The sequence below is a fragment of the Triticum urartu genome, chromosome 3, assembly GCF_003073215.2.
Source record: "Triticum urartu cultivar G1812 chromosome 3, Tu2.1, whole genome shotgun sequence".
NCBI classification, from domain to species: domain Eukaryota; kingdom Viridiplantae; phylum Streptophyta; class Magnoliopsida; order Poales; family Poaceae; genus Triticum; species Triticum urartu.
In genome coordinates this window covers 43,799,870-43,944,048 of record NC_053024.1, presented here as the reverse complement: position 1 = coordinate 43,944,048, position 144,179 = coordinate 43,799,870, and positions in this window count along the sequence as shown.

Here is a 144,179-nt window from a genome sequence, read left to right as displayed (position 1 = left end):
ATGCGGGCGCGCGAGGACTGCCGCCTCCCGCCCAGGCGCTTCGCCAGCGCCGCCAGGGCCTCCGAGGTCCGTCCCCCTCCCAATTCTCCCACTCTGCCCGAGCCACCCATTCGACCTTCAAATCCAGCAGCATTAGGCACTGGCGCGTTGCCAGCTCCAGCAGAGAGCTGCTGCGCGGTTGATCTGATTCTCATCTAGGCTTGGTCAGTCTCTCCAACCCCAAGTTAGTCTGCAGATTTTTATTTTTATTTTGAGAAAAAAATAAAGAGATGTCAAGTCAGTGGGTCTTGTTTTGGAGAATTTGTGCCATGGAATGTTCAGTTAATATTCAGTACCCTCTTGTAGAAATGCCGAAGGCAGGTTCGCATACTGAAATCAAACAGCGCTAATTAATCAAGCGGTCGTATGATGTCCAACCCGATCTATCATAGGATATTATTAGCAGGGCCTTTTTCTTTTCATTCGAGTCGATGGTAAAATTGAGCTTCTGTTTGGCTTGCCATGTAGGACTTTGTGCACTCGCTGGGCATCCAGAAGAGGAGGCTGCGGAAGCACAAGGGTGCTGTCAACACCATAAGCTTCAACAGTAGCGGGAGCTTGCTCCTGTCTGCCTCGGACGACGATTTCTCTCTGAGATCCAACAATGGCGTTCGCGGTGCCACCTGACATGTTCAGTCTCATCTTCTTGGCTATGTGATGGGGACACCACCTTTTGGGTGTTTCGTTTAGTCATGTACTCATAAGTGGTGACGATTTCTTTCCTGTTTGGGCACACACACACGCCCTGAATATGACTGCTGGTTATGCGTCACTGTCAGCACAAGAACAGGAGCTCGCTACTGGTACCAGCTAGCTATCGTGTTTACATCAAATTATTTTGATCCATAAAGCCTGACGGTGTGCTAAATGTGTACTAGTGAATCAAATTAGCTGGCTTTGTTCATGGTGTAGTGCTCAGATGGTCTCTGTGATGTTGTCGGTTAGATCCATGCTCAGATTAATTACTTCTAGTAGTACTATTATTGACAGGGTCAAGGTGCACATGTTTGGCTAAGTATTTGCCTTGCCTGCTAATCTTGCCCTTCTAGATTAGATCATGCTTATGAAATGGCTATGTGTCCTGCACAATAAGTGCTTGTTCATGTTTGTTTTTCCCTAAACTTTGTTTGTATGCTGGAGAGCAAATTTAGTTGATTCTTTGATGGAGCACTAAGACTATGCATGGAACATTAGTTTTTAAGATCTAAAACTGCTCGTCCTTCCTGTGATGATGTAGTTTAGTAGATCTCAACTGAACCATGTCTGTATTATGTGCCAGTGTAGCTGTACTGATTCTTTGGTTTTCATCCGTGCAGCAGAGGACAAGGGCGTCTTGGCCAACCAGGGCGCATGGTGCTCGCAAGCGATGAGCAGAGGTTGTTTGACATCGGCACGGAGGACGAGGACGGGCACGGACGGAGGACAGAGCACCTCTCTTCTTACAGGTTCTTCTCCTTATCTTCACTTAATGTATGTGCCTGTGTTGCAGCTCACCCATGGTCTTGTTTGTCTTGCAGGTTAGTGAGCAGCTTCAGGAGGAGCTCAAGCACGACCACCAAGAGGCACCACCGCAGCAACAGGTAGCACGTCCATCTCCACCTCCCTCTCCCTCTGCTCCCAATCCTTTTTATTAGATTATGTTGAGTACATTCTGAACCACCTGATGTGACACAAGTATATGCACATGCTATGATTTAAGTGTTGCTTGTGTATGGTAAATAGGTTGAGCACCCACCGCTGTTTGATACTATTTTGTTTAGGATTCTGTTCCTCTATGTGTGTAATCTCTAGACCATGATCAAGCATACACACGGTTGATTTGCATGGAACGATTACTACTAACTAAAGAAGGAAGCAGACTTCTTCACATAAAGGAAGATATGTCTGTTTTAGTAATATAAACAAATAAAACAAGATTGTTTGCATACAATTAGATCATTCTCACTTATTAGTTGAGTTCTAAGTATGTAGAATCTTTAGTTCTCTGGTTATATTATAGTCGGAATTATACTGTGTGACTGAGTTCTGTTGGGAGTGTGCATGATTTTATCCATAGCTGGCACTATCGATAGAGCTTTGTGTGTAATCTGGAGTTGTTCCCGTTATTGTTCTATCCATTTATTGGTGTTACATGTGTAGCCAGTAACCAGGACCTGCACTTGTGCCATGCATATTCATATAGTCTCTATTGTCTTGTATGAATATCTCATTTTAACTAGCTCGGCTAAAAAAGCTTGGTACTAGCTGAAATCTGTTTATCATTATATAAAGAATTGTCCTTTACTCCTTTACTACTTTTTTGAATGGAATGTTCATATTATATTGGCTCCAGTTTTTCTGATTCTTCTCAGCCGATTCATGTAACAGGGCGACTGTGGAAGGCATGTTGTATTTCTATCAGCCCAGTCCTGACTATGTCTGTCCGTGAGTCCGACATTTGATCGCTGTTGAAGGAGCTCAGATGTTTTCTTTTTGTTCTCTTTTGAATGCTTAGATGTTTTGCATCAGCTTGTCATTGCTAAGGGAGAAGCGGGACTTGGAGAAGAAATCTTTCCATTAAGCAGATTACATGTTTGGTTGCTGTGAAGTACCAGATAGGCTAGTTCTATTTTTTTCTTCATGTAAATGCAAATGTAGCAGCGCCATGCAAATGCAGCAGCGCCATGTAAAAACTTCCCGCAGTAGTAGGTTGGAATAGCTTAGGCTTAGCGTTAGGCTCAGCCAGCCAGCCTCAGTGTTGCTTTGAAAATGTATCAAAACTGGGCTAGGCCCAAGATAGCTTGTGGTGTGATGTGTTGTAATGCCAATGGCATAATATTTTTTTTTGGATTGGATCAATTTTTTCGGAACTGGGCTAGGCCCAAGTAATATTGGACAATTATTTTTTAGGGAAAAACATGAGAGGCCCAACAAAGAAATGGCCCAGAAAATACATGATCAAAAAGAAAACCTGCTGTTAAAAGGGCCATGCAAAGAAATCAAAGGCTGAATTATTGGGCCAGACCCATGTAGCTAATAAAAGCATAGGAAAAAATATATTAAAAAGGCCGAATTGTTGGGCTAGGCCCATGTAGAAAACCTAATTGGACCGGGCTGAATCTTGTGCCACGTTAGATTGCCACGCTGGATGCCTACGTGGCCTGGGGAGGTTGCTAGTGACCAAATTGCCGCAGTAGACGTATTTTGGTCATAAACATCTATGGCCATTCCAGAAGAAAGGTCGCTATAGTCAGTTTACGACGGCCAGCTTTTGACCTTATGTTTTTGGTCACAAAAAGGTCACAAATGGAAATTTGTGACCATTCAGTGACCAATAGTGGTGGTCACAAGTTGACATATTTCTTGTAGTGACCTGGCCCTTCGCTGTTTGGGGACTGGACATGGTGGGCCCATTCAAGATGGCGTGCGGCGGCATGACGCATTTGCTCGTCGCTATGGACAAATTCACCAAGTGGATTGAGGCAAAGATGATCAAGAAGCTGAATGGGTCGACTGCTGTGACATTCATCGCAGACATAACAACTCGGTACGGCCTCGAGGTACAACCTGGGAGTTGAAGGCGGCAGCACGGGAGTTATGATATTCCTAGAAGTTCAGACAGAAAGCAAAAATAAGGTTGTCATCAAGAAAGATCCGACCCGACTGCTCAGCAGTCGGCCCGGATCTCGGGGACTACACCCAGTGGGTGCGCTGACGCGCCCCCACGGAAGAAATCTAGAGACCAGAGCGGTCAAGAATGAAAGACTTACTCGGATGGCGGCCCGCGTCGACAGGAACTCCTGGGTATACTGCTGCAGCAGGGCGGCCTGAGCTTGAAGCCGGCTCCGGACCTCTTGGGCCGCCACACTCAGCTCGCCAGTCCCCCCGCTGGGAGTCCACTCGGACGTGGCGGTGCTGGCCGCCTCCAGAGCCTCCGCCGACTGGCCGGCGCCCGCAACTCAGCGCAACTCCGGCGGAGCGGCGCTTCCCCCTGCGTGCTGACGCATCACCGGCTGTACCTCGAGGCCGGCTCCGACCTCCGGCTCACCCCCGGTCGGCTTCTCTGGCGCCGCTGATGACTGGCCGCCTTGGCCCGCTCTGGTTGGCGCTGCCGGTGGCGCCCTCCCCGCGAAGACCACGAAGAGCTCCCCCTTTGCACCAGCGGCGGGTCTTGGACGATCTCCTCCACCAGGGGCAATGGGGTGTACGGGGCCACGGTTCGGAGGGGGATGGCGAGCAGCGGAGGCTGGTTGCGTGAACCCTCCGCCTCTGTCTCCGCGGTCGCCGCCTCCGCCTGGGCCTTGGCTGCCGCGTCAGTCCGCTCCCTCGCCGCCTGAGCGGCTGCCCGTTCCGCCGCCTCCCGCTCCTCCCGCGCCTCGCGGGCGTTCCGCTCCGTGGCCTCCCTAAGGTCGGCAAGGGGGTCCACGCGGCGGGGGCCTGAAGACCTTCCAATCGGCCCAACCACAGAGCCGCCTGGGCCCCGCCCAAGGGAAAGTGGCGCCCTGTCCAGCAAGCGGAGAAAGGTTAGCAAGAATGTTCAAAACAGAAGAAAACAATGAAGAGCATGCGTACAAGCAATCGACGACTTACGCTGAGACCGCCTAAGGCTGCTTCACCGCTTTCCAGAAGCGGGCCGCCTTCGCGGCCGCCTCGTCTCGTTTGGTCGCCACGGCGGAGGCTTGGGACTTCTTCGGCCGACTGCCGAAGAGGGTAGACGCGGCCCGGCGCTTCTGTGCGCCGTTGCTGGAAGCCGGCGCGGTGGATGAGCCCGCACCTTGATGGTCGGCCGCCGGCTGGCGACGTGGGGCGACTTCGGCTTCAGCACCATCCAGCCAGTCCTCGAAGCTGGCGGTGAGCCCTGTGCCTCCGGGCTCGGCGTTGTCCCCCACGACGGCGTCTTCCATGGCGGCCGCCCCCAAATCCGGGTCGTCAACATCGTCCACCGTGCGGTCGTGGGCGTACTGGCGTTCTATCCCTGCCGCCCCGGTCGACGGCGGAAGAAGGGGGTTCTGCTAAAAAGAACCGACCGATCAGAAGCCGGCCGTCACGAAGTCGGCTATCAACAAAAAGAAGAATGAGAGGAAAGCTAACCACGGGCGGAGGGTTGGCGCGAGAATACGGCGCCTTGCCGTATTGCCAGTCCGCGGCGAGCTTGCAATTGGCGATGTAATTAACCATGAGCGACACCTCCGCATGAGGCATCTCCCAGGTGCTCAGCCGGCTTGGGTCGAAGCGGCCGATCATCTGACACATCATATGGGGCCGGCTTTGGAAAGGAAGAATCCGGCGCTCCACAAAGGCGGCCACCAAGTCGGCCCCGCGCAGTCCTTCCGACTAGATCATCACCCGAAGCCGGGAGACGGCAGCATTCCCGGCCTGAGACAGGGACCTGGACCGGAAGCTCCATGAGGGTTGCCTCCCTTCCGGCGGGCCGGCTACATACGGCGGCAGGTTGACGTGGTCTCCTTGCGGGGCGGCGTTCTTCACGTAGAAGTATGACTTTTGCCAGACCTTCACCGACTGGATTAGGGTGATGGGCGGGAACGGATTGTTCTCGACTGACCTCCTCATGGCGATGTAGGCCCCGCAGGGGGCGGGCACGCCGGCGACGACGGTGCCGAGTTTGCTCTGGAAGAATTCTCCCCAGAGCTCCAGCGTGGGGAGCACCCCCAAGAAGCCTTCGTAGAGAGAGACGAAGGCCGACAGCAGCATCACCGCGTTGGGCGTGAGGTGATGCGGCTGGAGGTTGTAGAGCTCGAGGAAGGAGCGCAGGAATCCGCTCGCCGGAAGGCCGAAGCCGCGCAGGAAGTGCGAGCGGAAGACGACCCGCTCGCCCTCCTCCGGCGCCGGCGAGATCTCAGTCTCCGGCGCTAGGCGGACCCGCACGAGGTTGGCGCCGGGCAGGCGCTGAGTCTGGCGGAGGAACTCCACATGGTCTTCATGGACATTGGAGCCGTCCCACGAGCTTGACAACGCCATGGGAGCAGGACGATGTGGGGGTGCTGCGATGGGAAGCTGCGACGGCAACGAGAGGAAGAAGAAGGAAGACGAGGAGGGACAGAGTGGGGGAGAGCGAGCGAACCTCTGCCTCTCCCCCTCCTCCCCCTACTTGTAGGCTCGCATGGCGGAGCCGAGGAGGCGCGGCGTGGGGGGACGTGGGGATCGATCGTGCCCACTCCCCCCACGTCCCGCGTTTATTACGCCGTAAGGACGAAATAAAGTTGCCATAGGAAGGCGAGCGGTCCACCTGGGCCGCAGAAGATCAGTGCTCGGGCCAAGGCCAAGGAGTGGCGGGCCCGGGCCTGCGGCGGCGTGCCGTCACGCGCGTGCACTGGCAGGTTTCCGCCGCCACATGGCCGGGCCCGCGGTCAGTACGTGGGTCAACCACCATCCCGTCTGCAAGACGCAGGAGCTCTCTGAAATCGGCCTACACCAGCAAAGCCGGCTCCTCAGCGTAGGAAGCTGACCAAGCTTCTCGTCCCCCTGTCCGCCTCGAAGCTCGATCAGCTTCGGGGACTACTGTCGGAGTAAATAGCCATGGGTAGCCTTGCCGGCTTCCCCTGGCCCTTCTGAAAAAATTACGAGCCCGTGCGGCTCTCGAGAACCCAAGACCTGGGGCCGCCTTCCCCTTGCCGGCTGTCACCCAGGCCGGCTTTCGGAAGGCGGCCCGACTCTAGCCCTCATGAAGAAAGCCATGGGAGGGCCGGCTTCGAGAAGCCGGCCGCGAGAAGACCGACTCCAAGAAGCCGGCTCCCGTAAAGCGGTCAAGACCGTACCCTCAAAGTTTGCATCTACCTAGCGGTGATGAGACGGGGCGTGGCTATAGTGAAGCCCGCCACCCCCAAATCCCGGAGCACGACTGGCACAGTGCGCCGTACGGGTAATCATGACTCGCCCGGCGCAACACTGTTGCCATGTCGACCCTAACGCCATCCACGACGGACTACCAGCGCGGCCCACGGGCGGTGGGTCCCTTCGGGCAGAGAGACACCCGAAGGCGGCCACACCTCCCCCAGTCGGCCCAAGAGAAAGCCGGCTCCCCGCAGCTGGCTTGCCATCTTCCTCGAAGGAGACGCCCCATTAAGGAGACAAGATGCGGTGAGGCTACAGTAATCGCCCGCCAGGCGGCGGTACTGTAGCCACGCCTACCACGACAAAGCCCATGTCATCAGAATAGAGCAACAGTAACCAGCCACCGACCGGGCCCTGACTAGTGGGGCCTGCCTGTGGACCGAGGAGCCGGCAGCCGGCGGGACCCACCAGTTGGCGGGCCCCAGCGGCCGGCGCAGAAGCCGTCGAGCGCAGTCACAGACGGCTGGGCCCCGCGCCCAGTCGGATTACCATTGTACCCCCGGGGGTAGGCCTATATAAACCCCCCGGGGCACCCATGCAAAGGGTTGGACCCCTAGGTAGTTTTAGACACCATACGAGGAGAAGAAGCAAGCTAGCCGTGCCCTTCTTCCTCCTTCCTCCAAAACAGCTCAAGGAGCATTGTGTAGCTACTTGTCCATCTAGTGATCATGCGGAGACCCCGCAGAGCAGCAGTAGGGGTGTTATCTCCACGGAGATCCCCGAAGCTGGGTAAGATCCGCCGGCGTGCATGTCTTCGCCTCATCCCGTTTCCAGGCACCGGCGATGTCTTACTGGCTCCCATAATGATAAGCCACACGTTGGCATATGTCGCACCTACCACCCGACACACGGCAAGGGTCTTGCCGGGTTTGCTAAAACCACCTCCCAGCAAGGATCTTGCCGGGGGGGAATCCGTTTCATCCCCTTTGCTCTTTGTGGTCTTGGTCTTGGCGCCGTTCTGCTTCTCCTGAGCTTCGGCCTTACCTTGGCTCACCTCCCTTGCCTTGCTTAGTGTGGTGGTGCCCGTGGCTCAGACTGCCCGTGCATAGTTATAGGGGTACAAAAAACGTACCCCTCCTTTTGTACACCGACAGGAGCCCCTGGGCCTGGGCCACACGTAAGCGCAATCGTGTCGTTGGGCTAGGCCCAAAAACGGTGCGCGGGCAGGCGGGGCGGTTTTTACCGCGGTAAGTCTCTTCGCGCGCTGTGCTTCCCATGCTTCCCACGCATGGCACGGCGTGGGGAGGCGTGTGTGACGTGGGTAGCATGCGTGGGGTTGAGTTCTGCATGCATGCGTCACGTCGTAGTAAAGGGGGCGGTTCGCGCCTTCCCCATAAACGGAGGGAGGCATGGAGGCGCGGCCCATTTACTGAACGGGGCCGAGGCATGGTCCTCAAGGCGTCCACTCCCCACGATCACGAGGTGGGGAGAGGTCGCCTCACCCGTCGCCTCGGTCCTGCATGCCTGCCACGTGGCTCTCATGCACTTAGGGTGGTGAACGGTGGAGGCGGGAAACCGGGCCACCGCGAGCTGGGGCGGCGGGTCGGTCCCAGTCCCCTGCGCCTTCCGCGTCTTGATTGGCTGAGCGGGGCGGCCGAGCCCCCACCCCGTTCCTTTATAAAGAGCGGGAGGGGGATGGCGTCCCGCATTCCTTCATCTCCTCCTTCCTTCAGCTTCTGCTCCCCCCTTCCATCCGTCATGGAGAGAGGGAATCCTGGTCCTTCAACGATGGCGGCGAGGGTCGCTGCTCGACAACGCGTCCCTCCTTCTCCTGCACCCGCGGTGGCAGAGCCAGACGCGAGGGGAAGGGGGAGGGGGCGAGGCCGTGGGCGAGGCCAAGGCGCTCGGGGAAGAGGAGGATGGGGCGGCGCGCCGGCCTCGCCTCCGCCAGCAGTTCCTCCCCCTGTGGAGGGCCACGTTGGGGATGACACTTGCGAGTTCTTCATCAGGCTACGCCGGCCGCCTCGCCATCGCCTTCGTCTCCCGACTCCATTTGCGCGGGAGATGGAGCTGGATCTGCCGGAGTCGTTGTGGCTGCACATGAGGGGCTGCGCGATCAGCGGCACGCGGGCCCGCGTCGATTTCCCTGCCCCTCACATGATGTATCTCCGTCGGGGATGGAAGACGTTTGCCCATATCCACCTCTTGACGGAGGGGCTCACTCTCCATTTTAAGCTGATGGAGGGTGGCCTTCTCTCCGTCAAGGTCTTTGGGTGCTTTGGGACCCGTGCTAGGTGCTGCGTGGAGAGCTCTTCTGATAGTGAAGACTCCTCCTCGGGCAGGAGTGACTAGGAGGACAGTGGCAGCGACGACGAGGGTAGTAGGCGGCAGGATGACGGGTCCGATTAGGTGTCGGGCGCCGCTCCGTGCGGCAACGGCGACCCCATCATCCACGTCACCGGCTCCCTGAACTTCTCGGGGTCGTCTCCTTGGGCGGCTGGCGTTGGGAGGCTGCGGAAGAGGAAGAGGGCGGGCGGCAAGGCCGTCAAGTTGGAGTACTCGGGCACCGACGCCTTCGACGCGTGCTGACGTCCTGCCGCCTCGTCTTCGAGCTCTACTTCCGGCACCGCCATCACCATCCAGCCTTCGGACGGCCACCAAGATGTTCTCTTGGTGTCTTCTGCCACCCGTAGCTCGCCTAGGTGCCCCTTTTGCCCTTTTCGCCTCCTTGACCTGCCTCCTGAGGAGAGGGATAAGAAAAGGATTACGGGCACCTTATCTCTTTTTAGTTTGTAAGCCTTCGGGCCTTAGCTGAATTTAAAACTTGTAATCCCATCATTCATGTTTTTCATTCCCTATGGACTGTACCTGAGTGGAATGTTTTTTAATGAAAAAGGGATGCTAGCCGGGTCATTTGTTTGTGGGTAGAACCCACGACAAGGAGTAAATCCTTGATATCCTTAAGATAAACATTTCCTTGCCCGGCAACAGGCCTTGCCATCTGCCCACTTCGCTCAACCTTTCTCACGCCTTTGGCGGAGGCAGGGATGTGGTGGGTTCAAGCTCCTTGTTTCATCCTCTCACTGCCGCGACTACTACCAAACCTGGCCCCAGGAATGAGCCCTAGGGCCTAGAGTAAGGGGAGCATGGTAGTTTTAGGAAAAAACGAGGTCTCACATACCTCAGTCCATAAGGGAATGCATGATAAGGGATGAAGAACTTATCTGAAGCTGTAGCCGCCGGCAACTCTGGTTTGCCGTGGGTGAATCTTTGCTCTTGCAGCCCCCGGCAAAGCTGGCTTCCCGGGGGCTAGATGCTGGTCTGCTCATCTTCTTTTCCTCCCCAAGTGGTTCAGCTCGGATATCCGTGTGTCCTGTGAAGCAAAGAAGACAAAAGAAAGACAAAGAGACGCACACTCGACCTCTAAGCTAGGGGTTAGTCGCCGCTAAGCACTATCAACCCTAACCAAGGACGAGACTCGACCTAGCATGCACGCTATAACTTAGGGCGCCAGCGCTTCATTTATTTATGCTCAGGGTCTGCGCCTGGCTTTGTACAAAGGGTTACATGCATCATCGGCAATGCTTGTACAAAAGGTGGCTTGCCGGGGGGCCCGACAAGCCGCGCCTTACGGGTAAAACTGGCGAAGATTCTCAATGTTCCAGGAGTTACTCACCGGAACGACATCTTCGGTCTCTAGGCGGACTGCGCCGGGCCTGGTGACTCGTATTACCCGATAAGGGCCTTCCCACTTTGGCGTCAACTTGTTGGAATTCTTGGCCGATTGAACGCGCCGAAGAACAAGGTCGCCCTCCTCAAGGCTTCGGGCATGAACCTTGCGGCTATGGTAGCGGCGCAAGGCTTGCTGGTAGCGTGCTGCTCTCACAGCCGCCCGAAGACGATCTTCCTCAAGGAGCGTTGCGTCATCTTGCCGCAGTTGCTCTTGCTCAAGCTCATCATAAGCGAGCACTCGAGGTGACCCGTATATGAGTTCAGTGGGGAGAACTGCTTCTGCCCCGTATACCAGGGCAAAGGGTGTCTGGCCGGTGGCTCGATTTGGCGTCGTCCTGATCGACCAAAGAACCGTCGACAGCTCATCAATCCAGCGCCTTCCACTCTTGTGCAGCCTATCAAAGGTCTTGGTCCTTAAGCCTCGCAGTACTTCAGCATTTGCCCTATCAGCTTGACCATTGCTTCGTGGGTGAGCAACGGAAGCGAAACAGACTTTGTTGCCGAGGTCTTGGATATATTGCATGAAGGTGCGCCTTCTGAACTGTGTGCCGTTGTCGGTGATGACCCTGTTGGGTACACCAAAACGGCACACTAGTCCCTTGAAGAACTTGACGGCTGACTGAGCTATGACCTTCCTCACTACCTCCACCTCCGGCCACTTTGTGAACTTGTCGATTGCAACGTACAAGTACTCAAAGGCCCCGACAGCGCGGGGATAGAGCCCAGTATGTCGAGCCCCCAGACCGAGAAGGGCCAGGAGAGAGGAATGGTTTGAAGGGCTTGAGCTGGCTGATGAAGCTTCTTTGAATGGAACTAACACGCATCACACCTGGTGACTAGTGTCATCGCATCCGGGAGGGCGGTGGGCCAGAAGAAGCCTTGCCGAAATGCCTTGCCGGCAAGGGCCCTTAACCCGATGTGGGATCCACATATGCCTCCGTGTATCTCTGCCAATAGCTCCAGTCCTTCCTCCCGAGGGATACACTTCAATTTCACACCATTCGGCCTCTTTCTGTACAAGACGTCATTGACGAATTGGTACATGGTAGAGCGACGGGCTACTTTTCCGCTTCTTCCTGCTCTTCAGGAAGTTCCCCTGTTTGGAGGAATCGGACGGTATGTTGTGCCCACGCTGGAGCCTGAGGCTCGACGGCGAGGACTAAAGGCATTTCCTCCGCCATAGGAGCGGCTGTCTCAACGGCAAGAGCTTGACGCTCCGCCGGAGCTAGCCGTCCCGTGGCGGGCTCAGTGTCCCCGGCAACATCCTTGCCGGCAGCTCCGGGGAGCTCGGCGGGAAAGTACTTCCCGGGTCCTGATTTCCTCCTCTTGTTCTGCTCTGTTGATGGATCAACGGATGGCTGAGTTAGCTGGAGCACGAAGGTACCTGGTTCCACAGGTAGCTTGAGGGCAGCGCGTTTTGACAACTAATCGGCGATATCGTTCTCCGCTCGGGGAACGTATTCAGCCTGTATACCGTCGAAACGCTCTTCGAGCTTTCTCACTTCATCGACGTAGGCCTTCATCAATGGGTTCTGGTAGTCCTTGTTGACTTGCTTGACGACGAGCTGCGAGTCGCCCCTAACGATGAGCTTCTTGATTTCGAGGTCCGCCGTGATCCTAAGACCGGCAAGCAGCCCTTCGTACTCTGCCGTATTGTTTGTTGACACCTCCCTGGGGAAGTGCATCTGGATCACGTATTTGAGGTGCTCTCCGGTGGGCGCGACAAGCAGTACTCCAGCCCCGGCGCCGTGTAAGGAGAAAGCTCCATCAAAGTACATGATCCAACTGCAACTTGCCTCCTTGCCAGGGAGAGCAGTATCTTGGGCTTCTTTGTCAGGCGTTGCGGTGCATTCTACAATGAACTCCGCCAGGACTCGGCTCTGAATCATCGAAGTGCTTTCAAACTTAAGGCCAAAGCTGGACAGCTCCACTACCCATTCCACAATTCTTCCCGTTGCATCTGGATTGTGCAATATCCGTTGCAGAGGGAGGCGAGTGACGACAGTGATCTCGTGTGCCTGGAAGTAGTGACGCAGCTTCCTCGAGGCCATAAGAAGGCCGAAGAGCAGTTTCTGCACGCCGGAGTACCTTGATCTAGCTCCCTACAGGAGGGAACTAACAAAGTAGACCGGGTGCTGCATCATTTTCTTCTTCGGCGACACTTCAACTGGCTGTGTCGTCTCTGCATTGGTGGTGTCGGGCTCTGTCGCTGCCATTACCTCGTCGTCAACCTCTCTCTGCGCCACTAGTGCGGAGCTGACCACCTGGTTCGTTGCCGCCAGGTATAGCAGCAACGGCTCCTGTGGTCTAGGCGCAACTAGTATTGGCGCGGAGGAGAGGTACTTCTTCAAATCTTGCAATGCTGCTTCGGCTTCTGGCGTCCACTCCATCGGGCCCGCCTTTTTCAGGATCTTGAAAAAGGGAAGGGCGCGCTCGGTAGACTTGGAAATGAATCTCCCCATGGCGGCGACGCAACCAGCAAGCCGACGCACATCCTTGATTCGCTTGGGTGCTTCAATCTGCTCTATAGCTTTGATCTTATCCGGATTGGCCTCAATCCCACGCTCTGATACAAAGAACCCGAGAAGCTTGCCGGACGGGATGCCAAAGACGCACTTCTCAGGGTTCAGCTTGAGGTTGATCTTGCGCAGGTTTGCAAATGTTTCATGCAAATCCGGTATGAGGGTTGCCCTGTCCCTTGTTTTGACCACTATGTCATCCATATAAGCTTCCATATTTCTATGGAGCTGGGGTTCAAAACCAATCTGGACCGCCCTTGCAAACGTCGAACCAGCACTCTTCAGCCCGAAAGGCATCCGCACGAAACAATACGTACCACATGGGGTGATGAATGTTGTTTTCTCTTCGTCTTCTCTTGTCATGAAGATCTGGTGGTAACCGGAGTAGGCATCGTGGAATGACAACAGATCACACCCAGCTGTGGAGTCAACAATCTGGTCGATGCGCGGCAACAGGAAGGGATCCTTAGGACAAGCCTTATTGATATCTGTGTAAGAAACACACAGCCTCCACTTCCCATTAGCGTTGCGCACTACGACCGTATTGGCCAACCATGTTGGATGGAGCACTCCTCTTACCAAACCCGCTGCTTCCAGTTTCCGGATCTCCTCTGTGATGAACTCTTGTCGTTCCAAAGCTTGCTTTCTGACCTTCTGCTTGACGGGCCACGCATGAGGACAGACTGCAAGGTGGTGCTCAATCACCTCCCTGGGAACGCCGGGGATGTCAGAAGGTTGCCATGCAAACACATCGACATTCGCCCGTAGGAAGGTGACGAGCGCGTCTTCCTATTTGTCGTCAAGGGTGGAGCTTATGGTGAAAGCCCCTCCCGTGCCGTCCTCATTGACAGAAACCTTCTTGGTTCCGACGGTATGGCCCTGAGCTTCTTGTTTCCGCCGGTGGAGCTCTCTGGCACGTCCTCGATGGGAGCGCTATACTCCGAAGAGGTGCGCTTGCCGGAGTGGGTGTCCGAGGTCTCACCGGTCTTCTTCTTCTTCTTCCCTCCCGGGGCCCCAGCGGCAGGAGCAAGTGCCCTAGTGGCGGCAGCTGCTGCAACTGCTTGCTGGTATAGTTGGTGAGCGCAAATTAGCGCATCTTTCATATCGGAGGGGATGGTGATGATCGTCACAGGTCCTGGCATCTTCAGGGTGTTGTAGGCATAGTGTGACGCCGCCATGAACTTGGCCAGCGTTGGGCGGCCAAGGATCCCGTTGTAAGGCAAGGGGATCTTGGCAACATCAAACACGATCCTCTCCGTCCTGTAGTTCAGATTGCTTCCAAAAGTCAGGGGCAGCGTGACCTTTCCCTTAGGTTGGCTTCTTCCCGGGTTGACCCCCTGAAACATGCCCGTCCCTTCAAGGTCTCCATCAGGAATCTGCAGTTTCTCGATCACAGCAGGCAAGATCAAGTTCAGACTGGCCCCGCCATCGACTAGCATCTTTGTCACCTTGAGGTTGCATATTGTTGGTCAAACCAACAATGGCAAGCACCCGACCGCAGTAGTGCGATCAGGGTGATACTTAGTGTCAAAAATGATAGGTGTGCTGGACCACTTCAGCGGCCTTTGGGCATCAAACGACGGCTCTGCCGCTGTAATCTCTCGCGCCCACTGTTTAATCTGGCGGTGAGAAGTATGCAGCGAGGCGCCACCGTCGACGCACATGGCCTCTGTAGCTTTCTGAAACTCTTGGTCGCCAGATTCGTCGTCCTCTTCGTGATCGTCGTCTTCTAGCTTTTTGTCACGGCCCCGGGCGGGCCTCTCTTGTTGTTTATCCTTGCCGCGATGGCCCGCCTGGCCGTCACGCTTCTTGCCGGACCCCTCAGCACCGTCTTGGCCCTTGTCCTTGTCCCGCCTCTCATATTCAGCCCTCTGCTTCTCAGCGAGGATCTCAACCTGTCGGCAGTCTTGGAGAGCATGGCCTTTGGTGCGATGGATCTTGCAGTATCGCTTGTCGGAGTTTCCTGGCTTCTCGGCAACCGACAAGGCCCGGCAGGCGACACATCCGGCAATTTCCTTGTCAGGGTCATCTGCCTTGGTTTTCTTGGTGGAGCCGGTGTCACCAGATCCCTCGACGGCAAGCACGACTTTACCTTTGCGCTTCCTGTTGCGGCACCGGCCCTTCTTCGCTGGGGCGGCAGTATCTTCATCTGAGGAGTCGGTTTCCACGCTGGCGTTTTCGCCGGGGTACTTCCTTCCCTCTTCAGCCCGGGCACATCTGTCAGCAAGAACATAGAGTTCTGCTACATCTTTCACCTTGTTCATTGCCAGCTCTTCGCGTATCTTGCGGTTACGCATGTTCTGATGGAACGCGCTGATGATCGCGGCAGGGTGAACATCAGGGATATTGTACTGTATCCGGCTGAACCTCTGTATATACTTGCGGAGACTCTCGCCTCCCTTCTGGGGAATGACATGCAGGTCGCTCGCTTGCCCATGGGCTTGGTGGCCTCCAGTAAAGGCGCCCACAAACTCGTGGCACAAATCCGTCGACGGCAACCATGACCAGGAGGAATCCGACCAGGAGGAAATAGAGTCTACCGGCAAATGCATCAACCGTTGGGTTTCAGAGCCAACAGAAAGTAATTCGCAAGCACCTTATCATCGCGGGCTCCGGCAGCTTGCATCGCAATGGTGTAGATGCTGAGGAACTCGGACGGGTGGGTCTTGCAACTGTACTTTTCGCCCACGTCAGGTTTGAAGGTGTGGTGAGTGGGCCACTGGAACTGCGCAGCTCATGGGTAAAAGCTGGACAGCCTATCTCGTAAGGTAGGCCTCCAGGGTTCTCCGGTGCCGGGTGGTTCACGGCAGGCCCTGCTCGCCTGTCTGACTGGTGGCGCGCTACGCGCCGGCGCTCGATAGTGGTTCGAGCGTCTTCAAGTTCTCGTTCCCGAAGGACTTGCCGCTGGTCACAATGGGTCCGCGGGTCGGACGACGCTATGGAGATTTCGTCGCTCGTAACGTCGCGACGTGCTGGCGTCCGCGGTACCGGGCAAGGAGGTGGCGAGTGCACCGTGGTCGCGGCACCGCCGACTTTCCTACCACTGGTGCGTGGGACTCCGTCGGAGCATCGACCCGGGGGCTCCACGGGACTCGGTTCGTCTTTGTTGGCCACTGCAACCAGGCTTCGGATAGTGGCTCTCCATTCGTCGAGTTTCCCCGTAGTGGGAGAAAAATCGAGGAGCAACTGCGCGCGCGCCAGGGCTTCTGCTGGCGTTGGTGGCAGCGAAACCTGCACGGATCGCGATGTGCTTCGACTTCTAACTATGTCAAAAGGAGCTCTATCACGACCCCACGGTCGCATGCCATCTCCACCAGCGCCTCGGCGAGCAGACAGGTCTTCTACCTCCCAGGAGTGGCGCTCGGGGCTCTTTCCGCAGCGACGCCCAGGGTCTTTGGCGTGATTATGCCGTTCGTCGCGCGCCGCTTAGAGGAGCGCGCCGTTGGCGCCGGCGTGGGAGTCTTGGAGGCCCTCGCATCGCCTTCGGGCAGGGTGGCAGCGATCATGGAAGGCCCTGCGCCACCCGCGGAGGGCCTGGCACCGTCTTTCGATTTGGCGGCGTGCGGCCCATTACCAGGCGCACGAACATCGCCGCCTCCCAAACTCCGGCTGCTGGGACGGTGTTGGTGTTCGCGAACGGCGCCCCGGGTCCTTTCTGCGACCGGCCCGCTGCTCGCCCGTGTCGGGACGGGATGTCCGGCTTCCGACGGGCCAACCACCACCGTCGTCTTCTTCTTGGGCGCCATGATGATGAAGAAGCGTCGAACTACCTGCTAAAGCCGATTCTCAAAACCGCACCCCCTACCTGGCGCGCCAAAGATGTCGGTGGGAACGACACCTATGAGATCACAAGAATCCCTACTACGGTTGCGGGGCGCGGGGTCGTGAGAAGAGCGGATCAAACAGATAGCACACGGTTCATTTATCCAGGTTCGGGCCGCGAGGATGCGTAAAACCCTACTCCTGCTTTGGTGGATTGTATATCTGTGTTCTTGAGCTAGCTATGGGGCGTGAGGAGCTCCAAAAAGCCGAATCCCCCTCCTGGTCGCCTCGGGCCTCCTTTTATAGGAAAGCGGCTGCCACAGTGGCACACAGGAGGTGGAAAGGGAACAGTGATGTGAGGTTTTCCCTCGCATTACATGACAAGGTGCATTTAATGCGTCTTGCCCAGGTGTCCTTGATTTATCGGGGACGAGGGAGAGCCCTGTTTCGTCCGTCGCCGCCCCCTCTCGCGTCGACACGCGCCCTGGCCAGCGGCGCCTGCGGTGCCATGTAGGCAGGCAGGCAGCTGAGGTGGCGCAATGGTGAGTCTCCATGAAGATCTGCATGCTGCCATGCAGGCGCCTGCCCAGCTGGTTGGGTCGGCAGCTGCATGCGAACGGCGGTGGAGGTTTGACCGGCGTGGGCCTAATGGTAGCCCTACGGGTGTTCTTGGCAAGGGCCTTGCCGGGGCCCCGGCAAGGGTCTTGCCGTGGCGCCTGCTGTCATCCCCGGCAAGGCTCTTGCCGGGGGCCTTGTGGTCCTCCTTGGCTGGGATCCCGCCAGGGATCATCACCTTCTAAAGGGTGTATCTGATCTTGAATGTCTTCACAAACATCTGCAAGCCTCCACGGGTATGTCTCCCGAATCCTTGCCCCATGGGGGCAGTGGACTCAAGGGTGACTCACTCCGTAGGTGTGGGGCGAGCTGCCACGGCAAGGGTCTTGCCAGGTTTGCTAAAACCGCCTCCCAGCAAGGATCTTGCCGGGGGGGAATCCGTTTCGTCCCCTTTGCTCTTTGTGGTCTTTGTCTTGGCGTCGTTCTGCTTCTCCTGAGCTTTGGCCTTACCTTGGCTCACCTCCCTTGCCTTGCTCACTGTGGTGGTGCCCGTGGCTCAGACTGCCCGTGCACAGTTATAGGGGTACAAAAAACGTACCCCTCTTTTTGTACACTGACACAGAGCAATCCAGATAGGTGTTAAGCTTGCATCGACGTAACTCTTTACGTCGAACTCTTTATCACCTCCATAACCGAGAAACATTTCCTTATTCCTCTAAGGATAATTTTGACCGCTATCTAGTGATCTACTCCTAGATCACCATTGTACCCTCTTGCCAGACATGTGGCAAGGCACACATCAGGTGCGGTACTCAGCATGGCATACCGTATAGAGCCTATGACAAGAGCATAGGGGACGACCTTCGTCCTTCCTCTTTCTTTTTCCATGGTCAATCTTTGAGTCTTACTCAACTTCACACCTTACAACTCAGGTAAGAACCCCTTCTTTGACTAATCTATTTTGAAATCCTTCAAAAACATGCCAAGGTGTGTGTTCTTTGAAAGTATCATCAGACATCTTGATCTATTTCTATAGATCTTGATGCCCAATATGTAAGCAGCTTTATCCAGGTCTTCCTTTGAAAATCACTCTTCAAACAACCGTTTATGCTTTCCAGAAATTCTACATCATTTAGAATCAACAATATGTCATCCACATAGACTTATCAGAAATGTTGTAGTGCTCCCACTCACTTTCTTGTAAATATAAGTTTCTAGCAAACATTGTATAAACCTAAAAGCTTTGATCACTCCATCAAAACATATATTCCGATTCCGAGATGCTTGTTGTAGTCCATAGAAGGATTGCTGGAGCCAGCATACCTTTTAGCATCCTTAGGATCGACAAAACCTTTTATTGTATCACATACAACTTTTCTTACGAAAACTGGTAAGAAAACTTGTTTTGACATCCATTTGTAAGATTTCATAATCGAAAAATACAACTAATGCTAACATGATTCCGACGGACTTAAGCATCACTACGGGTGAGAAATTCTCATCGTAGTCAACTCCTTGAACTTGTGAAAAGACTCTTTCCCACAAGTCGAGCTTCATAGACGGTAACATTACCGCCCACGTCCGTCTTCTACTTAAAGATCCATTTATCTCAATGGCTTGCCAATCATCGGGCAAGTCCACCAAAGTCCATACTTTGTTCTGATATATGGATCCTATCTCGGATTTCATGGCTTCTAACCATTTGTCGGAATACGGGCCCACCATCGCTTCTCCATAGCTCGTAGGTTCATTGTTGTCTAACAACATGATATCTAAGACAGGATTACCATACCACTCAGGAGTAGTACATATCCTTGTCGACCTATGAGGTTCGATAGCAACTTGATCCTAAGCTTCATGTAAACTATCATTAACTTCCTCTTCAACAGACGTAGGCGCCACAGAAAACATCTTTCTGTGTTGCATCACTCTCTGGTTGAAATAAAGGTTCGACAACCTCATCAAGTTCTATCTTCCTCCCACTCAATTCTTTCGAGAGAAACTCCTTCTCGAGAAAGGACCCGTTCTTAGTGACAAACAATTTGCCCTCGGATCTGAGATAGAAGGTATACCCAACTGTCACCCTTGGGTATCCTATGAAGATGTTTTTGTCCGCCTTGGGTTCGAGCTTCTCCGGCTGAAGCCCTAAGCATTGCATCCCCAAACATTAATAAACGACAACTTTGGTTTCTTGCCAAACCAATGTTCATATGATGTCGTCTCAACGGACTTAGATGGTGTCCTATCTAAAGTGAATGCAGCTGTCTCTAACGCATAACCTCAAAATGAAAACGGTAGATTGGTAAGAGATATCATAGATCGCACCATATCTCATAGGGTTCGATTACGACGTCCGGACACACCATTACCTTGTGGTGTTCCAGGTGGCTTCAACTGTGAAACAATTCCACAATGTCTTAAGTGATTCCCAAACTCATAACTCAGAAAATCCCCTTTTGATCAGATTGTAGGAACATGATCTTATTGTTATGATGATTCTTAACTTCACTCTGAAATCGCTTGAACTTTTCAAATGTTTCAGACTTGTGCTTCATTAAGTAGATATACCTATATCTACCTAAATCGTCAGTGAAGATGAGAAAATAGCGATATCCACCGCACGCTTCAATTCTCATTGGATCACACACATCAGCATGCATGATTTCCAACAAGTCACTTGCCCGTTTCATTGTACCTGAAAACTGGGTCTTAGTCATCCTGCCCATGAGGCATGGCTCGCATGTGTCAAGTGATTCAAAATCAAGTGACTCCAAACATCCATAGACATGGAGTTTTTTCATGCATCTTACGCCAATATGACCTAAGCGGCAGTGCCACGAGAAAGTGGTACTATCATTATTAACTCTACATCTTTTGGCGTGAACATGTGTATTACCACGACCGAGATTCAATGAACCATTCACATGGGGTGCATGACCATGAAAGGTATAATTCATGTAAACAGAATAACCATTATTCTCTAACATAAATGAATGACCGTATTACAATGAACATGATCTAATCATATTCATGCTCAACGTAGACACCTGATAACATTTATCTAGGTTCAATACTAATCCCGAAGGCAGATGGAGCGTGCGATGGTGATCTCATCAACTTTGGAAACACTTCCAACACACATCGTCACCTCGCCCTTAGCCAGTCTCCATTTAGTTCGTAGCTTTTGCTTCAAGTCACCAATAATAGTAACTAAACCGGTATCCAATACCCAGGTGCTACCAGGAGTACTAGTGAGGTACACATTAATAAGTTGCCAGCCTTCTTATCTACCATGCATTTGGGGTAATTCCGCTACCAGTGACCGTTCCCCTTACAATAGAAGCATTTAGTCTCGGGTTTGGGTTCAACCTTGGGTTCCTTCACTGGAGCGGCAACTGGTTTGCCATCCATGAAGTTTTCCTTCTAGCCCTTGCCCTTCTTGAAACCAGTGGTTTTGTCAAACCATCAACACTTGATGCTCCTTCTTGATTTCTACCTTTTGCGGTCTTAAGCACCGCGAACAGCTCCGGGATCAACTCCATCCCTTGCATGTCATAGTTCATCATGAAGATCTAGTAGCTTAGTGATAGCGGCTAGAGAACTCTATCAATCACTATCTTATCTGGAAGTTTAACTCCCACTTGATTTAAGTGATTGTAGCACCTAGACATTCTGAGCACACATGCTCACTAGCTGAGCTATTCTCCTCCATCTTGTTGGCAAAAGAACTTGTCAGAGGTCTCACACCTCTCAACATGGGCATGAGCCTGAAATCCCAATTTCAGCTCTTGGAACATCTCATATGTTCTATGGCGTTCAAAACGTCTTTGGAATCCCGATTCTAAGTCGTAAAGTATGGTGCACTAAACTATCAAGTAGTCATCAGGATGTGTCTGTCAGGTGTATACAACATCCACAGACGACATTGTAGGGGTTTGCACATCGAGCGGTGCATGAAAGACGTAAGCCTTCTGTGTAGCAATGAGGACACTCCTCGGACTACGGACCCAGTCCGCATCATTGCTTACAATATCTTTCAACTTAATCTTTCTCTAGGAACGTATTGAAACAGGGAGCTACAACATGATCTATTTATCTACAACATATTTGCAAAGATAATTTACAATATGTTCATGATAATTGAGTTCATCTAATCAAATTATTTAATGAACTCCCACTCAGATAGACATCCCTCTAGTCATCTAAGTGAAACATGATCCGAATCAACTAGGCTATGTCCGATCATCACGTGAGACGGACTAGTCATCAACGGTGAACATCTCATGTTGATCGTATCTTCTATACGACTCATGTTCGACCTTTCGGTCTTCCGTGTTCCGAGGCCATGTCTGTACATGCTAGGCTCGTCAAGTCAACCTAGGTGTTTCGCATGTGTCCCGAGGCCATGTCTGTACATGCTAGGCTCGTCAACACCCGTTGTATTTGAACGTTAGAATCTATGACACCCGATCATCACGTGGTGCTTCAAAACAACGAACCTTCGCAACAGTGCACAGTTAGGGGAAACACTTTTCTTGAAATTTTAGTGAGGGATCATCTTATTTAAGCTACCGTCGTTCTAAGCAAATAAGAAGTAAAACATGATAAACATCACATGCAATCAAATAGTGACATGATATGGCCAATATCATTTTGCTCCTTTTGATCTCCATCTTTGGGGTTCCATGATCATCGTTGTCACCGGCATGACACCGTGATCTCCATCATCATGATCTCCATCATCGTGTCTTCTTGAAGTTGTCTCGTCATCTATTACTTCTACTACTATGGCTAACGCTTTAGCAATAAAGTAAAGTAATTACATGATGTTTAAGTTGACACGCAGGTCATAAATAAATTAAGACAACTCCTATGGCTCCTGCCGGTTGTCATACTCATCGACATGCAAGTCGTGATTCCTATTACAAGAACATGATCAATCTCATACATCACATATATCATTCATCACATCCTTTTGGCCATATCACATCACAAGGCATATGCTGCAAAAACAAGTTAGACGACCTCTAATTGTTGTTGCAAGTTTTTACGTGGCTGCTATAGGTTTCTAGAAAGAACGTTTCTTACCTACGCCAAAACCACAACGTGATATGCCAATTTCTATTTACCCTTCATAAGGACCCTTTTCATCGAATCCGATCCGACTAAAGTGGGAGAGACGGACACCCGCTAGCCACCTTATGCAACTAGTGCATGTCAGTCGGTGGAACCAGTCTCACGTAAGAGTACGTGTAAGGTCGGTCCGGGCCGCTTCATCCCACGATGCCATCTAATCAAGATAAGACTAGTAACGGCAAGTAAATTGACAAAATCGACGCCCACAACTGCTTTGTGTTCTACTCGTGCATAGAAACGACGCATAGACCTAGCTCATGATGCCACTGTTGGGGATCGTAGCAGAAATTTAAAATTTTCTACACATCACCAAGATCAATCTATGGAGTAATCTAGCAACGAGGGGAAGGAGAGTGCATCTACATACCCTTGTAGATCGCTAAGCGGAAGCGTTCAAGTGAATGGGGTTGATGGAGTCATACTCGTCGTGATCCAAATCACCGATGATCCTAGCGCCGAACGGACGGCACCTCCGCGTTCAACACACGTACGGAACAGAGACGTCTCCCACGCCTTGATCCAGCAAGGAGGAGGGAGAGGTTGAGGAAGAGAGTCCAACAGCAGCACGATGGCGTGGTGGTGATGGAGTGGCAGTTCTCCGGCAGGGCTTCGCCAAGCTCACGCGGAGGAGGACAGGTATTGGAGGGGAGGGGCTGCACCAGGTTCAAGGGTGTGGCCTCCCTCCCACCCCTCCACTATTTATAGGTGGGGAGAGAGGGGGGCCGGCCCCCCTAGATCCCATCTAGGGTTGGGGCGGCGGCCAAGGGGGGAGGAGTGCCTCCCAAGTCAAGTGGAGGCCCTCCCCTTAGGGTTTCCCCTCTCCCATGCGCATGGGCCTCGGGGGGGCTGGTGACCTTGGCCCATTAAGGTTAGGGCACCCCCCCCTACAGCCCATGCTGCTGTATTGGACGTGGTGGAACATTTTCCGGACCACCGGACCCCTCCGGAATCCTCCGGAACCTTCCGGAAGTTTCTCGGTACAATACCGGAAAAACTGAACTTTTCCCGGAACCCGAACAACAACTTTCCATATATAAATCTTTACCTCCGGAATTCCTCGTGACGTCCGGGATCTCATCCGGGACTCCGAACAACATTCGGTAATCACATACAAGTCTTCCTAATAACCCTAGCATCATCGAACCTTAAGTGTGTAGACCCTACGGGTTCGGGAACCATGCAGACATGACCGAGACAACTCTCCGGTCAATAACCAACAGCGGGATCTGGATACCCATGTTGGCTCCCACATGTTCCACGATGATCTCATCGGATGAACCACGATGTCGAGGATTCAATCAATACCGTATTCAATTCCCTTAGTCTATCGGTACGATACTTACCCGAGATTCGATCGTCGGTATCCCAATACCTTGTTCAATCTTGTTACCGGCAAGTCTCTTTACTCATTCCGTAACACATCATCCCGTGATCAAATCCTTGGTCACATTGTGCACATTATGATAATGTCCTACCGAGTGGGCCCAGAGATACCTCTCCGTTACACGGAGTGACAAATCCCAGTCTCGATTCGTGCCAACCCAACAGACACTTTCGGAGATACCTGTAGTGAACCTTCATAGCCACCCAGTTACGTTGTGACGTTTGGCACACCCAAAGCACTCCTACGGTATCCGGGAGTTTCACAATCTCATGGTCTAAGGAAATTATACTTGACATTAGAAAAGCTTTAGCATACGAACTACACGATCTTTGTGCTAGGCTTAGGATTGGGTCTTGTCCATCACATCATTCTCCTAATGATGTGATCCCGTTATCAACGACATCCATTGTCCATGGTTAGGAAACCGTAACCATCTATTGATCAACGAGCTAGTCAACTAGAGGCTTACTAGGGACATGGTGTTGTCTATGTATCCACACATGTATCTGAGTTTCCTATCAATACAATTCTAGCATGGATAATAAACGATTATCATGAACAATGAAATATGATATAATAATAACTAATTTATTATTGCCTCTAGGGCATATTTCCAACACGGCCATGGCAACATAGTCAACAATTTGGCCATGGGTTCGTCCAAGCCTGCACCCTCCAGAACATTGTTTCCCCGGTAAAAATAAGAAGATCGGCGCGACATGTGGAGGTGACCACACCGGCAACCGAAAAAGGTACTCCTCTTCCCTTATTCGTGCAAATCTTACGTCTCTGTTTGCACGGTATTCATCCCATAGAAGACACTAGTTGACCGCTTCTTCTTGATACTAGATGTTCTTAGTAACTCGCGATGCACAAGGTTTCTCCTCATATACTATTTCACCTTAGCTAGAGCTCCGTCGCCCCCCTGAATTTCAATTTCTGGCCAGTTGATTCCCAATTAACAGAAGCATTCCCCGGCGTAAGAGGCGCTAGTACGCCCATTACGCCGGGGAAGCAGCGCGTTGGTGTTTATCTTAGGGGCGTGTGCGGCCTAGAGCTACTGGCACCCGATCTAGAGGTCTGCCGGGATTAAAGGGATGGCCTGGGGGCGCTGCCAAGCACGGCGGTGGTGTGAGGTCAATGGGAGGGCGGAGCGGCGGAGGCACGGGTCTGGGCCGGTGGTCGCTGGCGGTTCGAGAAAGATCGTCAATAGTGACTGGCAGGAGGTAGACGAAGGCCATCTTCCCGTTCCTTATAGATCGGACGGTTCATTAAAAAATTGACTGACCTATTTATTTTCAGTTGACTGTTATCTTAGATATGACAACATGTGGTGGTGTGCTGGAGGAGTACCTGCATTTCCTGTGCTCATATATTACAAAATCATACGGAGTAGAATCTCATTTTGTTTGCCATGGAATGTTGTAGAGCTATCATATGTCTCCTGTCATTTATTTTTCAGCCGCCTGCTATCTGCAACTTTTACAGTGCACTAGTTCTGCACACACTTCACCCTTACTCTCACTATTGTGTTTTTATGCAAGGGTATTTCAGACTCTGCTGCCATGAGAGAAGCCAAAAAGAAAAGAGAGAAGTCGCTCCAGCTTCGTATGCGGGTAGGCAAGACACGTTACAGCGCTACAAAGGGTGCAGTGTCAGTAGATGGAGATGGTAAACATAGCTCTAGAGTTGATGACCTCGCTCGCAATGAACCGCCATCCCAGGTGCTTGCTTTAACTTTGCGGTGTCATATGTGGTTGCATGTTCCATATGGTGTCTAGCTTGTATTCGAAAGGCCAAAGTGGGTAAGATAAGGAAAGATATTTTTTTACATGAACTACCATCCCGTGAGCACCAGAAGACAAATACCTAGTCAGGGCACTGGCCGAGCCAGTGACAAGCCCAGCAAAGATAGGCATCACCTGGAAGCCAACTAAAAAGCTGCGATGGTGGCGAAGCAGCCCGCCTCCCACCAGGCTCTCAGGTCCTAGATGATCATGCTCACCACTCCAGCCGGATGTCTAGCTTGTATTGCTTCCAATTTGGTTAAATTGCATCTGCTTAGCTTACACATTATACCTTTGAATATGACATGCCTTTCTGTTTTTGGTACATACTAGTACATCTGTGTATTAACCATGTTCTTACATCAAACAAATGTTCTTGTGTATCCCTCATCAATCACTTATGAAGAGGCAGGCTGGCAAGGGGACTACTCCTCATTTAAAGAATGCAGCATCCGCCTCCCGACATGATTCTCAAGAAACAGAAATGCTAGATGAAGATATTGAATGTAGCTCTGTAGTTGATTACAGCATTTCCCCTACACTAGCATCGCAGGTGCTTTCTCTAACTTGGCAGCGTGATATGTGGTTGCATGTTGCTTATGGTGTCTAGATTGTAATTCTTCCAATCTGGTTAAACTGCATGTGCTAGTCTGCTTAGCTTATACATTATACATGTTAATGTGACATGGCTTCCTATATTTAGTACATAGTACATTTGTCTATTAAGCATGTCCTTACATAAAACTATTTTTTTTGCATCCCGCATCAATCAACATGACGAGACACCTTTAGTATATGCAGTGCGATATTAGTTGCATCTTTCATATGATTTATAGCATGCGCTGCTTCTAATTTGTTGAAATTCCATTTATGATGGGACGCTTTTAACTTGGCAGAGTCATATTGGTTGCATCTTTCATGTGGTGTCTAGCTTGCATTGCTTCTTATTTGCTGGAATGGTTTCTGCTTAGTTTACACAAACAGTTGTGAACATGCCATGTCGTCCTGTTTTTCGTATATATTCCATCCTGGTGTCATGTGTTTGCCTTACATCAAAGTAGTGATTGTCAGTATCATGCATGAATGAGTTCTGAAGAGAGAATTTTATTTCTTTTTCTTGTCGGTTTTACTTGACAATTCAAAATCAATAAACCAGAAGGAAGTTAGCAAGGCAGTGGATAAAGGTGCTCCTTCCGAACGGAGGGCCTCTACAGTTTCTACTCCTCCACACCCCCAAGATGATTTCCAAGACAACACATGCATAGACACTCAACAAAGTTGTGTTTATGATGAGCATGTCTCCCCTAGTGCAGCATCACCGGTGCTCCCTCTAACTTGGCACTGTTATATGTGGTTGCATGTTATGTGTGATGTCTAGCTTGTATTGCTTCTAATTTTGTTGAATTCCATCTGCTTACTTTACACATTATACTTGAATAAGACATGTGTTCCTGTTTCTAGAACATACAATATCTGTCTATCACACTATGTTCTTACATCAAATTACTACTGTTGTGTAACCTGCAACAATCACTTATCATAAGACACGTTTGACTTCGGAGTGTGATATAGGTTACATCTCACATTCTTTTCTAGCTTTTACTACTAATTTGTTAAAATGGCACTTATGACGAGACAGTTTTAACTTGGTAGAGTGATATTCATTGCATCTTTCATATGGTGTCTAGCTTTCATTGCTTCTAATTTGCTGAAATGCCTTCTCCTTAGTTTACACATCATAAGCTGTGAATATGCAATGCTGTGAATATGCAATGGCACTAATGACGAGAGACCTCTAACATGGTAATGTGATGTTGTTTGCATCTTGCATATGATTTATTTCTTATACTGCTTCACATTTGTTTAAATGCCATTTATGATGACACACTGTTAACTTGGCAGAGCGATATTTGTAGCATCTTTCATATGGTGTCTACCTTCCTTTGCATTGCTTCTAATTTGGTGAAATGTCTTCTTCTTAGTTTACACATCATAGTGCTGGTTATCTCTTTCGTCTTGTCTTTCATGTGGTTGTCTAACATCAAAGTTCAGTTCATCTGCATCACGCATCAATTTGTTCTAAAGAACTAAATTGTTATTCGTTTTTCTTGTCGGCTTGACTTAACATGCCACAGAGAAGGAGGAAGAAACACAGAATGGCAGGGAATGAGAAGCGGATGAATCCTGCAGATTCTGCTGGTACTGATGGTGCAATAGAAGGTCAAAGTCCAGTGGAAAATTCTACAAACACGACATCCCATGCTACACGAGTTGCAAAAAAAGCCAAAAGAAGCAAATAGCTGCCACCAAACAAGCAGAGACAACCCTAGTTCTTGCAACACCTACCACAGTACTACCAGCTGCACGACTTACTCGTGCGTCAACTGAGCTAGCAGCATGTTCCCAAGATCCCTTGACACCAGACACTACTTCCCAAGCACTCTTGACACAAGACGAGTTGGCAATATCAGATGAACCTTGTGAGCTTCAACAGCAAGAAGGTAGTTGCTGGAGTCAAGTTACACTTGCATGCTTCTTTATATGTAGTCTCACAGTTTGATGTACACTAACACTTCCTATGTCCGTTGTTGGACTAGCACCTAGGCGCAAGAGGAAACAAACATCAGGGATAATGCTCGATAGGTTAACTAATCTAAAGGAGTAAGAATGGAGATCCGTTTTGAGGCAGGTTTAAAAAGGCCACGTGATGCTACAGAGTCAGCCAAGTTAGTATCAGAGGCAACGGTTGCCGTTAGGTGTCATGTACGTATCCTCCCAACATGGATTCAGTACAGGAATGACATAGAGGAAACCCAGTTCAACACCGTCCTCGACCATTTATCTATAAGTATGGTTATGTATGGAAACTAGTAATATCGTCTTGCTCTGTCCCATACTTTCTAGGTTGCTGATAATGAGACTCCCAGAATTTTCAACAGATGAGGTTCTAGTTGGATAGCCAAGATGATGCAACCAGACAAGCTTGCACCCATGTTTTCAAGTCTGCTCTGCGACAGTATCGGTATAACTTGCGGAAAACTCACTTTGAAGGCAAGGCTAACAGTGAACATTCCCAAACATCTCTAGTGGAAAATATATCGAATGAAGACTGGAGGGGCCTTGTTAAACACTGGTTTGATCCAAAGTATCAGGTACATTATATATATATATATATGTGTGTGTGTGTGTGTGTGATCAGATCACATGTTGAAGTCCTATTTACGCATGTGCCACACAAATCTATCTTCTTGTAGGTGAACTGTTCAAAGAACAAGGCCAACAGTACGAAAGTGAAATTCCAACAGACGACAGGATCTCGTAGCTATATTGCACACTACGAGGCTCTTGTAATTAGCTTTTGTTTCACTCTTTTTGCTGCACCATATTATCAGATCTATATTGACTTGTTCGAAATGCGGAGGAAAGCCCGCAAGGACCAAAAAGTACCTGAACCAAATGCTGTGGAAATCTTCAAGCACTGTCACACCAGCAAGAAGAAGGGCATGACTACACCATTCAAAGCCGATGTTGTAAGTCCTTAATCCTCATGCCTTTTAACTACTACTTACTCTAACTTGTGCCTTGAACTGCATGGTTTGCAGCCAATGTCTATTACTCGTTTCAATTTTATACACAATTGTCTTAGCGTATCATTGCACCTTACAAGGTTTAAAAGAGAGGAGTGATGTTCCTTTGATCTTGACCCGTAATCTAGTTCCGTGCTGGACTTGCCCACACAACGTTACAATTGCATGTTTGTCTGTTCTCAGTTGTTTTGTGATATGAATGATGTCATACTATGCTTACCGTATTATAAACTTTGCCTCTTTATCCTTAGCCCTCAATACAATGTGAAGAAATAGACAATACATTAGCGATGGTACATGGTCATATGTTTGGAACCTGCTTTTATTATGTACTTTGCAATAAAATACAACTAATATTTTACATGGGTTCACCAGAATAAGTTCTGTATATAGACCAAAGCTATTTTGTTTGGTTTTGCTGCCTCCTTAATATCTTCTGTTCTGGTACTACTAATGTAAAACCTCAACTTTTCAGCGAGCTATGGAAAAAATGGTGGAACTGCCACCTTCTGAAGGTGGCGAGGCAACTATAACCGCAATGTCATCTCTTCTTGCAGTCGGTCAGTACCTATCCACCAATAGGGCCAAAAGCACATTCCTACGTAATACTGGGTTGGTTGTTAAGGCAATATCGTCCAAACTGCCTCATGATCACGATATGCAAGCTCAAAGCAATGTTGTATCTACGCTCCAGACACAAGTCCATTCCCTAACAGAGACCCTTTGTGAAACAAGGAGAAACATTGCTCAATGTCATCAAGATATGCATTGTTTTGAAACCAGACTATCAGACATTTGCTATGTTGTTCAGGAGCCTAGGGGAAATGAAGGCGAGGGTTATGGTGCTCCATCGAACAATACAACATGAAAATGTAACAGTCAGGTCAAATGAACTGAGCTTCTAAACTTCTAGTGGTGCATTTATCTGCTAGACTGTTAAGTTTTATGCCAACCTTCCTTTTGTTATATAGTTGTAATTTGTTTTGGTGCGATACAAAATTTATTCTTAACATGCAGCCACCGGCTGAAGAAAACAGCAAGCCATTTTTGTATAGTTTAGGGTGTTCCCTATATTTGCACTGGTGGCAATCTTTGATGTCGAGTGGATGTAATCTTTGCAATTGCCTTAATAGCCTAGCGTTAGTTTCGGCCTTATTTATTTCCTAGTCTTCTTTTCCCCTGGTTTGCTAGTGGACGCAACTACCATGGGCCGTATACGGGCCGTAGGATCCATGGGTCTACTATGGGTCGTCGATAAATGGGCCTGTAATCGGTAGGCCTCGGGCCGTCGGACAAATGTGTCTACATGGGCCATAATCGGGCGTAATTGGTATCAGCCCAGCATGGTAATAGGCCGTTAACAGGCTGTAGGACAGCAAAGCTTAATTCTATCACAGGCATAACGGGTCGTTAATGGGCCAGAATATAGGACGGGCTGGAAACGGCGCAACGGGTTAACAGGCCAGAAACGGGCCGACACTTGCCATGGGCCGAATTTGGCCCATTAGGGTAACAGGCCAGTAATGGGCCGACTCTTGCCAGGGGCCGAATTTGGCCCATTAGGGGAATAGGCCAGTAACGGGCCAACTCTTGACATGGTCCGAATTTGGACCATTAGGGGAACAGGCCAGTAACAGGCTGGAAGTAATCGAGGGCCGAAAAGGAGCCCAAGAACGTGTGGGCCGTCAATAGGCCGAAAGCTAACACGGGCTGGAAACGGCCCATGTAAATCACGGGCCGTTAACGGGTATAAAGAAAATTACTGTTCATTATGGGCTAGAGTCACCGTGGGCCTGTAAAGGGCCGAAAGATACGAAGGCCTCATATGGGCCGAAAGACGTCGTCGGCCATACATAGGCCGAAAGTGAAATGGGCCGGTGTTATATTCGACGACCCACATGACGTTGTTGGGCCGATTTCCTTTAGGGCCTAATGGGCCGTGAGTTAACGGGCCGTAAAATGGGCTATTTGCGAAGAGAACGTTAACAGGCTTTTCATGGGCCAGCCCGTTAACTTTTGACCATGTCAAACGAGCCGGCTTTGTAAGCTAAATGGTCCAGTGGTGGGCCATGGCACGTGTCGACATATCATAGGGGCCTATCTGACCCACTAACGAGCTGACACGTGTTTCGTCCGGCCAATAAGAATTTTACACGTGGAAATTTCCCATTGGTCGGGGCTGTTAACGGGTTATCGGATCCAAAACCCGACCCGATAGCTTAACGATGTTCTGTTACGGTGGATGCCACGTGTCGGTCACCCTTGACGAAAGCACTTCTCTGACGCATGATTTATCGTCATGGAAGTGGACACTTCCATGATGATAATTTTGGTAATGTCATGGAACACTTCTACGACAGCACAGGTATGACTATCTTGATTCTGTCATAAAATCGTCATGGATGTACATGCATGACAGAAAACGCGACATACTATGACAAACACGTATCATCATGGAAGTGTATTTTTTTTGTAGTGTTGGTGCGATGAATTTGGCTAGCATGAGAGGAAAAGGCAAGCTCAACCATGTTGGATGATCCATGACAATATAATTTATCTCAGATGTAAGAAAACATAACCCATTACGTTGTCTTCCTTGTGCAACATCAACTCTTTAGCATGTCATATTTTCATGAGTGCTCACAATCATAAAAGATGTCCAAGATAGTATATCTATATGTAAAGACCTATCTTTCTTTATTACTTCCTATTAATTGCAATGATGACCAAAACTATGCTTGTCAACTCTCAACAACTTTTATTCATCATACTTTTTTTATGTGCCTAAAAGAGAGCATATCCATCCCAACCTGTGCGGTCTGCACATCCAGCAACCTCATTACTCTCCATAAGACTCACATGATCTCTTTGTTCCTTTTTATTTCTTTCTCCTTTATTTTATTCCCTTAGGATCATGGCAAAATAAGCAAGCCCTTGACTCAACACTAATCTTTATTATATAGCTCGCGGACTCGATTACATAGAAGAATTTTAAAGCAAAACTCACAACTAGATTATACTAAGAATTCTTATTCTACTAGATAAAGATATTACCAAAAGGATCGAACTAAGAAAAACGGTAAAGGTAAAAGTGATGGTGATACGATATCGGGGCACCCCCCAAGCTTGGCAGTCACCAAGGGGAGTGCCCATACCAGATACTCAACTCTTCTTTGTTGGTGGAGACAGTGGTGATTTTGTTGATGGCGTAGGCTTGTCGTCCTTCTTCCAAGGCATAGGCTCACCATCATAGAAGGGTGATCGAGTCTCCTGAAACTTCAAATCTGCAGCCAAATTCATCCTCTTGAATCTATATTCATACTCACAGTTTTGATGTTGCAAGTCATAGATCTGGGCTTGGAGGTGCTCGTTTTTCTCATGAAGCTTGAAGATGGCCTCCCAAATGTCCTTGACGTCTAGCTTGTGGTTGTTGGTGAACTCCGTGATCATAATGTGATTGGAATCGAGTCCACGCTCCACCATCTCCTGACACTTGAAAACTTCTTGCTCGAATGCCTCAAGCCTTGCCTCCATGCTTCCGGTCTTCCTCGCACTACTAGGAAAATGCTTATAGGTAGATATTTAGCAGTAGTGTTGGTTAGAGACCCCACACTACTGCTATTTAGCAGTAGCGCCGGCCAGCAAGAGCGCTACAAGCGCACGTTAGCAGTAGCGCTATATTTCACGGCCAGCGCTACTACTAATGGGCCACGCTCTCGGCCCCCTGTTGCAGCTTTAGCTATAGCGCTGGGCATCCTCCCCCACGCTGCCGCTAGGCCCACCTCTGCTTCCTCTCCCTCGCCGGCCCGTGCGCGCACCCCTCTCCCCTCACTCACACTCACATGCTCACACCAGATCGAATCCCTCCCCCGATCCGGCCGCCGCCCCTGCGTCCTACTCCGGCCGCCCTCCCCGCACGGGCCCCTCTTCCTCCGTTGGTCGCCCTTCCCCGCGTCGGCCCTCCTCCCCTGCCCCCCCCCCTCCCGGGCGTGCACCGGCCATCCTCCTCCGCCGGTCGCCCCCCCGCGCCGGCCCCCCTCCACCGAGAGGTACTCCTCCCTCCTTCCTTCTCCCTAATTATTTTGAATCCTAGTTAAAAAAATGTAGGTTCTTAGAATAATGTAGGTGTTTTAGTTGAATTTGTAGGTGTTTTAGTTATATTTGTAGGTGTTTTAGTTAAAAATGTAGGTTTTTAGAATAATTTAGGTTATGCATGATCGAACCCTTGCTTGGACAGATTAGTTATGAAGCCTAGTTAATTCGTATGAACCCTAGGTTTTTGAATTTAGCTAGGTTTTAAAGTTAGGATTGAAATTTAGCTAGGTTTTTAATTAGGTGTAGTTAATAGAATTTAGGTGTTTTAAGTGTATTTAAAAGATTTTTAGGTGTTTTAGTTATTTTAGGTGTAGTTAATAGAATTTTAGGTGTTTTAGTTGTTTTAGGTGTAGTTAACAGAATTCTAGGTATTTTTTTAGTTAAAGCAATTGTTGTTATTTTTTTAGTTAAAGAAATTTTCCTTGTTAATATGCAAATTTGCAGTGGACATGTCATGCATATTTTGAAGAGAAAATTCCTTAAATGACACTGTTTTAAATGTTGTTTCCCTATTTGACACCGAAAAACTTTTTCTTCCCTATCCGACACCGAGTCTAAAATTTATGCCTTTTACGACACTTTTATCCATTTGGAGACTTAACGATGCTAAATGACACCTGAAAAGACCTATTTACCCCTTATGTGATATGTGATTAAAATTGTTATGTGGTAGTTTAGCTTCATTATACGACTCTATCTGGATGTAGTTTAGCTTCAGTACTTCCATATAAAGATGTCGGCAATGCATAATAAATTGCACGCGAGGACATGATGCGGACATGTTAGAGGGCACAGATCTCATGCAGCGAGCGGCATGGGGGCAGCAAAATTGTAGCAGGCAAGGTGCGTGGTTCAGCTGTGTGGAGGCATACGACAGCTGAGGGCAGCGCGTTTGGCAACGGCAGGACGCACGGGTTAGCAGGGTGCCCGGTGTACATCAATACTAGTACATGGCACAGTACATACTCGATCGATAGTATACACAAGTCAGTACAATTAATATTGTAGTCAGTGCTTGTACTTTTTTGTGTGAAAAAACAATTTCCTGTACACGGTCGATAGTAGTATACAACAAGTCAGTAAATTAATAGAGTTGAGATTGAACCAAAGAAAATAAACAGGACCGACAAGATCATGTGCCCATCACCTGCCTCGTGTGTTTGTGTTGTGGCCATCAGCCAGCCAGCGGGAGATCGGCTGCTTAGCTAGCTTCGTCTAGTACGTATATCTTGGAAAATACTCTGAGCTAACCCCATACGTGTGTACGCCGGAAACCACTTGGCTACAACGCCATCAAGGTTGGGACCAAGGCTCAAAACAAGTCAGACGGATACACACATATACGTAAAATTTTGATCACATATCACATGAAGAGTAAATAGGTCTTTTCATGTGTCTTTTAACACTATTAACGCTTAAAATGGATGATAGTGTTATAAAGGGCATAGAATTTAAACTCTATGTTAAATAAGGAAGATAATTTTTCTCAATGTCAAATAAGGCAACAAATTTCGAGACGATGTTAAATAAGGAATTCTCTCTATTTTGAACATGTCACATTTTGGACATGTCATATTTTTCCGAGTGGCCTATGTTTTGCCAGAAATGTCAATTCGTTTACGTTCTGGCAAATTTCAGGCGCTCGATATGTCCTGTTTTTAGCAAAGGTCATGCCAAATTTTGCTAAGTGTTTATTAATTTTGTTTTCATAATTAAGCATTTTGTTCTCGACGTCGACGATGCCTATCCCGCATCCTCGTCGTCGACTCGGCGGAGGACTCCTCACTACTAGGAAAAGGCCTACTAATGATACTAATGACGCACCACTAGTGCGCCATTAGTATACCAGATACTAATGGCGCATCTTTAGTGCGCCATTAGTATGCCTAGAGGTGCGTCATTACTATCTGACTTAGTAATGGCGAACCACATAGAAGTGCGCCATTAGTAATAATATTTTTTCAACTTTTTTTAAATTTTTCTTAATTACGGGTCACTATGGCTTAATCTCGGGTCAATATGCCTAATCTCAGGTCAAATCGCACTCCGTGGTCAAACTTCCCGAAAGGTCACCCATCCTCACACTACTCCAGCCCAAGCACGCTTAACTTCGCAGTTCTATCCAACCCCAACACCACCTCACTTCACAGGCACTTGTTGATATATCTATCATATCAATCTTATTAAACCTTGCTGATGTCTAGGACTTTGTTCATGTTCATGAGTATGATGAAATTTTGAAAAAATATTTCAAACTTCCCGATCATATTAGGTATCATATTTTGAAAAATAATTCAATTTTTTTTTCGAAACCAATTTTTTTTCTGTTACTAGTGGCGCACCTAGCAAACGGTGCGCCACTAGTAAGTTTGAAATTTTTTCCATTTTTTATCCCTCTAGATCTTAAAAGCCCCGTAACTTTTTTCTGTTAGGTTTTTGGGGCTTTTTTATGTTACTAGTGGTTCCTCCTGTTAAATTCGGATGTAACTTTTCGAGTAGATGCTTTTTCATATAAAAAACTTTTTAATCTGAGCTCGTATGCAAAAGTTATGACCATTTTACAAATTCCAGAGAGATTTTGCAAATAAAGTCAAAATTCATATTTGTAAATTTTCCCAATAAGTAGACCACATATCACATGGGAAGCTTATTTTCTTTTTTTTTTTTTTGCATTTCCATCATTTTTTGTTATTTTTTTTAACTGAAAAGGTGGTCCACGGGGGAGGGGGGTGCATTCGTTGGAATTTTTAGGCCAAGTTAGTAATGGTGCACCGTGGGAGTGATGCGCCATTACTAGTTAAACTAGTAATGGCGCACCACACCCACGGTGCGCCATTACTAGTTTTGAAAAAAAAATAAAAAAAATTGAATTTTTTTTGAAAAAAACTAGTAATGGCGCATTGTCCACTGGTGCGCCATTACTAACAATTTTTTTATTCATTTTTTTCAAAACTACTAATGGCGCACGGTGGGTGTGGTGCGCCATTACTATGTCAACTAGTAATGCCGCACTATCCCACGGTGCGCCATTAGTAACAAATTTTTTTGTTTATTTTTTCAAAACTACTAATGGCGCACCACACCAGGTGCGCCATTAGTAATATATTACTAATGGCGCACCTGTATGTTGTGCGCCATTACTATATAGCAATGGCGCACCACATACATGGTGCGCCATTAGTGTCCATATTATCTTTAGCCCTTTTCCTAGTAGTGCCTACTTGAGCCGAGGGGTCATGTCCGGGACTGGGCTCCGCCGAGCTGGTACTGGGTTGTGCTACCTTCTGGTGAGCGCAGCTTAGTGAGGAGCCAACCCGTCATCGACCCGGAGCTTCTTTGGTGGCGGTCACGTGGGCCTGCATCGGTGGAGAGGCTTGAGTCCCCAGCGCAGGTGGTACAGCACCGTGTCATGGAGGAGAACACGCACGTCCAGCGCTACTTGGTTGCATTGGCGAACGACCGGTTCTCCAATACCTGGCAGATTCTTTGGGGATCTCACCGGAGCTATGATCCGGTGATGGTTCCTTCTCTTTGGGTGTCCACCGCGGCCCACTGAACCTAGAGGAGCTATTATTCGAGATATATTAGTGATATTATATGATGATCTTTGCTACAAACTACTATATATGTATTTGATGATGGATTATTAATTACCTATTATTTATTTGCTTATTGAATGCAAAAGATGAGCACGGTTTGTGCTACAAACTACTATATATGTATTCATGATGGACTATATGATGATCTTTGCTACAAACTACTACAAACTACAAATTTTAGGTGTTTTAGTTGTTATATGATGATCTTTGCTACAAACTACTATATATGTATTCGATGATGGATTATTAATTACCTATTAGGAAATATCTAACGACGAAAGGGAATTCTCTATGTGCGACTACTGCAAAGATGAGCGCGGTCTGTGCGACAGGCCTCACTTGGTAGAAGGTCGGCGTTTCAATATCAAGCTCCAAGAGACCTTCGATGTTGAAACGTTACGCAATGACGACAAGTGTTTTTTGTTATTTTTTGCACGACTTCTCTGCTTCTTCAACGTGTAATTTCCATCTTTTACAATTCGACTAGCTTACCCCATGCCAAGCAAGACGCTATGTCTTGGAGAAGCTGGGTTTTGAAGATCATGAAAGAATGGAGACAAAGATAATTCAACTAAGGACCCATCATGGTCATGATTTTGCTGTAAATCTATACAATTCTATGAACTCGTACAATTTTGGTTGCCTGAATTGGGAAGCCCTTTGCAAGGCGTATGATTTTCATGAGGGTATGCTTCTCACCTTCGATCTTGGTGATCCTGACATCGACGAAAATGATATGACCATTTGGGTCCTTGTTGACACGCTTCCAGTTCTACCGCTGTGTGAGTTTCTTGAACATATTTACTAAGTAATTTATATTGTTTATTTCAAAATATTTGACAGTTTATTTCCATTCTTCAAAAAATGTACGGAAAATGCTAGAGAGAACCTACTACTACAATGATGAAGCACAAGTAACTTATAAGGAGCAAGATGGTCTTATCGCATTTTTTCCTGATATTGAGAATTACAATAGCTATTATCAAACTCCTCCACATTATGGTCAATACGTGCCACTAGTGCACGTGTTGAACTATGGTAACATCAATGGATATATCATGGTAAGATTTTCTACTATTACGACATCTGTGCATCTTTTTCATAAATTCTTCTAAAACTAAACTATATTGCTAACTACAAAGTTATTACTATGTTTTTGAACAGAAAATCCCGATGAATTGTGTGCCTCATCTGATGTTGACGAGAGGTCGTGTTAATGTTGTGAGCTTACAGCCACCTCGGCCAGGTCAGCCGCAGTATCCACATCACTCCTGTCCATACCAGATTTCTAAAAGCGATGAAGCCATGATAATAGATGATTCCAAAAAATGTTTGAGCCATCGTAGAGAGCTACTTGGAAGCAACATTGTGCGTAGGCAAAGACTTGGAGACAAGATGATCTCCCTTCTTTATTATGGAGAGTCAATTTTCCTTAATGCAGCATCAAGGCCTATCTTGTTTTATGATATTTTACCTAAGAGAGGGTAGAGTAGGTCCTATGAGAGGAGTAGGTCGTAGCTAGAATGTGTTATTATGTGCTACAATGTGTTAGAGTTGATGATGATGAGGAGGAGTTGTGATTATGACTAGTGACCAACTTGTTATATGATGTCTCATTGACGAACATTGTTTGATGGTGATGACAAGTGGTAATGAATATGCTATTTAAACAGACTAGTTCATGATGAGTTATTATTGTATAAAAGATATATCTGTTTAAACATGTACAACGCCAAAATGCTAAAAAAACATAAATGTTAGCGTAGCGCGGGCCTGAAAACGCGCTACTAGTACTTGAACTTACCAGTAGCTCTGGACTAAAAACGTGCTACTGCTATAAAATAGCTGTAGCACCATAGCAGTAGCGCTGGTGCCCGCGCTACTGGTAGATCAAAAACCAGCGCAACTGTTAAGCATTTTCCTAGTAGTGTCGGTCCCTCAGCATCGCGGATGTGCAAGAACCCCTCACGCATCTTAATGGTTTGATGGTGTTGCAGCACTTCTGCGAGGTAGGGGTTGATGACCTTGTCGAAGAACTGGTCCTTGGGGGCGCTTGAAGACGACATGACAACCTGGATCTACCAGAAAAACAGCCCAAAACAAAAACAGGGGATTTTTGCGTGGTACGGGAGTCGAAACCCCCGGGAGATTATATAATGAATTTTTACCGACCAAGATATGTGTCGTGTAAGAAAACGGAGTCTTGAGAGCGCACGAGGTGCCCACGAGGTAGGGGGCGCGCCCAAGGGGGTAGGGCGCGCCCTCCACCCTCGTGGAGCCCTCGTGTCCTTCCCGGACTGCTTCTTATTTTTCTATTTTTCTAAATATTCCAAAACAGAGAAATATTGCCTTAAAAACTGTTTTGGAGTCGGATTACTTACCGTACCACATACCTATTCCTTTTCAGAGTCTGGAACGTTCTGGAAAGTGTCCCTTATGTATTCCTCCGGGGTTACGGTTTCAATAACATTGGTTTCAACATTTATGGGATTACCTGAGATATAATGTTTGATTCTTTGACCTTTCACCACCTTCGGATTTGTGCCTTCGAAGTTGTTGATTTTTATGGCACCGGAATGATAGACCTCAACGTAAGGACCTTCCCATTTAGAGAGAAGTTTTCCTACAAAAAATCTTAAACGAGAGTTGTATAGCAATACATAGTCACCTACATTAAACTCACGCTTTTGTATCCTTTTATCATGCCATCTTTTAACTTTTTCTTTAAACAACTTGGCATTTTCGTAGGCAAGGGTTCTCCACTCATCGAGTGAGCTAATATCAAATAACCTTTTCTCACCGGCAAGTTTAAAATCATAATTGAGTTCTTTAATAACCCAATGTGCCTTGTGTTCTAGTTCGAGAGGTAAGTGACATGCTTTTCCATAAACCATTTTATACGGAGACATACCCATAGGATTTTTATATGCAGTTCTATAGGCTCATAATGCATCATCAAGTTTCTTGGACCAATTCTTTCTAGATCAATTAACAGTCTTTTGCAAAATTAATTTGAGCTCTCTATTACTCAATTCTACTTGACCACTAGACTGTGGGTGATAAGGAGATGCAATTCTATGATTAACATCATATTTAGCAAGCATTTTACAGAAAGCACCATGAATAAAATGTGAACCACCATCAGTCATTAAATATCTAGGGACTCCAAATCTTGGAAAAATAACTTCTTTAAGCATTCTAGTAGAAGTTTTATGATCAACACTACTAGTTGGAATAGCTTCTACCCACTTAGTAACATAATCAACAACAACTAAAATATGTGTATATCCATTAGAGGAAGGAAAAGGTCCCATATAGTCAAAGCCCCAAACATCAAATGGTTCAATAACAAGTGAATAATTTGTAGGCATTTCTTGACGTCTACTAAGATTACCAATTCATTGACATTCATCACAAGATAAGACAAACTTACGGACATCCTTGAAGAGAGTAGGCCAATAAAAACCAGATTGCAATACCTTATTTGCAGTTCTATCTCCAGCATGGTGTCCTCCATAAGCTTCAGAGTGACACTTGCGTAGGATATGTTCCTGTTCATGCTCAGGTACACAACGTCTAATAACACCATGTACTCCTTCTTTATAAAGATGTGGGTCATCCCAAAATTAATGCCTCAAATCATAGAAGCACTTTTTCTTTTGCTGGTATGTGAAACTAGGTGGTATAAACTTAGCAACAATGTAATTAGCATAATCAGCATACCATGGAGCAGTATGAGAAGCATTTATGACATTTAATTGCTCATCAGGAATACTATCATCAATAGGAAGTGGGTCATCAAGCACATTTTCTAACCTAGACAAGTTGTCTGCAACGGGGTTCTCAGCTCCCTTTCTATCAACAATATGTAAGTCAAATTCTTGTAGCAAGAGAACCCATCTAATAAGTCTAGGTTGAGCATCTTTGTTTTCCATGAGATATTTAATAGCAGCATGATCAGTGTGAATAGTTACTTTAGAATCAACAATATAAGGTCTGAACTTATCACAAGCAAATACAACTGCTAAGAATTCTTTTTCAGTGGTAGCATAATTTCTTTGAGCATTGTCTAGGGTTTTACTAGCATATTGAATAACATTTAATTTCTTATCATCACTTTGCCCTAGAACAGCACCTATAGCATAATCACTGGCATCACACATAATTTCAAAGGGTAAATTCCAATCAGGAGCCTGAACAATAGGTGCAGAGATCAATGCTTTCTTAAGTATTTCAAATGCTTCTACACAATCATCATCAAAAACAAATGGTATATCTTTTTATAATAAATTAGTCAAAGGCCGAGAAATTTTTGAGAAGTCCTTAGTAAACCTCCTATAAAATCTGGCATGACCAAGGAAACTTCTTATACATTTGATGTCCTTGGGACATGGCATCTTCTCAATAGCATCAACCTTGGATTTTCAACCTCAATACCTCTTTCAGAAACTTCGTGCCCCAAGAAAATACCTTCATTAACCATAAAGTGGCACTTTTCCCAATTCAAGACAAGATTAGTTTATTCACATCTCTGCAAAACTCGATCAAGGTTGCTCAAGCAATCATCAAAAGAAGATCCATAGACGGAGAAATCGTCCATGAAAACCTCACAAATCTTTTCATAAAAGTCAGAGAATATAGCCATCATGCATCTTTGAAAGGTAGCAGGTGCATTACATAAACCAAAAGGCATACGTCTATAAGGAAAAGTACCAAAAGGGCAAGTAAAAGTAGTCTTTGATTGATCTTTGGCTGACAGATGTATTTGAGAGAAACCAGAATAACCATCTAGAAAGCAAAAATGTGTATGTTTGGATAGTCTTTCTAGCATTTGAGCGATAAAGGGTAAGGGGTAATGATCCTTTTTAGTTGCCTTATTTAATTTGCGGAAATCAATTACCATCATATAACCTGTAATAATTCTTTGAGGAATCAACTCATCTTTATCATTAGGAACGACAGTAATACCTCCCTTCTAAGGGACACAATGGACAGGACATACCCACTGACTATCAGCAATGGGATAGATTATACCTGCCTCAAGGAGCTTTAGTATTTCCTTTCTTACCTCCCTTCTAAGGATTATAAAGGTACTATCACAGTACATGAAAGTCGGAAAATAGCCTTGGAGTGTAAGGAAGGCGATGCTGCTTACGCAAAATCTGTTTGCGCCATGGAAGAGTTAAAGTTCTATAAAGACAACGTTGACCCGGCAGACATGACATCTTTGAAGAAGCCAACTACGGAGCATGAGCCGGTGCTGAAGTTTAAGTCATCTGATGATACCAAGATGATTGATTTTGTGCCTGGCAACTCATCCAAACAATTTACTATTAGTGCTAATTTGGATCCCAAATAGGAAAGCGCGCTCATCTGGTTCATCCATGAGAACAGGGACATCTTTGCATGGAAGCCTTCTGACATGCCGGGTGTACTGAGAGAACTCGCTGAGCACACTCTCAATATTGATCCAAAGTTTAAGCCCGTCAGGCAATTCCTTCGGCGGTTCAATGAGGAAAGGCGCAAGGCTATTGGTGAGGAGGTGGCCCGGCTCTCGGCGGTCGGGTTTATTGTCGAAATTTTTCACCTAGAGTGGTTGGCTAACCCGGTGCTTGTGCTCAAAAAGAATGGCACCGGGAATATGTGTGTGGATTGCACGGATTTAAACAAGGCTTGTCTAGCTGATCCTTTTGCTCTCCCTCGTATTGATCAAATCGTTGATACTTTGTGAGCGTTTGAGTTTTCTAGACGCTTATTCTGGCTATCATCAGATCAAGATGGCAGTTAAGGACCAGGAGAAGAAGGCTTTCATTACCCCGTTTGGAGCCTTTTGCTATGTGTCCATGCCTTTTGGGCTTAAGAGTGCCCAGGCGACTTATCAGCGGTGTGTGCAGAACTGTCTTCATAATCAGATTGGGCGTAATGTTCATGCTTATGTGGATGATATAGTGGTGAAATCCAGAGAGAAGGAAACCTTGTAGATGATCTAAAGGAAACCTTTGATAACCTCCGGGTCTACAAGATGATGCTCAACTCGGCCAAGTGCGTCTTTGGAGTACCAGCAGGCAAGCTTTTGGGTTTTTTGGTGTATAACAGAGGCATTGAGGCTAACCCAGAGAAAATAAAGGCGATTACATCTTTGGCTAAGCCGGCATGCATCAATGATGTTCAGCGGCTGGCGGTCGTGTTGCAGCTTTAAGCCATTTCATAAGCCGGCTAGGTAAGAAGGCTATGCCATTATATCAAATGATGAAGAAAACATATGATTTTGTCTGGAGTGATGCTACTAACTCTGCCTTTGAAGATCTGAAAAGACAGCTCGCTGAGCCGCCGGTTCTTGCTGCTCCCATTGATAAGGAGCCACTGTTTTTATATGTGGCCACTAATACACGTGCTGTTAGTGTGGCCATTTTAGAGTCACGAATGGAATGCACATGACTGAGGTATCCAGATAGCACGTCACTAATACTCAGGTGAGTATAGTGAGAGATGTCAAACCGCACTTTCCGCCTTTCCAAAGCCTCTTGCTTGGCAGAGTGCCAGGCCAGTACAGTTGGATTGCCCAGCTCAATGAATCTACTACCAGTGATTAGAACGTCATTGTCAGAAGTCGCCGGCGGGTTAGCTGAGCTGGACGGCCCAACGGTGGATGGATTGAGAATGGTCTCATCAGCTGATGACTCAGGAAGGTCTGATTGAATGTTGACAGCACGGTCTTCTGGTGCTTCAGATTGTTCAGGAGCAGGAGTTGGTATTGCCAGTTCAGGAGCAGGGTCTTTCGGCTCTTCCGCCGGCTTAGCCACCCTGGCTTTCTTGGGCTTTGCTTGACCGCTAAGAAGAATTTCATGAGTCAGTATAATGATACAGACTTAAAGATGCAGAAGAAAGATAATTTTCTTTACCCAGGGGCAGTCTTGAAAGCCGGAAATTGAGTTTGTGAAGAATCGCCAGAAGAACGAGAAACCTCCGGCAATAGTAAAATCGCAGTTAAGAGAGCAAGGAAACAGATTCATTGATAAAAGCAAGAGACAAGGGTGAAAGTAACCTCATTCTGGCGTTTCCGTGGAGTTTTTGGTAAGCCGGAGGGCAGTTCATTATCGTCACTGGTCCGGGCCTGACGGCGGCTCTCATGTTGCTGTTTTTTCAAAAGAAAAGGAGGATCCAAATAAGCCAAAGGGTGTGAAAACCTTACTTTCCGGGTTACCAGTCGAGGTTTCTGTCTTGGCAAAGGGGTTGAGTCGGAGGAAATATGTAACATCCCAAATTTTCAATTTGGAATGTTATACACTAGATCATATGCATATCATATTTTCTTGCATTTTGGTTGATCCTAGAAATTTCACGCAACTCAAGGACCCTCGGAGAGAGTTGGAGATTTCGTTATTTTCATATTTGAGAGTTCTCTCGAATTTTGAAAATAGGATCATTTGATTTATTTATTTTATCTTCAATAATTTTTCCGGTGTCAATATATGAGAGAGGGAATAATATGACTTTCCCAAATTTAGGAAAAATGAAGATATAATAAATAGATCAATTTTGCTTTCCGGTGTTTATTTGCATTTTATTGGATAGGGAAAAATGCGCGTTTTCGAAAATTGCATTTTAGGTCCGGAGAAAAGTTCATTTTGTTCGGCTCATTTTTAGGAGTCGGGGAAAATTTACTTTAGATTTTTCGGAGTTCGTTTAGATCCCCTTTTGTTTTTTTCTGCGCGAGGAAACTATTTAAAAAAAATTGAGCAGCGCCTTGGGCCAAAGGCCCAAGCCAAGCCACCTACCGCTGCGCTCCCAGGCACCAGGCGCCGAGCCAGGAGCCGGTCGGCCGCCGCCGCTTCTTGCTAGGACCGAATCCTTTTAGGATTCTAGGCTTTAGCCCCTCCCCTTTCCTTATTCCGTTTATTTTCTAGATCTTTCCTACTCCTATTCTAATTCCTTGTCCTCTACCCCAAGTAAACCCCTCCCCTCCCCAATATAAATACCCAAGCACCCCCCCCCCTCTAAACACATCAAATCAAAGCTCTCCTCCACACCGCGCCTTGCACCACCGCCGCGCCGCATCACACCGCGCCCTGCGTCACCGCCGCCGCGCCGCCTCACCCGCGCCGCCGCCCCACACCCGCGCCGCCGCCTCACCTGCGCCGCCACCCCACACCCGCGCCGTCGCCGCACCTTACCGCCACCGCCCCACACCCGCGCCGCTGCCGCACCTTGCCCACGCCGCCGCCCTACGCCGACGCCGCCGGAGCCCCGTTCACCGGAGACCTCGCCAAGGTTGCCCCGCGCTACATCTATTCTTTTTCTCGGATCGTTTTCTTCTAATCGTTCCGATTCTTTTCTTCTCTAAACCGTTCCGGTTTTCTAGATCAGTTTTTCGATCGGTTTTTCTTCTCCGAAACCCTAGATCGGATTCGTTTTCTTCTCCGATTTAGTTGCTTTGGACCGTTCGCCGGACCGTTCGTCCTAACGAACGTGATCACCGGATTCTTCTAGGTTAACGAACGTCCGTTCGTTTAACCGTTCTTCTTTTTCTTTTCGTCGGATTTATTCCGCGATCGCGATCTCAGATCCGATCTTCTTCCTAGTCTATATTTTCGCTCGTTTATCAGAATCAGGTGATTCAAGCGCCTGGAGTTTCGTCTCGAAACCGCCGTTCCGTCTAATCAACTTGAACAAGCTTTTGTTACAGTAAAATTTTGACCTAGTTTCAACTTGCTAGAACCGAGTTGTTTTCTTCCACCATTTGTTTTTCGTTCTTTCTTGCAACCGGAGTTCTTAAGTTGAACTACCTGGTTCGATCTCTTGTTCGAGTTTTACCTGTGCATTAGATGAGTACTTATTGTATGCTTGTTGTTTGTCTGCGATAGATTACCCGGATTGCGCCGCTTGTTACTTCGAAACCCTAGGACTCGCGGATCATCAGCAAGGCAAGTAACACTTTGATCATACCTTTTCTACAACCCATGTTTTATTGCATTAGATCAATCCTCACACATTGCATGATTAGGATCTAATTAAATTGTGGGATGGGAAGTAGATGAGGTAGTACCTATTACCTGTATTATTATCAAACCTTTGGGAGTTACTTATACGTTTGCTTATTATGCCATGCTTTGCTAGTAGACGTGGATTGGGTGAGTGATATCCATGACAGATGTGAGATTGATAATTTTAATGGTTTATCTAAGGTGGCAACTTAAACACACATCTGGGTGGATTGAGGCACCTGATGTCTATCAGGACTTGCCTGTTTTTTTTGGACCGCCACCCAGGCTCAAAGGGATCATAAGATAATTCATGCTAGAAACTTCCGTGTGCAGCCACATGCTACTATGGGCTCTGGCACAGTTGACTAAGTTGTGCGAACTCTTACGGGGTGGACTAGCAGAAGTAGGGGATGTAGGTGTACCGGTGTACCCCACATGTAAGGTGCTAGTGCTTCTAAAAGACTATGTCTCGGTCATCCGTTTCTCAAACACCATGTAGTGCGAGAAAACAAACGGAGGCGATCGAGTCATGTGGGGAAAAGTGCGCAACCTCTGCAGAGGAACAAACTAATCATGATTAGCCGTGTCCCCGGTTATGGACAACTTGAGTATCTAGTACTTGAATATCATTGTGAATCTCAACATGTTACTTCTAATTAATGTTATTGGGTTTTAATTACTTTTAATTGGGATTGAGAATGCTGTCAACCATTCTCAATGTTTCACAACCACCATGATAGTAAATAAAATTTATTCCTTTGCAGTAGGGAAAAACTGGCTTTACGCAAAACTGTAACCATAGAGCTTTCCACCAGCCATATATGCATGTAGTATAGCTGTTTCATTCCATTACTCTCTATGTGTTACTTTGCCAGCATATTCCATGTGCTGACCCGTTTTCGGGCTGCAACGTTAATGTTGCAGACTTTTCAGACGACGATTGAGGTGTTTAGGTCGTGGTTCTATACTCAGTGATGCCGCTGGAGTTGATGGACCCATTTATCTTCCAAGTCTTCCGCTGTTATCTTTAAAATATGGCCTTCTGCCATATTTATTGTAATAAGTTCTTTTTGAGCCATCAATGTAATAAGTGTGTGATTGCAACTCTGCTATAAAACCTCGATGTACTGTGTGGTGTCAGCATTACTGATCCAGGGACGACACCGTAGCACAGCAGACGTGATCCATTCGGGTCAGGTCGCTACAAAATAGTTACCTCTTCTTCTACTTCCTGGCTGGCCCCCGTGTCATCCTGGCAATAGTCAGTGTCTATAAGGTTGTTAAAAAGCAGGCCAAGAGAGTCAAGGGCGAAGATTAAGTACGCTCAACCGGATGAAGGCACACCATTTGGATTTCACCTGAAGGAAGTCACCAAGTACCTGAACATTGGATTACCAAGCTTCACGGGAACCTTCAACGCCACTCTGCCTGAAGAGGAGCGCTGGAAGATTCAAGCTCACGTTCCGGGAAGAACATTCGCGCCAATCACGAAGCCCATAGATAGTGTTTTCAATGCACCAACCTGGAGTCTAGGAAGGAGCATGGCAGCTCATATCACCATAGGACGCATTGGAGAACTTTATCAAGAAGACCTCAAGGATACTATCTACCAGATTTGCGAACGCCGTGATGAACAATGGGAGTTAGTCAGGACCAAGAAAGATAGATCCATTGCATCTTTCATCCAGGAGTTAAACCAGCACATTCGACGCCACGAGAACCAGATGTGCAATGACATGATAGAGTTGAAGAATGCGAAGGCAAGGATCATCGAGCTAGAAGGAGAACTAAAGTCTACACGCAAGGACTACATGGACGAGATCGTAGCTCTAGCAAGGCACAATTGCGATCTTAAGCAGGAGATTGAAGAACTCAAGAGGAAGTTAGCATCCCAGGAGGAAGACGAGTACGTCGCATGTCCGGACAACTACATCATCATCGACGACACCGATTTGGATCCAAGTGAACCCGACTTTGAAGACGAAGCTGGAGTAGATATCATGGAGTCTTCCACCGGTTCAAATTTCTAGATGACCACCAGATAGTAATAGTATTCCCCCATGTAAACACATTATAGTTGAGCACTTTTGCGATAGTTAGACCGTTTGTAAGCCCTTGTTTGATTGATTGAAGTGAATTGTGTGCTTTTGCCTCATGTGCATATGGGTAGTGTTTTCCCTTTAGACCCCCTCTATTCTTAAACCCTCAGATGCCTCTGAGACGTGACAATGGATTTCCACCGGAGCTCACTCAGTTGATCCAGCAGCAGAATCAATTGATGCAGATGTTAGTTCAGAATCAGCAGAACAACAACAACAACCCACCACCACCACCTGTTGACCACTTAGCCCGTTTCCTTAGGCTGAATCCGCCAGTGTTTTCTAGTAGCACCGAGCCGATAGTAGCAGACGATTGGCTCCGCAAGATAGGAAGGGAGTTGACCACTGAGGATGCACGGATGGTGAGAAAGTGAAGTTTGCCGCACACCAGCTTGACGGACCCGCGGCAGCATGGTGGGAGAATTTCACAGCCACTTACCCAGTTTACACTGTCACATGGGATTAGTTTCAGCAAGCTTTCCGCACTGCCCATGTTTCAGCAGGAGCTATGGCCATAAAGAAGCGTGAGTTTCGCAACTTACGCCAAGGAGGAAGGACTGTTGTCCAGTATGTGGAGGAGTTTAGTAAGCTAGCCCGTTATGCCCCAGATGACGTTGCTACGGATGTAGCTAAGCAGGAGAAGTTTCTGGAAGGACTGAATGATGAACTAAGCATGCAGTTGATGGTAGAAAATTTCAACAACTACCAGGAGTTGGTAGATCGTGCCATCATGATTGAAGGGAAGCAACAGCAGATTGAGAACCGTAAGAGGAAGTATGGACAGGGGAAGTATAACTCTGGAGCCCAGCAAAAGCCCCGTTTTACCCCTAAACCGGGATTTAAGTTTCAGCACACCCATGGAGGAGGTAGCTCGCACAACCATAATGGCCACAAGAATGGTAATGGGAATGGAGGAAGCAACGGCCAGAACCGAACAACCCCATCAACCCCAACCAAGAGAGACCTGAGTCAAGTCACCTGTTTCAAGTGTTCGAAGACCGGACATTATGCCAATGAATGTCCTGAAGGCTAGAATGGAAATGGCAATGGAAGCTCTGGGAAGAAGCCGAACCCTTTCAATAGGGGACAGGTGAACCACGTTAATGTGGAGGAGATTGAATATCAGCCCGATGCAGTAATCGGTAAGTTTTTGGTTAAGTCATTTACTCCACTCGTTCTTTTGATACTGGTGCATCGCATTCATACATATCAAGGGGATTTGTGGAAAAGTATAGCCTGCCCACTAGGATTCTTAAAACACCTATGCTAGTAAGCTCGCCAGGAGCAGAATACATGGCCAGACAAGGATGTTTTCAAGTACCATTGAGTATAGGAAGGCATGTATTCCCAACGGATTTAATTATTCTGGAATCCCAAGGTCTGGATGTGATTCTTGGTATGGATTGGCTGTCGATGTATGGAGGAAACATCGATTGCGCCAGTAAGACAATTTTTCTTACCACACCAGAAGGAAGAAGGATCAAGTATGTATCCCGGCATGTGCCAAACAGGACACAAGTGAATTGCTTATCAGGAGTTGTGCATGAGGAAGTACCAGTGGTAAAGGATTTTCCTGATGTATTTCCTGAGGAATTACCAGGCATGCCACCGGATAGAGACATTGAGTTTTTGATTGAGTTATTGCCAGGTACAGGCCCAATATCGAAGCGACCGTACCGGATGCCAGCAAAGGATTTGGTGGAAATTAAGAATCAGATTAAGGAGTTATTGGATAAAGGTTACATTCGCCCAAGTTCTTCACCTTGGGGATCACCCGTACTTCTAGTGGAAAAGAAGGATGGATCATTAAGGATGGTTGTAGATTATCGGGGATTGAATGAAGTAACCATCAAGAATAAGTACCCACTGCCAATGATCAACGATCTGTTTGATCGATTGCAAGGAGCTAAAGTGTTTTCCAAGATCGATTTGCGATCAGGGTACCATCAGTTGAAGATTCGAGAGCAGGACATACCTAAGACAGCATTCACCACAAGATATGGATTGTATGAGTATACCGTTATGTCATTTGGATTGACTAACGCACCTGCCTATTTTATGAACCTGATGAACAAAGTGTTTATGGAGTTTTTGGATAAGTTCATCGTAGTGTTCATTGATGACATCCTAGTTTATTCAAAGAATGAAGAGGAGCATAAGAAACATTTGCGTTTGGTTTTGGAGAAACTAAGGGAACATCAGTTATATGCCAAATTCAGCAAATGTGAGTTTTGGTTGAAGGAAGTTGGATTCCTCGGACACATTATATCCGGAGAAGGTATAGCAGTTGACCCCACAAAGGTTGAGACCGTAACCGAATGGGAAGCACCAACGACAGTTGGAGAGATCCGGAGTTTTCTTGGACTCGCAGGATACTACCAGAGATTTATTGAGAATTTCTCAAAAATTGCGAAGCCTATGACGGAGTTGTTGAAGAAGGATACTAAGTTCAAATGGACTGAGGAGTGTGAGGCTAGTTTCCAGGAGTTGAAGAAACGTTTGGTTACCTCACCGGTATTGATTTTGCCAGATCAGACCAAGGATTATGAGGTGTATTGCGACGCTTCACGTCGAGGACTTGGAGCAGTGCTTATGCAGGAAGGGAGAGTAGTTTCGTATGCTTCACGACAACTGAAGCCTCATGAGTTGAATTATGCCACGCATGATTTGGAGTTAGCAGCCGTAGTGCATGCATTGAAGACGTGGAGACATTTCCTCATTGGAAATCATTGTGAGGTGTACACGGATCATAAGAGTTTGAAGTACATTTTCACTCAGAAGGAGTTGAACCTCCGACAGAGGAGATGGTTGGAGCTCATCAAGGATTATGACATGAGATTGCATTACCATCCCGGAAAGGCTAATGTAGTAGCTGACGCATTGAGCCGTAAGAGCCATGTCAATACCCTAGTGACGGGGAAAATACCAAAGGAATTAGCAGAAAACCTTCGTGAGCTATGTTTGGAAATAGTTCTGAAAGGCTATGTAGCAGCATTGGAGATTCAATCAACATTGATGGATAAGATCAGAGAAGCTCAGAAATCTGACAAGGAGATTGCTGCTATAAAGGAGAAACTTAGCAAAGGAAAAGCAAAGGGATTTCGTGAGGATGAGCACGATACCCTATGGTTTGAGGACCGTGTTTATGTGCCCAATGACCCGGAGATCAGGAAGTTGATTTTGCAGGAGGCACATAATTCACCATATTCGATTCACCCAGGGAATACCAAGATGTATTTGGATTTGAAGGAAACATTCTGGTGGACCGGAATGAAGAAGGATATTGCAGCATATGTGGCAGTTGTGACGTATGTCAGAGAGTAAAGGCAGAACATCAGAAGCCAGCAGGAATGTTACAACCATTGCCGATACCCGAATGGAAGTGGGATAAGATAGGCATGGATTTTATCACAGGGCTACCCAGGACAAAAGCCGGATATGACTCGATATGGGTAGTAGTTGATCGTTTGACGAAGGTAGCACATTTCATTCCAGTTAAGACCACTTACACCAGTGCTAAGTTGGCAAAGATATACCTGACTAGAATCACTTGTTTGCATGGAGTTCCGAGGAGTATCGTATCAGATAGAGGAACCCAATTTACCTCAAAGTTTTGGAATCAGTTGCATGAAACTTTAGGAACCAGACTAGAGTTTAGCACAGCTTTTCATCCGTAGACAGATTGACAGACCGAGAGAGTCAATCAGATTTTGGAAGATATGCTGCGAGCTTGTGCACTAGATTATGGATCAAGTTGGGACGAAAACTTACCGTATGCGGAGTTTTCTTATAACAACAGTTACCAAACCAGTTTGAAGATGGCCCCTTTCGAAGCTTTATACGGAAGGAGGTCCAGGACACCGTTATCATGGAACGAAGTTGGAGACCGTCAATTCTTTGGACCAGATTTGATTAAGGAGTCTGAACGGAAGGTTAAGTTGATTCGCGATTGGCTCAAGGTAGCCCAGTCCAGGCAGAAGAGCTATGCAGATTCTAAACGCAAGGAGACAGTTTACGAAACCGGAGACAGAGTTTACCTTCGAGTATCCCCACTTCGAGGAGTTAAGCGCTTTGGAGTTAAGGGAAAGTTAGCACCGCGTTTCGTTGGACCGTTTAAGATCGTGAAACGTATGGGAGAAGTCGCGTATAAGTTGGAATTACCAGAAGGACTGTCAGGAGTTCATGATGTATTCCATGTTTCTCAGCTGAAGAAATGTCACGCCGAGATGGCGAAGGTACCGCTAAGAGATACAGTGCCATTAGAAGCGATTCAGTTAAAGGATGACCTAACATATGAGGAGAAGCCAGTCAAGATTCTCGATTATGCCAGCAGAGTTACTCGCAGCAAGGTTATCAAGTTTTGCAAAGTTCAGTGGAACCACCATTCAGAAGATGAAGCCACCTGGGAGAGAGAAGAAGATTTGCTCAAAGACCACCCTCACCTATTTTCTAGCCAACCCGAATCTCGAGGGCGAGATTCATCTTAAGGGGGGTAGGTTTGTAACATCCCAAATTTTCAATTTGGAATGTTATACACTAGATCATATGCATATCATATTTTCTTGCATTTTGGTTGATCCTAGAAATTTCACGCAACTCAAGGACCCTCGGAGAGAGTTGGAGATTTCGTTATTTTCATATTTGAGAGTTCTCTCGAATTTTGAAAATAGGATCATTTGATTTATTTATTTTATCTTCAATAATTTTTCCGGTGTCAATATATGAGAGAGGGAATAATATGACTTTCCCAAATTTAGGAAAAATGAAGATATAATAAATAGATCAATTTTGCTTTCCGGTGTTTATTTGCATTTTATTGGATAGGGAAAAATGCGCGTTTTCGAAAATTGCATTTTAGGTCCGGAGAAAAGTTCATATTGTTCGGCTCATTTTTAGGAGTCGGGGAAAATTTACTTTAGATTTTTCGGAGTTCATTTAGATCCCCTTTTGTTTTTTTCTGCGCGAGGAAACTATTTAAAAAAAAATTCAGCAGCGCCTTGGGCCAAAGGCCCAAGCCAAGCCACCTACCGCCGCGCTCCCAGGCGCCAGGCGCCGAGCCAGGAGCCGGTCGGCCGCCGCCGCCTCTTGCTAGGACCGAATCCTTTTAGGATTCTAGGCTTTAGCCCCTCCCCTTTCCTTATTCCGTTCATTTTCTAGATCTTTCCTACTCCTATTCTAATTCCTTGTCCTCTACTCCAAGTAAACCCCTCCCCTCCCCAATATAAATACCCAAGCCCCCCCCCCCCTCTAAACACATCAAATCAAAGCTCTCCTCCACACCGCGCCTTGCACCGCCGCCGCGCCGCATCACACCGCGCCCTGCGTCACCGCCGCCGGCGCCGCCTCACCCGCGCCGCCACCCCACACCCGCCGCCGCCTCACCCGCGCCGCCACCCCACACCCGCGCCGCCGCCGCACCTTACGCCGCCCCCCCACACCCGCGCCGCCGCCGCACCTTGCCCACGCCGCCGCCCTACGCCGACGCCGCCGGAGCCCCGTTCACCGGAGACCTCGCCAAGGTTGCCCCGCGCTACATCTATTCTTTTTCTCGGATCGTTTTCTTCTAATCGTTCCGATTCTTTTCTTCTCTAAACCGTTCCGGTTTTCTAGATCAGTTTTTCGATCGGTTTTTCTTCTCCGAAACCCTAGATCGGATTCGTTTTCTTCTCCGATTTAGTTGCTTTGGACCGTTCGCCGGACCGTTCGTCCTAACGAACGTGATCACCGGATTCTTCTAGGTTAACGAACGTCCGTTCGTTTAACCGTTCTTCTTTTTCTTTTCGTCGGATTTATTCCGCGATCGCGATCTCAGATCCGATCTTCTTCCTAGTCTATCTTTTTCGCTCGTTTATCGGAATCAGGTGATTCAAGCGCCTGGAGTTTCGTCTCGAAACCGCCGTTCCGTCTAATCAACTTGAACAAGCTTTTGTTACAGTAAAATTTTGACCTAGTTTCAACTTGCTAGAACCGAGTTGTTTTCTTCCGCCGTTTGTTTTTCGTTCTTTCTTGCAACCGGAGTTCTTAAGTTGAACTACCTGGTTCGATCTCTTGTTCGAGTTTTACCTGTGCATTAGATGAGTACTTATTGTATGCTTGTTGTTTGTCTGCGATAGATTACCCGGATTGCGCCGCTTGTTACTTCGAAACCCTAGGACTCGCGGATCATCAGCAAGGCAAGTAACACTTTGATCATACCTTTTCTACAACCCATGTTTTATTGCATTAGATCAATCCTCACACATTGCATGATTAGGATCTAATTAAATTGTGGGATGGGAAGTAGATGAGGTAGTACCTATTACCTGTATTATTATCAAACCTTTGGGAGTTACTTCTACGTTTGCTTATTATGCCATGCTATGCTAGTAGACGTGGATTGGGTGAGTGATATCCATGACAGATGTGAGATGATAATTTTAATGGTTTATCTAAGGTGGCAACTTAAACACACATCTGGGTGGATTGAGGCACCTGATGTCTATCAGGACTTGCCTGTTTTTTTTGGACCGCCACCCAGGCTCAAAGGGATCATAAGATCTTTCATGCTAGAAACTTCCGTGTGCAGCCACATGCTACTATGGGCTCTGGCATAGTTGACTAAGTTGTGCGAACTCTTACGGGGTGGACTAGCAGATGTAGGGGATGTAGGTGTACCGGTCTACCCCGTAAGGTGCTAGTGCTTCTGAAAGACTATGTCTCGGTCATCCGTTTCTCAAACACCATGTAGTGCGAGAAAACAAACGGAGGCGATCGAGTCATGTGGGGAAAAGTGCGCACCTCTGCAGAGTTACAAACTAATCATGATTAGCCGTGTCCCCGGTTATGGACAACTTGAGTATCTAGTACTTGAATATCATTGTGAATCTCAACATGTTACTTCTAATTAATGTTATTGGGTTTTAATTACTTTTAATTGGGATTGAGAATGCTGTCAACCATTCTCAATGTTTCACAACCACCATGATAGTAAATAAAATTTATTCCTTTGCAGTAGGGAAAAACTGGCTTTACGCAAAACTGTAACCATAGAGCTTTCCACCAGCCATATATGCATGTAGTATAGCTGTTTCATTCCATTACTCTCTATGTGTTACTTTGCCAGCATATTCCATGTGCTGACCCGTTTTCGGGCTGCAACGTTAATGTTGCAGACTTTTCAGACGACGATTGAGGTGTTTAGGTCGTGGTTCTATACTCAGTGATGCCGCTGGAGTTGATGGACCCATTTATCTTCCAAGTCTTCCGCTGTTATCTTTAAAATATGGCCTTCTGCCATATTTATTGTAATAAGTTCTTTTTGAGCCATCGATGTAATAAGTGTGTGATTGCAACTCTGCTATAAAACCTCGATGTACTGTGTGGTGTCAGCATTACTGATCCAGGGATGACACCGTAGCACAGTAGACGTGATCCATTCGGGTCAGGTCGCTACAAAATAGTTACCTCTTCTTCTACTTCCTGGCTGGCCCCCGTGTCATCCTGGCAATAGTTAGTGTCTATAAGGTTGTTAAAAAGCAGGCCAAGAGAGTCAAGGGCGACCCCCGACTCAGAAATATCATCCAGCTTGAACATATCAGAAGCAGTTCTTTTCTTCGTGGATTTTCAGGTTGTCTTCTTGGCGGCTATGGCGGCGGCTCTGGCCTTGTTAGCATCTTCATGATCATATTTGGCTTTCCAAAAGTTAGATTTGTCCTGTAGGCAAATAACAGGTTAAAAGTCATGCAAGTATTTAACTACTGAAGGAAAAAAGAGAGTCAAGGGGACTTACCTCTGGTGCCGGGTTAAGCTTGCAGAAAGGATTCAATCCAACCTTACTGCAGTCCTCATATTTACTATTTACGAGGGTGGTTGACATTTCAACAATGGCCTCTTTAGTCAGTTGTACAGAACTATGACACAGACGGTCATCTGGGCCTCCGGCATATTTATACATCAAGTCAGATTGGCGGCTCAGAGGGATGACCCACCATGCGATCCAATAGCGGATGAAGTCAACTCCAGTTAAGTCATTTCCCAACAAAGCTTGAATCATTTTGATGGTTGGGATAAGCTTCTTACGTTCAGCGGCAGAAAGCTTGTCAGGGAGTGAAAACTTGGCGTCAAGACGCTCCACACAATAACCCGGCATCGGTTTTTCATCAGCTGACGATGTGTCTTTGCAATAAAACCAAATTTGGTTCCAATCCTTGGGATGTTTTGGTAAGCCTACTAAGGAAAAAATGGCACCCTGTCGGCACTGAATCAAAGTTCCACCAAGTTCCAGGCTAGGGCCGTTGGTGTACTCACTCTGGCGGTTCAAATAGAAATACTCTATGAAAAGTTCAACAGTGGGTTCTTCTTGAAGATAAACCTCACAGAGAACTTGAAAGTTGCAGATGTTTGATATGGAATTGGGTCCAAGGTCTTGTGGATGAAGCTTGAAGAAATGCAGAACATCTCTGAAGAATTTTGAGCCGGGTGGTGAAAAACCCCGGTTCATATGTTCAGTAAAAACGATGACTTCACCGTCCTTGGGCTGAGGTCTTTCTTTGGCCGAGTCAGGAGCGCGATAAAACATAATATTATTCTTCGGTAAAAATCCAATGGTAACGAAATCCTTCAAAGCGGCGTCAGTGAATCAGGAAGGGACCCAATTGCAAACTGTTGTCGTCTTTGGCGGCATGGTGAGAAGATGAGCTAAAAAGGAAGTAATTTACCGGCTTAAATTAAATGGTGGAATCACAGGTTAATGTTTACAATACAGATGTGTAATGGCGGCTTAAATAAGGGCTAATGATATAGGAAGGAAAAATGAGTCAGCATGGTAAGCCGTCATGACTAAAGACATTCAAAGGAGGCCAACGACAAAAAATTGGCTAAGTGCTAAGACAAACAAGTTTCATGGGCTGCTGCTACTATTTTGGATCAAAATTGTTCAAAAAAGGAAAATAAATCTAGACCTAAGAAACTAGTGCAGAGAAGTTCATCAGCTTTAAGGAGGCCTTTGTGCAAGAAAAGGGGATCTACTAGCATCTGAAATGGATACAAAACAACTACCGCAGGAGTTCCATGCTTCTTTTGGATCAAAAGAGGATGCGGTGGAGAAACTATGAAGAATCTATGATGAACAGCGAAGAACACTGATGAACTTGCAAACCCTAATGCGGATCTAAGGTGCGGAAAGGCAAAAACTTATGGACGCAACTTGGTTGCGGAGGGTCGCCGCCGTTCTCTGGACAAGCTCGGGGTGATGCAGCGGCCAAGGTTGAGTACGACGGTGAGAGCTGCGGTGGCGGCAGAAATCGAGCAACAGAGGGGTTGCGAGAGAAGGAAGGAGAAGAATGAGGAAGACCAGCCATGCCTATTTATAAGGGATAGGTGAACAGGCAGGCGCGAAAAACAAGGAAGGCCAAGATAATGATTATCCAGCTAAATGGACGCCTCGATTTTCGGAAAGGCATTTAAAATAAGGATCCGTTAAAGATGACATCGTGGTGGGTTTCCAAATATTCTGAAGATGACGTCATGGCGGGTTCCAGATTCTTCAAGCAGTGGAAGATCGGTTTCGTCTAAGTGTTGAAGATTGACATGAACAAAGTTCAAATCAACCTGGGGCCTAATGTTGGGGATATGACTACTAGGTATGGCCCGCCCAGGAGGGGCCGGGTCAATTCCAATGGCGGGTTACTTAGAAGGAAGCCCGAAGAGTATACAAGGTGACGGTTTATGATAAGGCTTGTAGTAGGCCCAAGCCCAGAGGCGGCTTAAGGACCGTAAGTATAAACCGCCATGTAAGAATAAGACTTGTAAGATAAGGCATGTAAGAGTTGTCACCGAGCCGGACACGTTGTATGAGCCGGCCGAGACTCTGTAGGCCGCAGGGCCTCAACCCGTGTATATAAGGGGACGACCCGGCGGCGGCTTAGGGCAAGAAACAACAAATCGAGTGCTAAACTAGCGTATTTTCGCTCCTTGGTCATCGAATCCTAGCAATACCACATCAACTGGACTAGGCTTTACCTTCACCGTAAGGGGCCGAACCAGTATAAACCTCTCGTGTCCTTTGTTCCGATTAACCCCGTTAAGCTTCCTAGTTGCGATGGCTCCACGACTAAGTCCTTTCACTAGGACATCTGCCGTAACAATTCCACGACAACATCCAAGGAGGACGGTTATACATATATAGAGTCATAGGACAGGTGTTGTGATTGCTTCTCTGCTCCCTGAAAGGATTAATGCCATCCGCGCTTAAACCAAACCATACGCTCCTTGGGTCACATGTAAACTCAGCCCAGTACTCTCTCTCGATTCTTCTCCACTGCGACCCGTCAGCGGGTGCTCTCAACTTCCCGTCTTTCTACGATCCTCACTGTGCCATAATTTCAACTATGGCATTATAGGAGCATACTAGATCACCTTCGCAGGAACCCTCTTCCTACGGTGCTCGCCGTCAACATCACCAGGGTCATCCCGTCTGATCTTATACCGCAATACACCGTATACTGGGCATGCGTTCAAATCCTCGTATGCACCACGGTAGAGGATGCAGTCATTAGGGCATGCATGTATATTCTGCACCTCCAATCCTAGAGAGCATACGACCTTCTTTGTTGCGTACGTACTATCGGGCAATTCGTTATCCTTGTTGGGGAACGTTGCAGAAAACAAAAAATTTCCTACGTTTCACCAAGATCAATCTATGGAGTCAACTAGCAACGAGAGGAGAGTGCATCTACATACCCTTGTAGATCGCGAGCGGAAGCGTTCAAGAGAACGGGGATGGTGGAGTCGTACTCGCCGTGATCCAAATCACCAATGACCAAGTGCCGAACGGACGGCACCTCCACGTTCAACACACGTACGGAGGGATGACGTCTCCTCCTTCTTGATCCATCAAGGGGGAAGGAGAGGTTGATGAAGATCCAGCAGCACGACGGCGTGGTGGTGGATGCAGCAACGATCGCAGCAGGGCTTCGCCGAGCTTCTGCGAGAGGGAGAGGTGTAGCAGGGGAGAGGGACGCGCCAAGGCTTGAGGTGCGGCTGCCCTCCCTCCCCCCCCCTTTATATAGCCCCCTTGGGTGGGGCGCTGGCCCTGGAGATGGGATCTCCCAAGGGGGCAGCGGCCAAGGGGGTGGAGTGCCCCCCAAGGCAAGTGGAGGCGCCCCCCACCCTAGGGTTTCCAACCCTAGGCGGAGGGGGGCCCAAGGGGGGGCGCACCAGCCCACTATGGGGTGGTTCCCCTCCCCACTTCGGCCCATGGGGCCCTCCGGGATGGGTGGCCCCACCCGGTGGACCCCCGGGACCCATCCGGTGGTCCCGGTACAATACCGGTGACCCCGAATCTTTCCCGATGGCCGAAACTACACTTCCTATATATAATTCTTCACCTCCGGACCATTCCGGAACTCCTCGTGATGTCCAGGATCTCATCCGGGACTCCGAACAACTTTCGGATTACTGCATACTCATATCTCTACAACCCTAGCGTCACCGAACCTTAAGTGTGTAGACCCAACGGGTTCGGGAGACACGTAGACATGACCAAGATGGCTCTCCGGCCAACAACCAACAGCGGGATCTGGATACCCATGTTGGCTCCCACATGCTCCTCGATGATCTCATCGGATGAACCACGATGTCGAGGATTCAAGCAACCCCGTATACAATTCCCTTTGTCAATCGGTACGTTACTTGCCCGAGACTCGATCGTCGGTATCCCAATACCTTGTTCAGTCTCCTTACCGGCAAGTCACTTTACTCGTACCGTAATGCATGATCCCGTGATCAACCACTTGATCATATTGAGCTCATTATGATGATGCATTACCGAGTGGGCCCAGAGATACCTCTCCGTCATACGGAGTGACAAATCCCAGTCTCGATTCGTGCCAACCCAACAGACACTTTCGGAGACACCTGTAATGTACCTTTATAGTCACCCAGTTACGTTGTGACATTTGGCACACCCAAAGCACTCCTACAGTATCCGGGAATTGCACAATCTCATGGTCTAAGGAAATGATACTTGACAATCAAAAAAGCTACAACAAACGAACTACACGATCTTTGAGCTAAGATTAGGATTGGGTCTTGTCCATCACATCATTCTCCTAATGATGTGACCCCGTTATCAATGACATCCCCATGTGTATAGCCAGGAAACCATGACTATCTGTTGATCAACGAGCTAGTCAACTAGAGGCTCACTAGGGACACATTGTGGTCTATGTATTCACACATGTATGACAATCTCCGGATAATAAAATTATAGCATGAATAATAGACGATTATCATGAACAAGGAAATATAATAATCATTTTATTATTGCCTCTAGGGCATATTTCCAACAGTCTCCCACTTGCACTAGAGTCAATCATCTAGTTACATTGTGATGAATCGAACACCCATGGAATTCTGGTGTTGATCATGTCTTGCTCTAGGGAGAGGTTTAGTCAACGGATCTGCTACATTCAGGTCCGTATGTACCTTACAAATTTCTATGTCTCCATTTTGAACACTTTCACGAATGGAGTTGAAGCGACGCTTGATATGCCTGGTCTTCCTGTGAAACCTGGGCTCCTTGGCAAGGGCAATAGCTCCAGTGTTGTCACAGAGGAGACTCATTGGCCCTGACGCATTGGGTATGACTCCTAGGTCGGTAATGAACTCCTTCACCCAGACTGCTTCGTGTGCTGCCTCCGAGGCTGCCATGTACTCCGCTTCACATGTAGATCCCGCCACAATGCTTTGTTTGCAACTACACCAGCTTACTGCCCCACCATTCAAAATATACACGTATCCGGTTTGTGACTTAGAGTCATCCAGATCTGTGTCGAAGCTAGCGTCGACGTAACCCTTTACGACGAGCTCTTCGTCACCTCCATAAACGAGAAACATGTCCTTAGTCCTTTTCAGGTACTTCAGGATATTCTTGACCGCTGTCTAGTGTTCCTTGCCGGGATTTCTTTGGTACCTTCCTACCAAACTTACGGCAAGGTTTACATCAGGTCTGGTACACAGCATGGCATACATAATAGAACCTATGGCTGAGGCATAGGGGATGACATTCATCTCTTCTATATCTGCTGCCGTGGTCGGACATTGAGCTGAGCTCAATTTCACACCTTGCAACACAGGCAAGAACCCCTTCTTTGACTGATCCATATTGAACTTCTTCAATATCTTATCAAGGTATGTGCTTTGTGAAAGACCTATGAGGCGTCTTGATCTATCTCTATAGATCTTGATGCCTAATATATAAGCAGCTTCTCCAAGGTCCTTCATTGAAAAACTCTTATTCAAGTAGGCCTTAATGCTGTCCAAAAGTTCTATATCATTTCCCATCAAAAGTATGTCATCTACATATAATATGAGAAATGCTACAGAGCTCCCACTCACTTTCTTGTAAACGCAAGCTTCTCCATAAGTCTGCATAAACCCAAACGCTTTGATCATCTCATCAAAGCGAATGTTCCAACTCCGAGATGCTTGCACCAGCCCATAAATGGATCGCTGGAGCTTGCATACCTTGTTAGCATTCTTAGAGTCAACAAAACATTCCGGCTGCATCATATACAGTTCTTCCTTAAGGAAACCATTAAGGAACGCCATTTTGACGTCCATTTGCCATATCTCATAATCATAGAATGCGGCAATTGCTAACATGATTCGGACGGACTTCAGCTTCGCTACGGGTGAGAAAGTCTCATCGTAGTCAACCCCTTGAACTTGTCGATAACCCTTAGCGACAAGCTGAGCTTTATAGATGGTCACATTACCATCAGCGTCTGTCTTCTTCTTAAAGATCCATTTATTTTCTATGGCTCGCCGATCAACGGGCAAGTCAGTCAAAGTCCATACTTCGTTTTCATACATGGATCCTATCTCGGATTTCATGGCTTTCAGCCATTTGTCGGAATCTGGGCCTGCCATTGCTTCTTCATAGTTCAAAGGTTCACCATTGTCTAACAACATGATTTCCAAGACAGGGTTACCGTACCACTCTGGTGCGGAACGTGTCCTTGTGGACCTACGAAGTTCAGTAGCAACTTGATCTGAAGTTGCATGATCATCATCATCAACTTCCTCTCTAGTCAGTGCAGGCACCTCAGGAACATTTTCTTGAGTTGCGCCACTTACCGGTTCAAGAGGTAATACTTCATCAAGTTCTACCTTCCTCCCACTTATTTCTTTTGAGAGAAACTCTTTCTCTAGAAAGGACCCATTCTTGGCAACAAAGATGTTGCCTTCGGATCTGAGGTAGAAGGTATACCTAATGGTTTCCTTAGGGTATCCTATGAAGACGCATTTTTCCGACTTGGGTTCGAGCTTTTCAGGTTGAAGTTTCTTGACATAAGCATCGCATCCCCAAACTTTTAGAAATGATAGCTTAGGTTTCTTCCCAAACCATAATTCATACGGTGTCGTCTCAACGGATTTCGATAGAGCCCTATTTAAAGTGAATGCGGCAGTCTCTAAAGCATAGCCCCAAAATGATAGCGGTAAATCGGTAAGAGACATCATAGATCGCACCATATCTAATAGAGTGCGATTACGACGTTCGGACACACCATTACGCTGAGGTGTTCCAGGAGGCGTGAGTTGTGAAACTATTCCACATTTTCTTAAGTGTGTGCCAAATTCGTGACTCAAGTATTCTCCCCCACGATCTGATCGCAAGAACTTGATTTTTCTGTCACGTTGATTCTCAACCTCACTCTGAAATTCCTTGAACTTTTCAAAGGTCTCAGACTTGTGTTTCATCAAGTAGACATACCCATATCTACTCAAGTCGTCAGTGAGGGTGAGAACATAACGATAGCCACCGCGAGCCTCAACACTCATTGGACCGCACACATCAGTATGTATGATTTCCAATAAGTTGGTTGCTCGCTCCATTGTTCCTGAGAACGGAGTCTTGGTCATTTTACCCATGAGGCATGGTTCGCATGTGTCAAATGATTCGTAATCAAGAGACTCTAAAAGTCCATCTGCATGGAGCTTCTTCATGCGTTTGACACCTATGTGACCAAGGCGGCAGTGCCACAAGTATGTGGGACTATCATTATCAACCTTACATCTTTTGTTATTCACACTATGAATATGTGTAGCATTACACTCGAGATTCATTAAAAATAAACCATTCACCATCGGAGCATGACCATAAAACATATCTCTCATATAAATAGAACAACCATTATTCTCGGATTTAAATGAGTAGCCATCTCGAATTAAATGAGATCCTAATACAATGTTCATGCTTAAAGCTGGCACTAAATAACAATTATTGAGGTTTAAAACTAATCCCGTAGGTAAATGTAGAGGTAGCGTGACGACGGCGATCACATCGACCTTGGAACCATTCCCGACACGCATCGTCACCTCGTCCTTCGCCAGTCTCCGCTTATTCCGCAGCTCCTGCTTTGAGTTACAAATGTGAGCAACCGCACCGGTATCAAATACCCAGAAGCTACTACGAGTACTGGTAAGGTACACATCAATTACATGTATATCACATATACCTTTAATGTCGCCGGCCTTATTGTCCGCTAAGTATTTGGGGCAGTTCCGCTTCCAGTGACCACTTCCCTTGCAATAAAAACACTCAGTCTCGGGCTTGGGTCCATTCTTTGGCTTCTTCCCTGCAGCTTGCTTACCAGGCGCGGCAACTCCCTTGCCGTCCTTCTTGAAGTTCTTCTTACCCTTGCCTTTCTTGAACTTAGTGGTTTTATTCACCATCAACACTTGATGTTCCTTTTTGACTTCTACCTCTGCTGATTTCAGCATTGAATATACCTCAGGAATGGTCTTTTCCATCCCCTGCATATTGAAGTTCATCACAAAGCTCTTGTAGCTTGGTGGAAGCGACTGAAGGATTCTGTCAATGACCACGTCATCCGGGAGATTAACTCCCAGCTGAGTCAAGCGGTTGTGTAACCTAGACATTGTGAGTATGTGCTCACTGACAGAACTATTTTCCTCCATCTTACAGCTGAAGAACTTGTCGGAGACTTCATATCTCTCGACCCGGGCATGAGCTTGGAAAACCATTTTCAGATCTTCGAACATCTCATATGCTCCGTGTCGCTCAAAACGCTTTTGGAGCCCCGGTTCTAAGTTGTAAAGCATGTCGCACTGAACGAGGGAGTAATCATCAGCACATGTCCGCCAAGCGTTCATAACGTCTTGGTTCTGTGGGACGGGTGCATCACCTAGCGGTGCTTCTAGGACATAATCTTTCTTGGAAGCTATGAGGATGATCCTCAGGTTCCGGACCTAATCCGTATAGTTGCTGCCATCGTATTTCAGCTTGGTTTCCTCTAGGAACGCGTTGAAGTTGAGGACAACGTTGTCCATTTGATCTACAAGACATATTGTAAAGATTTTAGACTAAGTTCATGATAATTAAGTTCATCTAATCAAATTATTCAATGAACTCCCACTCAGATAGACATCCCTCCAGTCATCTAAGTATAACATGATCTGAGTTAGCTAGGTCGTGTCCGATCATCACGTGAGACGGACTAGTCAACATCGGTGAACATCTTCATGTTGATCGTATCTTCTATACGACTCATGCTCGACCTTTCGGTCTTCTGTGTTCCGAGGCCATGTCTGTACATGCTAGGCTCGTCAAGTCAACCTAAGTGTTTGCATGTGTAAATCTGTCTTACACCCGTTGTATGTGAACGTTGGAATCTATCACACCGATCATCACGTGGTGCTTCGAAACAACGAACGGTCGCAACGGCGCACAGTTAGGGGGGACACTTTCTTGAAATTATTATGAGGGATCATCTTATTTACTACCATCGTTCTAAGTAAACAAGATGCAAAAACATGATAAACATCACAGGCAATCAAATAGTAGTGACATGATATGGCCAATATCATATAGCTCCTTTGATCTCCATCTTGGGGCTCCATGATCATCTTGTCACCGGCATGACACCATGATCTCCATCATCATGATCTCCATCATCGTGTCTCCATGAAGTTGCTCGCCAACTATTACTTCTACTACTATTGCTCACACGTTTAGCAATAAAGTAAAGTAATTTACATGGCATTTTCTCAATGACACGTAGGTCATACAAAAAATAAAGACAACTCCTATGGCTCCTGCCGGTTGTCATACTCATCGACATGCAAGTCGTGATTCCTATTACAAGAACATGATCTCATACATCACATATATATCATTCATCATTCATCACAACTTTGGCCATATCACATCACATGACACTTGCTGCAAAAACAAGTTAGACGTCCTCTAATTGTTGTTGCAAGTATTATGTGGCTGCAATAGGGTTCTAGCAAGAACGTTTTCTTACCTACGCCAAAACCAAAACGTGAATTGCCAATTTCTATTTACCCTTCATAAGGACCCTGTTCATCGAATCCAATCCGACTAAAGTGGGAGAGACAGACACCCGCCAGCCACCTTATGCAACTAGTGCATGTCAGTCGGTGGAACCGGTCTCACGTAAGCGTACGTGTAAGGTTGGTCCGGGCCGCTTCATCCCACAATGCCGCCGAATCAAGATAAGACTAGTAACGGCAAGCAAATTGACAATATCGACGCCCACAACTACTTTGTGTTCTACTCGTGCATAGTAACTACGCATAGACCTAGCTCTGATACCACTGTTGGGGAACGTTGCAGAAAACAAAAAATTTCCTATGTTTCACCAAGATCAATCTATGGAGTCAACTAGCAATGAGAGGAGAGTGCATCTACATACCCTTGTAGATCACGAGCGGAAGCGTTCAAGAGAACGGGGATGGTGGAGTCGTACTCGCCGTGATCCAAATCACCGATGACCAAGTGCCGAACGGACAGCACCACCACGTTCAACACACGTACGGAGCGGATGACGTCTCCTCCTTCTTGATCCAGCAAGGGGGAAGGAGAGGTTGATGAACATCCAGCAGCACAACGGCGTGGTGGTGGATGCAGCAACGATCGCAGCAGGGCTTCGCCGAGCTTCTGCGAGAGGGAGAGGTGTAGCAGGGGAGAGGGAGGCGCCAAGGCTTGAGGTGCGGCTGCCCTCCCTTCCCCCCCCCCTTTATATAGGCCCCCTGGGGGCGCCGGCCCTGGAGATGGGATCTCCCAAGGGGGGCGGCGGCCAAGGGGGTGGAGTGCCCCCCCAAGGCAAGTGGAGGCGACCCCCCCACCCTAGGGTTTCCAACACTAGGCGCAGGGGGGACCAGGGGGGGCACCAGCCCACTATGGGGTGGTTCCCCTCCCCACTTTGGCCCATGGGGCCCTCCGGGATAGGTGGCCCCACCCGGTGGACCCCCGGGACCCATCCGATGGTCCCGGTACAATACCGGTGACCCCGAATCTTTCCCGATGGCCGAAACTACACTTCCTATATATAATTCTTCACCTCCGGACCATTCCAGAACTCCTCGTGATGTCCAGGATCTCATCCGGGACTCCGAACAACTTTCGGATTACTGCATACTCATATCTCTACAACCCTAGCGTCACCGAACCTTAAGTGTGTAGACCCTACGGGTTCGGGAGACACGTAGACATGACCGAGACGGCTCTCCGGCCAACAACCAACAGCGGGATCTAGATACCCATGTTGGCTCCCACATGCTCCTCGATGATCTCATCGGATGAACCACGATGTCGAGGATTCAAGCAACCCCGTATACAATTCCCTTTGTCAATCGGTACGTTACTTGCCCGAGACTCGATCGTCGGTATCCCAATACCTTGTTAAGTCTCCTTACTGGCAAGTCACTTTACTCGTACAGTAATGCATGATCCCGTGATCAACCACTTGATCATATTGAGCTCATTATGATTATGCATTACCGAGTGGGCCCAGAGATACCTCTCCGTCATACGGAGTGACCAATCCCAGTCTCGATTCGTGCCAACCCAACAGACACTTTCGGAGACACCTGTAATGTACCTTTATAGTCACCCAGTTATGTTGTGACGTTTGGCACACCCAAAGCACTCCTACGGTATCTAGGAATTGCACAATCTCATGGTCTAAGGAAATGATACTTGACATTCAGAAAAGCTACAACAAACGAACTACACGATCTTTGAGCTAAGCTTAGTATTGTGTCTTGTCCATCACATCATTCTCCTAATGATGTGATCCCATTATCAATGACATCCCCATGTCTATAGCCTAGAAACCATGACTATCTGTTGATCAACAAGCTAGTCAACTAGAGGCTCACTAGGGACACATTGTGGTCTACGTATTCACACATGTATTATGATTTCCGGATAATACAATTATAGCATGAATAATAGACGATTATCATGAACAAGGAAATATAATAATCATTTTATTATTGCCTCTAAGGCATATTTCCAACAATACTTTGGAAGCTTCTTCTTCAATATTTTTAGTAGCTTCTCAAATCCTTTGTCTGCCACAGTATTCTATGCCTTCCACTGCAGCAATTCCAGTACGGTACCGAGCTTTGTGTTGCCATCTTCGCAATTGGGGTACAACCCTTTTTTGTGATCCTCTAGCATGCGATGGAACTTCAGCTTCTCCTTTTGACTTTCGCATTGTGTCCTTGCATCGACAATGGCCCGGTGGAGATCATCATCATCGGGCACATCTTCTGGTTCCTCTTGATCTTCAGCAGCTCCCCCCATTGCAGCATCACCATATTCAGGGGGCACATAGTTGTCATCGTCCTCTTCTTCTTCGTTGTCTTCCATCATAACCCATGTTTCTCCGTGCTTCGTCCAAACATTATAGTGTGGCATGAAACCCTTATAAAGCAGGTGGGTGTGAAGCATTTTCCTGTTAGATTAAAACAACGTATTCCCACATATAGGGCATGGACAACACATAAAACCATTCTGCTTGTTTGCCTCAGCCACTTTGAGAAAATTATGCACACCCTTAATGTACTCGGAGGTGTGTTTGTCACCATACATCCATTGCCGGTTCATCTGCGTGCATTATATATAATTATCTGTGTCAAAAGTAAGAAAATCAGACAAGTATCTATCTAAACAAAGAAAATCAGACAAGTATCTATCTAAAGTAAAAAATCAGAAAGAAGATAAGAACAAGAGGCTCACCATGGTGGTGCCGGCGACAAGATCGGCGCGGGCGATCAACGGTGGTGAAAACAGGGACAGGGCATGACGGACCGCTAAATCTAGACAAATCTCGGGAAAAATGGAGCTCCGAGGTCGAGCTTCGAGAGGAGAAAGCTTAGCTAGTGTGGCTCGGGAATTTGATCGAACACCTCACGTGCATAGGAGGTGAGCTAGAGCACCCAAATGCCCTCCCCTCGTCGGCCGAAAAAACAGAGTAGTGTGGACTGCTCTGCTCGCCGGTGAGGGGGTATATATAGGCAACTCATTTGTCTCGGCTCGTGGCAGGAACCGGGACTAAAGGCCCCCCTTCTGTACCGGTTCCAGGCACGAACCGGTACCAACGGATGTCGGCCAGGAGCGCGGCCCATTGGTCCCAGCTCTTGCCTACAACTTGAACAAATGGATCCCGACGAACCGAGACCAATGCCCACGAGGCCCCGGCCGGCCCCCTGAGCTCATGAACCGGGACTAATGCCCCCATGGGTCCCGGTTCATGAAGAATCGGGACTAATGGGCTGGCCAGGCCCGCACCGAAGCCATGTTTTCTACTAGTGCTTGATGCCAAAGTTGAGATTTTCAATGTACTCCCTCCGTCCCAATATTCTTGTCGTAGATTTGCCTAGATACGGATGTACCTAATACTAAAACGTGATTTGATACATCCGTATTTAGACAAATTTAGGACAAGAATTTTGGGGCGGAGGGAGTATTTAAAATTAGTGCTTAAATTTCTCCAAATCTACTGAAATTTCCTTTTGTATAATTTTTGGTAGATACTGATTGTTATAAGTTTAACTCGCTGCTTAAATTGCATAGAAATGAGAGGGTCAATGAAGCAACAAGTAGGATGATGGAGTTAACAGGGAGAAGCATATCACAGCATATCACAACAAGTAGGATGTTTCTCTTTCTTATTTCAAACAAAGATATAGGGAATGGTCTAAATCCTTAGAGAAGAGCATTTAGAGCTTCCCTGGTGATCTACATTCCTAGACTAGATTACTTCCACTTCTCCGTATATTATGGTGATCTGCATTACTTCAAGCCTTCTAACATTTTTTTATTTCATCACAACGAGACAAATCAACTGTACAAGGACAATACCTGGCGTTTGCGACCAAAGATCGTACTGTCTGAACAGAGGGGATGAATATGTCCTATTCAAGTAGCTTCCAATTTTCTCATGCAAGAGCTAATGTTAGAGATTTAAAAAAATTATTAGATCTATTAGTATTTTTAGTCATTACATTTCTATAAGGGCTGAAGTGAAGCAAAGAAACTCCTATCCCTTTTAACTCATGTAAAGTACATGTCAGTAAGGAGGTGACATTGATGTTTGGTAATGAAAATAGTATTCTATAAGGAATATTGTAGAAATATAATAGCATGAAAAATAAAGTTTAATTATTGTTGTCATATGAAATTCTTTTGGTCATTCCTACATATTTACAAACCTCTTATTTTTATTAATACACTATTTTTTGCTATACATGATAATTGAGCTATGAAATTGAGTACAACTTGCCTACACTAGTAGAAAAGGGGGCTTTCGTTCGGGCCTGGCCAGCCCATTAGTCCCGGTTCTGCCATGAACCGGGACCAATGGATGCATTCGTCCCGGTTCGTGAGCCCAGGGGGCCGGCCGGGGCCATGTCGGCATTGGTCCCGGTTCGTATGGACCCATTTGTCCCGGTTCCAGGCACGAACCGGGACCAATAGGCCTCGCTCCTAGCCCACAAACATAGGTCCCAGTCCTTGGCTCGAATCGAGACAGAAGGCTAGGCTTTAGTCCCGGTTCCAGTCACGAACCGGGACAAATGAGCTTCCTATATATACCCCATCGCCGGCGAGCAGAGCACTCCACAGTGCTCTGTTTTTTGCTGGCCGGCGAGGAAGGGCATTTGGGTGCTCTAGCTCACCTCTTATGCATGTGAGGTGTTCGATGAAATGCCCGAGCCACATTAGTTAAGCTTTCTCCTCTCGAAGCTCGACCTTCGAGCTCCATTTTTTCCGAGATTTGTCTAGGTTTAGCGGTCCGTCACGCCCCGTCCTCGTCCTCACCGCCATCGATCGCCCAGGCCGATCTCGTCGCCGGCACCACCGTGGTGAGCCTCTTGTTCTTGTCTTCTTTCTGAAAGAAAAAAAATCTTACTTTAGATAGATACTTGTCTAATTTTCTTACTTTTGACACACATAATTATATATAATGCACGCAGATGAACAGGCAATGGATGTACGGTGACAGACACACCTCCGAGTACATTAAGGGAGTGTGTAAATTTCTCAAAGTGGGTGTGGCAAACAAGAAGAATGGTTTTATGTGTTGTCCATGCCCTGATTGTGGGAATATGAGGTCTTACTCTGACAAGAAAATCCTTCACACCCACCTGCTTTATAAAGGTTTCATGCCACACTATAATGTTTGGACGATGCACTAAGAAATAGGGGTTATGATGGAAGACAGCGAAGAAGAAGAGGACGATGACAACTATGTGCCCCCTGAATACAGTGATGCTGCAAGGGGGAAGCTGAAGATCAAAAGGAAGCTGAAGATCAAGAGGAACCAGACGATGTGCCCGATGATGATGATCTCCGCCGGGACATTGTTGATGCAAGGACACAATGCGAAAGTCAAAAGGAGAAGCTGAAGTTCCATCGCGTGCTAGAGGATCACAAAAAAGGGTTGTACCCCAATTGTGAAGATGGAAACACAAAGCTCAGTACCGTACTGAAATTGTTGCAGTGGAAGGCAGAGAATGCTGTGCCTGACAAAGGATTTGAGAAGCTACTGAAAATATTAAAGAAGAAGCTTCCAAAGGATAACAAATTGCCTGACAGTACGTACGTGGCAAAGAAGGTCGTATGCCCTCTAGGATTGGAGATGGAGAAGATACATGCATGCCCTAATGACGGCATCCTGTACCGCGGTGCGTACAAGGATTTGAATGCATGCCCGGTATGCGGTGCATTGCGGTATAAGATCAGACGAGATGACCCTGGTGATGTTGAGGGCGAGCCCCGCAGGAAGAGGGTTCCTGCGAAGGTGATGTGGTATCCTCCTATAATACCATGGTTGAAACGAGTGTTCAGAAACAAAGAGCATGCCAAGTTTATGCGATGGCACAGTGAGGACCGTAAGAAAGACGGGAAGTTGAAAGCACCCACTGACGGGTCGCAGTGGAGAAAAATCGAGAGAAAGTACTGGGCTCAGTTTGCAGGTGACCCAAGGAACGTATGGTTTGGTTTAAGCGCGGATGGCATTAATCCTTTCGGGGAGCAGAGTAGCAATCGCAGCACCTGGCCCGTGACTCTATGTATGTATAACCTTCCTCCTTGGATGTGCATGAAGAGGAAGTTCATTATGATGCCAATTCTCATCCAAGGCCCTAAGCAACCCGGCAACGACATTAATGTGTACCTAAGGCCATTAGTTGAAGAACTTTTACAGCTGTGGAATGGAAACGGTGTATGTGCATGCGATGAGCACAAACAGGTGGAATTTAACCTGCATGCGTTGCTGTTTGTAACCATCAACGATTGGCCCGCTCTCAGTAACCTTTCAGGACAGAAAAACAAGGGATACCACGCACTGTTTAGCTGACACTGAAAGTATATACCTGGACAGATGCAGGAAGAATGTGTATCTAGGCCATCGTAGATTTCTCCCGACCAACCATCAATGTCGAAAGAAAGGCAAGCATTTCAAAGGCGAGGCAGATCACCGGAAGAAGCCCGCCATGCGTACCGGTGATCACGTACTTGATATGGTCTCTGATTTACACGTAATATTTGGAAAGGGTCCCGGCGGACTAGCTATTCCGAATGACGCTGAGGGACGCGCACCCATGTGGACAAAGAAATCTATATTTTGGGACCTACCCTACTGGAAATAGCTAGATGTACTCTCTTCAATCGACGTGATGCACGTGACGAAGAACCTTTGCGTGAACCTGTTACGATTCTTGGGCGTGTATGGGAAGACAAAAGATACACTTGAGGCACGGGACGACCTGCAATGTTTGCACGAAAAAGATGGCATGCCTCCAAAGCAGTACGAAGGTCCTGCCAGCTACGCTCTTACCAAAGAAGAGAAGGAAATCTTTTTTGAATGCCTGCTCAGTATGAAGGTCCCGACTGTCTTCTCGTTGAATATAAAGGGAATAATAAATATTCCAAAGAAAAAGTTCCAGAACCTAAAGTGTCATGACTGCCACGTGATTATGACACAACTGCTTCCGGTTGCATTGAGGGGGCTTCTACCAGAAAGCGTTCGATTAGCCATTGTGAAGCTATGTGCATTTCTCAATGCAATCTCTCAGAAGGTGATCAATCCAGAAATCATACCAAGGCTAAGGAGTGATGTGGCGCAATGTCTTTTCAGTTTCGAGTTGGTGTTCCCACCATCCTTCTTCAATATCATGACGCACCTCCTAGTTCATCTAGTCGACGAGATTGTCATTCTAGGCCCCGCATTTCTACACAATATGTTCCCCTTTGAGAGGTTCATGGGAGTCCTAAAGAAATATGTCCGTAACCGTGCTAGGACAGAAGTAAGCATCTCCATGGGCCATCAAACAGAGGATGTCATTGGGTTTTGTGTTGACTTCATTCCTGGCCTTAAGAAGATAGGTCTCCCTAAATCGCGGTATGATGGGAGACTGACTGGAAAAAGCACGCTAGGAGCGGACACAATAATATGCAGGACGGGCATTCTTGGTCTCAAGCACACTACACAGTTCTACAGAACTCTACCTTGGTGACCCCGTATGTCGATGAACACAAGAACAGACTAACTCCAAACACCTGGAGCAGTGTGACGACTGGATTACATGTGAACACATCATGAATTTCAGCAGTTGGTTGGAAACACGTCTCAGAGGTGACAACACTGTTTGTGATGATCTCTACTCGTTGTCCAGGGGACCATCTTCGACTGTATTGACTTACAAAGGATACGAGATAAATGGGAATACATTTTACACGATCGCCCAAGATCAAAAGAGCACCAACCAAAACAACGGTCTCCGCTTTGATGCAGCAACCGAGAGGGGAAAGGACACATATTATGGTTACATAGTGGACATATGGGAACTTGACTACGGACATGATTTTAAGGTCCCTTTGTTTAAGTGCAAATGGGTCAATTTGTCAGGAGGCGGGGTAGAGGTAGACCCACAGTACGGAACGACAACAGTGGATCTGAACAATCTTGGGTACACTAACAAACCGTTCGTCCTAGCCAATGATGTGGCACAGGTTATCTATGTGACGGACATGTCTACCAAACCGAGAAAAAGAAAAGATAAGGAAGCAAATACATCATACGATGAGCCAAAGTGCCACATAGTTCTTTCAGGAAAAAGGGACATCGTGGGAGTGGAGGGAAGACAGACATGTCCGAAGATTATGAAAAGTTTCATGAAATTCCTCCCTTCAAAGTCAAGACTGACCCAAGCATCCTAATAAACGATGAAGATTATCCATGGTTACGGCGCAATAAGCAAAGCACACAAGTGAAGACATTCTGTCCACAACTATTATGATGATACCATGCCAACTTTCAACCTTTTCCTAGTTCATTTGAAATGCATGTTGTAACAGACGAGTTTCCGTATGAAACCCTGATATCTCGAAACAGATTGTCCGTTTTGTTGAAATGCTTTGAATGTTTTTTTGAAATGCTTTGAATGTTGCATTTTATAAACCTCTAGTATTATTGAAACTAAAATTATATAGAATTTATGCAACTAAAATTATATAGAATTTTCATAACGAACTTTGTTGTTACAAACTTTAATAGCAAAAATAATTATCATAAAATAAATTAAATAAGTAATTAGAAACAAAATAAAATAAACTTTAATAAAAATATATAAGTAGAAACAAAATAAAATAAACTTTAATAACATAAATAAAATTTATGAAACTAAAATTATCAAAGTATTTTCTGTTCAAAACATTATAAGCAATCTCTAGTATTATTGACACTAAAATTACATATAAAATTGATGGAACTAAAATTTATCAAAGTATTTTCTGTTCAAAATCATTAAAAGCAAAAGGAATTTTCATAAAGAACTTTTTTGTTAGAAATTTTAATAGCAAAATAAAATAAGTTTTTTGTTGTAAGTAGAAACAAAACAAAATAAATAAAGCAAAAAAGAAAACAAAAAACAGGGAAATAAAAAATATGCCACCTACTAGGCCTCCACGGCATGAATACGACTAGAAACCCATCCATGGGCCAGGATTCAGGCCCGGAGAAGGCCCAATAGGCCCATCGGGCATACCAGTGACAATTAGGCCCGAAAGCCTGCAATGGAGAGGAGCTCGAGAGGGGTGCGGCAGTGGGGCTTATAAACCACTGTGCGCCCCTCTCAGCTAGCAAGGTGGGACTAAACATTTGGGCACAGGCAGAACGAGGCCTTTGGTCCCGGTTGGTGCCACCAACCGGGACTAAAGGGGGGCATTGGAACTGGTTCATGGCACCAACCGGTACGAATGCCCCCCTTTAGTACCAGTTGGTGCCACCAACCGGAACCAAAGGCCGCCGCTTCCCGCCCTTTGGGCTGCCGAAACTGACCTTTGGTCCCGGCTGGTGGCACCAACCGGGACTAAAGGGGGCATTGGTCCCGGTTTGTGCCACGAACCGAGATCAATGCCTCGTCTATATAAGCAGGACTTGTAAATTTTTTGTTCAGTTCCTCATTCCCCCCGCGATGCCGCCAGGCTGCCCCCCTGTCTCGTCCTTGCCATCGTCGCCCCTGCCTCCGACGCGCCGCCCCGATGCCGTCCCAAGCCGCCCCGACGACGTGCCGCCCCGGACCGACGCCGCCGCCGCCCCGCGCCACCCCGGCCCCGACGCCGCCGGCCCTGCCTCCTCGTGCCGTCGCCGCACCCTGTGAGCACTGCCCACGATCCCCTCCCCTCCTGTAATGGCCACCGCCGCCGCTGCCGCCGCACCCCCTATATATAGATGTTGTAATTTAGTTGTATTAATTTGGATGTGTAGTTTAGATGTGTAGTTAATTTAGTTGTTGTAATTTAGTTGTATTAATCTAGATGTGTAGTTTAGATTTTGTTCATAGAATTTTTACGATTTTTTCTGTTATATTTTTGTTCATAGAATTTTTATGATTTTTTTTCATAGAATTTTCTTTGTCAATTTATGTATACGTTCATATTGTGTATGATCAAAGTCATTTATGTATATGAAATATTTAGAAGAAAAAGGAGAGAAAAAAGGTAAATAAGAAGAGGAAGGAGGAGAAGAAGAAGAAGAATAAGAAGAAGAGGAGTCTTTCTTCTCCTCTATTCCTTCTTCTTCTCCTATTTTCTTTCTTTTTTTTTCTTCGATCTCCTCCTCTATTCCTTTCTTCTTCTCCTCTTTTTTTCTTCTTCTTCCTCTTCTTATTTTTTTATCGGGTATGTTGTTGTCGATATACCCCCCTCCCCGATAACTTTTAGTAAGCACTACTTAGAAAGTGCTTAATTAATTATTAGTTGAACTAGCTGACTTAATAAAACTACTTTATTTTACTATATATAGAAGTAGTTTATTTTTAGCAAGTACTAGTTTATTTTATTTATAGTAAGTGCTTAGTAGTTGAACTACTTGATTTAATAAAACTAGTTTATTTTACTATAAAAGTAGTTTATTTTTAGCAAGAAAACTAATAGAACTAGTTTATTTTTTTACTTAAAGCAATTATTCCCGTATGGACGTCGACGATGCCTATCCCGCATCCTCGTCGTCGACTTGGCGGAGGAGGCCGGCTTGATCAAAGGGGCCATGTCCGGGACTGGGCTCCGCCGGAATGGTTTTGGGATGTGCTACCTTCCAGAGGGCGTAGGTAGGTGAGGAGCCAGCCCGTCATTGACCCGATCCTTGTTTGGTGGCAGTCGCGTGGGCCAGTGACGGTGCCGAGGCTTCCGGACACCGCGGAGGTGGTACATCACCATGTCAGCGAGGAGGACGAGCACGTCCGTCGCTACATGGTTACGTTGGAGGGCAGGTTCGACAATACATGGGAGGTTCTTCAGGGATCTCACTGGAGCGATCATGTGATGGTTCCTTCTCTTTGGGTGTCCACCGCCCGTGCCGATACCTGTCGGGCGCTACGGTTCTAGCTGTACTAGCGATGTTATATGTATGATAGTATTCGAGGTGTATTAGTGATAATATTCGACGATGTACGGACGCAAGAGATGGTGTAGTTTTGCTTATAATTGAATGCATCCTAATTTGAATACTACTTTATTTTGCGATTTCATTTTGCTTATTGAATGCCCAAATTGGAAAACTTCTCCTACTTTGAATGCACTAGGGGAAGAAGCCCGACTGTTGTCGTGGGGGTCGTTTCTCCTTCTTCTCCGGGTGCTAGACCTTTGTTATGCACTAGGGGAAGAAGGAGTAACGACCATCACCGACGGTCGCAAATGTCAGAGAGGCAGTGAGGGAGAGTTCCACCATATAATATATATATATATATATATATATATATGAGAGGACGATGAATCCCGACTGTTGTCGTGGGGGTCGCTTCTCCTTCATTCCCGTGTGCTACACATTTTGGTGTAATGCACTTGGGGACAAAGTGAGGAGCGACCATCACCGAGAGTCGAGTATATACACCACGTGAGCTGAGAGTTTTCAAGAAAAGACTCGACAGACCAATAGTCAACCCGTGATGAATAATAATGATCTAATTTAGTTTTTGTAGTACATATATTTAATTGTACAAGTTTAATCTTTGAATTATGAACGTAGGAAATGTCGTCATCAGACGACGAAAGTCTCTCAGGGGAGTGCAGCTGGTGCCACGACGATCGAGGTCTATGTGACATGCCTCACCTAGACGATGATCGGCGCTTCAGCATTAAGCTCGAGGAGACCTTCGATGTTGAAACGGTACGCAACGACGACAAGTATTTTTTCGTAATTAAGCATGACTACAACTATTTCAACGTGTAATTTTTATCTTTTACAATTCGAGTAGCTTATCCCATGCCATGCAAGGCGCTATGTCTTGGAGAGGATGGGTTTTGAAGACCATGATGTTTCGAAACAACGAAAATTCACCTAAGGACTCATCATGATGTGGATTTTGAAGTAAAGTTGTACGATTCTGAGAGCGTAACCCATTTTGGTTGCAAAAAATGGGAAGCACTTTGCAAGATGTATGGTTTTGATGAGGGTATGCTTGTCACTATGGATCTTGGTGATCCTAAAATCGAGTAAGACAATATGGACATTTGGGTCCTTGTTGATACGCCTCCAATTCTACCGCTATGTGAGTTTCTCAAACATAGTTATTAGCTAATTTATATTTTTTATTTCAAAACAGTTGACAGCTTATTTCTATTGACAGCTTATTTTCGTTGTTCAAAGAATGTGCGAGAGATGGTATACAAAACCCACTACACCGATGGCTCCGAATTAACTTACAAGGAGAAAAATCATCTGGTCGGATTTTGTACTGACATTGAGAATTACAATATCTACAATCAAACTCCTCAACATTATGGTCAATACGTGCCACTACTGCATGTGTTCAACTACGGTAACTACCATGGAGATACCCGATAAGATTTTTTACTATTACGACATCCGTGCATCTTTTGCATACTTCTAAAACTAGTACATCATTGCTAACTATGAAGTTATTACTATGTTTTTCAATAGATAATCCCAGAGAATTGTGTGCCTCATTTGATGTATCAGAAAGATAGCCTTAATGTTTTGAACATACAGCCAGGTCATCCTACGAATCTCAACTGTCCATACCAGATTTCTAAAAGAAATGGAGACATGCAAATCAAAGGATGGAAAAAATGTATGAACAGTCGTAAGGAGGTTCTTGGAAGCAAAAGGAAGCGAAGCGCAAGAATTGGAGACATGATGATCTCCATTCTCCATAATGGAGTGTCAGGGTATGTTTTGTTTTATGCTATTTTACCTTAAAGAGAGTATTTAGGTCCTACCTAATACTAATGATCATGTGCTAAGAACAATTAAGTAGGGTTGGTTCGATGACTATGAGGATGATCGTATGGCTTGTTATTAATAACGAGTAGAAATTGTATGATGATTATTAGTAGGACTTGTTATTATGATGATGCATGATGCGAGCATGAAGAGTTATTATATATCTGTGGGTGAAATGAATATGGATTGGATTGAAGTGAAGGCAACATGCATGTGGTGCAGGTCGAAAGTAGTACAATCCAAACTTGATCAAGTTAGGATTAGAATTACTTTCGACATGCACCACATGTTGCCTCACTTCAATCTAAGTCATGTTTAGGCATAGCAGTAGCAGTAGCTCGGAGATAAGAGAGGACACATCTCTCTATTAGCTACCTATACGAACCTAAATTAACCCCCAAAATCCCTAAACCACCTCCTTTCAAAAAAAAATAGCCGCTGAAATGCTGACGCGTGGAAGCTTATTGGTCCCGGTTGGTGCCACCAACCGAGACTAAAGGCCCTCATGCCTAGGTTCCCCACAGTGGCCACGTGGAGGCCCATCTGTCCCGGTTCGTATAAGAACCGGGACTAAAGGCCTAGGGCATTAGTAACGACCCTTTAGTCCCGGTTCCCCAATCAGGACAGATGGGCCTTATGAACTGGGACAAATGGGCCTTTTTCTACTAGTGCTAACAAAAGCACAGACGCAAATGCACTCTGTTGTCGTGTTAGACACACGGCTAGCCTTGCTGTGTGCTTCACTATTTCTAGCAACAACCGTTACAATGGCGCAATGGCAAGATCGCTAACGACAAGGATTTGAGGAGGACAAGACGGCGGCTGTAGACAATGATTCAGGTTGTAATATTAGTCGAGATGAATCTCAAAAAAAATAGTCGAGATGTGGAAATATGGTGGATTTTGCAAAAGGAAAAAATCCGCTAGATTTTTGCTACAGAGAACATATCAATGTTTATGCATTGATTGCATTTGCTTCATGGCGCAATTTGTTTATCTTAATATTAAAAAGTATTATTTTTCATTAGAGAAAAGGGGTTTTCCATGGCGGAGATAGTCGAAAAAAAAGAAGAAAAGTGATCTACCATAGAAAAAATCGACAAGGTCACATGACATATACGACGATCCGACGTTACATGTTAGACATAATTAGTATTCACTCTCTTTTTAGGGTCTTAAAGGAGAGGACTCCAGTAAGATATGTCCCGTTACAGCAGGAAACTAGCGGTAAGGGAATGACCCAGTAGAAAAAGGGAAGAGTGCATCATAGAATGGGGTTTCGCGTGTTGGTGATAACATGTCAGATAGTTTGGACAATCATACCCCCCCCCCTCCCCCTCCCCCACATGGACTGGATTTGGGGTAGCCCAGACTGTTCAGAGGGTTAATTTTTTGGGAGTAAGAGCGATAAATGAGTTTAAACGACAATCTTAATCATTTGTTTGATTCATTTTTATGCATTATAGCCAGTGGCAACGCACGGGCGTTATACTAGTTTTATTATGTTATAAAAGTATAATCTAGCTCTCTTTGTTACACTTTTTTTAGGTATAATCTAGCTCTCCTTTTTTTTAGGTGAATCTAACTCTCCTTGTTTTTTTAAAACAAACTCTCCTTGTTACACTCAACGCGTGGGTCTCTGGGTTGGGTTTTGCTTTGGGCCAGCAACGTGGGATACGTACAGGGATATGTATTAACATGAGCCCGTTATTAACGAGGCACCCTGACGAGGATATCCACGACCGCAAAGACTATATCTCACAGTTTTTTATATGCATGTTCCTGATTTGTTCTACATTTTCTATTCCTGTTTCTTTTTCATGTTTTCTAATGAGTTAATGTTTATTTCAAATTTGCACAAACAAAATTTTAGCACTTCCATGAACATTTTCTAAAATGAGAGTTTTTTTGAATTGTTGTAATCTTTTTTATATATCATAAACATTTTTAAAAACTGTGTGAAGAATTTTTCATATTTCATGAAGATTTTTCATAAACATCATGCATATTTGTTTATAATGTCATGATTTTTTTAATGTATGAACATTTTTGTATGTGATGAACATTTTCATTAATATTACGACTATTTATCGTAAACTAGACGGACATTTTTCAAGGCACAACAAATATTTTTATTACATGTATAATAACAGCTTTTGAAATACAGATGAGCAGTTTCTAACGAATGATGCACATAGTTTGTAAGACACGGTGAACTTTTTTTAGTATATGTATATGAACACTTTTGAAAATATAGATGAACACAGTTTTAACACATGATGAACATTTTCGAATTAGCTTATTGACAAGTTTTCAAAGACATGATTAATACGTGACAATACACGATGCACATTTTAATACACTGATTAATTTTTTAGTATAACTGTAATATATAATATAACATACTATGTAATATACAAAAATATTAAAAGACATATGTATTACAATTAAATATACTCCCTCTGTTCCTAAATATAAGTATTTTTCAGGATTTCAATAAGGACTCCATGCAGATGTATATAGATATATTTTAGAGAGTAGATTCACTCATTTTGCTCAATATGTAGACCACATTGGAATTTCTAAAATCATTTATATTTAGGGAGGGAGTATAATGGAAAAGGCTTGCGCTAGCAGGCTATACATGAAAGGTAAAATTAGCCACGTGCGCAGCCATTCGATGTGACGGTTGTGAGCTGTCTGATTTTCTTCCATTCCCTCCCGCTCTTGAAGCGCATTTGGTACACTGCGTCGTCTCGCGCCTGGCGGCAGGATCGAACTCGTCTCACGCCCGGTGCTGCTGGACGTATCGATGTAGGACAGTTTTAGCCGGCCTATTGGGTCTCGGCACTGGGGTCGCCCAGGAGTGCGAAAGGCGGGACCTTTCCGCTTGTCTCTTTGTTGGGGTGGCGGCGGTCTCGAGTGAGGTGGTGTCAAGGTTTTAGATGCCAGGGCGGCGGCCCTGGTGGTGGTAGCGCGGTGCTCACGGGCAGAGCCTGTGGCTCGATGCGGCCTGGTGGCCATGACCATGTGGGCGCAGTGGTAGCCGAGGTGTGGCGTTCGGTGGCGGTGATAGTTTGCCGGGGTGAAAACTTGTTCTATCTTCGGACGGACCGGCGGCTGCGAAGCCCGTTTCCTTCTTGAAGGCATTGTCGCGGCTCTCATTGCCCGTCGTGTTGCTCCAGGAGAAACTCTGATCCTTGCATCGTGCGGTGATGACGCTCTGGTGTCGTAATCTTCCTGAAGGCGCCGCCTTGAAGCCTATGCTTCGTCGTATGTTACTTCATCTCTTCATGGTAGCGTGCTCACGGTTGAAGTCCCCGGTTACTCTTGTAGTGCTATGGTTAGTGTTACTGCGCTCAGCGCCTATGTATCCTGCCTTGCGTGCGTGCATATGTTGTTAGTTGTGAAGATGTGCGTTTGTATCGGATTGTATATAATGGGGCTAAAGCCTTTTCGATAACAGTAAATTCGTACACATAGAACCGCGCCTCCGCCACCGTGGATGGTCGATCGTCGATAAGGCCGCACATCGTGATGATATAGACTCCAGGTCGGCAAATGTACAAGGAAGGCAACCGTACGTGGTACAATAGGATTCAGGCGTACGTGCCAACTTCAGCCACGGCGATGTAAGGTATGGTAGAGTCCTTTGGCCAGATTGCATCCGATCCCGTTTATATTATTGTAGCCGATCAAAATACATCGAAACCGCACGAGACAGAGATCCCCGACGGCGCAGCAAACACATGACGTACGGCGGCGGCATGGATACCGTCTCGTTACCGTACCAAGCCATCTTCGACATACTCTCCAGGACGCCGGTAAAGTCCGTGTGCCGGTTCCGGTGCGTGTCCAAAGGGTGGCGCAACCTCATCTCCAGCCCCGTCTTCGCCGCCGCGCACAGGTCCCGCCACGGCCCGCTCCTCGTTGACGCCGGCTCCTTCGAGGAAGAAGAACCCGTGGGAGGCCGTGACATGCGGCTCATGGACATGGACGGCAACGTCGTGAGGGTCATCAAGGGTGCCGGAGGCTATGGGATGATGTGCAACACCAGCCTCGACGGCCTCATCTGCGTCAACGGCGCTTCTTGCGGTGGCGTCAACGTGGTCAATCCGGCCACAGTGGAGGTGCTCGTGACCTGCCCACAGGTGGACGTGGTAGACCGAGACGCCTTTCCTTATGTTACGATAGGTTACTACACCATCTTCGGCTTCGGCCATGCCGTCCCATCCGGTGAATACAAGATGGTGCGTGTCCTCGACGACCACACATGTGAGATCCTTACATTAGGAGACGGCAGAGGTTGGAGGAAAGCGCATGCACTTCCAAAGGTCCACCCCTGCTCTCGTCGAGGCTCTCCGGTCACTATCGATGGCATCATGTACTTTTTTGTGAAATGTAACGACCACAGTTTGCTCTGCTTCGATTTGGAGAGCGAGCAATGGAAGCCCGACGTGCTCGAAGGACCATGGAAATTCGTCGGGGAGGAGATGTGGAGGAAAACAACCGCAATCCGCATAACAGAGCTTAACGGTTCATTGTGCATGGTTCAACCAGTGTGCGGTGATATATATGGATACAACGATGAACTAGACGATCCAGTCACCAACATATGGATCCTGGATAATTCAGATAAGAGAACGTGGATCAAGGCATACACTTTACCGATGGCACCAACAGCTTGCCGTTATATGCCATTGAGGGTGATGCATGGTGGACAGAAGCTGCTCTTGCACTGCTCACTTGATGAAGGACGGTCGTTGGTACTTCAGATCTACGATCTTCACACAAACATGTGCACAGATATCGTGGGAGCACCACCCAACCTCGCCGGTAGAATTGGCCTATGTAGCTTTCACTTGGACAATCACAATCCAGTGTCCGCCAAGAATTTGTTAGCGCGTTTTCTAGACCAAGCATTTTTTTTTGTAACTACAGCTAGCAAAAAGAAGTAACGAAACTAGCTATTGTGTATGACTTTTGCTATGAGTTTTTGTTTTCCTTGCTTATGCATAAACTTGGTCTCGTATAACTTCGCTATTTGTCATCGTGTTTATTTGCATGTGTTCATTGGTGTTGACTCTATGCGTCCTAGATATGCAGAGAACGGGTATGTGCTTGTTGTGTTTGTGTTCACTTGATGTTCATTTTTGTTCCCACTTTTTGTGGGGTTAAAGTGCTACATAACTAGAGTCATGTGAAACAATTTGAAGGAAATATGCCGTAGAGGCAATAATAAAGTTCTTATTTATATCTACTTATATCATGATAAATGTTTATTATTCATGCTAGAATTGTATTAACCGGAAACTTATTACATGTGTGAATACATAGACAAACAGAGTGTCCCTAGTATGCCTCTACTAGACTAGCCCGTTAATCAAAGATGGTTAAGTTTCCTAGCCATAGACATGTGTTGTCATTTGATGAACGAGATCACATCATTAGAGAATGATGTGATGAACAAGACCCATCTGTTAGCTTAGAACTATGATCGTTTAGTTTAGCATATGTTCCTATGACTATGAAATTATGCAACTTCCGAATACCGGAGGAACACTTAGTGTGCTATCAAACGTCATAACGTAACTGGGCGATTATAAAGATGCTCTACAGATGTCTTCGATGGTGTTTGTTGAGTTGGCATAGATCGAGATTAGGATTTATCACTCCGATTGTCGGAGAGGTATCTTTGGACCCTCTCGGTAATGCACATCACTATAAGCATTGCAAGCAATGTGACTAAATGAGTTAGTTGCGGGATGTTGCATTATAGAACGAGTAAAGAGACTTGTCTGTAATGAGATTGAACTAGGTACGATTGTACCGACGATCGAATCTCGGGCAAGTAATATACCGATGACAAAGGAAACAACGTATGTTGTTATGCGGTTTGACCGATAAATATCTTCGTAGAATATGTAGGAACCAATATGAGCATCTAGGTTCCGCTATTGGTTATTGACCGAAGATGAGTCTCGGTCATGTCTACATAGTTCTCAAACCCGTAGGGTCCGCATGCTTAACGTTCGATGACGATCGGTATTATGAGTTTTTGTTTTTTGATGTACCGAAGGTAGTTCGGAGTCCCGGATGTGATCACCGACATGACGAGGAGTCTCGAAATGGTCGAGACATAAAGATTGATATATTGAAAGGCTATGTTTGGACACCAAAAAGGTTTTGAATGAGTTCGGGCATTTTGCGGAGTACCAGGGGGGTTACCGGAACCCCCCGGGGAGTTAATGTGCCTTAATGGTCCATGGTGAGATGTTCCAAGAGCTGAAATTAGTATTTTAGGCTCATGCGTGAGTCGAGAGGTATGAGACCTCTGACATTATTTTGCCTACAAGATGGAGGAGAATAGCTCAACCAGTGAGCATGTGCTCACGATGTCTGAGTACTACAATCGCTTGAATCAAGTGGGAGTTAATCTTCCAGATAAATAGTGATTGACAGAGTTCTCTAGTCACTGTCATCAAGTTACTGGAACTTCGTGATGAACTATAATATGCAAGGGATGACGAAAAATGATTCCCGAGCTCTTCGCGATGCTGAAATCGGCGAAGGTAGAAATCAAGAAAAGCAACAAGTGTTGATGGTTGACAAGACCACTAGTTTCAAGTAAAAGGGCAAGGGAAAGAAAGGGAACTTCAAGAAGAATGGCAAGCAAGTTGCCACTCCCATGAAGAAGCTCAAAGCTAGATCCAAGCCTGAAACTGAGTGCTTCTACTGCAAAGGAAATGGTCACTGGAAGGGGAACTGCCCCAAATACTTGGCGGATAAGAAGGATGGCAATGTGAATAAAGATATATTTGATATACATGTTATTGATGTGTACCGTACTAATGCTCGTAGTAGGACCTGGGTATTTGATACTGGTTCTGTTGCTCATATTTCCAACTCAAAATAGGGGCTACGGATTAAACGAAGATTGGCTAAGGACGAGGTGACGATGCGCATGGGAAATGGTTCCAAATTCGATGTGATCGCCGTCGCGCGGAAAGGGAAAAATAGAAAATTCTGCTAGTTCGAGGGTCATCGTGCTTAACGTGTGCTGAACACAAATGTGCCGTACGTTCAGTACTTGGATCGGTTGGATCGTGAAGACGTTCGACTATATCAACCGTGTTACCAAACGCTTCCGCTTTCGGTCTACGAGGGTATGTGGACACACTCTCCCGTCTCGTTGCTATGCATCTCCTGATAGATCTTGTGTGATCATAGGAATTTTTTTGAAATACTGCGTTTCCCAACATCTTCGGTCTCATCTGACATAACAGCACAACCGAACATAGTGGTACAACAATAATTGTTTAGACCAACAAAAGGTATGAATGGCATTCTGTACCTATTCATATTATACGTGTTGTCGAAGACGGTTACATCACCAAAGTCAAGGTAATCCCGACGTGACTGAGAATCACACCAGAACAGGTACTTCAGCTTGCCTTCTGTGTCAACAGTGTGGTCAAAGAAAAAGTTTGGATCCCTTGCCTTTCTAGTCATCATGATCCAATCGCAGTGTCCGCATCACCCTTTACTAGAAACTTCATTTTCTCCCTATAGCACATGTTATAAAGCTTCCTCCTCCCGAAACCAGCCCTTGCATATGATCCATGCCTACTAATGAACTTGTCATAAATCATATTTTTCTGATCCCAGCACCTGCCATTGCTAGGATCTCGAGCTTCTGATGTTCCTTTATCTAGTTATGAGACCGAAGATATATAACTTCATACGGTCTAGCAAGAATGTGACCGATCATCGCTGACACTTCTGACATACCAAATGGAGCGCTCTCTATCAAGCTTCACAGTTAGATGGGCCTCACAATAACACCGACTCTCCGCTCTCAGCCTACGCTTCCTCCCTTCCATGGTACAAAACTTGGCATGTCGTTTCCCAACCTCGAACAGAGAAACCTCCTCAAGCTCTTAGGTGCGTCGACACCCTTCGCGTATTTCAAGTTGTCCCTCCTAATGTTGAATCCATGCTTTTTCGCATAGTAGTTATAGAAATCATATGCCTTCTCTTCTGACCTGAACGTCGTGGCCAGCACCATCCAATGCCTATCTAGTGAGTCTTGCTGGTATTCATCGTACCCAATGTCAAAATTGCACTCATCACTATTGGCATCGTCATCCTTTTCGCACGGGCCACCAACGTCTCCCTGAAAAAAATACAAACAACCTTATATGTCAGTAAGTTGTTGTATGAGGACCATTATATATATATATATATATCACTTTGCACTACTTACCTTGCTCGAGCTGTCATTATAAGATGCATCGACATCATTTTGGTCATTGGCATCATCGAATAAATTCCACTCATTAGTAGGCATGGATCCAGGAATTGAACTTAGCCGGGACGAAACATTTGAGGTATAAGATTTATGATTGACAATTGCAAGACGGCTAAACCAAATCTCACAAAATTCAAATATGAAGCTTGATGCACTCGAAAATTAACATAACCAATGATTTAGAACAGTTCAAGATTCCCGTCAATTAAGTGATGTAACAACCAAAAATCACAAATCTAACATGAACGTCACAGAGACCTACTAACATGGATTCCCATTGATTGAATCATTCATTCCATGGCTCAGAATGTCCAACTTCATGACTAATAGATGCCTACAGTAGGTGAACAGTCTGGATACCAATATATGTCTTAGAACAAGTAAGAAAATAGTTTGAAACCTACTGATTGCGCTTGCTGATTTTGCAACTGTAGTTGTGCGTTTGCACGAGCTCAATGATCTGCTGCCGCTGCCTCCTCCCACACAGGCCACGCCTAGGACATATTCTTTTGGTTTGCCCATCCGTGGACGGTGGATTTGGATCAAGTGTCGGGCGGCCGGGGGCCCGGCGAGGCGGAGCTCTGTGGCAGCGTGCCAGCGTGGGCTGGTTAGTCTCGCTAGGCGTTGTACCTGGGGGACTGCCTCTGTACCTGTTCGGGGGATTGAGTTGTTGTCCGGCTAAAGATTGGGCTATGGGCTGCTATTGGGCTTGGGTGTGACAGCGCAGTCGAGTGCAAATCCCAACTTGTATCGGCCCATGTCGAAAATGAACCGTATTTTCCGTATACAGGATTTCGGCTACCCGGGGCGGCTGACCATAGTCGCCCCTACCGTGGTGCCGCCACTGATCTACGCAAATTTTTAATATGATATGTACGATTTGATGTGTTTGTCATGTCACTTTAAACTAACCTGCATAATTTTAAACTTACATGACTACCGCTTTCAGCATATGAATCATCTACGTCCATATCCTTATTTTCATCATACCCATCTACGTGTGCAAAGTCAAACAAGTACATGTTAGTGCCATCGCGGTTGCTTGTATTTAATATGCTTGATAACATACAGACCACTTACATTGTCACTGTAAGACTCATCCAAACTCATATAATTTTCCCCTCCATGTTCGTCTTCATCGAATGACAATGATCCGTCCTCGCTACCGCCATCATCACTGTCATATCCGATTTCCGCCCCCATCTATACACGTTTATATATAATCAAAGATCCATTCAAAGAACATGTAACATCGTCACAACTAAAATCCGTATTTAAATCACTATGCCAACGGCTCGCGTACCTCGTTGCCTTCGTGAGACATGACAATAGCATTGATATTGACCGGTGATGAAGGCTTGAGGGAGAACAGCACGCCGAGCAGACGATGGCGGCGGCGTCTGCCCAACCTAGGCAGTTGTCGGCATCGACTTCGCACAGAACGCGTCGATATTACTGGGTGCTGCCGGCGACTTTATTTCCCCGTCAGCCAGCTACTGCCGGAGATGGCAGCGGCGGCGCGAGAGGCGACGGCAGAGGTGAGGGGAAAATAGGGTTCGTAGGGGAAAATAGGGTTTGCCCAATCGGGCGTGTTTGTTTCCCAAACCGCACGAGCGTACACAGCGGGCGGGCGGGCGTTTGGGCATACACTGGGCGGGCCGTAAGCGACCGGCCGTACGGCGACGCGGGTGGGCGTATGGCGGGCGGGTATTCTAATACGTTGTGTGAAGCGCACCTCAGTCTTTTTAATTAAGGGTTAATTATCCTTTTGCCCTTAGTGGTGTCCATGTGCTCAGTTTTGCCCTCAGATGCGAATTGTGCTCAGTTTTGCCCCTAGTCCATGCACAGCTACGATGACGAGGCCAAACGGCCATATTTGAGTCCATTCCGTCCGCCGGCGTTAGTGGTTGTGGGTCCAGAGCTTACACGTGGGACCGCATGGACGGGTGTCCAGAGCTGACATGCAGGCTCGTGCAACTAAATCCCCAAATCATTCGTAGGATTCTAGCTCACTCTGCCCATCCGCCAGCCGGCCGTCCTGCGCCGCCGCCACCACCTACGCCGCAGCCGGCACCTGCCCCGCCACCAGCTGCACGGCCTACTCCGCCGCTACCTTCCTACGCCGACGCTCCACCGCTACCTGCGACGCCCATCACCTTCTTGCGACGCCACGGGTGGGGCGCCCGCTGCTACCTCTTGAGATGTGTTGGTTTTCTGTTGAAGAGGAAAGGGTGATGTAGCAAAGCAGCGTAAGTATTTCCCTCAGTTTTTGAGAACCAAGGTATCAATCCAGTAGGAGACCACGCGCGAGTCACCTCGTACCTACAGAAACAAATAAGAACCTCGCAACCAACGCGATAAAGGGGTTGTCAATCCCTTCACGGCCACTTGCAAGAGTGAAATCTGATAGAGATAATGATAATAAGATAAATATTTTTGGTATTTTCATGATATAGATTGAAAGTAAAGATTGCATAATAAATTAGATTGGAAACTTGTATGATGGAGAATAGACCCGGGGCCCATAGGTTTCACAAGTGGCTTCTCTCAAGATAGCATAAGTATTACGATGGGTGAATAAATTATTGTCGAGCAACTGATAGAAAAGCGAATAATTATGAGAATATCTAGGTATGATCATGTATATAGGCATCACGTCCGTGACAAGTAGACCGACTCCTGCCTGCATCTACTACTATTACTCCACACATCGACCGCTATCCAGCATGCATCTAGAGTATTAAGTTCATAAGAACAGAGTAACGCCATAAGCAAGATGACATGATGTAGAGGGATAAACTCATGCAATATGATATAAACCCCATCTTTTTATCCTCGATGGCAACAATACAATACGTGTCGTTTCCCTTTCTGTCACTGGGATCGAGCACCGCAAGATTGAACCCAAAGCTAAGCACTTCTCCCATTGCAAGAAAGATCAATCTAGTAGGCCAAACCAAACTAATAATTTGAAGAGACCTGCAAAGATAACCAATCATACATAAAAGAATTCAGAGAAGATTCAAATATTTTTCATAGATAATCTTGATCATAAACCCACAATTCATCGGATCTCGACAAACACACTGCAAAAAGAGTTACATTGAATAGATCTCCAAGAAGATCGAGGAGAACTTTGTATTGAGATCCAAAGAGAGAGAAGAAGCCATCTAGCTAATAACTATGGACCCGAAGGTTTGAGGTAATCTACTCACACATCATCGGAGGGGCCATGGAGTTGATGTAGAGGCCCTCCGTGATCAATGCCCCCTCCGACGGAGCTCCAGAAAAGGCCCCAAGATGGGATCTCTTGGGTACAGAAGGTTGCGGCGGTGGAAATAGGGTTTCGTAGTGCTCCTAGATGTTTGCAGGGTATGTAGATATATATAGGAGGAAGAAGTAGGTCGGTGGAGCCACGAGGGGCCCACGAGGGTGGAGGGCGCGCCTAGGGGGTAGGTGAAGGAAATATGCCCTAGAGGCAATAATAAAGTTATTATTTATTTCCTTATATCATGATAAATGTTTATTATTCATGCTAGAATTGTATTAACCGGAAACATAATACATGTGTGAATACATAGACAAAAAAAAGAGTGTCACTAGTATGCCTCTACTTGACTAGCTCGTTAATCAAAGATGGTTATGTTTCCTAACCATGAACAAAGAGTTGTTATTTGATTAACGAGGTCACATCATTAGTTGAATGATCTGATTGACATGACCCATTCCATTAGCTTAGCACACGATCGTTTAGTATGTTGCTATTGCTTTCTTCATGACTTATACATGTTCCTATAACTATGAGATTATGCAACTCCCGTTTACCGGAGGAACACTTTGGGTACTACCAAACGTCACAACGTAACTGGGTGATTATAAAGGAGTACTACAGGTGTCTCCAAAGGTACATGTTGGGTTGGCGTATTTCGAGATTAGGTTTTGTCACTCCGATTGTCGGAGAGGTATCTCTGGGGCCCTCTCGGTAATACACATCACATAAGCCTTGCAAGCATTGTAACTAAGATGTTAGTTGTGAGATGATGTATTACGGAACGAGTAAAGAGACTTGCCGGTAACGAGATTGAACTAGGTATTGGATACCGACGATCGAATCTCGGGCAAGTAACATACCGATGACAAAGGGAACAACGTATGTTGTTATGCGGTCTGACCGATAAAGATCTTCGTAGAATATGTAGGAGCCAATATGGGCATCCAGGTCCCGCTATTGTTTATTGACCGGAGACGTGTCTCGGTCATGTCTACATTGTTCTCGAACCCGTAGGGTCCGCACGCTTAAGGTTATGATGACAGTTATATTATGAGTTTATGCATTTTGATGTACCGAAGGTTGTTCGGAGTCTCGGATGTGATCACGGACATGACGAGGAGTCTCGAAATGGTCGAGACGTAAAGATTTATATATTGGAAGCCTATGTTTGGATATCGGAAGTGTTCCGGGTGAAATCGGGATTTTACCGGAACCCCCCGGGAGCTAAATGGGCCATGATGGGCCTTAGTGGAAAAGAGAAGAGGCAGCCCTACATGGGCTGTGCGCCTCCTCCTTCCCCTAGTCCTATTAGGACTAGGAGAGGTGGCCGGCCCCCTCTCTCTCTTTTCCCCCTCCACGAATCCTATTCCAACTAGGATTGGGGGGGGGGGAATCCTACTCCCGGAGGGAGTAGGACTCTCCTGGCGCACCCCTTGTGGCCGGCCAGCCTCCCCCCTTTGGTCCTTTATATAATGAGGTAGAGGCACCCTAGAACACACAAGTTGATCACGTGATCTATTCCTTAGCCGTGTGCGGTGCCCCCAGCCACCATAGTCCTCGATAATACTGTAGCGGAGTTTAGGCGAAGCCCTGCTGCTGTAGTGCATCAAGATCGTCACCACGCCGTCGTGCTGACGGAACTCTTCCCCGACACTTTGCTGGATCGGAGTCCGGGGATCGTCATCGAGCTGAAAGTGTGCTCGAACTCGGAGGTGTCGTAGTTTCGGTGCTTGATCGGTTGGATCGTGAAGACGTACGACTACTTCCTCTACGTTGCGTCATCGCTTCCGCAGTCGGTCTGCATGGGTACGTAGACAACACTCTCCCCTCTCGTTGCTATGCATCACATGATCTTGCGTGTGCGTAGGAAATTTTTTGAAATTACTATGAAACCCAACAGTGGCATCCGAGCCTAGGTTATTTATGTTGATGTTATTTGCACGAGTAGAACACAAGTGAGTTGTGGGCGATATAAGTCATACTGCCTACCAGCATGTCATACTTTGGTTCGGCGGCATTGTTGGACGAGACGACCCGGACCAACCTTACACGTACGCTTACGCGAGACCGGTTCCCCCGACGTGCTTTGCACACAGGTGGCTTGCGGGCGACTCTCTCTCCAACTTTAGTTGAACCAAGTATGGCTACGCCCGGTCCTTGCGAAGGTTAAAACGGAGTCTATTTGACAAACTATCGTTGTGGTTTTGATGCGTAGGTGAGATTGGTTCTTACTTAAGCCCGTAGCAGCCACGTAAAACTTGCAACAACAAAGTAGAGGACGTCTAACTTGTTTTTGCAGGGCATGTTGTGATGTGATATGGTCAAGGCATGATGCTGAATTTTATTGTATGAGATGATCATGTTTTGTAACCGAGTTATCGGCAACTGGCAGGAGCCATATGGTTGTCGCTTTATTGTATGCAATGAAATCGCGATGTAATGCTTTACTTTATTACTAAGCGGTAGTGATAGTCGTGGAAGCATAAGATTGGCGAGACGATAACGATGCTACGATGGAGATCAAGGTGTCGCGCCGGTGACGATGGTGATCATAACGGTGCTTCGGAGATTGAGATCACAAGCACAAGATGATGATGGCCATATCATATCACTTATATTGATTGCATGTGATGTTTATCCTTTTATGCATCTTATCTTGCTTTGATTGACGGTAGCATTATAAGATGATCTCTCACTAAATTATCAAGATGTGTTCTCCCTGAGTATGCACCATTGCCAAAGTTCGTCGTGCCCAGACACCACGTGATGATCGGGTGTGGTAAGCTCTACGTCCATCTACAATGGGTGCAAGCCAGTTTTGCACACGCAGAATACTCAGGTTAAACTTGACGAGCCTAGCATATGCAGATATGGCCTCGGAACACGGAGACCGAAAGGTCGAGCGTGAATCATATAGTAGATATGATCAACATAACGATGTTCACCATTGAAAACTACTCCATCTCACCTGATGATCGGTTATGGTTTAGTTGATTTGGATCACGTAATCACTTAGAAGATTAGAGGGATGTCTATCTAAGTGGGAGTTCTTAAGTAATTAGATTAATTGAACTTAAACTTATCATGAACTTAGTACCTGATAGTATCTTGCTTGTTTATGTTGATTGTAGATAGAAGGCTCGTGCTGTTGTTCCGTTGAATTTTAATGCGTTCCTTGAGAAAGCAAAGTTGAAAGATGATGGTAGCAATTACACGGACTGGGTTCGTAACTTGAGGATTATCCTCATTGCTGCACAGAAGAATTACGTCCTGGAAGCACCGCTGGGTGCCAGGCCTGCTGCTGGAGCAACACCAGATGTTATGAACGTCTGGCAGAGCAAAGCTGATGACTACTCGGTAGTTCAGTGTGCCATGCTTTACGGCTTAGAATCGGGACTTCAACGATGTTTTGAACATCATGGAGCATATGAGATGTTCTAGGAGTTGAAGTTAATATTTCAAGCAAATGCCCGGATTGAGAGATATGAAGTCTCCAATAAGTTCTATAGCTGCAAGATGGAGGAGAACAGTTCTGTCAGTGAGCATATACTCAAAATGTCTGGGTATAATAATCACTTGATTCAGATGGGAGTTAATCTTCTAGATGATTGCGTCATTGAAAGAATTCTCCAATCACTGCCACCAAGCTACAAGAGCTTCGTAATGAGCTATAATATGCAAGAGATGAACAAGACTATTCCCGAGCTCTTCGCGATGCTGAAAGCTGCGGAGGTAGAAATCAAGAAGGAGCATCAAGTGTTGATGGTTAACAAAACCACTAGTTTCAAGAAAAAGGGCAAAGGGAAGAAGAAGGGGAACTTCAAGAAGAACGGCAAACAAGTTGCTGCTCAGGAGAAGAAACCCAAGTTTGGACCTAAGCCTGAAACTGAGTGCTTCTACTGCAAGCAGACTGGTCACTGGAAGCGGAACTGCCCCAAGTATTTGGTGGATAAGAAGGATGGCAAGGTGATCAAAGGTATATGTGATATACATGTTATTGATGTGTACCTTACTAGAGCTCGCAGTAGCACCTGGGTATTTGATACTGGTTCTGTTGCTAATATTTGCAACTCGAAACAGGGACTACGGAATAAGCGGGCACTGGCAAAGGACGAGGTGACGATGCGCGTGGGAAACGGTTCCAAAGTCGATGTGATCGCGGTCGGCACGCTACCTCTACATCTACCTTCGGGATTAATATTAGACCTAAGTAATTGTTATTTGGTGCCAGCGTTGAGCATGAACATTATATCTGGATCTTGTTTAATGCGAGACGGTTATTCATTTAAATCAGAGAATAATGGTTGTTCTATTTATATGAGTAATATCTTTTATGGTCATGCACCTTTGAAGAGTGGTCTATTTTTGATGAATCTCGATAGTAGTGATACGCATATTCATAATGTTGAAGCCAAAAGATGCAGAGTTGATAATGAAAGTGCAACTTATTTGTGGCACTGTCGTTTAGGTCATATCGGTGTAAAGCGCATGAAGAAACTCCATACTGATGGACTTTTGGAACCACTTGATTATGAATCACTTGGTACTTGCGAACCTTGCCTCTTGGGCAAGATGACTAAAACACCATTCTCCGGTACTTTGGAGAGAGCCACAGACTTGTTGGAAATCATACATACCGATGTATGTGGTTCGATGAACATTGAGGCTCGTGGCGGATATCGTTATTTTCTCACCTTCACAGATGACTTAAGCAGATATGGGTATATCTACTTAATGAAACATAAGTCTGAAACATTTGAAAAGTTCAAAGAATTTCAGAGTGAAGTGGAAAATCATCGTAACAAGAAAATAAAGTTTCTATGATCTGATCGTGGAGGAGAATATTTGAGTTACGAGTTTGGTGTACATTTGAAAAATTGTGGAATAGTTTCACAACTCACGCCACCCGGAACACCATAGTGTAATGGTGTGTCCGAACGTCGTAATCATACTTTACTAGATATGGTGCGATCTATGATGTCTCTTACTGATTTACCGCTATCGTTTTGGGGTTATGCTTTAGAGACGGCCGCATTCACGTTAAATAGGGCACCATCAAAATCCGTTGAGACGACACCTTATGAACTGTGGTTTGGCAAGAAACCAAAGTTGTCGTTTCTTAAAGTTTGGGGCTACGATGCTTATGTGAAAAAGCTTCAACCTGATAAGCTCAAACCCAAATCGGAGAAATGTGTCTTCATAGGATACCCAAAGGAGACTGTTGGGTACACCTTCTATCACAGATCCGAAGGCAGGACATTCGTTGCTAAGAATGGATCCTTTCTAGAGAAGGAGTTTCTCTCGAAAGAAGTGAGTGGGAGGAAAGTAGAACTTGATGAGGTAACTGTACCTGCTCCCTTATTGGAAAATAGTACATCACAGAAAACTGTTTCTGCGACATCTATACCAATTAGTGAGGAACCTAATGATGTTGATCATGAAACTTCAGGTCAAGATACTACTGAACCTCGTAGATCGACCAGAGCGAGATCCGCACCAGAGTGGTACGGTAATCCTGTTCTGGAAGTCATGCTACTAGATCATGATGAACCTACGAACTATGAAGAAGCGATGGTGAGCCCAGATTCTGCAATGTGGCTTGAAGCCATGAAATCTAAGATGGGATCCATGTATGAGAACAAAGTATGGACTTTGGTTGACTTGCCCGATGATCGGCAAGCGATTGAGAATAAATGGATCTTCAAGAAGAAGACTGACGCTGATGGTAATGTTACTGTCTACAAAGCTCGACTTGTCGCAAAAGGTTTTCGACAAGTTCAAGGGGTTGACTACGATGAGACCTTCTCACCCGTAGCGATGCTTAAGTCTGTCCGAATCATGTTAGCAATTGCCGCATTTTATGATTATGAAATTTGGCAGATGGATGTCAAAACTGCATTCCTGAATGGATTTCTGGAAGAAGAGTTGTATATGATACAACCGGAAGGTTTTGTCGATCCAAAGGGAGCTAACAAAGTGTGCAAGCTCCAGCGATCTATTTATGGACTGGTGCAAGCCTCTCGGAGTTGGAATAAACATTTTGATAGTGTGATCAAAACATTTGGTTTTATACGGACTTTCGGAGAAGCTTGTATTTACAAGAAAGTGAGTGGGAGCTCTGTAGCATTTCTGATATTATATGTGGATGACATATTGCTGATTGGAAATGATATAGAATTTCTGGATAGCATAAGGGATACTTGAAGCTGCTTACATATTAGGCATTAAGATCTATAGAGATAGATCAAGACGCTTAATTAGACTTTCACAAAGCACATACCTTGACAAGATTTTGAAAAAGTTCAAAATGGATCAAGCAAAGAAAGGGTTCTTGCCTGTGTTACAAGGTGTGAAGTTGAGTCAGACTCAATGCCCGACCACTGCAGAAGATAGAGAGAAAATGAAAGATGTTCCCTATGCTTCAGCCATAGGCTCTATCATGTATGCAATGCTGTGTACCAGACCTGATGTGTGCCTTGCTATAAGTTTAGCAAGGAGGTACCAAAGTAATCCAGGAGTGGATCACTGGACAGCGGTCAAGAACATCCTGAAATACCTGAAAAGGACTAAGGATATGTTTCTTGTATATGGAGGTGACAAAGAGATCACCGTAAAAGGTTATGTTGATGCAAGCTTTGACACTGATCCGGACGATTCTAAATCGCAAACCGGATACGTGTTTACATTAAACGGTGGAGCTGTCAGTTGGTGCAGTTCTAAACAAAGCGTCGTAGCGGGATCTACATGTGAAGCGGAGTACATAGCTGCTTCGGAAGCAGCAAATGAAGGAGTCTGGATGAAGGAGTTCATATCCGATCTAGGTGTCATACCTAGTGCATCGGGACCAATGAAAATCTTTTGTGACAATACTGGTGCAATTGCCTTGGCAAAGGAATCCAGATTTCACAAAAGGACCAAACACATCAAGAGACGCCTCAATTCCATCCGGGATCTAGTCCAGGTGGGAGACATAGAGATTTGCAAGATACATACGGATCTGAATGTTGCAGACCCGTTGACTAAGCCTCTTCCACGAGCAAAACATGATCAGCACCAAAGCTCCATGGGTGTTAGAATCATTACAGTGTAATCTAGATTATTGACTCTAGTGCAAGTGGGAGACTGAAGGAAATATGCCCTAGAGGCAATAATAAAGTTATTATTTATTTCCTTATATCATGATAAATGTTTATTATTCATGCTAGAATTGTATTAATCGGAAACATAATACATGTGTGAATACATAGACAAAAAAAGAGTGTCACTAGTATGCCTCTACTTGACTAGCTCGTTAACCAAAGATGGTTATGTTTCCTAACCATGAACAAAGAGTTGTTATTTGATTAACGAGGTCACATCATTAGTTGAATGATCTGATTGACATGACCCATTCCATTAGCTTAGCACACGATCGTTTAGTATGTTGCTATTGCTTTCTTCATGTCTTATACATGTTCCTATAACTATGAGATTATGCAACTCCCGTTTACCGGAGGAACACTTTGGGTACTACCAAACATCACAACGTAATTGGGTGATTATAAAGGAGTACTACAGGTGTCTCCAAAGGTACATGTTGGGTTGGCGTATTTCGAGATTAGGTTTTGTCACTCTGATTGTCGGAGAGGTATCTCTGGGGCCCTCTCGGTAATACACATCACATAAGCCTTGCAAGCATTGTAACTAAGATGTTACTTGTGAGATGATATATTACGGAACGAGTAAAGAGACTTGCCGGTAACGATATTGAACTAGGTATTGGATACCGACGATCGAATCTCGGGCAAGTAACATACCAATGACAAAGGGAACAACGTATGTTGTTATGCGGTCTGACCGATAAAGATCTTCGTATAATATGTAGGAGCCAATATGGGCATCCAGGTCCCGCTATTGGTTATTGACCGAAGACGTGTCTCGGTCATGTCTACATTGTTCTCGAACCCGTAGGGTCCGCACGCTTAAGGTTATGATGACAGTTATATTATGAGTTTATGCATTTTGATGTACCGAAGGTTGTTCGGAGTCTCGGATGTGATCACGGACATGATGAGGAGTCTCGAAATGGTCGAGACGTAAAGATTGATATATTGGAAGCCTATGTTTGGATATCGGAAGTGTTCCGGGTGAAATCGGGATTTTACCGGAACCCCCCGGGAGCTAAATGGGCCATGATGGGCCTTAGTGGAAAAGAGAAGAGGCAGCCCTACATGGGCTGCGCGCCTCCTCCTTCCCCTAGTCCGATTAGGACTAGGAGAGGTGGCCGGCCCCCTCTCTCTCTCTTTTCCCCCTCCACCAATCCTATTCCAACTAGGATTGGGGGGGGGGAATCCTACTCCCGGAGGGAGTAGGACTCTCCTGGCGCACCCCTTGTGGCCGGCCAGCCTCCCCCCTTTGGTCCTTTATATACTGAGGTAGAGGCACCCTAGAACACACAAGTCGATCCACGTGATCTATTCCTTAGCCGTGTGCGGTGCCCCCAGCCACCATAGTCCTCGATAATACTGTAGCGGAGTTTAGGCGAAGCCCTGCTGCTGTAGTGCATCAAGATCGTCACCACGCCGTTGTGCTGATGGAACTCTTCCCCGACACTTTGCTGGATCGGAGTCCGGGGATCGTCATCGAGCTGAACGTGTGCTCGAACTCGGAGGTGCCGTAGTTTCGGTGCTTGATCGGTTGGGTCGTGAAGACGTACGACTACTTCCTCTACATTGCGTCATCGCTTCCGCAGTCGGTCTGTGTGGGTACGTAGACAACACTCTCCCCTCTCGTTGCTATGCATCACATGATCTTGCGTGTGCGTAGGAATTTTTTTGAAATACTACGAAACCCAACAGTAGGCGCACCCCCTGCCTCGTGGCCTCCTTGTTGATTGCTTGACATCCACTCCAAGTCCTCTGGATCACGTTTGTTCCAAAAATCACGCTCCCGAAGGTTTCATTCCGTTTGGACTCCGTTTGATATTCCTTTTCTACGAAGCACTGAAATAGGGAAAAAAGCAATTTGGGTTGGGCCTCCGGTTAATTGGTTAGTCCCAGAAATAATATGAAAGTGTAAAATAAAGCCCATTAACATCCAAAACAGACAATATAATAGCATGGAGCAATCAAAAATTATAGATACGTTGGAGACGTATCAAGCATTCCCAAGCTTAATTCCTGCTCGTCCTCAAGTAGGTAAATGATAAAAACAGATTTTTTGATGTGGAATGCTTCCTAACATATTTATCAATGTAATTTTTCTTTATTGTGGCATGAATGTTCAGATCCAAAAGATTCAAGATAAAAGTTTAATATTGACATAAAAATAATAATACTTCAAGCATACTAACTAAGCAATCATGTCTTCTCAAAATAGCATGGCCAGAGAAAGTTATCCCTACAAAATCTGTAGTCTGGCTATGCTCTATCTTCATCACACAAAATATTAAATCATGCACAACCCCAATGACAAGCCAAGAAATTGTTTCATACTTTTGATGTTCTCAAACGTTTTCAACTTTCACGCAATACATGAGCGTGAGCCATGGACATAGCACTATAGGTGGAATAGAATGGTGGTTGTGGAGAAGAAAAAAGGAGAAGATAGTCTCACATCAACTAGGCGTATCAACGGGCTATGGAGATGCCCATCAATAGATATCAATGTGAGTGAGTAGGGATTGCCATGCAACGGATGCACTAGAGCTATATGTATATGAAAGCTCAACAAAAGAAACTAAGTGGGTGTGCATCCAACTTGCTTGCTCACGAAGACCTAGGGCAATTTGAGGAAGCCCATCATTGGAATATACAAGTCAAGTTCTATAATGTAAAATTTTCACTAGTTTATGAAAGTGACAACATAGGAGACTCTCTATCATGAAGATCATGGTGCTACTTTGAAGCACAAGTGTGGAAAAAGGATAGTAACATTGTCCCTTCTCTCTTTTTCTCTCTTTTTTTATTTGGGCCTTCTTTTTTTGGCCTCTTTTCTCCCTTTTTTTTATTTTTCGTCCGGAGTCTCATCCCGACTTGTGGGGGAATCATAGTCTCATCATCCTTTCCTCACTGGGACAATGCTCTAATAATGATGATCATCACACTTCTTTTTACTTACAACTCAAGAATTACAACTCAATACTTAGAACAAAATATGACTCTATGTGAATGCCTCCGGCAGTGTACCGGGATGTGCAATGAAACAAGAGTGACATGTATGAAAAATTATGAAAGGTGGCTTTGCCACAGATACGATGTCAACTACATGATCATGCATGGCAATATGACAATGATGAAGCGTGTCATAACAAACGGAATGGTGGAAAGTTGCATGGCAATATATCTCGGAGTGGCTATGGAAATGCCATAATAGGTAGGTATGGTGGCTGTTTTGAGGAAGGTATATGGTGGGTGTATGATACCGGTGAAAAGTGTGTGGTAATAGAGAGGCTAGCAAATGTGGAAGGGTGAGGGTGTGTATAATCCATGGACTCAACATTAGTCATAAAGAACTCACATACTTATAGCAAAAATCTATTAGTTATCGAAACAAAGTACTACGCGCATGCTCCTAGGGGGATAGATTGGTAGGAAAAGACCATCGCTCGTCCCCGACCGCCACTCATAAGGAAGGCAATCAATAAATAAATCATGCTCCGACTTCATCACATAACGGTTCACCATACGTGCATGCTACGGGAATCACAAACTTCAACACTAGTATTTCTCAAATTCACAACTACTCAACTAGCATGACTCTAATATCACCATCTCCATATCTCAAAACAATTATCAAGTATCAAACTTCTCATAGTATTCAATGCACTTATATGAAAGTTTTTATTATTCCTAAAAGTAAATTACCATGTTGTTCTAAAGGACTCTAAAAATAATATAATTGAAAAATCATGAAAGATCAATAATTTCTATAAAATAAAACCACCACCGTGCTCTAAAAAGATATAAGTGAAGCACTAGAGCAAAAACTATATAGCTCAAAAGATATAAGTGAAGCACATAGAGTATTCTAATAAATTCCGATTCATGTGTGTCTCTCTCAAAAGGTGTGTACAGCAAGGATGATTGTGGTAAACTAAAAAGCGAAGACTCAAATCATACAAGACGCTCCAAGCAAAACACATATCATGTGGTGAATAAAAATATAGCTCCAAGTAACGTTACCGATGAACGAAGACAAAAGAGGGGATGCCTTCCGGGGCATCCCCAAGCTTAGGCTTTTTGGTGTCCTTGGATTTTACCTTGGGGTGCCTTGAGCATCCCGAAGCTTAGCCTCTTGCCACTCCTTGTTCCATAATCCATCAAATATTTACCCAAAACTTGAAAACTTCACAACACAAAACTTAAAAGAAAATCTTCGTGAGCTCCGTTAGCGAAAGAAAACAAAACACCACTTCAAGGTACTGTAATGAACTCATTATTTATTTATATTGGTGTTAAACCTACTGTATTCCAACTTCTCTATGGTTTATAAGCTCTACTACTAGCCATAGATTCATCAAAATAAGCAAACAACACAAGAAAAATAGAATCTGTCAAAAACAGAACAGTCTGTAGTAATCTGTAAATAATGCAAACTTATGGATCCCCAAAAATTCTAAAATAAATTCCTGGACGTGAGGAATTTATCTATTAATAATCTGCAACAAGAATTAACTAAATAGCACTCTCCATTAAAAAAATGGCAGCAATTCTCATGAGCGCTAAAGTTTCTGTTTTTTACAGCAAGATCAAAAAGACTTTCCCCAAGTCTTCCCAACGGTTCTACTTGGCACAAACACTAATTAAACACAAAAAACACAACGAAAAAAGAGGCTAGATAAATTATTTATTGAATAACAGCAAGGACAAATATTGGGTTGTCTCCCAACAAGCTCTTTTCTTTAAAGCCTTATAGCTAGGCATAAGATTTCAACGATGCTAACATGAAAGACAAGAATTGAGGCACAAAGAGAGCATCATAAAACACGTGAAAAAAACATCTAAGTCTAACATACTTCCTATGCATTGGCATCTTATAGGCCAACAAATTATCAAGGCAAGCAAAAACTATCATATGCAAGGAAGAGGAAAGAAACAATAGCAATCTCAACATAATGAGAGGTAATTTAGTAACACAAAAATTTCTACAACCATATTTTCCTCTCTCATAATAATTACATGTAGGATCATAAGCAAATTTAACAATATAGCGATCATAAAACATATTCTTAACACGATCCACATGTATGCAAAGTTGACACTCTTCCAAAATAGTGGGATTAACATTAACTAAAGTCATGACCTCTCCAAACCCACTTTTATTAAAAACTTCATAAGATTGAATATTATCCAAATATGTGGGATCTAAAGTTGACACTCTTCCAAACCCACTTTCAATATTATTGCAAGCATTATAATCAATCTCATATTTATCATGGGGCTTAAATAATTTTTTAAGTTCATAAGAAGAATCACCCCAATCATGATCATTGCAACAAATAATAGTCATAGCAAAACTAGCATCCCCAAGCTTGAGGTTTTGCGTATCATTAACTGATGCGTCTCCAACATATCTATAATTTTTGACTGTTTCATTCTATTATATTATCTGTTTTGGATGTTTATGGGCTTTACTAAACACTTTTATATTATTTTTGGGACTAACCTATTAACCGGAGGCCCAACCCAAATTGTTGTTTTCTTGCCTATTTCAGTGTTTTGAAGAAAAGGAATATCAAACGGAGTCCAAACGGAATGAAACCCTCGGGAGAGTTAATTTTGGAACGGAAGCAATCCAGGAGACTTGGAGTAGACGTCAAGGAAGCTTCGAGGAAGCCACGAGGCAGGGAGGCGTGCCTGCCCCCCTGGGCATGCCCCCACCCGCCTCATGGGCCCCTCGTGGCTCCCCTGACCGACTTCTTTCGCATATATATGTCCATATACCCTAAAACATCGAGAACATAATAGATCGGGAGTTCCGTCGCCAGAAGCCTCCGTAGCCACCGAAAACCAATCTAGACCCGTGACGGCACCATGTCGGAGGGGGGAATCCCTCTCTGGTGGCCATCTTCATCATCCCGGCGCTCTCCATGATGAGGAGGGAGTAGTTCTCCCTCAGGGCTGAGGGTATGTACCAGTAGCTATGTGTTTGATCTCTCTCTCTCTCTCGTGTTCTTGAGTCGGCACGATCTTGATGTACTGCGAGCTTTTCTATTATATTTGGATCTTATGATGTTTCTCCCCCTCTACTCTCTTGTGATGAATTGAGTTTTCCCTTTGAAGTTATCTTATCGGATTGAGTCTTTAAGGATTTGAGAACACTTGATGTATGTCTTGCATGTGCTTATCTGTCGTGACAATGGGATATCACGTGATCCACTTGATGTATGTTTTGGTGATCAACTTGCGAGTTCCATGACCTCATGAACTTATGCATAGGGGTTGGCACACGTTTTCGTCTTGACTCTCCGGTAGAAACTTTGGGGCACTCTTTGAAGTTCTTTGTGTTGGTTGAATAGATGAATTTGAGATTGTGTGATGCATATCGTATAATCATACCCGCGGATACTTGAGGTGACATTGGAGTATATAGGTGACATTAGGGTTTTGGTTGATTTATGTCTTAAGGTGTTATTCTAGTATGAACTTTATGATAGATTGAACGGAAAGAATAGCTTCGTGTTATTTTACTCGGACTCTTGAATAGATCGATCAGAAAGCATAACTTTGAGGTGGTTTCTTACCCTACAATAATCTCTTCGTTTGTTCTCCGCTATTAGTGACTTTGGAGTGACTCTTTGTTGCATGTTGAGGGATAGTTATATGATCCAATTATGTTATTATTGTTGAGAGAACTTGCAATAGTGAAAGTATGAACCCTAGGCCTTGTTTCCACGCATTGGAATACCGTTTTTGATCACTTTTTATCATTAGTTACCTTGCTATTTTTATACTTTCAGATTACAAAAACCTATATCTACTATCCATATTGCACTTGTATCACCATCTCTTCGCCGAACTAGTGCACCTATACAATTTACCATTGTATTGGGTGTGTTGGGGACACAAGAGACTCTTTGTTATTTGGTTGCAGGGTTGTTTGAGAGAGACCATCTTCATCCTATGCCTCCCACGGATTGATAAACCTTAGGTCATCCACTTGAGGGAAATTTGCTACTGTCCTACAAACCTCTGCACTTGGAGGCCCAACAACGTCTACAAGAAGAAGGTTGTGTAGTAGACATCAAGCTCTTTTCTAGCGCCGTTGCCAGGGAGGTGAGTGCTTGAAGGTATATCTTTAGATCTTGCAATCGAATCTTTTTGTTTCTTGTTTTATCGCTAGTTTATTTTATAAAAGAGAACAAAAAAATGGAATTGAGTTTGCCTCATACGATTCATCTTTTTAATATTTTTCGTGAGAATGATGGAAAGGCAAATTGTGCTCAAGTGCTAGAAGAAGAAGTCTCTAAAATATTTGGCACTAAATCTTTGAATGATGAGCATGATTTCAATGTTGTTAGTATGAACTCCTTGAATATCCATTTTTTGTGGAAATGATGATTGCAAGAGAGGCTAGATGTTTGTGCTGAAAATGTCTCTTATAAGCATGTCAACTTTTGTGGAATACATAGAGCTTGCAAGTACACACCAATTAGGGAAAATAGGTTTTGCAAGAGGCATAAGTATTTAGAAACCAAATGGTTGCAAGAGAGGCTAGATGTTTGTGCTGAAAATTTAAAATTTCTTTGCCATACTTGTGAACTTTGCAATGAACATGGTCATTTAAATCTCTAATGCAAATTGTTTCATGATCATATCGTGTCCAAAAATTGTGACGATTTGATTTCCCTTGCACATCATAATGAACTTAGTTTGCTTTTAGGTTATGAAGAAATGAAACGTATAACTAAGCATATTCCAGAATATAACCTTGAGAAATTCCTCGATATTGATGTAGAAAAAAAATTATGTATTGTGTGGTGAATTGCATTGAAAATCCTTATATTGCCAATTACATAAAGAAAAGAAGATGAATAGAGGATGAAGAGAATACTAATGAAAGGGAAGAGGCTTCCTGTCGTGGTTTTGTCACGGAAGATGTCCTCGTGAAAGGACTTAGTCGTGGAGCCATCGCTACAGGTTAGCTTAAAGGGGTTAAACCGGACAAGGGACACGAGAGTTTTATACTAGTTTGGCCCCTTCAATGAAGGTAAAGCGTACGTCCAGTTGTGTTCGTATTGCTGGGGTTTCGATGACTAGGGAGCGAATCCGCTTTGCCTGGCTCTCGAGTTGTTGTCTGTTGTCCCTAAACCGCCGCCGGGTCGTCCCTTTATATACATAGGTCGACGCCCGTCCGTTTACAGAGTCCCGAGGCCGGATCATCAATGTGTCCAACTCGGTCTCTATCCTTCCTATCTTACAATACAAGTTACATGAGAAAGTCGGTTTACATCTACAGGCCTTAACCCGCCTTTGGGCCTTGGGCCTTCGTAAAGTGCCACCATACTTACGTCTTTATGGGCCTCTAATCTTCATAGAGTTAACCCGGCTACCCCTGGCCGGTTTACGTCCAGTAGTAATATCCCCAACATTAGGCCCCAAATTGATTTGAACTTGTTCATGTCAATCTTGAACACTTAGAGAAATTCTTGCCCTAGCACCTTCGCATGGATCTTGTAAACCGCCGTGATGTCATCCTTCAGATCCGCAGTAATCCGTCATGATGTCACCTATTCGTTGAAGCTGAAGATGGCCATTATTAATGAGTATCCAACCATCGAGGCGACAACCTTATTAAATATCCATTTTGAGCTCCTCGATTCTCACGCCCGTCGCTTATCTGTTCGCCTTATAAAAAGGGCTGAGACCCCCCCTTTTTCGTTTCCTCCGCTACCTCTTCCTCTCTTCTTCCTCCTCATGACGTCCCTGCGCCCGAACGCCGCCGCCGTCGTCAAGCTTCGTCTCTGCCTCATCCATGGCCACTGCATCGACCTGAACGCTCCAGAGAACCCCGGCACACCTCCGCTAGCTTAACAGCTTCGGTAAGTTTTCCCCCTTTTCTTCATAGATCCACTTTAGGGTTTTTGTGTTCATCGGAGTTCGTCGCAGCTTCGATGGTGTTCTTCTCTTTTCTTCCCAGTAGCATCAAAAACTAGCTAGATCTGCTAGCTCTTCGTGCGACTTAGTTCTTATCTGAACCTGATTATCCCCTTCATATAGAAGAAAACTCATATGAACCTGATGAACTGATATCCGTAACTTAGTTCTTGAATATATTCTCATTTTCTATCACCCCTTAGATCTGAAATAACCATATAAATCTGTGAAACCTGTTTCTCGCACTTAAGTATTTTTCATATCTGTACCCTTCACACCAATATAGGCGGTTTAACTTTTTGAAGTATGATAATCCAGCAGGCACCATTAGTCCCCTTTTAAACCGACAATTGATTTATAATCCGGCTTAATAGTATGCATATACCTCTGCCTCTGTTCATTCCTTATCATTCATAAATACCCTGTCGTTGGTTTACCAATTTGCACATACTTGGATTCCTTTTCCTTGTTGTACTTTATGCATCACCATTAATGAATCATAAACCGGAATTACTTTCTTCCCAGCCTTTCACTTGCAATGGCCAAGCAGTTTTATTCCTGCAACTGGGTCCCCTCCCGGGTTACTGAGGAGCAACTCAATAGAATGGTAAAGATTGGCACCTTACCGAGAAGAATGAGATCCAGTGGCGAGTTCCTGGGCCGGAAAATCCTCCCACCCCTAAACAGGGTGAAGTAGTGGTGTTTGTTGATCACATAGTTCATGGCTTTAAATGCCCGGATCGAAGTTTTTTTGAGATGTACTTGCTAGCTTTCAGCTCCATCCTCAAGATATTGGACCCAACTCGGTATGCAATATTTGCAACTTTCAAGTCTTTTGTGAAGCGTACCTACAAGAAGAACCAACTGTTGAGCTATTCCGGGATTTCTTCCATTTAAACCGTCACTTTGAATTCATAGACGGACCCAATACGGAACTTGGCGGCGTCTCAATTAAAAAAAGGAAAGAGGTTGAATTTCCTCATGCCAAACATCACAGTCACCCCAAAGAGTGGAATCAAACTTGGTTCTACTGCAGAGACACCTCTCCGGAAGATGAAAACCCTCTGTCGGGTTACCGCGCTCACTGGCTTGCTAATACTCATCCACTTCCGCAATGACTAAGTGCCCAGGAATTGGCCTCGTATGCACCTCAACTCGCCAAGCTGAGAGCCTTCTTGGCCAAAGGTTCAACAGGTGTGTACTTCGTCCATTGCTGGATATCCTGGAGTATTTTGCCGTTAAGTCGCCACTCCGGTTTGATGTGTGAGTATACTGGTGACGTAGAAGACTCCCAACACCATATCAATATTCAGCTAACAGATGAAGAAGTCACTGAATATGTTAAGAAAATGTTGAATGAATCGGAAGCTGTCTGCAGCAAGACTGAGTTAAGCCCCTTTTATACGCAAAACAAACCGCCCGTTGTCAGTATTGTTTGTGCTTCCGCTTTACACCTGATATTTTTGAACTGTGCAATCCTTGAATACCCTCTGCTCATGTTTAAACAGGGTGATGATCCTTTCTGGAAAAAGAAGCCTCAAGAGAAAGCAGCGAAGCCTTCTCGTCCTAAGACGAAAGCCGTCAAGAAAACCACAAAGAGAAAAGCACCTGAACCCATCGGTTTCGGGCTTGATGACGACTTGGATGAACCGGAAGCAGAGGTAGAACTTGATTCACTTGGTTCACTTTTCATGCATCTCATTGACAATGATACTTATCAGGAGGACGTTGAGGGCAGCCAAGCTGACGATGCAGAGGTAATTATCCTTTCCTCCAGTTCAGATCCCCTGCCAACACAAAAAATCCATCAAGCAGTCCGGAAAGTAAGCTTTTCTCACCCTCTTGCTCACTTGGATCCAACATTTATTTTGAAGAAGCAGCAGCACGAGGCTCGCCGCACAACCCGGCACAGCGGCCAAAAGGTTACCTCGACCGGTTTACCGGACACCCCGATTCGAAAACACCGATCTAAGGTCTCACCCACTTCTGATACTTCTTGTCCCAAGGCAGGCTATTTCCGACAACCTCTTAATCCGTCTGATTCGAATTATCAGGTGACACCTCCTTCATCCTCTGGCGAGTCAACATCGACCCAACTCCCTCCTCTCAGAACCGTGGTTGGGTAAGTATTTCAACCCAATCTTTTGATGTTTCACACTTTATATGCTATGCTAACCTTTGCATCTTGTTTTGTTTTAGCGCTAAAGCCAGACCCAGTAAAAAGGATCGGGTGAATAATCCGCCCGAAGACCATGTGGTTATTGAACCGGAGAAAACTGCAGAACCGGAGGGTCCAAATACTGAGGCCACACTTGATGAACCACCCCCTCAAGATCATAATGCTGATGAACAAGCAGAAGTTGATACTGCTATGCCAGATGATGAACCGGCAAATCCAATCTGGACTGATGACAGACCTTCTAGTCCAGTGAGAACTTCTGACATTCCATCAACTCCAGAAAAGGCTACTGGAGACAAAGAAGGCGAGATTATCATTACTGGTATTAGTCACACCTCTCCTGGCCATCCTGTTATATTGGTGAAACATAGTGCCAAGGAAGAGCGTGCTGCCATGGAGAAAGGAAAATGGAGCACCGATTTATCCAGCTATGCCCATCTTAGTGCTCAAGAACTCCACTCTGGTTTTCCAAACCGACTGCACTCAAACCGTGACTATGAGGTATTTTCAACACTTTTTCCTTTGTTAAATCCAATTTGTAAGTACCAACTTAAGTAGCCCTCAAGGGCCGGTTTATGATGGTAATCATAAATCGGAACTTTGTAATATATCTACCCTTACATATTTATCCTCCATATGTCAGGTGATCCTTTGAAATAAACTGGCACTTTATCGTTGTATTCCTGTAGTTTTCCTCTGTGTAGTCCCCAAGGGCCGGTTTATCTTTCCAAGGTGAACCGGTATTGTAATCAATGTTCTGATTTGAAAAAATGTACATTATCCCCCAAGTGTCAAGGATAATGCTTGCATTGTACTTGAGACTTGCAAAAAAATTGATGACAGAACAAATAGGCATTAGCCCCCAAGTACAAAGTGCATAACTTGGTATATGCTTGGTACTTCAAATATACGTAGCCCATTGATGATATATCTTGCCTTTGCAGGCCGAGCTGAGTAAGAAGGATGCTCAAACCGCTGACCTTCAAGAACATTAAATCTCAGTAAGCGGAGGTTTCCAAGGCCAAGGAAGAGTTGACAAATGCCTTAGCAGCCATGGAGAAACTGAAAGAAACCTTTAACAAAGAGCGTGCAGACTGGGAGACAGAGAAGGCCGGTTTAACAAAGAAGGTCGAAGACGAAGAAGCAGCCCTGAAGCCGGTGGTTGAAGAACTGTCCGGCTTAAAACGGCAGATTAATGCCATGACCTCTGCTGTATTTGGTGAGTATCCTCATATGAAGTTTTTCCAATTCATAATGTCTTATCAATGGCCGGTTTACTGATGCTTTACCATGACAGGGACCCGCATCACTCATCTGGGATCCGACATGCGAATGAAGCTTAAAGCGGCCTATACTTTGATAGAACAACTGTATTCTGGATCCCAGCAAGCCATTTGCACTGCAGCTTATAACAAGCCTCCTCCTACGCTGATAAAAGACACCATCGAAAAGCTAGCCATGCTGCCTGCCCGGTTGGATGAACTGAAGAGATCAGCCACAAGGTTAGGTGCGCTGACCGCGCTAATCCGGGCCAAGGCGTGGATTCCAGATCTTGAACCGGTAGATATCGGCCAAGGCTACCCAGCGTGAAGGAAGATGGCACAAATTTCAACAACGATGATCTCCGAAGGCTGACAAAGGAAATGCGGCCTATAGCGAGCAAATTGGCGGATGACACAGATCTATCTCATTATCAACCGGTTTATGATGTTGAGGGGAAAAGACAGCCCGCGCCGATTCATGACGTAGAAGATCTTGTTCCGCCGATTCGTAAGCATACTTATGCCCCTGACATTGACCCTTCCAACCTTATTCACTAAGAAGCCGTTTTTCAAGCCTTAACTTGAATCGATTGGTCAATGATTGATTTCCAGCGACTGGGTAGGGATGAAGAGAATGCGACCGCTCAAGATGACCCTCAATTGCCAAGCCGTCCAGATGAGGAATCATAAACCGGAGGCCGGTTTATCAGTTGCAGTCTGCCACTCCTATTAAAACAATTATTCAATATGGGCTGGTTAAAGCGCCTTGTAATAGGATAGCGTGAACACTTTATCTGTCATGCCATCGAGCATGTTTGTTTCGCTTGATACTGAGAACTTGCCATGCCTTTGGTATCTATTATATGCATAGTCCATTATGGCTTTTATTTAACTTGTTCCTGCATATAAGAACTTGAAAGTGTCCTAGTGGTTTACCACTGGATGGGTCATGATGCCCAAAAAATATATACATAACTTGGATGGATAACCAAGATTGTAATAACCAGATATAAAATAGATGATACCTGCGATATATCTCGTTGGTTGACCAACTGTTGGTATAGTAAGGGTGAAAACACCAATCTGGAGTATTGATGACTCCTTTCCCTCTTGCCGGTTCATATAAAAACCATACCGGGTTATGATAACCACTAGTTTATCGTATAATGCTAGTGACCTCTAGTCAAAACCAGAACGGAGCAACTTACTGCCGGTTTAGAAATGATCATGTACTGACAACTGAGCGTTGAAAGCCATGCCGGGTTGTAATAAACACCGGTTTATCAGAAAATATTCATAAATCTCTTATCAAAAGATTTTAAAACAGCAAATACAAAAGAAATATGCAAGGATTTTCATGGGCTGCCAGGCCCTAAATCAAGACTTTTCATGGGCTGCCAGGCCGCTGAGTTAAACCATTTTTCAAAGCGTTTGAAGATGGACCTCAATCTTTAACCAATCATCGTTTTAACTTTGACAAGTTAAGGGTCTATGAGATTGACTTGTGAAACGTTTGATGGGTCATACTAGGTTTACCTGGACGGAGTGGCTTACTTAAAAAGGCAGGATAACCCGGGGTTTTAGGTGAATACACCTGGCTTCCAAGCCTAGCTTGATAGCCTATTACAAGGGTGCAAGCTCGTTGTTGTTTGAGAAGCAAGGAGCCACCAAGTAATATTTGAGCCATGCTCAGCGGTTACCTATGTTTTAGTTGTGCTTTATGCAGCACACTCTCTTTGGTTCCACATAATTTCCTTTTCGCTTTAAGCCTGTCAAAAGTTGTAGCTATGGTGTAAATACAACCAAGCCCCCTAGTGATTTCCCTTTTTGGTCTTAAGCCGATCAAGAGGTGTAGCTATGGTTCGAATACGACCAAGCCCCCTAGTGATTTCCTTTATATATGTGTGGCTTTATAGGTTGGGTTAATAAAACTCCGCTTTGTAAGTAGAAGCCCCCATGGAACCACACATGATGTCAAAAAGAACAGAGACCCCGCTTTAGCTGAGGCTCCGGTTTATTATATAATATATACATTGTCATAAGTATGTACATAAGAAGAGCCTATGGCTCAAGTATAGTAAGGACGAAGGAGAGCTATATTCCATGGCCACTGGGTCTCCTCCTCCGATTTGCGTGAGTCTTTGTGCTCTCGAACATCGATAAGGTAGTATGACCCGTTGTGCAGGTTTTTGCTGACAACAAAAGGTCCTTCCCAAGGTGGGGATAACTTGTGCATATCAGTCTGATCCTGGATGAGCCGGAACACCAGATAGCCTTCTTGAAAAGTTCTGGTCTTAACCCGGCGGCTGTGATAACGTCGTAGATCTTGTTGATAAATCGCCGACCGCGCCGCTGCGAGGTCACGCTCCTCATCTAACAGGTCCAGTGAGTCCTGACGTGCCTTCTCATTTTCAGCTTCAATGTAAGCCGCCACACGGGGTGAGTCATGACGGATGTCACTAGGGAGAACCGCCTCTACTCCGTAAACCATGAAGAAAGGCGTGTAACCCATAGATCTATTTGGTGTGGTGTTGATACTCCATAATACGGAAGGTAACTCCTCCACCCAACAACCCAGCGTCCGCTTTGAAGGAACCAGAAGCCGGGGTTTAATACCTCTCAAAATTTCTCGATTTGCCCTCTTTGCTTGACCATTAGACTGGGGGTGAGCCACTGACGCTACATCAAGTCGGATGTGCTCACATTGACAAAATTCCTCCATATCACCCTTCGACAGATTAGTACCGTTATCAGTTATAATGCTGTGTGGAAAGCCAAACCGGAATATCACCTTTTTGATGAATTGGACCACCGTGGCTGCATCACACTTACTGACTGGCTCTGCCTCTACCCACTTGGTAAACTTGTCAACCGCCACCAACAGATGGGTCTTTTTATCCTTGGATCTCTTAAAGGGTCCAAACATATCGAGCCCACAAGTTGCAAACGGCCAAGTGATTGGAATCATTCTCAACTCCTGAGCCGGAACATGAGCGCAACGTGCAAATTTCTGACAACCGTCACACCTTTTTACTAAATCCTCAGCATCAGCATGAGCCGTCAACCAATAGAAGCCGTGACAAAAAGCCTTAGCCACCAAAGATTTTGAACCGGCGTGGTGACCACAATCTCCTTCGTGGATTTCTCGCAAAATCTCACAACCCTCTTGAGGAGACACACAACGCTGAATCGCTCCTGTGACGCTCTAATGATGTAGCTCCCCGTTGATAATGGTCATTGACTTGGATCGCCGGATTATCTGCCGGGCCAAGGTCTCATCATACTTTAACTCGCCCCGGTTCATGTAAGCCAGGTACGAGATTGTCCAATCCGGTATAACATGCAAAGCCGCCACCAACTAGGCCTCCGGGTCAAGAATAGCCAACTCCTCCTCTGTCGGTATCTTGACCGACGGATTATGAAGTACCTCAAGGAAGACATTAGGTGGCACTAGTTTACACTGAGAGCCTAGACGACTTAAAGCGTCCGCTGCTTCATTCTTTCTCCAGTCTATATGGTCAACTTGATAGCCCTTGAAATGACCAGCCACTATGTCCACCTCTCGTCGATATGCCGCCATGAGTGGATCCTTAGAATCCCAAGTGCCAGATACCTGCTGAGCCACCAGGTCCGAGTCACCGAAACACTTAACCCGGCTTAAGTTCATCTCCTTAGCCATCCGCAGACCATGGAGTAAGGCCTCATACTCAGCTGCATTGTTAGTGCAAGGGAACATTAAGCGGAGAACATAACAAAAATTGTCACCTCGTGGGGAAGTTAATATGACTCCAGCCCCGAGCCCTCCAACTGTCTAGACCCATCAAAGTGAACGGTCCAATATGTGTTATCTGGCTTTTCCTCCGGTGCCTGCAACTCTGTCCAATCATTGATGAAGTCCACAAGTGCTTGGGATTTGATTGTTGTGCGAGGCGTATATTTTATCCAGTGAGGTCCAAGCTCAATAGCCCATTTGGCAATCCGGCCAGTTGCTTCTCTGTTTTGAATGATATCTCCCAGAGGGGCTGAACTGACCACTGTGATAGGATGACCCTGAAAATAATGCTTGAGCTTTTGGCTTGCCATGAAAACCCCATACACCAGCTTCTGCCAATGTGGATACCTCTGCTTTGACTCGATAAGCACCTCACTGATGCAATAAACCGTCCGTTGAACCGGATACTCCTTTCCAGCCTCCTTGCGCTCCACAACAATAGCCACACTAACAGCCCAGGCATCAGCAGCCACATATAGCAATAAGGGCTCTTTATCGACTAGAGCCGCAAGGACTGGCGGTTCAGCTAACTGTCTCTTCAAATCCTCAAACGCTTTATCAGCCGCATCGCTCCAGACAAAGTCATCTGTTTTCTTTAGCAACTGATATGAAGGGATAGCCTTCTCCCCAAGACGACTGATAAAATGGCTTAAAGCCGCAATCCGGCCTGCCAGACGTTGAACGTCATTGATACATGCCGGTTTAGCCAGAGAGGTGATAGCTGTGATCTTCTCCGGATTAGCCTCAATACCCCTGCTGGACACTAGAAAACCCAAAAGCTTGCCTGCCGGAACACCAAAGACACATTTGGCCGGATTAAGCATCATCTTATAATCCCGAAGGTTATCAAAGGTTTCCTTCAAGTCATCTATCAATGTTTCCTCCTTCCTAGATTTCACCACAATGTCATCCACATAAGCATGAACATTGCGCCCAATCTGTTTATGAAGACAATTCTGAACACAGCGTTGATAAGTTGCCTGTGCACTCTTGAGCCCAAAAGGCATGGATACATAGAAGAAGGCTCCAAAGGGAGTTATGAAGGCTGTCTTCCCCTTTTCCTTAACTGCCATTTTGATCTGATGATAACCAGAATAAGCATCCAGAAAACACAAACGGTCACAACCCGTTGTAGCATCAATAATCTGATCAATGCGCGGGAGAGCAAAGGGATCAGCTGGATAGGCCTTGTTCAAGTCTGTGTAATCCACACACATACGCCAAGTGATGTTTTTTTTAAGTACCAGCACCGGATTAGCTAACCACTGAGGGTGAAAAACCTCCACGATAATCCCTGCTACCAAAAGCCGGGCTACCTCCTCACCAATAGCCTTACGCCTCTCTTCGTTGAAGTGGCGGACAAACTGCCTGACCGGTTTAAACTTAGGATCTATGTTAAGGGTGTGCTCAGCGAGTTCCCTCGGTACACCTGGCATGTCAGAAGGCTTCCATGCAAAGATGTCCCGATTCTCATGGATGAACTCGATGAGCGCGCTTTCCTATTTGGGATCCAGGTTAGCGCTAATGTTAAACTGCTGAGATGAATCACTAGGAACAAAATCAACCATTTTAGTGTATGCAGCCGATTTAAATGTCAGCACTGGATCATGCTCTGTAGTTGGCTTCTTCAGAGAAGTCATATCTGCCGGATCAACATTGTCCTTATAAAACTTCAGCTCCTCTGTGGCACAAACCGATTCAGCATAAGCCGCATCACCCTCTTCACATTCCAAAGCAATCTTCCTGCTCCCATGTACTGTGATGGTCCCCTTATGACCCGGCATCTTAAACTGTAGATAAACATAACACGGCCTCGCCATGATCTTGGCATAAGCCGGTCGTCCGAACAGGGCATGATACGTACTCTTGATTTTCACCACCTCAAAAGTCAATGTTTCTTACCTTGAATCATGATCATCTCCAAAAGCAACCTCTAGGGCTATCTTGCCAACTGGGTATGCCGATTTACCAGGCACCACTCCATAAAAGACCATATTCGACGGTTTAAGATTCTTGTCTGTCAGCCCCATGCGACGGAAGGTATCATAGTAAAGGATATTGATACTGCTCCCTCCATCCATAAGAATTTTAGTAAACTTGTAACCCCTGACTTGAGGAGCCACCACTAAGGCCAAATGACCCGGATTATCAACATGGGGCGGATGATCCTCCCGACTCCATAAAATGGGTTGTTCAGACCAGCGCAAATACTGAGGTACCGCCGGTTCAACGTAGTTCACAGCCCTCTTGTGAAGCTTCTGGTCGCGCTTACACAAGCTGGTGGTAAAGACATGATACTGCCCACTATTCAACTGCTTTGGATTGCTCTGATAACCCGACTGCTGCTACTGATTCCCCTGATGATTGCAACCTCCCTGATTACCCTGATTACCTTGATTGCCATGTCCGGTCTGATGGCCTTGGAATCCTGAACCGGAGCTGCCGCCTCCATAACCCGGCCCATGAAAACCGCCTCCTGAACCGCCGGGCGGGCCATTGTTGTATTGGAATATATTGGAATTTTTGAACTCTCACATGATGAAGCAATCCTTCCAAAGATGCGAAGTTGGCTTCTCCTTTGATCCATGCTTTGGACAACGTTGATTTAACAGGCGCTCCAGATTAGGGCCTGACCCTCCGCCCCTCTGGGGCGGTTTGCCCTTACGATGCTGACCGTTATCCTGAGCATTGGTGTTAGCCACAAAGTCCAAACTATTATCTACCTTGCGCTTACCATTATTCCCGTATCCTGCCGGATTGTGCTGCTGCCCCTTGGTATTGCCGTTCTTTTTCCCCTTCCCCGGTTTGTCATCCTCAGATTCAGGGTCTCTGGTACTATCTGAATCGGCATATTTCACCAAAGCATCCATAAGGGTTGACATGTCATTGCAGTGACGTTTGAGCCTTCCTAACTTCAGTTTTAATGGCATAAACCGGCAATTTCCCTCCAACGTCAAAACAGTTGTATCCGCGTTGATGCGGTCCGACGAATGCAGAATAGCTGAGACTCGCTTCACTCAATGGGTTGTATCTCCATCCTCTTGAACACAAGCAGCCAGGTCCACAATCGACATAGGCTGCTTACAAGTATCCTTAAAATTCTGGATAAACCGGTTTTTCAACTCGGCCCATGACCCGACGGAGTTAGCCGGTAAGCTCTTTAACCAAGTACGAGTTGTTCCTTCCAACATCATGGTGAAATACTTAGCACACACCGCTTCATCCACATCCAGCATCTCCATTGCCATCTCATAACTCTCAACCCATGATTCAGGGGGTAAATCGGTAGTGTAATTGGGCACCTTGCGAGGGCCATCAAAATCCTTGGGTAGTCCTACATTGCGCAAGGCTGGGGTGAGACAGGGCACCCCCAAAGAACTGAAGACCACACCTGGCTCCACTGAGGTGGTCGGACGAACCGGAGTAGGCTGACGAGCTGTGTGCTGAGCTGCTAACTCGGCCTCTCGACGTGCTCAGCCATGATCCACCACATCTTGTGCATTGGCACTACCACCTGCCGGGTTACGGTGCCGCGCACTGCTTGATACAGTCGGTTCCTCAATATGCCTGCTGTAGCTCCGGCTTGGACGGCGGATGGAATGGATCATCTCATGACTATGCGAATAAGCCTGCTGCTGGGTTAAAGCTATTTGAAGGAGCTCTCTGGCCCGTCGTGTCTCGATCGCTACTGGTGATTCGCCGTCAATTGGGAGGGCTGCCAATCGTGAAGCGGCGGCCACAATGTTATCCAACAGGTTGGAGTAATGCCCCGGGGGCGTCAGAACGTACTGTGGTACAATGTTGTTCTGACGAGGCGGGTTCATCGTGCGCGGCTGAGCTGGTGCTCCTGCTACCGGTGCCTCAGTCCGGTTTACCATCGGATGGTTACTGGTTCCTGCTCCTGGCGTGTTGAAGAGATTTCTTGGCTCATAACCCGGCGGGAGGTGCGACCGGTATCTCCTCCTCATGACATCATCTAAGGCACTCTGATCCAGCCTAAGCCGGTAGGCCTGAGCTTCTAACTCGGCCCGTTCTGTAGCCATCCTAGCGTTCTCTGCTGCCAGGTCTGCTTTAGCCTGAGTTATCTGATATTTCACCTTTGCAATCTCCGCATTGTGCTGATCTCGGGTTGCTGCATCCACTTCTGCTGCCAGCAATGTTGCCAAAGCGTCAAACAAATCAGACAAAACCTGAGCCGGAGGCGGCGCAGAGCCCCCTGCTCCCGCTGGCGTTGTTGTTGCTGAACCAGAGATCATTGTCGCAGTGGTAGAAGAGTGTTGCGCTGGTTGTGTACCGGCCATGAAGACCGCGACCCAGCTTGGTAGATCGAGGGGTCCGGAATATTGTTGCCATCGGAACCTCAGCTAATCCGGTCGTCTTGCAGCTAATATAGCGACTCGGTCTCTCCGGTTGAAGACTCATCATCAGAACAGACAACGGTTTCCCCATCAGATATCGGCCCATCCTCATATTCCGCTCCATGGATGACACCTATGAAAACATGCCTTGCTGCGGGCTGAACCTGGGCAGGCCTTGCACGCTGAGCCATCTCGATGATGTCGGTGCAGGTGTCCGGCTCAAGGCCTAGTTCGCTGATCTTGCCGATGAAGACGTGAATCCCACCAAAGGGGACTCGGTACCCGTATTCAATTGAACTGGCCTCGGGACCCCATCCTACGTCGTCGATGTAGAGTTTTTCGCGACAACTTTTAGTCATCCGGCCCACAGCGCATCCCTTGAGTCCTTCGAAACTGCCCTTCAAGAACTTGAAACCATCGTGCGATAGCCCCACAGTGGGCGCCAACTATCGTGGTTTTGTCACGGCAGATGTCCTTGTGAAAGGACTTCGTCGTGGAGCCATCGCTACGGGTTAGCTTAAAGGGGTTAAACTGGACAAGGGACACGAGAGTTTTATACTAGTTCGTCCCCTTCAATGAAGGTAAAGCCTACGTCTAGTTGTGTTGGTATTGCTGGGGTTTCGATGACCAGGGAGCGAAACCACTTTGCCTGGCTCTCGAGTTGTTGTCTTTTTGTCCCTAAACCGCCGCCGAGTCCTCCCTTTATATACATAGGTCGATGCCCGTCGGTTTACAGAGTCCCGAGGCCGGATCATCGATGTGTCCAACTCGGTCTCTATCCTCCCTATCTTACAATACAAGTTACATGAGAAAGTTGGTTTACATCTACAGGCCTTAACCCGCCTTTGGGCCTTGGGCCTTCGTAAAGCGCCACCATCCTTACGTCTTTATGGGCCTCTAATCTTCATAGAGTTAACCCGGCTACCCCTGGACGGTTTACGTCCAGTAGTAATATCCCCAACACTTCCCAATATCCTCCTATTATTTCTTACGATGAATCAGGTAACGAGGAGGAGCCTCCTATTCAACCAATCTCATTAATAAGGAGCTCCAAAAAGAGGATTAAACCCACACATGATGTGAAGAAGAAAAACAAAAGACGGAGAAGCAAAGGTGAAAGGGTATCCCTCCCAAATGATATTGCTCCTATTATTCATTGTGATGATGATAATTGCTATACTATTGGTGATATCCATACTATTAATGATGAGAGTGGTTATGCTTATGATTTGAAAAGGCCCAAGCTTGGGGATGCTATGTTTGATGAGAATGACAAGTTTGAAAATATATTTGCTGCAATTAATGTTTGTCCCAAGCTTGGGGATGCTATGTTTAATAAAGATGATATTTCTAGCCTCCCAAGTTTTGATATGCAAATTTGTTATGATGATAGCATGCCTCCTACTTATGATGATTATATTGATGAAAGTGGGTTTGGAATAGTATCAACTTTAGGAAGTAATGATCCCACTATTTTGGAGGATGTTGAATCTTATTGTGATAATTATGAAAGTGTATTTGGAGAGGTCATGACTTTATTTAGTAATGATTCCACTATCTTGGAAGAGGTTTCAATTGATTATGATGAGAACAAAGTTGCTACTTATGATGATTATTGTGATGATACTGATGCTATAAAAAGTAATGATGATTATATTTATAAAACTTGTCATGATTATGATTACCCCTTTTCTTAACATTACTCTTTTAATATGGAAACAATTTATAGAATATGAGTTTCTTATGATACTCCCACTATTTTGCTTATGTGGAGAGTAATAAAATTTCTATGCTTGAAGATCATGAAAAGAATGCTTTACGTGATAGTTATATTGTTGAATTCACTCATGAAGCTACTGAAAATTATTATGAGGGAGTAATATATGCTTGTAGGAGTTGCAATAATATCAAGTTTCCTCTCTATGTGCTTAAAATCCGGAAGTTATGCTTGTTTCACCTTCCTATGAAAGTTGATTCTTGTTCCCATAAGTTGTTTGCTCACAAAATCCCTATGAATAGGAAGTTGGTTAGACTTAAATGTGCTAACCATATTCTTCATGGTGCTCTCTTTATATTTCAATTCTTATCTTTTATGTGAGCATCATTGAAATCATCATAACTAGCTAGGGGCGTTAAACGATAGCGCTTGTTGGGAGGCAACCCAATTTTATTCTTGTTCCTGTTTAATAATAAATAATTTATATAGCCTCTGTTTATATGTGGTTTTATGCTTTTAATTAGTGTTTGTGCCAAGTAGAACCTTTGGGAAGACTTGGGGAAAGTCTTTGCGATCTTGCTGTAAAAAACAGAAACTTTAGCGCTCACGAGTTTTGCTGCCATTTTTTAATGGAGAGTGCTATTTAGTTAATTATTTCTGAAGATGATTAATAGATAAATTCCTCACGTCCATAAATTTATTTTAGAATTTTGGGGGTTCCAGAAATATTGGAAACCTACAGATTACTACAGACTGTTCTGTTTTGACAGATTCTGTTTTTCGTGTGTTGTTTGCTTATTTTGATGAATCTATGGCTAGTAAAATAGTTTATGAACCATAGAAAAGTTGTAATACAGTATGTTTAAGACCAATATAAATAAATAATTAGTCCATTACATTACCTTGAAGTGGTGGATTGTTTTCTTTTACTAACGGAGCTCACGAGTTTTCTGTTAAGTTTTGTGTTGTGAAGTTTCCAAGTTTTGGGTAAAGATTCGATGGACTATGGAATAAGGAGTGGCAAGAGTCTAAGCTTGGGGATTCCCAAGGAACCCCAAGGTAATATTCAAGGAAAACCAAGAGCCTAAGCTTGGGGATGCCACGGAAGGCATCCCCTCTTTCGTCTTCGTTCATCGGTAACTTTACTTGGAGCTATATTTTTATTCACCACATGATATGTGTTTTGCTTGCAGCGTCAATTTATTTTGTTTTGCTTGATGTTTGAATAAAGTATCAAGATCTGAAATTCTTAATGTTAGGGATTCTTCACATAGTTGCATAATTATTCGACTACTCATTGATCTTCACTTATATCTTTCGGAGTAGTTTGTCATTTGCTCTAGTGCTTCACTTATATCTTTTTAGAGCACGGCGGTGGTTTTATTTTGAAGAAATAGATGAAATCTCACGCTTCACTTATATTATTTTGAGAGTCTTTAGAACATCATGGTAGTTTGCTTTGGTTATGAAACTAGTCCTAATATGATAGGCATCCAAGTGGGATATAATAAAAACATTCATAAAAAGTGCATTGAATACTATGAGAAGTATGATTCTTGATATTTGTTTTGAGATATGAAGATGGTTATATTAGAGTTATGCTAGTTGAGTAGTTGTGAATTTGAGAAATACTTGTGTTAAATTTTGTGATTCCCGTAGCATGCACGTATGGTGAACCGTTATGTGATGAAGTCGAAGCATGATTTATTTATTGATTATCTTCTTTACGAGTGGCGGTCGGGGACAAGCGATGGTCTTTTCCTAGCAATCTATCCCCCTAGGAGCATGCGCGTAGTACTTTGTTTCGATAACTAATAGATTTTTGCAATAATTATGTGAGTTCTTTATGATTAATGTTGAGTCCATGGATTATACGCACTCTCACACTTCCACCATTGCTAGCCTCTCTAGTATGGCACAACTTTCGCCGGTACCATAAACCCACCATATATCTTCCTCAAAACAGCCACCATACCTACCTATTATGGCATTTCCATAGCCATTCCGGGATATATTGCCATGCAACTTTCCACCGTTCTGTTTATTATGACACGCTTCATCATTGTCATATTGCTTTGCATGATCATGTAGTTGACATCGTATTTGTGGCAAAGCCACATTTCATAATTCTTTCATTCATGTCACTATTGATTCATTGCACATCCCGGTACACCGCCAGAGGCATTCATATAGAGTCATATGTTGTTCTAAGTATCTTGTAAATCTTGAGTTGTAAGTAAATAAAAGTGTGATGGTCATCATTATTAGAGCATTGTCCCATATGAGGAAAGGATGATGGAGACTTTCCCCCACAAGTCGAGATGAGACTCCAGCCGAAAAATAAAACAAAGGAAAAACAAAAGAGGCCACAAAAATAGAAGGCCCAAAAAAAACAAAAAAAATGAGAGAAAAAGAGAGAAGGGGAAATGCTACTATCCTTTTACCACACTCTTGCTTCAAAGTAGCACCATGATCTTCATGATAGAGAGTCTCCTATGTTGTCACTTTCATATACTATTGGGAATTTTTCATTATAGAACTTGGCTTGTATATTCCAACGATGGGCTTCCTCAAAATGCCCTAGGTCTTCGTGAGCAAGCAAGTTGGATGCACACCCACTTAGTTTCTTTTGTTGAGCTTTCATACACTTATAGCTCTAGTGCATCTGTTGCATGGCAATCCCTAATCACTCACATTGATATCTACTGATGGGCATCTCCATAGCCCGTTGATACGCCTAGTTGATGTGAGACAATCTTCTCCTTTTTGTCTTCTCCACAAACACCATTCTATTCCACCATAGTGCTATGTCCATGGCTCACGCTCGTGTATTGCGTGAAGATTGAAAAAGTTTGAGAACATCAAAAGTATGAAACAATTGCTTGGCTTCTCATCGGGTTTGTGCATGATTTAAATATTTTGTGTGATGAAGATAGAGCATAGCCAGACTATATGATTTTGTAGGGATAGCTTTCTTTGGCCATGTTATTTTGAGAAGACATGATTACTGAGGGAGTCCTGGATTAGGGGGTATCCGGATAGCCGGACTATACCTTCGGCCGGACTCCTGGACTATGAAGATACAAGATTGAAGACTTTGTCCCGTGTCCGGAAGGGACTTTCCTTGGCGTGGAAGGCAAGCTTGGCGATACGGATATGTAGATCTCCTACCATTGTAACCGACTTTGTGTAACCCTAATCCTCTCCGGTGTCTATATAAACCAGAGGGTTTTAGTCCGTAGCACAACATATAGAACAACAATCATACCATAGGCTAGCTTCTAAGGTTTAGCCTCTTCAATCTCGTGGTAGATCTACTCTTGTACTACCCATATCATCAATATTAATCAAGCAGGACGTAGGGTTTTACCTCCATCAAGAGGGCCCGAACCTGGGTAAAACTTCGTGTACCTTGCCTCCTATTACCATCCGGCCTAGACGCACAGTTCGGGACCCCCTACCCGAGATCCGCCGGTTTTGACACCGTCATTGGTGCTTTCATTGAGAGTTCCTCTATGTCGTCGCCGTTAGGCTTGATGGCTCCTACGATCATCAATAGCGATGCAGTCCAGGGAGAGACCTTCCTCCCCGGACAGATCTTCGTCTTCGGCGGCTTCGCACTGCGGGCCAATTCACTTGGCCATCTGGAGCAGAACGAAAGCTATGCCCCTGGCCGTCAGGTCAGATTTGGAAGTTTAAACAACACGGCTAACATCTGTGGGGACTTGATCTTCGACGGATTCGAGCCACTGTCGAGCGCGCCGCACTGTCATGACGAGCATGATCTAGCTCTGTCGCCGAACAGTGCCCTGGAGGCCGCACCCGCATCGGCTTCAACCCTTAATTCGGAGCCAACTGTGCCGATCGAGGATGGGTGGTTGGACGCCACCTCGGGGGCTGCGATCCCAACGGCGATCGAGCCGAACACCAGCCCCGCACTCCAAGAGACTCGTGACTCCAAGGAGCCGGACTCCTCTCCGGACTCCGAACCCTCCGCGCCCCTGCAGATCGAATCTGATTGGGCGCCGATCATGGGGTTTACTGCTGCGGACATCTTTCAGCACTCGCCTTTCGGCGATATTCTAAAGACACTAAAGTCTCTCTCTTTATCAGGAGAGCCCTGGCCGGACTACGGTCAGCAAGGTTGGTGTACGGACGATGAAGAAATTCAAAGCCCACCCACCACCCACTTTGTAGCCACTGTCGACGATTTAACCGTCATGCTCGACTTCGACTCCGAAGACATCGACGGTATGGACGCCGATGAAGGAGACGATGAAGAACCAGCGCCAATTGGGCCCTGGAAAGCCACCTTGTCATATGACGTATACATGGTGGATGCACCAAAAGATGACGACGAGGAGCGGAAGGACGCACCGAAGGCTTGTTCCCTCGAGAAGCAGTCAAAGCGGCGACGCAAGCGCCGCCCCAAATCCCGCCTCGACAGAAATAACGATCACACAGACCCAGCGCTGGAGCAGGGCGAACCGCTGCCGGACAGCGGCAATCCGGATAATCAAACCAAACAAACAAATTCTATCAAGGATAATGGTCCGGACAACATAACACCGGACAGGCACCCGGAGGAGCAGAATGCCCGTAAAAGGCTTGTTGCCACCGCGAGGAGTCTTAAAAAGCAGAAGCAAAGGCTCAAGGCTGCGCAAGACACACTCCAAATCAGATGGAGTAAAATACTCAACACAGCAGCGAGGTACGACGACAATCGCCCCTCCAAGAGCTACCCAAAGCGAAAGCTGCTACCTGAATTCGATGAGGAGGCCTCAGACCCCCCACAACCAAATATCAAAGCAGCCATCGGGCCGGATAAACGACCCCTCTACCAACACAGAGCGGCATACAACGCCACTCACAATACAACACGTGACCCATGCGAGGGCTCGCACCCAAAGGACGGCGCAGCAAGACCCATCTATGGACCACGCAAGCGTGCCCCAGCATACAACGCAACACAACAAACATCCGAACAACGCGGTACACCCAGCTACAGGGGTGCCGCACACCCCTTATGTTTCACCGATGAGGTGTTGGACCATGAATTTCCAGAGGGATTCAAACCCGTAAACATAGAGACATACGATGGAACAACAGACCCTGGGGTCTGGATTGAGGACTACATCCTTCATATCCATATGGCTCGAGGAGATTATCTCCACGCCATCAAGTACTTACCCCTCAAGCTCAAAGGGCCAGCTCGTCACTGGCTTAAAGGCCTCCCCGAAAGCTCCATTGGAAGTTGGGAAGAGCTCGAAGACGCCTTTCGGGCAAATTTTCAAGGGACTTATGTCCGACCTCCGGATGCGGACGATTTGAGTCATATAACTCAACAGCCCGGAGAGTCCGCCTGAAAGCTTTGGAACAGGTTTCTTACTAAAAAGAACCAGATTGTCAACTGTCCGGACGCCGAAGCCTTGACACCTTGGCCAAAATAAGCCGAGAACGATGGCCGCATTAACAAGCCTCATGACCCGCTTTTGCGCGGGTGAGGACAGCTGGCTAGCCAGATGCAGCACCAGCGACCCCAGTACATCTGAAGTTAGAGATGGAAATGGGAAATCACGGTGCAACAGCAATAACAAACGCCGGAATAAAGAAGACAGCACGAAGGGCACGGCAGTAAACGCCGGATTCAAAAGCTCTCGGCCAGGTCAGCAAAATCCGCGCTCTAAAGGCACCAGGGATGAACTGTCCAGCCTCAAAAAAATTCTGGACCAAGTATGTCAGATCCATAGTACCCCTGGTAAACCTGCTAATCATACCCACAGAGAATGTTGGGTCTTCAAGCAGTCCGGCAAGCTCAACGCCGTACACAAGGGGGAGGATACCCCAAGTGAAGACGAGGACGAGCCTCCCAAGCAAGACACTAGGGAACAAAAGAAATTTCCACCAGAAGTCAAAACAGTAAACGTGTTACACGTGATCAAGGGAAAAAACAACGCGGCACTCCCAGGAAAATATACCCAAGTGCCTGTCACCGCGAAGTCCTGCCACTGGTCGTCTCAACCGATCACTTTCGACCATCGCGATTACTCAGCAAGTATCCGACACGCAGGATGGGCTGCCCTGGTATTAGACCCAGTAATTGGCGGATATCACTTCACATGAGTCTTGATGGACGGTGGCAGCAATCTAAACCTAATATATCCGGATACGATCCGCGGGATGGGGTTGGACCCAACAAAAATTTGCCATAGCAATACTACCTTTAAAGGAGTAACGCCAGGCCCAGGGGCTCGTTGTACGGGTTCCCTCCTACTACAAGTTATATTCGGCTCACCCGATAACCTCTGTCGCGAGCATTTAACCTTCCACATCGCTCTGTTCCAAAGTGGCTATCAAGCACTGCTCGGACGCGAAGCTTTCGCACGCTTTAATGCAATACCACACTACGCCTCCCTCACACTCAAGATGCCCGGTCCACGTGGCATCATTTCAGTGGACGGAAATATCAAGCGATCTTTGCGCGCCGAAGAGAGTGCGGCTGCCTTGGCAGGCGCACACTAAAGGCGCCCGGACCAGCGAAAGCATCCAATAGGTCGTCAAGACCTCAGACACAACTAATCAAGTCCAGCGCCGCTATTTATACCGTACAAATGGTCACACCCCTATTTGTCAATACAAGGGGCTCAATGCGCGCAGACAAGTGGCAATTTTTTCTCATCTTGAACAATACATGGTTTCTTTAAAAACTATCCTTTTTGCACGAAAATTTTTTCACCTAAATTCCTTCTCTTTTACAGACGATCATCGTGCTACACCCGTCCAGGATACGGCACAACAGAGACACAGGCGGAGACGTGCAGCAGGGACCCGCTCCAAGGATTCTTTTTAGATTAAGACCCTGCGTAAACCTTTTTTACTGTCTCTTGTTGATGCATATCCACCGTTGAGAAGGATGCTGACATCTTGGCATGTGGCCATGCCAGAACAATGCACGTACCTGGACACAAGGGGCTTCTTACAAAGGCCATTACTTAGGCCTGGTTTATACCACAAAGACCGAATACCTTAGGGAGTGTTCGGCGTCGTGAGTTTGGCCCTATATGCATCAGCTCCGAATCATTGTCTTTGGTCAAATGTTGGGTTTTCCCGGCTCCTGTGTTTTGGTACCTTACGTTCCGCTTTACCGGCTAAGGTAGCACCTGGAGAACTACTGCGATTGTGCCCTGGTTCATCCGGACGAGCACCTCAGTAGAGAAAGCCAAAAACTGACTGTCATGATATAGCATGAGACTGGTCAACCACTCGATGACCTATTGGAATGTTAGAATTCCTCCGCCTTAACGAAGGACCGTTTTCCGGCTAGGCATGTACGCACCCCGCGATCAGGAGAGTGCGGCGCCACCAGGGGCTATCTAGTAGCCCCATTGTCAAACTCCTATGGCTAAGTGAAAGTGCTAAAGCATTATAGTCCGGTTGCCTCGCTCGCTCCGCTGTCACCTCCTTAATAGGACCAAGACATTGGGTTAAGTGTGAACGCATGTTTTTTGCGAGCACCTCCGCATTATATGCGTGGGGGTTGAAGCCGACGGCTGCAATCTTTCAGGTTATACACATGTATACATAAACGGCCGCCCAGGAGGCATCATATTACTTTCAGCCAAAAGTATAAAAATAGCCTTATAAAAATTTATAAAAGCATTTCGCTTACAATGAGATTACATGTCACTCAAACATAATATTTTTTGAGCACTAGGTCTCTATCAAACGAGCACCCTCCAGAACTTCTTCAAAGTAGTGCTCAGCAGCCATTCGGCCTATGGCCGAATCCCGCGCTGCAACAGTGGTAGCCTCCATCTCCGCCCAGTATGCTTTAACACGGGCAAAGGCCATCCGTGAGCCCTCTATGCACGCCGACCTCTTCATCGCATTAATGCACGGCACCGCGTTAAGGAACTGCTGCACCAAGCTGAAATAGCTATTTGGTTTTGGCCTTTCCGGCCATAGCTGATCCACAACAGACCTCATGGCGAGTCCGGACAACCTATTCAGTTCGGCCCATTCGGCTAATTGGTCAGTCAATGAAAGCGGACGCTCGGGAGAATGGAATTGTGTCCAAAACAGCTGGTCCACTTCACGGTCCGTCTGACCCTGGAAGTACTTGGCCGCATCGGCAGCGCTCGCCGCCAAATCCATATACACATCCTCCGAACTCCACAGCCGATCCAGAGAGGCATACCGTGGATCTCTGAACTTCCTCCGCAACATAAAAGATTTCCCAGCTACAATATCCCCGGATTCCCGCAGCTCCTCCTTCTTCGCCCTCATAGCAGAGCGGATGTCTTTTCTCGTCGCAGCAGCCTTCTCAAGGTCCGATGCCTTCGCTAGGTTTTCCTTTTCAAGAACCCGGCAATGGTCGGCGGCGGCTTTTAATTCTATGGCCATCTTGGCCATCTTATCTCAGCTCTCGCCATGCGCGGCCTTCTCGGCTTTCAACTCTTCAGCCGCCTTCAAAGCAGCCGCATTACCAAACCTCGCTTGTTCCTTGGCTCGGGCAAGTTCTGCCCGCAAGGCTTCAATAGTGGCAGCTCCATCTGCAGTCACAACATATTAAAGATGCTGGCATCATGCTGCTCTTACTATGTGGCATTTACCAGATAATGACACTTACCCTGTGCCTTGTCAAGCCTTTTGTTAACAAGCTTGATGTCGGCGTCTGCCGCATCCAACTGCCGTTTTAAATGGGCAAACTCGCTAGTCCGGCTAGCCACCGGAGCTTCCATCACCTGCACATAGAGGCAGTATGGTTATTACCTGGGAATATGATCCTCTGTTCGTCGTCGTTTCCGACGACAACCAGAGTCTCAGGGGCTACTATCTACACAGGGCACACCTAGCATGTGCAGGACTATCATACATTATTTTACGTACCTCAAAGCATGTCAGTAGACTCATAAAAGCTTCATGCAATCCACTTTCGGCGGACGAGATTCTCTCCATCACCCTATTCATCAGCACACGGTGTTCATCTTAGATGGCCGCTCGCCCCACCAACTCCCTCAGAACATCTGATCGCACACTAGACGGTGTCGGACTCTTTTGTCCGCTCTCTTCGGGAGCTGGACACTGGGAGCTTCGGGGGTCAATGGGATTATCTTCTGGCCTCACCGGACTCGGAGAGGCCCTCCGCGATGACACTTCGGGGACGCCCGCTTCCGGAGCGGAGGAGTCCGGAGGAGGCGTTTCGCTCTCCATCATCTCTGGAAGAAGATCCCCCGAATACGAGCTCATTTGAGAGGGGCTAAGGCCCGAACTGCAAAGATATATGCGGTGGTTATTTTCTTAGAAGAAAAAGATGGCATAACTGTACTATCAAAGTATTTCGGGTCACTTACGACTCGCTGGAGAATTGATCCCCCCGTGGACTTTGTGCGGCAAAAGCACCCCCCAAGGTAGGACCCTCTGTGGGAGACTTCTTCTCCCGTTTGGAAGCTTTAGCTTCCGAATCCCCGGGCGCAGTCCTTTTCCTCCTTCGGTCATCTTCCTTCATGGGGACGCTCGCTCCCTCAGTTAGAATGGGCAGCGGTGGGGGCCCGCGTCTGCCCGTATTATCCTCCCCAGTATCTTCCTTCAAGGGCTCCGGGCAAGGTGCGACCTGGAGCATCTTTTCCAATACCGGATTGTCCAAACCCTCAGGGAGGGGGGCCGAACACCGAATCAACTTCGCCTTTGTTAGCCAGTCCTGGTCAAAAAGTGAACTCTCAGAAACAACTTCGTAACAAATGAGAGATAGTATGTTCGGCCGGAAGATTCCTTACCGGTTCGGCGGCGCGGTTACTGCTCAGGCCCACGTCCTCGGTGATTTCCGGACAATCTACCTGAGGTCCGAAGAATGAATTGTACACCTCCTTGTGCGTCAGGCCGAGGAAATTTTGAATGACACGCGGTCCCTCGGGATTGAACTCCCACAAGTGAAGGGGCCGGTGTTTGCAAGGTTGGACTTGACGAACCAGCATAACTTGTATTACTGCAACCAAACTAAAATCTCCATTCAAGAGATCTGGAATGCGGCTTTGTAGTATAGGCACATCCTTGGCTGGACCCCAGCTCAGACCTCTGCTGATCCATGACATCAGTTGTGCTGGAGGGCCCGAGCGGAAAACAGGGGCGGCTGCCCACTTGGCACTTCTAGGAGCCGTGATGTAGAACCACTCCTGTTGCCACAATTCAGACACCTCTGGAATGGAACCTTTGGGCCATGGAGCTCCCGTCATCTTGCATATTGAGGCACCTCCACGCGCTGCATGTTGCCCCTCGATCGTCTTCGGCTTTACTTCAAAGGTCTTGAGCCACAGGCCGAAGTGAGGGGTAACCCGGAGGAAGGCCTCACGCACGACAATAAATGTCATAATATGAAGAAAGGAGTCCGGAGCTAGGTCATGGAAATCTAGCCCGTAATAAAACATCAAACCCCTGACGAAAGGATCCAGAGCAAGGCCTAGACCTCAGAGGAAGTGGGAGACGAACACGATGTTCTCGTTGGGTTCGGGGGAGGGGACGGCCTGCCCTCGGGCAGGCAGCCAATGCAAAACCTTGGCGGTCAGATATCTGGCCTCCCTCAACTTTTTGATGTCTTCTTCCGTGACGGAGGAAGGCACCCATCGGCCTTGAAGGCTAGATCCGGACATGATTGAAGGTACGGAGCACCTGACTTGAACTTTGGGTGTTTGAGCTTGAGGTGGGGGAAGGATTCGATTGAGCATGGGAGGGAAAAAATAAAAGCCTTGTCCCTTTATAAAGAGGGTGAATATCAAGCGTCCTCTCTGTGGTCGTTTGGACTTGCCTATAGTCTAGGAGTCGTAGAAGCGGTTGGGTTACCCACGCCCGTATTGATGAGAATCCCAGAATAAGGGGACACGATCTCTGCTTTAACAAGACGTGCCAAGGAAACCGCCTCGCATGACGCGCTGAAGTGGGATAATAAAACGATTCGAATAAAGGCTTGGTCGTGGTGCATCACACTACGGAATACGTCAGCAGATTAGATTTGTGTAAATATTATTCTCTCTATGGCAATATGTGGAAACTTATTTTGCAGAGCCGGACACTATCTTTGTGTTCAAAATCTTCTATGAAGTACTTGGAGGAGGAACCCGCCTTGAAATGCCGAAGACAATCTGCGCGCCGGACTCGTCGTCATTGAAGCCTGGTTCAGGGGCTACTAAGGGAGTCCTAGATTAGGGGGTGTCCGGATAGCCGGACTATACCTTCGGCCGGGCTCCTGGACTATGAAGATACAAGATTGAAGACTTCGTACCGTGTCCGGAAGGGACTTTCCTTGGCGTGGAAGGCAAGCTTGGCGATACGGATATGTAGATCTCCTACCATTGTAACCGACTTTGTGTAACCCTAATCCTCTCCGGTGTCTATATAAACCGGAGGGTTTTAGTCCGTAGGACAACATATAGAACAATAATCATACCATAGGCTAGCTTCTAGGGTTTAGCCTCTCCGATCTCGTGGTAGATCTACTCTTGTACTACCCATATCATCAATATTAATCAAGCAGGACGTAGGGTTTTACCTCCATCAAGAGGGCCCGAACCTGGGTAAAACTTCGTGTCCCTTGCCTCCTTTTACCATCCGGCCTATACGCACAGTTCGGGACCCCCTACCTGAGATCCGCCGGTTTTGACATCGACAATTACTTTGTTAGTATGCTTGAAGTATTATTATTTTTATGTCAATATTAAAATTTTGTATTGAATCTTATGGATCTGAATATTCTTGCCACAATAGAGAAGATTACATTGATAAATATGTTGGGTAGAATTCCACATCAAATATTTTGTTTTTATCATTTACCTACTCGAGGACGAGCAAGAATCAAGCTTGGGGATGCTTCATACGTCTCCAACGTATCTATAATTTTTGATTGTTTCATGCTATTATATTATCTGTTTTGGATGTTTATGGGCTTTACTAAACACTTTTATATTATTTTTGGTACTAACCTATTAACCGGAGGCCCAGCCCAAATTGTTGTTCTCTTGCCTATTTCAGTGTTTCGAAGAAAAGGAATATCAAACGGAGTCCAAACGGAATGAAACCTTCGGGAGAGTTATTTTTGGAACGGAAGCAATCCAGGAGACTTGGAGTAGATGTCAGAGAAATTTCGAGGAAGCCATGAGGTAGGGAGGCGTGCCTGCCCCCCTGGGTGCGCCCCCACCCTCGTGGGCCCCTCGTGGCTCCCCTGACCGACTTCTTCGCCTATATATGTACATATACACTAAAAACATCGAGGAACAAAATAGACCGAGAGTTTCGCCGTCAGAAGCCTCCGTAGCCACCGAAAACAAATCTAGACCCATTCTGGCACCCTGCTGGAGGGGGGAATCCCTCTCCGGTGGCCATCTTCATCATCCCGGCGCTCTCCATGATGAGGAGCGAGTAGTTCTCCCTCGGGGCTGATGGTATGTACCAGTAGCTATGTGTTTGATCTCTCTCTCTCGTGTTCTTGAGTCGACACGATCTTGATGTATCGCAAGCTTTGCTATTATATTTGGATCTTATGATGTTTCTCCCCCTCTACTCTCTTGTGATGAATTGAGTTTTCCCTTGAAGTTATCTAATCGGATTGAGTCTTTAAGGATTTGAGAACAGTTGATGTATGTCTTGCATGTGCTTATCTGTGGTGACAATGGGATATCACATAATCCACTTGATGAATGTTTTGGTGATCAACTTGCGAGTTTCGTGACCTCGTGAACTTATGCATAGGGGTTGGCACACGTTTTTGTCTTGACTCTCCGGTAGAAACTTTGGGGAACTCTTTGAAGTTCTTTGTGTTGGTTGAATAGATGAATCTAAGATTGTGTAATGCATACCGTATAATAATACTCGCGGATACTTGAGGTGACATTGGAGTATCTAGGTGACATTAGGATTTTGGTTGATTTTATCATTGCAATACTGTTTTCGCTCAATTTTATCATTAGTTACCTTGCTGTTTTTATATTTTCAGATTACAAAAACCTATATCTACTATCCATATTGCACTCGTATCACCATCTCTTCGCCGAACTAGTGCACCTATACAGTTTACCATTTTATTGGGTGTGTTGGGGACACAAGAGACTCTTTGTTATTTGGTTGCAGGGTTGTTTGAGAGAGACCATCTTCATCCTACGCCTCCCACGGATTGATAAACCTTAGGTCATCCACTCGAGGGAAACTTGCTACTGTCCTACAAACCTCTGCACTTGGAGGCCCAACAACGTCTATAAGAAGAAGGTTGTTGCTACCTCTTGAGCACTGCGTTGGTTTTCCCTTGAAGAGGAAAGGGTGATGCAGTAAAGCAACGTAAGTATTTCACTCAGTTTTTGAGAACTAAGGTATCAATCCAGTAGGAGACCACGCGCGAGACACCTCGTACCTACACAAACAAATAAGAACCTCGCAACCAATGTGATAAAGGGGTTGTCAATCCCTTCACGGCCACTTGCAAGAGTGAGATCTGAATGAGATAATAATAATAAGGTAAATATTTTTGGTATTTTTATGATATAGATTGAAAGTAAAGACTGCAAAATAAAATAGATTGGAAACTTGTATGATGGAAAATAGACCCGGGGTCCATAGGTTTCACAAGTGGCTGCTCTCAAGATAGCATAAGTATTACGGTGGGTAAACAAATTACTGTCGAGCAATTGATAGAAAAGCGAATAATTATGAGAATATCTAGGCATGATCATGTATATATGCATCACGTCCGCGACAAGTAGACTGAAACGATTCTGCATCTACTACTATTACTCCACACATCGACCGCTACCCAGCATGCATCTAGAGTCTTAAGTTCATAAGAACAGAGTAACGCCTTAAGCAAGATGACATGATGTAGAGGGATAAACCCATGCAATATGATATAAACCCCATCTTTTTATCCTCGATGGCAACAATACAATACGTGTCGTTTCCCCTACTGTCAGTGGGATCGAGCACCGTAAGACTGAACCCAAAGCTAAGCACTTCTCCCATTGCAAGAAAGATCAATCTAGTACGCCAAACCAAACCGATAATTCGAAGAAACTTGCAAAGATAAACCAATCATACATAAAAGAATTCAGAGAAGAATCAAATATTGTTCATAGATAATCTGGATCATAAACCCACATTTCATCGGATCTCGACAAACACACCACAAAAGAAGATTACGTCGATTAGATATCCAAGAGAATTGAGGAGAACTTTGTATTGAGATCCAATGAGAGAGAACAAGCCATCTAGCTACTAGCTATGGACCAGAAGGTCTGAAATAAACTACTCACACATCACCGGATAGGCCATGGAGTTGATGTAGAGGCCCTCCATGATCTATGCCCCCTCCGGCGGAGCTCCGGCAAAGGCCCCAAGATGGGATCTCTCGGATACAGAAGGTTGCGGCAGTGGAATTGGGTTTTCGTGGTGCTCCTGGATGTTTGCGGGGTACGTGGACTTATATTGGAGGAAGAAGTAGGTCGGTGGAGCAACGAGGGGCCCACGAGGGTGGAGGGCGCGCCCAGGGGGTAGGCGCGCCCCGGCCTCGTGGCCTCCTCGATTGTTTGTTGGTGCCCACTCCAAGTCTCCTGGATCACGTTTCTTGAGAAAATCACGTTCCCGATGGTTTCATTTCGTTTGGACTCTATTTGATATTCCTTTTCGGCGAAACACTAATATAGGAAAAAAACAGCAATTTGGGCTGGGCCTCCGGTTAATAGGTTAGTCCCAAAAATAATATAAAAGTGTAAAAATAAGCCCATTAACATCCAAAATAGATAATATAATAGCATGGAGCAATCAAAAATTATAGATACGTTGGAGACGTATTAGTTGTGTAGTACACATCATTAACACAATTGTCATTAAGAGAATTTATGATAACATCATTGCAATCATGCTTTTCATAGAAGGAACTATCAAGTATGGGTGCAATAGCAATGCTCTCATGTTTAACATAAGGAACTATAGCAAATTCATCTTCATAAATATTGGCATCATGGCCATAAGAATAGCAAGCATCATGTTCATCAAGGGATATTTCAATCAAATCATCGGAATCATAATTATCTATAGATTCATGTATATCATTATTTTCTTCCGAAGCAGCGGTCATTTATTCAACAAATTCTTTGACATAGACATTATTAGCATAGTTTTCATGGCAGTATTTAAGTATGTCAAGATTTTCAGATTCGTAGAGAGTAATATCATACTTTTCAATCAAAGAAGCAACTTCATAAGCACCCTTACAAGCAACAAATTCTTCAATTTGTTCGATATTGTAGTAACTATAAACACCCTCTGCATAAGAAGATAAGATTTTATTATCATTGAACTCACATAGGTAGGGGAGGTGTTTTTTAGGGTTCTTAGAGCAACAAGTCAGATCACAAATTTCACAAAGATTCCAAGCATAACATAGCAATCTGTTTATTTGATCCCATAAGAGTATCCCTTTTCAGATAAACGGTGATGCACGAAATGAGCATGCTCATCTAAAGATTTCCCATCAACTAGGCTAGTTGGGGATTCAGCACAAGCGCATAAGGATCGAAGATGATCCAAGTAGAACACTTTAAGTGGATCCATAAGAATGGTTTTTTAGCAAGCAAAGATGCAAGCAAATAGAAGGCACATGGAAACACAAAGAAAGATACACACGAGAAGAAGGCGGACGGAAAAAGAGGGCGAATAAAACGGCAAGGGTGAAGTGGGGGAGAGGAAAACGAGAGGCAAATGGCAAATAATGTAATGCGGATGATAAGATTTGTGATGGGTACTTGGTATGTCTTGACTTGGCGTAGATCTCCCCGGCAACGGCGCCAAAAATCCTTCTTGCTACCTCTTGAGCAAGCGTTGGTTTTCCCTTGAAGAGGAAAGGGTGATGCAGCAAAGCAGCATAAGTATTTCCCTCGGTTTTTGAGAACCAAGGTATCAATCCAATAGGAGACCACGCATGAGTCACCTCGTACCTACAGAAACAAATAAGAACCTCGCAACCAACGCGATAAAGGGGTTGTCAATCCCTTCACGGACACTTGCAAGAGTGAGATCTGGTAGACATAATAAAAATAAGATAAATATTTTGGGTATTTTTATGATATAAGATTGAAAGTAAAGATTGCAAAATAAAATAGATTGGAAACTTGTATGATGGAGAATATAGGTTTCACTAGTGGCTTCTCTCAAGATAGCATAAGTATTACGATGGGTGAATGAATTACTGTCGAGCAGTTGATATAAAAGCGAATAACTATGAGAATATCTAGGTATGATCACGTATATAGGCATCACGTCCGTGACAAGTAGGCCGACTCATGCCTGCATCTACTACTATTACTCCACACATCGACCGCTATCCAGCATGCATCTAGAGTATTGAGTTCATAAGAACAGAGTAACGCCTTAAGCAAGATGACATGATGTAGAGGGATAAACTCATGCAATATGATATAAACCCCATTTTTTATCCTCGATGGCAACAATACAATACATGTCGTTTCCCTTTCTGTCACTGGGATCGAGCACCGCAAGATTGTGAAGGAAATATGCCCTAAAGGCAATAATAAAGTTATTATTTATTTCCTCATATCACGATAAATGTTTATTATTCATGCTATAATTGTATTAACCGGAAACATAATACATGTGTGAATACATAGACAAACATAGTGTCACTAGTATGCCTCTACTTGACTAGCTCGTTAATCGAAGATGGTTGAGTTTCCTAGCCATGGACATGAGTTGTCATTTGATTAACGGGATCACATCATTAGGAAAATGATGTGATTGACTTGACCCATTCCGTTAGCTTAGCACTTGATCGTTTAGTATGTTGCTATTGCTTTCTTCATGACTTATACATGTTCCTATGACTATGAGATTATGCAAATCCCATTTACCGGAGGAACACTTTCTGTGCCACCAAAGGTCACAACGTAACTGGGTGATTATAAAGGTGCTCTACAGGTGTGTCCAAAGGTACTTGTTGAGTTGGCGTATTTCGAGATTAGGATTTGTCACTCCGATTGTCGGAGAGGTCTCTCTGGGCCCTCTCGGTAATGCACATCACTATAAGCCTTGCAAGCAATGTGACTAATGAGTTATTTGCGAGATGATGCATTATGGAACGAGTAAAGAGACTTGCCGGTAATGAGATTTAACTAGGTATTGGGATACCGACGATCGAATCTCGGGCAAGTAACATATCGATGACAAAGGGAACAACGTATGTTGGTATGTGGTTTGACCAATAAAGATCTTCATAGAATATGTAGAAGCCAATATGAGCATCCAGGTTCCGCTATTGGTTGTTGACCGGAGACGTGTCTCGGTCATGTCTACATAGTTCTCGAACCCGTAGGGTTTGCACGCTTAAAGTTTGATGACGATCGGAATTATGAGTTTTTTTGTTTTGATGTACGGAAGGTAGTTCGGAGTCCCGGATATGATCACGGACATGACAAGGAGTCTCGAAATGGTCGAGACATAAAGATCGATATATTGGACGACTATATTCGGACACCGGAAGTGTTCCGAGTGGTTTCGGATGAAAACCAGAGTACCGGGGGGTTACCGGAACCCCCCAGGGAGTTAATTGGGACTCATGGGCCTTAGTGGGATAAGAGGAGGGGTGGCCAGGGCAGCCATGCGCCCCCTCCCCCTCTAGTCGGAATTGGACAAGGAGGGGGGCGGCGCCCCCCCCCCTTTTCCTTCTCCTCCTCTATCCCTTCCTTCCCTCTCCTACTCCAACAAGGAAAAGGAGGAGTCCTACTCCCGGTGGGAGTAGGACTCCCCCCTGGCGCGCCCTCCTCCTGGTCGGCCGCCTCCCCCCTTGCTCCTTTATATACGGGGCCAGGGGGCACCCTAGAACACACATGTTGATCTATTGATCTATTCCAGCCGTGTGCGGTGCCCCCCTCCACCATATTCCACCTCGGTTATATCATAGCGGTGCTTAGGCGAAGCCCTGCGTCGGTAGCAACATCATCACCGTCATCACGCTGTCGTGCTGACGGAACTCTCCCGTGAAGCTCTGCTATATCAGAGTTCGCGGGACGTCATCGAGCTGAACGTGTGCTGAACTCGGAGGTGCCGTACGTTCGGTACTTGGATCGGTCGGATCGTGAAGACGTACGACTACATCAACCGCGTTGTGCTAACGCTTCCGCTTTCGGTCTACGAGGGTACATGGACACACTCTCCCCTCTCGTTGCTATGCATCACCATGATCCTGAGTGTGCGTAGGATTTTTTTTGAAATTACTACGTTACCCAACAGATTGAACCCAAAGGTAAGCACTTCTACCATTGCAAGAAAGATCAATCTAGTAGGCCAACCAAACTGATAATTCGAAGAGACTTGCAAAGATAACCAATCATACATAAAAGAATTCAGAGAAGATTCAAATATTGTTCATAGATAATGTTGATCATAAACCCACAATTCATCGGATCTCGACAAACACACCGCAAAAAGAGTTACATCGAATAGATCTCCAAGAAGATCGAGGAGAACTTTGTATTGAGATCCAAAGAGAGAGAAGAAGCCATCTAGCTAATAACTATGGACCCGAAGGTCTGAGGTAAACTACTCACACATCATCGGAGGGGCCATGGAGTTGATGTAGAGGCCCTCCATGATGAATGCCCCCTTCGGCGGAGCTCCGGAAAAGGCCCCAAGATGGGATCTCTTGGGTACAGAAGGTTGCGGCGATGGAAATAGGGTTTGGTGGTGCTCCTAGATGTTTGCGGGGTACGTAGATATATATAGGAGGAAGAAGTAGGTCGGTGGAGCCACATGTTGGGTTCTACGGTAGGGTGCGTCGACTGCAAATTAAAATTTTCCTATGCGCAGAAAAACCAAGAACATGCTACGGGAGATGGATCACAGTTCGTTACCACTAGACACGCAGTGCCGTGCAGCGGAGGAAGAGTTGGGGTAGCGCATCCGCGTGGATCGTCTCCTCCTCGTCTGATCTCCTGCATACAACCGGTAGTCCGTTCCCACGTACAGGTTCACCGGAGCGACGCAAGTGCACCGCCTCTATCGGTATCCGCGCGTGCAGGAGGAACGTCGTGCGGCGAACTGCTAGGTCCGATCACACAACCGGCGGCGAGTGGAGGTGTCTATTCGCAACACATGCAAACCCTAATGACAACGCCGAAGCAATCAACCGCGTGAGTGTGCGGCACCTCCACTTTATATAGGCGTCCGTCGCAGGCTCAACACTTGGGCCTTGCACGGACCCTAAAGCCTATAAGTCTACTCAGCCACAATCCGAATACAGTTCGGATCACATCCGACCAGTGTCCTTGGATCCGACCTCGTAGGTTCCTTCCCTTAAGCGCGCGACCCCTTAGGTTCAAGCCGGCTTGGTCGTAGTTTGGATCACCTCCGAACTGCACAATTGGTAGCGGCCTTTAGCAAGGCATGCCGAACACCAAACAGACTATGAAGCTGGTTAGGCGAACCTGTACATCATAATTACATTCCTTTTGCCACACGATATAAGTTGTCGGGCTCAAGGCGAGTCTGTCATCCTTGTGCTAACCCGACCTCTTTCTCGTTCCAATGCTGCCGACCACAAACCGGATTATCTCATAATCCTTGTCGCATGGCCATGCTTATCCTGGTCGGATCACACGAGGGGCCCAGAGTATATCTCTCTTGATCGGAGGGGCAAATCCCATCTTGCTCGACCACGTCTCGCAGCATGGTTCTGGACAAACCCGAAACCTACATTTATAACTACCCAGTTACGGAGTAGCGTTTGGTCGGCACAAAGCAAGTCTGTCACCATCCCGAGTACATGCATCAGCTCAGGTCTTAGGACAGAGAACATATGTTGTACTAGAGACTCACAGATGACATATTGTTGCGTCTCATAGTTGGGTCTGTCCGACTCGGACCTTATCTCGACTCGGATCCGACTACGTCAGATCCTACCACATCCTTCCAAGTCCATATTATCCGATTAGCATCCAATGCTCCATGGCTAGTGAGACCAAGCCATCGACCGTGTCATATGCTAGTCTAGTTGGCTGCGTGTCCACACAGCCCTTTCGACTAGGGACCTTTTAGGACAGTCATCGTACAATGCATAGTCCCACAAACAAGTCACGTACTTCCTGATACACATCATTGATAATGTCCAAGGACTATCTTTATTCATAAACACATAGGAAATATCATCATACATGATTGCCTCTAGGGCATATCTCCAACAGTCTCCCACTTGCACTAGAGTCAATCAAATAGACATCGAATGCCCATAGCTCTAACGTGCCCCTCATGCTTGGGTTGTGGAAGCGGCTTAGTCAACGGATCCGCAACATTTGCATCCGTGTGAATTTTGCATAACTCTACATCACCACTCTTTACGATCTTTCGTATCAGGTGATATTTCCGATCTATGTGTCTGACCTTGTGGTGATTCCTCGGCTCCTTAGCTTTTGCGATGGCACCAGAATTATCACAATAAAGGTCCAATGCTTTTACCGAGGCTGGGAAAATACCAAGATCATCCAGAAAGTTCCGGATCCAAACACCTTCCTTTGCAGCTTCACAAGCCGCAATGTATTCGGCTTCTGTAGTAGAATCGGCCACCGTATCTTGCTTGGAACTCATCCAGCTCACTGCTCCTCCGTTCATGACGTACACGAATCCGGACTGTGATCGACAATCATCTCTGTCGGTTTGGAAACTAGCATCGGCATAACCCCTTACGACGAGCTCTTCCTCACCTCCATAAACTAGGAACATCTCTTTAGTCCTTTTCAGGTACTTCAAAATAGTCTTTACCGCTGCCCAGTGACTCTCACCTGGGTTGGCCTGGTATCTACTTGTTAGGCTTATTGCAAAAGCAACATCGGGACGCATACATATCATGGCATACATGATGGGTCCGATTGCTGAGCCATACGGAATCCTACTCATCCTGCTTTGCTCATCAGATGTCGAAGGACTCTGAGTCTCGCTTAGCGTTATACCATGTGAGAGTGGCAAGAACCCTTTCTTTGCCTCACTCATGTTGAACCGCTGCAAAACTTTATCTATGTACATCCTCTGGCTTAAGCCGAGCAGCCTCCTTGATCTATCTCTATAGATATTAATTCCTAAAATGTACATTGCCTCACCAAGGTCCTTCATTGAAAACTTGCCATTCAATGACTCTTGACCGAGTTCAGCATCGAAATATCATTTCCGATCAGTAGTATGTCATCCACATACAAGATCAAAAACACTATCGAGCTCCCACTTAACTTCTTGTATAAACAAGAGTCCTCTTCGCTATTGATGAAGCCGAAACCAGTGACGACCTCATCTAAACGAATGTCCAGCTCCGAGATGCTTGCCTCAACCCATAAATGGATCTCTTGAGCTTGCATACCTTACTAGTGCTAGTCAGATCGACAAAACCCTCGGGTTGTATCATATACACGTCCTCGGTTAAATTTCCGTGAAGGAAAGCCGTCTTGACATCCATATGCCATATCTCATAAACGAAATATGCAGCTATAGCTAGTATGATCCTCACTGACTTCAGCATCGCTACCGGCGAGTAAGTCTCGTCGTAGTCAATTCCTTGAACTTGTCCATAACCCTTAGCGACAAGCCGAGCTTTGTGGATCTGAACATTTCCATCCACATCGGTTTTCTTCTTAAAGACCCATTTGCATCCAATGGCTGCTACGCCAGGCGGCGGATCAACCAAGTCTGAGACTTGATTCTCATCCATGGACTTTAACTCGGATCTCATGGCCTCCAGCCATGCCTCGGAATCTGGGGTCACCATCGCTTCCGCATACATGGCCGGCTCATCACTTTCTTGCAACAATACATCACGCACTCGTTGCAATCTTTCTGACCTCCGTGGTTCCGGTGCCGCTTCCACTACGGGTTCCCTGACTAACTCTGGTATGATCTCATCACTAGCCGAGCCATCCCCGAGTGGTGTTCGAATTTCTTCGAGTCAGACCGTCCTCCCACTGGCCTCCCAACTGAGAAACTCTTTCTCAAGGAAAACCCCATTCCGAGCAACAAACACTTTGTTCCCTTCCCGGTTGTAGAAGCTATATCCCAAGGTTTCCCTCGGATATCCCACGAATATGCATTTGTCCGACTTGGGTGTAAGCTTGTCTGACATAAGTTTCTTGACAAATGCTTCACAACCCCAAATCTTTAGAAAAGACAAACTGGGAGTCTTCCCTGTCCACATCTCATGTGGTGTCTTATCTATAGATTTTGATGGTACCCTGTTAAGTGTGAAAGCTGCAGTTTCTAGAAAGTATCCCTAGAATGACAAGGGTAAATCTGACTTGCTCATCATAGATCGAACCATGTCCAACAAGGTACGATTCCTATGTTCCGATACACCATTTCTCTGTGGCGTACCCAGAGGTCTGAGCTGAGGTACTATACCTCTGCTTTTTGTTGGGTTTCGTAGTAATTTAAAAAAAATTCCTACGCACACTCAAGATCATGTGATGCATAGCAACGAGAGGGGAGAGTGCTGTCTACGTACCCACGCAGACCGACTGCGGAAGCGTTGACACAACGTAGAGGAAGTAGTCGTATGTCTTCACGATCCAACCGATCAAGCACCGAAACTACGGCACCTCCGAGTTCGAGCACACTTTCAGCTCGATGACGATCCCCGGACTCCGATCCAGCAAAGTGTCGGGGAAGAGTTCCGTCAGCACGACGGCGTGGTGACGATCTTGATGTACTACAGCAGCAGGGCTTCGCCTAAACTCCGCTATAGTATTATCGAGGATTATGGTGGCTGGGGGCACCGCACACGGCTAAGGGATAGATCACGTGGATCAACTTGTGTGTTTCTGGGGTGCCTCTGCCTCAGTATATAAAGGACCAAAGGGGGGAGGCTGGCCGGCCACATAGGGCGCGCCAGGAGAGTCCTACTCCCTCTGGGAGTAGGATTCCCCCCCCCCAATCCTAGTTGGAATAGGACTCCTTGAGGGGGGAAAGAGAGAGAGGGGGCCGGCCACCTCTCCTAGTCCTAATAGGACTAGGGGAAGGGGGGAGGCGCACAGCCACCTTGGGCTGCCCCTTTCTCCTTTCCACTAAAGCCCACTAAGGCCCACATAGCTCCCGGGGGGTTCCGGTAACCTCCCGGTACTCCGGTAAAATCCCGATTTCACCCGGAACACTTCCGATGTCCAAATATAGGCTTCCAATATATCAATCTTTATGTCTCGACCATTTCGAGACTCCTCGTCATGTCCGTGATCACATCCGGGACTCCGAACAACCTTCGGTACATCAAAATGCATAAACTCATAATATAACTGTCATCGTAACCTTAACCGTGCGGACCCTACGGGTTCGAGAACAATGTAGACATGACCGAGACACGTCTCCGGTCAATAACCAATAGCGGGACCTGGATGCCCATATTGGCTCCTACATATTCTACGAAGATCTTTATCGGTCAGACCGCATAACAACATACGTTGTTCCCTTTGTCATCGGTATGTTACTTGCCCGAGATTCGATCGTCGGTATCCAATACCTAGTTCAATCTCGTTACCGGCAAGTCTCTTTACTCGTTCTGTAATACATCATCTCACAACTAACATCTTAGTTACAATGCTTGCAAGGCTTATGTGATGTGTATTACCGAGAGGGCCCAGAGATACCTCTCCGACAATCGGAGTGACAAAACCTAATCTCGAAATACGCCAACCCAACATGTACCTTTGGAGACACCTGTAGTACTCCTTTATAATCACCCAGTTACGTTGTGACGTTTGGTAGTACCCAAAGTGTTCCTCCGGTAAACGGGAGTTGCATAATCTCATAGTTATAGGAACATGTATAAGTCATGAAGAAAGCAATAGCAACATACTAAACGATCGGGTGCTAAGCTAATGGAATGGGTCATGTCAATCAGATCATTCAACTAATGATGTGACCTCGTTAATCAAATAACAACTCTTTGTTCATGGTTAGGAAACATAACCATCTTTGATTAACGAGCTAGTCAAGTAGAGGCATACTAGTGACACTCTTTTTGTCTATGTATTCACACATGTATTATGTTTCCGGTTAATACAATTCTAGCATGAATAATAAACCTTTATCATGATTATAAGGAAATAAATAATAACTTTATTATTGCCTCTAGGGCATATTTCCTTCACTTTTCAGATGATCATCAAACTCCTGGCTCATGTACTCACCTCCATGATCAGATCATAGAAGTTTTATAGTCTTGTCGAGCTAATTCTCAACCTCGTTTTGAAACTCTTTGAAGTTTTCAAAAGTCTCCGACTTGTGCCTCATCAAATAGATATATCCATATCTACTCAAGTCGTCAGTAAAAGTCACGAAGTACTGATAGCCACCTCTGGCAGTTGTGCTCATTGGTCCACACACACATCACTGTGTATCAGTTCCAACAGCTCGGATGCCCTCTCACAACTCTTTGAGAAAGGAGACTTAGTCATCTTGCTGAGCAAGCATGATTTGCATGTCTCAAACAACCCAAAGTCGGTCGAAGTTAGGAGTCCACCATCATGGAGTTTCTTCACGCGTTTCAGACTAATATGTCCAAGCCGGCAATGCCAGAAGTATGTCGGATTTATCTCATTAGGCTTATGCCTCTTGACATTCACGTTATAGACCGGTTCCTGTTCTAGATTCAATATAAATAACCCATCAACAATAGGTGTATAGTCGTGGAACATACCATTCAAATAAATCGAACAACCATTATCCTTTAAATTGAATTCATAACCCTGACTCATCAGCATGAGGCAGAAATAATGTTCCGACTAAGTGCACGAATGTAATAACAATTATTCAATTTCAAAATAAATCCAGAAGGAAGCTGGAGCTGCATCGTGCCAACCTCCAACACAGCAACTCTTGCTTTGTTGCCGACCCTGATGTCAATCTCCCCTTGTGCCACACGCCTAGTTCTTACCAGCCCCTACATCGAGTTGCAAATGTGAAGAACCGATCCGGTATCAAATACCCAAGAGCTTCTAGCTATGTCAGCAAGGTAAATGTCTATAACATATGCAACAAGTGTACCTTTGCCTGAAGCAGCATTCCCGGCCTTCTTGCCATGCTCTGGAAGCCACTTGCTACAGT